The 122514-nt window shown below is 36.6% G+C and overlaps 2 protein-coding genes across 3 annotated transcripts; one reads left to right on the top strand and one right to left on the bottom strand.

The window, feature by feature from the left end:
- Positions 1–1450: 1450 nt before the first annotated feature.
- On the bottom strand, positions 1451–72441 carry Ccdc191 (coiled-coil domain containing 191). 2 transcript variants are annotated; one of them, XM_076868345.2, is made up of 17 exons: positions 72352–72441; positions 68406–68444; positions 62506–62647; positions 58188–58331; positions 55051–55229; positions 53393–53616; positions 50674–50827; positions 40571–40761; positions 32723–32975; positions 28529–28983; positions 27639–27751; positions 25198–25280; positions 23117–23218; positions 11223–11366; positions 9482–9634; positions 8360–8505; positions 1451–1662 (listed from the first exon to the last, which is right to left on the bottom strand). In XM_076868345.2, exons 1-17 carry the CDS (start codon positions 72439–72441, stop codon positions 1518–1520), a joined length of 2757 nt encoding a protein of 918 aa, XP_076724460.2. In that variant the 3' UTR covers positions 1451–1517. The 2 variants fall into 2 exon arrangements, with proteins under 2 accessions (XP_076724460.2, XP_076724461.2); XM_076868346.2 differs by lacking the exon at positions 68406–68444.
- A 7385-nt stretch (positions 72442–79826) lies between these two features.
- Qtrt2 (queuine tRNA-ribosyltransferase accessory subunit 2) lies at positions 79827–97132 on the top strand. Its single transcript, XM_076867998.2, has 8 exons — positions 79827–80041; positions 80822–80877; positions 82515–82591; positions 84199–84411; positions 88653–88852; positions 91408–91559; positions 93224–93341; positions 94981–97132. The coding sequence occupies exons 1-8, from the start codon at positions 79842–79844 to the stop codon at positions 95210–95212; spliced, it is 1248 nt and encodes a 415-aa protein (XP_076724113.1). The 5' UTR covers positions 79827–79841; the 3' UTR covers positions 95213–97132.
- Positions 97133–122514: the final 25382 nt, after the last annotated feature.

Below are 122514 nucleotides of genomic sequence, written 5' to 3'. Positions count from 1 at the left end.
CCAGTGTAAGCAACTTAGTGAGATCCTTTCTCAGAATGAAATGAAAAGGGCTCAGGGTTCAATCCCTGGTGCCCCCATCCCAAAAAAGGAAAACTTGAATGGGATCTATTTAGGTCCCTGACGTTTTTACTTGCGGAATTCACCCTTCCTTATCTACAGTCTTGGCATTGAATTAATACTGATATTTGCTTTTGGGTGCTAATATCATCCAATATTCTGTAACTGTTTTATTGTTAAACGTATACAGTGGTTTGGATGGAAAGAAATGAATTACTTTTAGTTCCATTTTCTTAGAATCATCTTAGAACTAAGATTCTTTTTTTTTTTTTAGTTTTAAAAACAACTATAATCACATTAAAGACTATTTTCTTTAATTTTAAAAACAACTATAATTAAAGGAGACAACGTGTGGGGGCAGATTATTGTAGAAGCAGTAAAAATTCATTTAGGGGTGTTTTATCATATCTTGGTTAATCATCATACATCTTCCATGAGAAAAGGATGCAAGGCACGTTGCAGGTGGTTGACAGGGATATCCCTTCCAGGAAGTACAAGATGGAGACAGGCACTTTCACTTGAAAAACCATAAGACTTTATTTTACCAATTCACATTTCTAACACACCAAATAACAGATCCCTCAGGGCGACAAGGATCTTACTCGTTTTACCATGTGTATTAGATTATTTGAATTGCCACAATAAACATGTATTGGTGATGAAATTTTTTTCCTACCAGGTAATTCTCTAAGACAGTTTATAAGACAAGACCATTTTATCAGTGTACCTTCAAGTACCTTAGAGATAAGTAATTCAACATCTAGATCAAACTGAGCTGAGGACTAGAAGACAAATCCAGTGGCTTATATGAAGTTGCAATTGGGAGCATGAATAGATATTTTAATGGATTGCTGGACTGTCTTTGACAGAGTTATTAACTTTTGGAATTTATGCTTATCAAAGTATATTATATTCATTGACCCAGTTTCTCTAAAAATCAGGATAAGCTGCTACCCTCCAAAGCAGCTGTGTTACATGGTTTGCCATAAGGGGTGGCCAAAAAGGGATGGGTGTTGTAGGACACTTGTCCTCAAACTCTGACCATCCATGCTTCCTTTTCTGAGTACTTACTATATTTAAAGTAGAAGGTTTCTATCAACAGCTCAAATTAAGACATAAGGACACATATTTTCCTTCACAAGCTCAGCAGGCAAAGATTTGTCCTTTTTAAAGTTTACTATGCTAAAAATGTATTGGATACACTTGAATAGTAGTGTCCTAGACTCTAACTTCATATGATCCCACTGTGCTAAATGCTATAGTAAGTGACTAGCAAGAGGATTACAAGTTCAAAAACAAAGTATCTCAGAAACAGACCAGGTCCTGGAATGTACATGGGTGGGTGGAGACAACATATACACACATTCTGGACCAACTGGCCACTGCATCTGTATTTATGGGTACACAAAAGACTTCTCTTACTCAAGGGATGAGTATCTGACTGAAGGGATAAGTAATAGTCATGATGGTGCCAACATCTGGAAGTCTGGGAGAATTTCAGCCACCTTCCTGCGAAGCTGCTCTCGCCTTTCTTCTTTCCCCCTTTCGTCTTTCATAAATCTTACAGATGTCTTCCATGTCTGAAATGCTTGGCTGAGAATCCTCCTTTAAAAATAAAGTTGGGAGGAAGGGTAAAATATTAAGGAAAAGTTGACTTTCCAACTGATGTACACTTAAACACTATTAAAATAATTATGTGGGGGCTGGGGTTGTGGCTCAGAGGTAGAGTGCTGGCCTAGCATGCCCGAGGTACTGGGTTCAATCCTCACAACCACATTAAAAAGTTAAAGATATTGTGTCCACCTATCAAAAAAATATTTATGTGAATAAAAGGTTACATAAAATGTGTGGAAATCACAACTGGGATTCAGTAAAAAGGGATGAGAGTGGAGAGGGAGATTATTTATTTTGGTAAGATTGCAGGGAAAGCCTTTCTAAGGAGATGACATTTGAGCAGAGGACCCAGTTGGCCTCTGATAATGCAGGCTATAAGACATGTTTCTCAGGTGATCTGATCACTACCTGTTATTTTGTGCCCAAGCCAGGATCAATTGATTCCAGCAAGGGCACTGACAGCAACAGCACTCAGGGCAAAGATTTTGGAAAACTACATGCAGAATGTGCCACTACTATGGGCACCGGGACTTCAGTGCTTAGTTATATTTTAAAAGCCTGCTGTTTTCTGGGTACAGTGGTGCACACCTATAATCCCAGAGACTCAGGGGAGGATAAGGCAAGAGGATTACAAGTTCAAAGCTAACCTGGGCAATTTAGCAAAACCCTGTCTCAAAATTTGAAAGGAGGCTGGGGATGTAGTTCCCCTGAGCTAATTCCCAGTACTGCAAAAACAAACAAAAATAAATGCCTTCTGATAACGTCACCTCCAACAAGAATAAAAACAAAAACAGGAAAAAAAGAAAAGTCTGACTCCAGTTGAGAAAAAACCTAACATTAATTGTGGAAGTATGGTTAAGGAGGGCCACTGAAGCTTTGAATCTATGATCACAGGAAAGCATGCAATGTCCTTGGAGGGTTTCTCATGCCTGCTCCATCTGAACACCAGCCATGTACAGGAGAGCCAGGAAACCTACCCAAGGAGACAGTTAAAGTGAACCGAGAGTTTCAGTAAAGGGGAAGGGACCTCAGTGGTGAGAAGGACAGGGGCTGCCCAGTCTGGTGATGAGGAGTGTCCGAGGCTTTTGAAAGACATGATCTCTGAACAGCATTTTAGTCAGGGCAAAGGAAAGGCTTTCCCAGAAGAGGGTGCATCTTGAATAAAGGCAAAGAGGCAAGAATAGCCGAGCATGTGTGAGGAATTACGAGAGCAGTTATGTTGAAACAGAGGTCAGAGTAGTTTATATTTTCACAACTGGAGGAGGGATTTGTTCTAGCCTCTTAACCACCTAATGAAGCCTGGAATGAGTCTCAATTCTCATTAGTTTTATGGCTGTTGGTTGTCTGATGTTTTGGATAAGGTTGATTTTTATTGGTAGAAGTATGAGAGAAAGGGGGGGGATAAGGGGGAGTGTGCACATGGAGCTTTGAACTTTTTATCCATCCAGTCCATCATTTACAGCTTCCTGTACTCATCTCTAGGGCCCTGTGTTAGTCAACTTTTTATCACTTTGAGACAAAAATACCTGACAAGAACAACTTAGAGGAGGAAGACTTTATTTCAGTTCACAATTTCACAGGTCTCAGTCCATGGTCATCTGACTTCATTGCTCTGGCCTCAGGTGAAGCAGAAGGTCATGGTAGAAGATCATGGTAGATGAAAGTAACTCAAATCTTAACAACCAGGAAGCAAAGAGCACAAAAAAAGCTGGGGGGGGGGTAGATATATATAATCCCCAAGACACACCCCCAGTGACCCATTTTCTCTAGCAATGTCCCACCTGCCTGGAGTTACACCCATTTAGTTCATTTAAATTATTAATCCATCAAGTGAGTTAATCCAATGATTAGGTTATAGCTTCCACTATATCATTTCACCTTTTACATTAACACAGGAGTTTTTCAGGGGCATCTTGTATCCAAATCACAACATTCTGTCTTGTCCCCAAAAGTTCATGGCCATCTCATAATGTAAAATACATTAGTTCATTTCCAAGAGTCCTTATAATCTTAACAGTTCAAGCATGGCCCAAAAGTCCAAGTCCAAAGTCTCATCTGAGACTTAAGGCTAACTGTTGGTTGTAAGCCCTTTTAACAATCAAAAGCAGATTATGTATATCCAATATATATGGCGCAGTGTTATGGTTTAGATATGAGATATGCCACAAAAGCGCCCCTGTGAGACAATGCAAGAAGTTTAGAGGTGAAATGAACTGTTATGAGAGTCTTAACCTAATCAGTGCATTAATCCACTTAAATAGATAGTAGGGTATGACTGGAGGCGATAGGACACTAAGGGTGTGTGGGACTTTGGGGTATATATTTTATCCTTGGTGATAGGCAATATCTCTCTCTGCTTCCCGATTGTTATGTCCTGAGCTGCTTTCTTCATGTCCTTCTGCTCTGATGTATTGCCTCACCTTGGATCCAGAGCATTGGAGATGGCTGTGTGTGGACTGAGATCTCTGAAAATATGAGTGCCAAATAAACTTTTCTCCATCTAAAATTGTTCTAGTCAGGTCTTTTTGTCACAGCAGTGAAAAAGCTGACGAAAACACACAGAGTAAACATTTTCATTATAAAAGGGAGGAATAGAGGCATAGGACGAAGGGATGAGACCAAAGTAAGATCTAACTGGGAAAATAGGTCCTGTAGCTCCACATCCAGCACTGAGGACTCACAGTGGTGAGATGTGATCTCCAAAGGGCTTGGGCAGCCCCACCTCTATGACCTTGCTGGTTGCATCCTATGTGGTCTCTCTCTTGGGATGGCTTTCTCTGAGGCCAGCAGCTTTTCTCAGCTCCTAGTCCCTATCATTTTCATCTCTTAATTCCTGGGGTCTACACTACAGCTTCAGCTTCACCTTCACAGCTTCATGCATTGCACTCTCAAGGGCAGCTGATAGGGATTCCAACCCTGCTATACTTTGCCTGGCCTCCCAAGCCTTCCTTTGAAATCTCAGCAGAAACCTCCATAACCCTTTAGCTTCATCATCCTGTAGTCCTCCAGAACCAGTGCCATGTAGAATGATACCAAAGTCTGCTGCAAGCTCAGGCAGTATCTGGGCCTCCTTGGACCATGGCTTTAATAGCCTCTTTGTACCTGGGTGGCTGAACAAAATGAAACAAATTCTGGGGAAATAACTTTGTGGGTTCTGCTAGGTGAGCTGGGTGCCTCCAAGATTTCTTTTCAAAGGCATTTTCACTTCTACACTCTAGAGCCTGCTATGGGTGTGGTCTTGCTGATTCAAGAGATACCCTCAAGGTATCTTTCCTATTGTCTCTGTGCAAATTACTTGGCTTCTCCTTAGTGGCAGTAATACTTTGAATGACCACACCTTCCTTGTCCCCAATTTTACATACACTTTTCTGGCTGATTGCAAATTTAAAAAAATCTTTTCTGCTTTTTGTTCCCAATTATCACAGTAAACCTGACTAAAAAAGTTGCCAGCATTAGTCATAACACTGCCTGAATGCTGTACTGCCTTAAAAATTTCCTCCACCAGATTAATCAGTCCATTACCTTTAAATTCAGCCTTACATAAAGTCTCAGGATGTGGGGAATCTGTAGAAAAGTTCTTTGCCATAATCTAACATGAATGCTCTCTAATCTAATTCCCAAGAGAGTCTTCAATTCTATGAAACCTCATGAATATAATTCTTTACTATCGGCACTCCTGTGAGAATTCTGGTTTTCTGAGATCTTGCCAAAATTGTTCACTAAGTTTACAACATTCTAAGGCTTCTCCAGCCTGAATTATCAAAATGTTCCAAACTCCTTCTGCAAACCAGTTCCAAAGGCTTTTGAACCACATGGTCAGGTTAGTCACAGCACTTTCTGTACTTCTCAGTACCAATTTCAGTCAGTTTTTTGTCACTCTGACCAAAATTCCTGAAAAGAACAACTTAGAGGAGGAAAAATTTATTTTGGTTCATAGTTTCAGAGGTTCACTCAATCGTCAGCCTGCTCCATTACTCTGGACCTAAGGTGAAGCAAAACCTCATGTTGGAATGGCCTCTTAGAGGAAACCTGTTCATCTCATGACAGCCAGGAAGCACAGAGAGAACATGAGGAGCCAGGGACAAAACACATAATCTCTAAGGCATGATATTACAGTAACCATTTCCTCAAGTCAAGCCCACCTGTGTAGAGTTACCATCCAGTTCATCCATTTGAATTATTAATTCATCAATAGATTAATCCATTGTTTAAGGTTACAGCTCTCCCAATCTAATCATTTTACCTCCTGCATTAAGAGGAGCTTTTAGGAACACCTCATATCCAAATAATAATAGGCCCTCTCCCAGTCCTTGAACCTGTCTCCCACTTTTACCTGCTATTCACATCTTATTTCTCCTGTCTATACAACCATTTTCTGACTTCCACATTTTAGTTCCTACTGTTCTACCCTACTGAAATGCTCTGCCCCCTGCATGGAAAGAAATAGGGCAAGTAAACAGCTAGACAGTGATGAAGGTAGGTTGGTCAGAAAGGTGATATTTGAGCAGATGTCTGAATGATGGGAAAGTCCAGGTCCTATGAATTCTCTGAAGCAGAAGTAAGCTTTGTTTTTCCAAAGAATAGAGGCAAGTGGGTCAGGAACCCAGTAAACAAGGAGTAAAATGGGAAGAGTTGAAGTCACAACAATACTTTCATATCAAGGAGACACTGCTGAAATTTTATTTCTTGTTGATTGCTTGGATTCCTACATTGATTTCATAACTTCAAACCCTAAAGAGAAACACTATCTTACAAACTATCTTAACTATACCATATATATCTTTACTATATCATTAACTATATGATATACTTAAGATATCTTAACTATATCATTTGTTATAGTTTACCAATGACAGTGAATTATGAAAATGGGGAGGAAGACTGATCCAGGGAGCTGCCATGCATTATTTGTCTGCCTTGAATAATTCATCTACCTGCCTACAGCCTGTTTCCTTGCCTGAAAATGCAAATCATGAAATCTGCTCCCCACCCCTGGGTTACACTGTGATAAGATGGTTTGTTATGAAGCTACAATGAATCTCAGCCTCTATTCAATGGCTGAGAAACAGAAAGAAAACAAAGAAAGGCAAAAAGCATTTTAATAAAAATACATTCACAATGACACTAACTAAAAAATAATTAGCTATTCTTTTGGACAAACCAGTGCATTACAATGATGCCTTGCTTACTTTTCACAACAACCCTATAAAATAAGTTCTTTTGTTATCCTCATTTTAGAAAGGGGAATCAGGGAGGTTTTGAAAGGTTATTTCTCCAAAGTCACAGAGATATTGAGTCCTACCTTTCAGATTCTAAATCTGAAGCATTTTATTCAAAGGCAAACCTCTGAATACTCTCACTTATTGCATATTTATTTTAATTTATACAAAATCATAATCAACTTGCTTATCTGTTGCCAGACCACTGATTTCCAGTACCTGTAAATTAAACATGGATGAATGGTTTTTGCTAGGAGTCGGTATTCTAGTGTACTAAATTATGAAAACTAATAAAAAGAACAGAGATATGCATGCACAAGAGTGCGCATGTACACACACAAACACACCCACACACACACACACATACTCCTACAAACAAATGAAAGCAACCAAAATAAATCTGAGGGCAGTGACAAAAGAGATATTTGTACACATCAAAACAGTCTTCACATCTCAAAACCCAGAGGCATCCTGAAAGCACCCACCACATTCACCAATGTTCATAAGGAATGATACCAAATCACCAAAAAGATTAGACTGTTTACTCTCAAAGGGAAGTGCATAATAGTCAGAACATTTTTTGTACAAAATGCTTAAAATTAGAAATCAAAGAAAAAAATGTATTTATATAGACTATCTTATTTTCTAAAAATACTGGATTAAGTTATTATTTTAAATATTAATATGATATACAGTATGATTCCAGGTATAAAAAGTTCTTAACCAGGCCAAAAACAAAAACAAAACAATAGCATAATAGCATTAAAGGCTGCATACTTAGGAGGGAAAAGTATAAAGGAAAGTTAGGAAGGGTTCACTGTAAAAGTCAGGAGAATAGTTTATCTTTGGGAGGGACTTATGATTGGGAAGGAGCTTGGCGGACTGTGATGTTCTACATCTTGACCTCAGTCATGGTGAAATGGATGTCTATTTTTTTAAAAAATGATTTTAGTTGTAGATGGACACAATACCTTTATTTTATTTATTTACTTTTATGTGGTGCTGAGGATCAAACCCAGTGCCTCATACATGCTAGGCAATTGCTCTATTACTGAGCTCCACCCCCAGCCCTGGATGTCTACTTCTAAACAATTCATTAGACTGTATGATTTAGGTACTTTTCTGTATTTGTGTTATAGTTCACAACTAATAATGTTAAAAAACTAATGAAGCAGACGGTATATTTACTTGGGTGTGTTGTGTGTAATCCGCATATTTGATCTCCTTGCTAGTCTCGGTGAGGTGAAGAGGGCAGGCCTCCTTCTCATTTTAAAGATGGGTTCCCCTAGAATCCCAGGGTGGTCAGTGTTTCCCTCTTACCCATATAGTCAGTGGATATGCTGGGACTCCCAACCCTGCCTGGTGTCTGAGGGCTTAGCTCTCCTTGCCTCCACCTCCTATTTCAAGACATATTCCAGCAGAAGAGCATTTGTGAAGTCAGTGAATTTCCTTAAAGATCAAAACCTCACCTGTCACTATATTCCACTGAGATCTCATGCTTGTTCTGAGCATCAATCTTCGCCTCTTTGACCACTGTAAACCAGGCTCTGAAAATCCTCTTCTGAAGGAAATGTACACAAAGTTTTCTCACTTGTTCCTCCAGATCAGTCATGTACTGGGGATAAGGACAGGAACAGAAGTGAGACAAATAATATCAATAGACAAAGAATTAGAGCAAATACCTGGACGCAGTGGCGCATGCTTGTAATACCAATGGCTCGGGAGGCTGAGGCAGGAGGATCATGAGTTCAAAACCAGCCTCAGCAATGGTGAGGCACTAAGCAACTCAATGAGACTCTGTCTCTAAATAAAATACAAAAAAGGGCTGAGTATGTGGCCCAGTGGTCAAGTGCCCCTGAGTTCAATTCACGGTACCAAAAAAGAAAAAAGAAAAAAAAAATTAGAGCAAATAATATGTGTGTGTGTGTGTGTGTGTGTGTGTGTGTGAGAGAGAGAGAGAGAGAGAGAGAGAGAGAGAGAGAGAACAGAAATATACAAAACAAAGGAACAAAGGATGCTAGAGGGATAAAGAAAAAAGAAGAATATGGAAGCCAAGATAATATCCTCTATAATGTATTATAAAAATAACAGAAACAGATGAGTAGGAACAGGTGTAAGATTGAGGGGTAGCTTTCTAATAAAATCATCTGGGAACTGTGAGAGAAAAAATAAGAAGTATAAAATGTGTTGATATCATATTACATGTACTTAGAATGTTATATACTAACAAAAATTGAGCTGACATTTTAAAATTCATTTCAAAGCAATGAATTAGATTCACTACTATATAGCCTTCTTGAAAAAAATGTAATGACCACAGGTGTTCCATAGCCCGTTTAATTTTCTTATACAGGACTAAGCAGTGAGATATATTTAAAGTGTCCTTCCCACCAGGCCTGATGGTGCATGCCTATAATTCTAGCTACTCAGGAGGGAGAGGCAGGAGGATCACAGCTTCAAGGCCAGCCTGGGAAACCTGATGAAGCCTTATCTCAAAAAGAGCTGAGGATGTAGCTCATTGATAGAGTGCTTGTGTTGCATGTGCAAGGCCTTGGGTTCAGTTCCCAGGATGGAAAGAAAAGTGTCCTTACCTGTAGCCAGCCCTGAAAGACTCTCCTAAGCAATATGTGGGAATAAAATTGATCTGCCTGGGCCATCTTCCTAGTCATACTGTCTTGACTACACTGGAACCAGGTCAGCAGGCATTTCCTTTGTAGAGCCAAAGAGTGATGTTCTTCTGCCACCTAGATATATTTTTAAGTGAGAAAAGGAAATTATTCCTTAAATTTTAAATCATTTAAGAAAACTTCAGCTTGTAGTATATGATACTGTATACTGCATTTAACCAGTTCTTAGGGAAGAATAACCTTAAGGTATAGACAGTCTATGTCCCAGAAGTTTTGACTGCCCTGTTATTTGGAGGATATAGATACACATCATTATGCATGGCCCAATGCTGACTCCCTGAAGACCACTCCCTGACTGGCTGTTATAGAAATGACATAAACAATCTCCAAAGCTGTCACTTCACTTCCATTGAGTTTTGGAGTGGGTGGATGGAAACATTCTTGGTTTGCTCTCCTGAAACAAGGACAGCAACTCCATAATAAACCTCTCTTTATTATGTACTTAACCACTGTTTAATTGAGAAAATGCCAGTACTGTCAATTAGTTGTAATAAACTGTCACAAGCATTAAAATTTAGATATTATCAATAAATCACAAACCATTTGTAGAAAAATAACATCTTTAGCAACTCAAAAGGCAAAGAGTATCATTCTATCAAAAAAATACAACTTGCCGTTTATAGATTTGATAAAGTATTGTTGTTTTCTGTATTGTTTTATTCTTTCAAGAGACATAAGAAAAAACCCTCTCTCTTAGTTCTCTCCAGGCAATGAAATATTTTCTAAGTCTTTTCTTAGTCATTCATCCCTGTGAATATGACTGATCCAAGCAAACCTTTTGGTAGTCATATTTATTGGCCAAAATGAACATCACAGGGGTACTCTGTGGCATATACAAGCCTGGAAGCCAATGTTTCATCTATTTTGAACTTCATGATCACACACTTGAATACTCTGTTCCATGCAGTGGATAAATTTATGAGAGAAATTTCAGTGGTATTCAATTTCATATGTCTCTGTGATAGATCTCTATAACAGAATTTTATATATATATATATATATATATATATATATATATAAAACATTTGTAATATGATTTCACAGTGCCTCCCAGTGGAATATATGGATCTTCTTTTCCCCCCTCAATGACCTTGATTGTGGCTCTATGGCTTGCATTGTCCAGTGAAATATTAGTGGGCAGCAGAGGTTTCATATAGGTTTACATAATTTGGCTTAGTCTTTTGTATATCTGACAGCTGCCAGGTGAAAGCATGCTGGAACCAGAATGAGGTATGGGGAGAGACCTAAACTCAACACACAACTAGCCCACAGACATGTGAGTGAGAAATAAATTCTTGTAAGCCACTGATATTAGGCAAAGTTATCACAGTACAACCTAATACACACCTGATAACCTTTTCTGTTTCATAAATTCTGCTAAAATTACTAGAAGTCTCTGTTCCTCTTACCTTGAAGATCTCTAATAAAAATGTATTCTAATTTTTTCCAACCTGCTAAATTAGAAAGTCTTTAAAAGATTAAATAAAAACTCTTATCCCAAACAAATAAATACACACACTTAAATAATTTATCTTTTGGACTTTTAAATCACCAAACTCCTCCTAAAGCCTAGTTTTGATACTTGTGCTATTTGAAGAAGTTGTTTTCTAATTTTGAGGGTGAGGGTAAGAGTGGGACACTGCACCTGGGTGTTTTGTTTGCTTTGCATTCTCAATCTCTTCCAAGGTTCTAGACCTTTTTTTCTTAGCAAGAGCTTTTTATAATGTTCTGTGGCTACTGCTTCCAACTCTTGGTTCCTTTTAATTCTCTTCTGTTTCTCTAGTTCTTTCTGCAAAAGATAATGAAGTAAAAATGCCATGATGAAAACACTAAGGAATTTCAACAAGAAGTTAAAGTATTTAATTTGAACATGAAACAGTATGTTAATCATTATAAGAGAGCTCTGGAATATTTTTCAAAAGAAGAATCAGTTCTGCTTAAAAGGTCAGAAAAAGTTGGTTATAAGCTCTACAAGAATGAGCATTAAGTATATTCTTGGGTTTATATTTAGTACTGTTCACAGAAATGGTTTACCTCTTCCTAAATTACTAAAAAGTAAACATCTAGTCAAGAGACATCAGGAATTTTCCCTCATTTTTATGGAAAACCCAATGTAACTCCCTCATTTATGTTATGAGGTAGAGATTGTGTATAAATAATGGTATTCAAATGTAAAGATACTCCATTAAAAAATTCCAGAAGTATAATCTCATTACTGATCTTTCTTTTTTAAGTGATGAACAATAAGTCCGGAGGCAAGTTAAAAAGTACTTGATTATCATTAAGCAGCTTTCCCTCCTCCTCTGAGGAGAAAGAGAATCCTGGTGATGCAATGAGGGAAAATACCCCACGTTCCGAACAGGAGAAACACACCAAGTGGTATGCCTGGGAAAGGTGACAGACACTGCCAGGTACAATGGTGTGTGTCTGTAATTGCAGCAGCCTTGAGAGATTGAGGCAGGAGGATGGCAAATTCAAAGCCCAGCCTCAGCAACTTAGTGAGGCACTAAACAAATTAGTGAGACTTAATTTCAAAATAAAAAATGAAAAGGGGAACTAGAGAAGGATAGAGGCACTTTGGATTAGATAGAGGGGAGTGAAAGGAGGAGAGGGATTATGGAGGTAGGAAGGACAGTAGAATGAATTGGACATTAATACCCTATGTGCATACATGATTATATGATCGGTATAACTCTACATCATGTACAACCAGAAGAATGAGAAGTTATACTCCATTTATGTATGATGTATCCAAATGCATTATACTGTCATATATAACTAATTAGAAAAAATTTTAAAAGTAGGGGCTAGGGCTGTGGCTCAGTGGCATATCACTTGCCTAGCATTCGTGAGGCATTGGGTTCGATCCTTAGCACCACGTTAAAAAAAATAAACAAACAGACAAAATAAAGTATTGCTGTCCACTACAACTACAAAAAAATTGAAGATTAAAAAAAGGGGGCTGGGGATGTAGAGGTTAAGCATCCATACCTGGGTTCAATTCTGGTAAGGAAAAAAGAGAGAGAGAGAGAGAGAGAGAGAGAGAGAGAGAGAGAGAATAGAAACTTAATGCTGTACCCTACAGATATTATTCATCCTCTTCTATTTTAGTACAAATAGTTTATAATAAAAAGTGAGAGAAATGGTAAATGATAGTAAGTAACCTGCTATGAAAGATTCAAGAGTAACCGCAAAGATTGCACACTGCCTTCTTTGCAGCTGTCATCTATGGAGTATAAATATGAAAACATTTCTTTTTCTTTACATAATTTCATGTCAAGAAAAGGGTAGTGGGCAGGTGTGGTGGTGCAGGCCTGTAATCCCAGCAGCTCAGGAGGCTGAGGCAGGAGGATCACGAGTTCAAAACCAGTCTCAGCAACTTAGCAAGGCCCTAAGCAATCATCGAGACCCTTACTCTAAAAAATTACAAAAAAAGGGCTGGGAATGTGGTTCAGTGGTTAGGTGCCCCTGAATTCAATCTCCAGTACAAAAAAAAAAAAAAAAAAAGAAAGAAAGAAAAGGGGTAGTGGTGAATTGGCTGATTTGACAAGCTTCTTTATGTGCCTGAGACTACTATAAGAAAAAAATTAGAGCACTGGAACATTTCTAATATGGAAAGGAGAATTGCTCTACTCTCCCAATGCAAATGACCCATTTCTGTACAAGTTCCTGAAAATGGAATATCCAGATTTTCTAAAGCATTAGGCCAAAATAACCTTTATAATACCCAGGCACTTGAGATATTTGTTGAATGGAATGGTCAGAAATAAAAATTGCTTACAACAATATTCATATGAATAGTAACAGGAAGCTGAGGGTTAAATGTGAGGAAAACAGAAAAACTGTTTGTACATCCACAGAAATGTCCCTGTGGTATCAAAGCAGCTGCTGCAAGTTTGCAGATAGAAATTTAACCTGGACTATAGCCCTCTGGAGAAGTCCTTGGGCTCAGTGAAAAAAACCTATTCCCACATACACAGAAATGATAGTCCAACTATCCTTTTAGCCTTGTAACTCTATGACTGGTGTTCTAGGCTCCAAAAGGAAAATGGTTTTTAGATAGATTGCTGGGGAAAAAAACAGACTTTAAGAAAAGTCTGTATTTCCAGGCTGGAGTTTGTGGTTCAGTGGTAGAGCACTTGCCTAGCATGTGTGAGGCCCTGGGGTTTGATCCTCAGCATCACATAAAAGAATAAATAAATAGATAAATAAAGTTAATAATAAATCTTTATTTCCACAGAAAAATATATAGAGAAATATTAAATAAGAGTTCTGCTTAAGTTAAAAATTTAATTGAAATGTGTATTTCCTCCACTGGTTATACACATTGATCAACTCCATTAGTATTATATTTTCCATTTCCTTATACATGTCCATAATAGTAGCTGCATCCACAACTGCTTGTGAAGATGATATGATACTATGTACTTTGAGATAATTCTTATATTTGGGATCTGGACAGCTAGGGTTTCAAAGAGCTCACTGTTCACTCTGGCTAAAAAAGGCTACTAAATATCAGTTTCTTTTTGACTTAGTGGTTTACATAATTATAAATGACATAAAAAGAAAAAGGCTCATAGCCATGTGCAGTAGCACATGCCTGTAATTGCAGCGGCCTGGAGGTTGAGGCGAGAGGGTGGCAAGTTCAAAGCTAGCCTCAGCAACTCAGTGAGGCCCTAAGCAACTTAGTTAGATCTTGTCTCAAAACAAAAAATAAAAAGGGCTGGTGATGTGGCTCAGAGGTTAAGTGCCCTGGATTCAATCCCTGGTACCAAAACCAAACCAAAACCCGAAGACTCATTTAAATGCATATCTATGTCAGCTACTGTCTTGAGAAAAAGACCAGGGTAGCTTATGTACAGAAAAGTACAGGTAATTGACACTGCTCCAAAACAAATTTCTTCCTCACTACTGGCTCATTTCCATCACATAAACATGTGCTGGTATTTACCATCTTTAAAATACAAATAAAGCCAAGAAACAATTATCAACAACAATAAAAAAATCTTTCTCTGGATGTGATGGCTCTCTATATTCACAGGCTATGTTCTCCACCATTTTTCTTCAACCCACTAAAATGTGGCTCCTATCCCAGAACAGCACTGAAAGCACTCTTGTCCAGGTCATGAATGATCTCCATGTTCCCAAACCAAAGAGGCATTTGTCTGCTCTCTTCTTAATAGAGCTCAGTAACATTTTCCCAGGTTAACTGCCACCACTCCCCTAACACAAATACTTTTTTCTCTTAGCATTGGGTTTTAAATTTTTCTGGTTTTCCTTCTACCTAACACCTCTTCATCTACTAATATAATATTGGACTCAGTCCTGGACTCTCATCTCTTTTTCTTCTTTGTTTTCTTTTCATGGTGCTAGGGGTTGAACCCAGTGCCGTACACATGCTAGGCAAGCACCCTGCCACTGAGCTATATGCCCAGCCCTCAACTCTTCTCTACTCAGACATTCTCCAGGCACTTCCAGGGCATGAAAAACACTTGAATTTTTTTTAAAAATAATATTTATTTTAGTTGTAGTTGGACACAAACCTTTATTTTATTTATTTATTTTTATGTGGTTCTGAGGATCAAACCCAGGGCCTCACACATGCTAGGTGAGTGCTCAACCGCTGAGCCACAACCCCAGCCCTGAAATGTTTTTGTGACTAGCAGAGATACTTTACTGTAATTTTGATGTCCAGGCTTATATATCCAATATGAATATCTCATAGGCATCCCCACATGTGACATGTGGACATTGTGAGAGCCTCCACAACATCTAGCTGCTCAAATATCACCTCCTTGGAGAGGTTTCTCCATTTTGCTTCAACCATTATTTCTCTCCCTCCCTATTTTTTAAAATTTTTGAGTTGTTTATTGCCTGTTTTCCCAAATTAGCATAGAAGATTTGTGAAGGAAGGTCTGTTGTTGGTCTTATTCACTGCTCTATTCTATCCCAATGGTCTCCTATCTGATTTCATGATTCTTTTTTTTTTTTCTCCTTTTTCCTCCAGCTTCCACACATGAGAGACAACATACAACACTCCTCAGATTTTCTGAGTCTGGTTTATTTTACTTAATTTGATACTCTACAGACTATCAATTTTCCTGCAAATTTGCCTGGTCTTTTCTGATAAAATTATTTTTAATCACAAGCTTCAAGTATCCATCAATAAAATGTATATTTATACAGCCACAAAAGTTATTGCCTGACACATATTACTAGAAAGTAAGTATCTGATAAAAACAGAGCAAAGGGATGTTATTTTCAGGGAGTTGTGGTGTGAGACCTATGAGTGGCCATTATCCAGCCATGTCTTGCCTCTTGTATCCCTCTCAATACAGAGGACAAGTTTGTCACAGGCCTATCCTTAAGGAATTCCTCTAGGTCCTTTGTCCTCAAATTGATGTCACAAAACCCTACACACAGATAATTGAGTTTATCTTACATTTTCTATCCAGAAAAGTATATGTGATTGTCTCAGAGACCTTCTCCATCATATCAATAGCAGGGTTGCCCATCTGTTTAATTAGAAAATATGGCACCTCTGCTGGACAATTTGCTCTGAACTCAGCAGAAATTTTCCCAATTTCAAGAGGTGTTTTATCAGCTTTGCCTCACTGTGACCAAAAGACCTGACAAAAACAACTTAGAGAAGGAACAGTTAATTCTGGCTCACAGTTTAGAGTTTCAGTTCATGGTCAGCTGATTCCATAGCTCTGGGACCAAGGTGAGGCAGAACATTATGGCAGAAGGGTGTGGCAGAGGAAAGCAATTTAGGACATGGTAATCAGGAAACAGAGAGAGCTCCACTTGCCAAGGACAAAATATAAATCCTAAAGGTACTCTTACTTTCTCTAGCCACACCCCTACCTGCCTGCCCACAGTTACCACACAGTTAATCTATATCAGTGATTAGCCCACCAATTAGATTGCACTTCTCATAATCTAATTTCTCTAAAAATTCTTGTATTGTTTCACACGTGAGCTTTTGGGGGGACACCTCATATCTAAACAAGCAGATTTCCATCAAACATATCCAGTCACATAATCTGATTCAGAGAAGTCATTGGTTCAGAAGTGCCATTATCTTTTTGACATCCAGAGGAATAACATTAATATGATCTTGGAGGTTGTTTACCAGGAACAAATATATATAAAATGTATAAGAAATTAAGCAATTGCTTGTGTAGAATGTGATGCCTCAAAAGGACTAAGACCACATGATAAACTGGATGGGAAGCATACTATGTAGATTATCCTTACACAGATGGAAAAGAAGACAATTGCCAAGTACGTTTTAAATCTAAAGCTACTCTTAAAGAAGCCTCAAGCATAGCAAGTCTGCAAATGTGTAGATCTCAATTTAGATAGCTACAATTGACTGACTAAATGGAAACTAGTCTATGTGACAAAATCTTTTTGTCTATTGCTATGGACTGACATTCCTAAAAAAGGGGTTTGGACTTGGGATAATGAGTGAAATAAAACTATCTCTTGGCTGGTACATATTTTTCATTATTCTTGGTCTGTACAAGCAATTTGGTTCCAACAACAACAAAAGCAGGGCAGACATAAAATTAATGTCTTTTTGTGAACTGATCAGATGTGAAGCCATCTCTAAATCTAGAGACTGGGACTCAAAAGTTTTCTTACCTGAGGCAGCAGAATCTACCAGATACCATATGAGTCATAAGATGAGATATTTTGGTGAACTGCTGGAGGTTAAGAATACACCAGCAGGAGAAGAGTGGAGCTCCTGGGGGGTAACAGTCATGGTGGTGTTTCCCACTCTTATGCACGTTTTTTTCTCTAGAAACTCCACTAGACTTTCACAGAGGAGATCAGGGAGGATTCAGAGAAAATTCCCACCATGGTTCTAGCTGAGAAAGAAGAAGAAGAAGAACACCTGCAAATCTACCCAGACCATTCTCTCTCAGGAAACTGGAGGCTCCATCCCAGGGCGCCACCTGAATGCACTCAGCGGGGGGAGGGGCACTCAGGAAACTCTTTCCAGACAAGACCCCCCCCTGCTCCCATTTCTCCAGGGGAAGGGACTTTAAGGTCACAGATTGAGATAGTGGTGGATACCACTGCATCTAAAAGAAGGAAATAGGGGTTCAAAAAAAATTTTACCCTTAGAGTAGGAACAGGGATTCTTGTGAGTGCTCAATGAGGTATACTCCAAAGACAAATGTAGTGAAATAGAGAATGTTTTCTCTTATCCATACCCTACCACTACACTAGTACAAACCTCCAATAAGATTACTGGATTAAGGGAGAACTATAAGAGACAGAACTTCTCTGGGGAGCAGCACAAAGAGAAAACCCAAAGCCAAGAGAGGAGATAAATAAAAAGTCACTAGAGGAAACTGAAGTCTCTGGTGCCCATGGTGACATCAAACCTCAACAGTGGTAACTATAACAACAATAAACATCAAACACAGCCCAATTCTTGGCTAGATTAATACAAATCTCCATACTAAGGGCCTATTTACCCCAGTTTCTATTGTTCTTAACCAAATAGCTGACTTTCAACAAAAAATGCAAGACACACCAAAAGACAAAAAATAAACACAATTTGAAAAGTCAGTGTCTTATCAGAATAAGACATTGCCATGACAGAGGTGTTGGAACTATTAGAAGGAGAATTTTAAGTAACTCATGACAATAATATTAGAGGATCTAATGGTGAAGATAGACATCATTCATTATCAGATAGGAATTTTAGCAGACATGAAAACAATATGCTTCAAAATAAAAATGCTAAAAAATAAAAATCACAAGGTACCAGAGATGAAGAGAGCCTTCAATGGGTTTATCACTAGATGAAACACCTGAAGAAAGAATCAGGTAACATGAAAATAGGATAACAGAAATTACACAAACTGAAAAGGAAAAAGAGTGACAAACAAGTTCATCTGTCAGCTGTGGGACAATATGAACCAATTAAACACTGGAATAACTGGAAACTCAAAAGGAGAATAAAAAGAATGGGCTAGGTCAAATATTTGAAGAACTAATTGTTAAATATATTCCCAAATTAGTGACAGAATGTAAGACCATATATCTGAGAAGCTTAAGACTACTGTGAAAGTAAACAAACCTATCAACAAACCAATCATATTTAGATATATCATATTTTAAAAGCTAAAAACCAAAGACAAACACAAAATCTTAAAGGCAGCTTGGGAGGAAAACCCACATTACCTACTGTTATGGAGTAAAAGTATCCCCCCAAAGTTAATATGTTAAAACACTAATCCCTAGTGTGGCTGTATTTGGACAAGAGGCCACTAAGGAAGTAAGGTTAAATAAAGTCCTAAGGGTAGGAACCTTATTAGAATTAGTGTCCTTAAATGAAGAGATTCCAGAGAGGTTTCATGCTTTCTCTCTTCATGCACATGCACCAAGGAAAAGTCATGTGAGGGAAGATGCAGTGAGAATGAGGCTATCTCAAAGCCAGGTAGATAGCCTTTAATAAAAACCTCTACAACTGTGATTAAAATGAGTTTCAATTGGTTAAGCCATCTGGTCCATGGTATTTTGTTATAGCACCCCAAGCAGAATAGCATATCTACAAAACAACAAAGATTAAGAATTACAGCAGACTTCTTATAAGAAATTAGGCAAACAAGAAGACTATAGGATAACATCTTTCAAGTTTTAAAGTAAAAAATTGTCAACATAAAATTCTGTATCCAGAAAAAGTAACTTTCAAAAGTGAAGGAAATTCCAATGTGTTGGAACTAGAGACAGTTGTGCTAAGTGAAATAAGCCAGTCCCAAAAAACCAAAGCCAAATGTTCTCTCTGATATGCGAATGCTAACTAACAATGGGGATTGGGGTAGGGAAAAATAGAAGTACTTTGGATTAGATAAAGGGGAATGAAGTCAAGGGAAGAGGGATGGGAATAGGAAAGATAGTAGAATGAAATGGGCATTATTTTCCTATGTTCATATATGAATACATGACCAATGTAATTCCACTTCTTTACAACCATAACAATAAGAAGTTGTACTCCATGTATGTATAATGTCAAAATACATTCATGTATAACTAGTAAGAATTTTAAAAAGAGAGTTAAAAAAAGTAAAGGAAAAAAATAAGATTTTCTCAGTATTTATTTCAATGTAAATTCCCTCAGTTTTTATTTAACTGACAGAAGATCTATCCTACAAGACATATTAAAGAAAGTTCTACCCACAGAAAGAATATTATATATTAACATTATATATTAATTATTATTAAGTGAAAGAATTTATATCTATACAAAGAAATAAAGAACATCAGAAATGGAAGAAATGGAGGCAAGGTAAAAGACAACTGCTTAAAGCAATATCTTTAACAAGGAATTGGGTATTTATAGCATAAATAAAAGCAAAATTTGACATATGACAAGAATAGCACAAGGAATATGAGGGAGTAAATGGAAATATATGTATGTAAGGATCTTTCACTACATGTAAAGTTTGAAGGTAGAAAGGGATCATTTACAAATATATTGTAAACACTAGGCAACCACTAAAAATGTTTTTAAAAGAAATGTAAATAATAACTCCATAGAGGAGGTAAAATGGAAGTATAGAGATGCTCAAATAAAACCAGAGAAGGTGGGAGATGGGAAGGAGGAAATTTACAATGAGCAAGTTGGTAGATTTTCACCAAATTATATCAATATCACTTTATGTTAATGGCATAAAAATAATGTAAGTCTGTTAAAGGACAGATTATCATAATGGATATTAAATCAACACAGGTACATAATGTCAGAAAGAAGCTCAATTTATAACACTTAGATACAAGTTTTTTCCAAAATGTATATATGTACCTAATAACAGATTTTCAACATACATTAAAAGGTCTTCACAGATTTTAAAAGTGTCATAAAACAGATATGAAAGGAGAAGTAGACAAAGATGCAACTTTAAGCCAGAGACTTTCCTGTCTCAATAACTGTTAAAACAAGTAAGCACAAAATCAGTAAAGATATAGATGATCTGAACAACACAAGCAATGTGACTTAATTGATATTTATAAAGCACACCATAATAGAACACTACATATTTTTCTCAAGTACACATAGAATATTAACCAAGATGATCATATTGTGGGCCATAAAACAAAACTTTTAAAATTCATTCAATGTATATTCATGTACCATAAAGAAACTAAATTATAAATCAATAGAAAGTTATCTGGGAAATTCCCAATGCTTGATATTTAAAAAAATATACTTCTAAAAACCCATAGAACAAAGAGAAAGTCTCAAGAATAGTTTGAACTAAATGAGATAAAATATCAAAATATTACTTGATATGCCAGGTAAAGAGAAAGGGAAATTTATAGCACTAAATGCATCTGTTATAAAAGGACAAATGTGTGAAATGAATAATTTAAGCTTCTGCCTTAGGGAATCAGGGAAAACAGAATCTTAAGCAAGCAGAAAGAGGGAAGTGACAAAAATTAAGCAGAAAATAGAGAAACTGAAAATGGGAAAAGGCCAAAGAAAATCAATGAAATTACAAGGTGTTTCTTTGAGGAGAAATAAAATTGATAACCAAGGCAAAAAGAGAAAAGATACAAATTACTGTAGCAGAAGCTCACAGACATTAAAAGGGTCATAAGAGAATACTATAAGCTCTATTCCAAGAAATTCAAAAACTTAGATAAAATACTCAAATTCCTTTAAGTATTCAAACTTCCAAGATTCACTCAAGAAAAAGGGGGAAAACACAAGGGCCCTGGGTGACATTGGAAAACTGAGTTTTAATTAAAAAAAATATGAAGCTAAAAATAAATGGAACTATATATAAATACTGTATTGTAGTTGGCAAATTTCTTGTGTGGGGTATAAACTAACAGTTCTAATTGCTTTATACCTTTATTGGAAATTTACAACAGTAAATAATGGATAGGTTGTGGGAGCCAGGTTTCAGAGAAGGCATTTACAAATAAGCAAGAAAGGAAGGATAGAATAAACCTTCTTGTATGAATTAGAGTTGGAGACAGAAGTATGAGTTTAGTGCTCTCTCTGGCTCTCTCTGGCTCTCTCTCTGGCTCGCTCTCTCTCTCTCTCTCTCTCTCTCTCTCTCTCTATATATATATATATATATATAAAGTCCACCTAAAATGTCCACCTAAAAGAGCTTCCAATGCTAACCAAAGCCAGAACAATTTGATCAACAAAATAAGTAACAGCATTTTTGTCACCCAAAGTACAAAATAAATAGACAGGAATTCTACTTATTTAAATAAACAATTGAATGATTGAACAAATAAATGGAAAAACAAAAATAAGCCTTCTTCAAAGATGAATTCCAAATAATGTAGGTAGATACTCCTCCCTTCAGCACGTGAAGCTTAATTTTTCTTCCTCCCTGCCCTGAGAGTATACCAAACTTGATGATTATTTCCAAAGGATAGAGTATGAAAAGGGAAAAATAATAACTTTACAGGGAGAAACCTGTCAAGCACTACCTAAACTAGCTTGTCAAGATGAATATCACCTTAGTATTGCCAAAAGAAAAAGGGGGAGGAGGGGAAAGAGGAGGGGGGAATATGAACAGAGAAGAACAGAAGTAGACATATTAAAATATTAAGACATTAAAAGGGCTGGGGTTGTGGCTCAGTGGCAGAGTGCTTGCCTGGCATATCTGAGGCACTGGGTTTGATTCTCAGCATCACATATAAATAAATAAATAAATGTCCATTAACAACTTAAAATAATTTTTTAAAAAAGATATTACAGGTAGTTAATTCTTAGTGCTGAACTCAGAGATACTTTTCCATCTTCTTTGTATTTCTCAAATTTGTTACAATGAACAGATATGAGAGGGAAATTTTTTTTGTATTTTATATTTTGAAAATTATCTCAATCATTTATAATGGTATGACCCCAAGTTGATCCATGGTGTGTTACTGGGTGCTTTATAAAAAAATAGAGTCTGTAGTCAGATACATGTGACTACCTGGAACACTGTGTCCCTCTTCTGAGATTCAAAATATCTGATAACTTGTAAAAAGGCTTTGAGAAGTTCACTGATAAAGAAACTTGTTTAACTATGTCTTATTTCTTCTGATGTATTTTGCTCCAAGTGTGCAATCATTCATTCATTCATCATGTATTTTCTGAGTGCCTACTACATTTCAGGCACACTGTCAGCCAATACAATAGTGAACAACACCAGGCTTCTCCCTTTACTATTATGGAGATTACAGTTTAGTTGGAGACAGAGAAATGGAAAAAAGCCACAAAACAGAGACATAATTATTAGCATCAGTAATGCTCTGAAGGACACTTCAGAGGAATTCATAAAGGAGGATCTAACCTAACATTGGGTAGAAGAAGAGCAGCCAGAGCAGGAAAGGCTCATCTGGAAAAAGTCATGTTTTGAAGCTAAAATGTGAACAATGGTAGGTTTTCACTAAATAAGATGGAGAAACTTTTTCTGTTTGGGTAAGAAAAGAATACTAGTGGACAGGACTACAAGATCACACACAATAGACCTCAATAGACAGTAACCTAACAAAGACATTACTGACCATTTTCTTCAGTCTTTTCTCTTCTCGTTTTCTCTCAAGCTGAGCCTCCTTTTCTTCTGCCTCCCTCTTCTGACATTCCTCCTCTTGGGCCTTTAACTGGACCTGATTGAGATTAGAATGCAGAAAAATCAGAACCTTCAATCTCATGGGAATAAGATTTTTCATGTTGGGATAAGTCAAGTATCCACCAAAGTGCCTGCACAATAAATACATAAAAAAATGTTCAACATTGTTAGCAATTAGGGAAATGCAAATCAAGACCAGCCTGAGATTTCATTTCCCATCAGAATGGCAGACACCAAGAACACAAACAATAATATATGCTAGAGAGGATATGGAGAAAAAGGAACACTTTTATACTGTTGGTGGGACTGTAAATTAGTATAACCACTATGAAAATATTATGGAGGTCCCTCAAAGGATAAGGAATGGAAACACCATGTGACCCCACCACACTACTCCTATGTATTTATTCTGAAGAAGTAAAGTCACCACATTATAGTGATACATGCATACTCATGTTTATAGCCACACTACAGAAGCAGCCTAGGTATCCATCGACAAAGAAAATGTGGTATATATACACAATGGAGTTTTATTCAACCACAAAGAAAAATAAAATTATATCATTTGCATGAAAATGGATGGACCTTATGTTATGATTTGGTTGTGGGTGTCCCCCCAAAGCTCATGCAATGTGAGGTACCCCCCAAAGTGAGACAATGCAAGAAGGTTCACAGGAGAAATGATTGGGTTGTAAAAGAGTCTTAACCCAATCAGTGAATTAATCCCATTATAGGGATTAACAGAGTAGTAACAGAAGTGGTAGAATATGGCTGGAGGAGGTGGGAATTGGGAGCATGGCTTTGGGATATATATTTATTTATATCTGGCAAGTGGAGACCTCTCTCTCTGCTATCTGATCATCATATGAGCTGCTTCCCTCTGCCATACTCTTCTGGCCATGATGTCCTGCCTTACTTTGAACCCCAAGGAATGGAGTCTGCCTGTCTATGGATTGAGACCTCTGAAACCACGAGCCCCTAAATAAACCTTACCTCCTTTATAGTTGTTCTGGTTGGGTCTTTTAGTCACAACAGTGAAAAAGCTGACCAAAACACCTTGAGAACTTTATATTAAGTGAAACAAGTCAAACTCAGAAGGTCAAGGGTTGCATGTTTTCTCTCATATGTGGAATGTAGAGAGGAAAAAGGAAAAGAAAGTGATGGGTAGAAGAGTGGAATGTCTCATGAAAATTAAAGAGAGATAAGTAAAGAAACAGGGTGGGAGGGGAAAAATGGGGAATGATACTGGCCAAATTATATTGTTATATTGTGTGCATGCATGAATATGTAACAACAAATTCCACCATTGTATGTAAGTATAATGTACCAATAAAAATATGGGAAAAAAGTTTTTTAAAAATGCCTTCTTTATCTCTGGAATAAGTCTGCACTTTGTGATAAAAGTAGAAAACCCAAACAACATGTGATCCGTTGTATAACTTAAAAAGTTTCTCCAAAAGGATTCTTTTCAACTTGGGAAGATGAGTCCGAGCATGAATAAGACCATTAATTTTTAATCATAAAATGAAAATTTTTTCTTAACTTCACCTGTGAAACACTAAGTCCAGTGTGGGGGAAAGATTTTTTTCCTTTCATTTCCCCAATGCACTCTCCAACAAAAACTATCAGAACAGTTAATGTATTCCTAGTAGGTACAAAATTTACTTCTGACAGTCTAGGTCAAATTTTTGGAAGATAAAAACTATTCTCCTTTGCAAATTCATAAAGTTGGACATCTATCTATAACACTCTAATAATATTGGTTATGTGTGAATCTTCCAAATTGCTAGCTCTCAATAACTTTATATAGTTTCCTTCCTGCTAGGCTAATGATGTTGATGTTTTTCTCCTTCATTTTCTTAAAATGGTTACAGAACTCAGGTGAGTAGAATATAAGCCATTTCCAAAGTTGGTCTAACTTTACTGTTTCAGGCTTGAACAAGCAAGGTTTCATTATTTAAGAAACATCTAGACAAATCCTTTTTCTTGCCTCAGTTTGCATTCTGTATTTATTACCAATTTCTCTTCTTCTAGTTTTTTCTTCCTCTCTGCCAAGATCTGCCTACGTTCAGCTCGTTGAATTGCTCTTTCTTCCATGGCTAAAAAATAGTAACAGAATTCCAATATAAAAATATGAGAAACACTGAAAAAGAAATACCTCCATTTAAATGTAATATTTAAGGTTAATTTTAAGATTTTTCTTGTAAATTAAATATTCACATTCTCAGAAAAAAATTAGATATAAGGACTTATACATGCTGTATAAGTTAAAGGCCTACAATCCAACCCTCAGCAATGATGACTAATTTGTAGGTAACTATGTTTTTATTCACATTTTTATTTGAATAACTCTTTGTGAGCCAGGCATAGCCGGGCATACTTGTAATCCCAGTGACTCCAAAGGCAGAGACAGGAGGATCACAAATCTGAGGCCAGTCTCAGAAACTTATAAAGGCCCTAAGAAACTTGGTGAGATCCTGTCTCAAAATAAAATGTAAAAAAAAGGGCTAGGGATGTACTCAGTGGTTAAGTGCCCCTGGGTTCAATCCCTAGTACCAAAATCAAAACAAAAACAACAACAACAACAACAACACAAAAAACAAATACAAAACAAAAAACCAAAATAAAATAAAAAAGAGAAACTCTTTACTGGTTTAGGACTGGGGATATAACTCAGTGGTAAAGTGCTTGCCTAGCATGCACAACTTCCTGAGTTCAATTCCCAATACTGGAAAATAACAATAATAATAACAATAACAACTCTTCACTGGTTTAAATAAGATAATGTGCCTGATTGATAGACATTTAGTATATGAAAAGCAGAAGCCAGAATTTTAATTTAGTTATAACTTGATAAACATAGAAAAATACAACTACATCTAACAAATACTTTGAGAATAGAAGCATTCCGTAAATCCCATTTTAAGTGAACCTGCTAATTTTTCTTAAGTCACTGTATATACATCTGTATATGCAGGAACAACAAACAAATTGTAAAGTTTGGGGCCATGATGAATACATTTTAAGTCTAGTCTTAAGACCTGGATATCCAGATGGGCAGGAAATGGAACTGTACCAAGCATTTGGAGAACTGGCATCCAAATGAATTTGAGTGTCAGACTCCTGTTCTTGACAGTCTATTAAGTATCGATCCAAAAGAAACAAATGTGCAAGATGGTCTGATAATATGACTCTGTAATCATGCAGGGCTTTCATAGAAAGGAGGGGTGTGGGTAGGAGGAAGTATCAAGTTCTGCTCACCTAAACCATCTCGAAGTTGCTTTCAGTTCTTTGGACCATGTTACAGAGAAGATTTAAGTCCAAGTTTTAAGAATTAATAAACAAAAACTCACCAAGCTATTTCTTACAGATATTAAGTGTCTGTTTTGCTATAAAAGAATAGTGGTGATGCCACAGATAGCAGGAGTGAGACTGTCCTTAAGAAGACAGAAATAGACTAAAGGATTAAAGTGAGAGAGCTCTGAGAAGTAGAGTTTCTGGTAATATGCCCTTTCCTCATCTTTTCTAGATGGAGTCATTAAAGTCTGCTTGAAAAGTAGACTGGGATTCTAAAATAGCTAACACCTTGATCAAATAATAATTTTAAAAAACTTATTGCACTGAACTGGCATTTCTGATCAGGCTTAGTGGTGGGCAAAGATAGCATAAATTGTTGCCCTGGCAGATAGTTGATGCAAAGACTGCCGATTTCCAATTAACAGGAATGATTGACAACAGTATTTCAGATGTCACCCCTTCTTATTAGGGTAGCAAATTTGCCAGAGGTAAAAAGTCAAAAGTCACAATATAATTGTCATCCATACAAGATGTGACAACATATAACATACTCATTGTATAAACATATACAGTGAGTGACTAAGTATATAATAAAAGCAATTAGCAAATTTACTAGGTGGATTCTGAGGAATGCTCCTGTTCTTACTGTCCTATGTAGTTTTTAAATAAGAGTTTCTATGTGCTTAAAAAATATTATCAAATGAAAATATCTGGTTTATAGCTTTCATTACTAAAACACTACTAACCTCATCACAAAATGACATAATGACTTGGATTGCTATAAACTGACCAGAATTTTAGCATTCATGAATTACAATGACAATGATCTTTACAAATAATTAGCCTTAGTAGTTACTCAGAGTTTTCTCATCTGTGTAATTTTCCCATTCTTTTTTCACAGCCTGGATCTGAAATTACAGAACAATCACATACCTTTCAACATTATGTGTGTGTGTGTGTGTGTGTGTGTGTGAGCCAGGAAAGCCAAAAAGGATTCCAAAACCAGCATGGAAAAAGTAGTGAAGCTCCCTGATACATTCCATTCCTTTCCTGTCTACCCATCTTAGATTCTGACCAAGTTCTGCCAAATTTCAAAACCTGAGCTGCCACACTTCAGACCTAGGCATATTATACACTAGGAGAGAAGATGAACAACTTGCCTTTCAGTATGGGATGGGGTGCTTTCAGCTGCTTTGGATTCCTTTTGGGTCCAGAAAGAGAATTTTGGGAGTCACTTCTGCCTTCAGTCCTAGGGGAAGTAACAGATGAATTGGGAGGAAAAAAAAGAAAGAAAAAACAATGGAGAAAGATTTCAGACCAACATTCAGCTTCCTTTAATACATTTTCACCTGAGGAGTTCAAAGCATTTTACAAATTTTAATTAATCCTTCCTCTCTGAGATAACTGTGTTATTATTATACCCAGCCTACACATTGGTGTATTAAGGTACAGAAAGACTGCATGGCTAACCTGAACCTACAATGAGAGTCAGGCATTCTGACACCCATTCTAGTGCTTCAAGTCAAGGGTTTCACCTCTTCTTACCATTTATTGCATGTAGTGAGTCTCAAGCACATGTGAAACTATCTTAGATGACTTTGAGAAATTTGGACTCTTACTCCAGACTTGAAGACATTTAGTTTTATCCTAAGCAACTAAAAATTTAATCTAAGTAATTAGCGAGCCCAGGGGATGCGCCATGTGTACCTAATGTTGCTCAAACTAGCTTTTTAGCCTTAAATATAATCAGAAACTTAGAAATCTAGTTAGAGAAAGTTAAGTATTTTTCTTTTTCATTGGATAGTTGGAGAGCTCCTCAGACAAAGGCAGCCATGACCCAAATGCTAACTGTAAAATTGGAACCTTATAGGCAACCACTTGCCTGAAATATCTGTTTATAACTGTGATGTATGAGTCACAACATGTGAAGATTCTTTGCTTTGAGAGTGCACAATGAAAGAAAAGATCAGGGAGTTTAGAAAAAGTGCAAAACAGTTTAGGAACATCTCTATCTCAAAGTGAAGAGTGTTTGATACAACAGACATACTTCAGAAGCATCTGGCAGGTTCCTTTTGGTTCCTCTGGCCCTTGGGATTTTAACAGGAGGCGATTCTGTGCATCTGTGACTACAGCAGCATGCTTAGCTGCCCACTGAGCCTCTGCCAGCCGCTGTTTTTCCTTCAAATCGAGAATGGTTTTCTGCTGTTCCTGAAGTTTCTTCTTTTGCTTCTCAATCAGCTGTTGCTGGAAGACATGGCGGTTGCAGAAATGCCTCACACAAGCTGGTTCTGCTTTGTGGCTGGTGGTTCTGAGCTTGTCCTCACTGCCTGGCTGTTCAGAGAGCTCAGCATCCAAGGTTTTGGGCTTACTGTCAGGTATGTTCTGAGAAACATTCTGAAGGGGACACTGCAAGTTACTCATTGTTGTCTTTCCTGGGGGAGGAATGAGCATACAGCCATTGCTCTCTAAGGATGAGTTTTCTGATAAAGAGGGCACAGCAGTCACCTAAGAGAGAAAGAACATGTTACAGCTCAACTATTTAAAGAACTCTGTCCATCAGCATTGTTTTGTTTGAGGCACAATGGTCCCACACCCCAGGCAGAACTGCCCTATGCTCTTGGTCTGGTTATCTCAAAGGCCACTAGCCTTGGCTCTGTGAGCCTGTTAGAATGTGTAAAGTTGCTCACCATGAAGAGTGGGTGGAGAAGTGGCTATAGCTGTAAGAACCACTACAAGGGGCCAAGACCCTGGCAACAGGAAAAAAATGTTCTCTTATTAATTAATTTGGCTAGTTCACTTGTAAATTAGGCAATTAGTCCAGATAAATATGTGGGAATTTTATGTAAGAATTGACTTTAAATTTTGCAGAAATTTGAAAATTGTGTAGATATATTCTTTCTTAAGAATGTTTAAAAACTAAAGAATATAAATTAATACTAGATCTATTCTTTTGATGCCTCTCTTGCCACTGGTAAATTAATCCTTTGCCTCAGTGCAATATATTTATTTGCTGCAGCATCAGGCCTAGCTGAAAGCCTAGTCTCCAGCTATTTGTGAGAAGTATTTGGAAGCCCAGGATTACCAGGCAAATATCTGTATTGCATAAGAGTAATATTACTTAACTACTTTGTATTAGCATATGACTTAATCATTTCAAAGCTTTATCATGTAAATTTCATTTTTTTAATATTTATTTTTTTAGTTTTAGGTGGACACAATATCTTTATTTTATTTTTTATGTGGTGTTGAGGATCGAACCCAGTGCTTCGCGCATGCCAGGCAGGCGCGTAGCTACCACTTGAGCCACATCCCCAGCCCATGTAAATTTCATTTAATAGACTGAGTTATCACATGCAATTACAAGTTCTATACAGAAGGGAAGAAAACAAACATTCATAATCAGCAAAACTTATCCAGGCCAAAATAATGTCAAGTTAAAATGTCTCTTTTGAATGGTTTGAGTCCATGATCTACGATCTGATCTGCTATTGATTCTGCCATCTTCGGGGGGCATAAAGAGAAAAATACTATGAACTATCTAATATCAGAAGCTTTTAAGTCTAACAGAGTGCCATCTCAGGTACTCAAAACTATTTTTCATGATGATGGAAAAGTGTTCCATAGACTTAATTCAAGTGAAAATTTTAATATATGGAAACTCTGTCATGTTAAAAGACTTTTAAAAATAACCTTTTATTTCAGAAATGTCAGTGGACATTTACTCATGAGAATATCTGCTTATGTAATTTAGCATCAAGCAGGGTATATGTTTTAAGCTCTTTTAAACTTTATGGTAATGTCATGTTATTAACCCAGCAAGACTAAAAGCCTTGAGTAGAGCAACAAGATTTCTTTTAGATCATGGTAACTTTTTAGGTTAAAAAAATGAGAGAATGGAAGAAAAGCTAAATGGTACATATTGTACTAATAGTTTTGAAAGATTTTGAGGTGGAAGATGTGTGTTCTTGGTATATGAATACCTTGACTGTATAATTAATGAACATCTAACTACAGAGTTTATGTTTTCATTTGTTTGTTTTACTCTAAACTCTGGAAAAGACTTAATTTTGTAACCAGGAGAATCTATTACAGCCTTCTATTTTCATTTGTTCTATTTTTACAATGTCATCTCTTCTTGATAAAATCTTATTCTTGATTTTAGAGGTTTGGAAGCATTTTTCTATGCTCAGCCATTTTCATTTTTTTTTCCTGTTGCTAATGTGTATGTGTTTTGTGTTCTGTACAGATAAAAAATATTTTCTGGGCCTGGGGTTGTGGCTCAGTGTAGGGTGCTTCGCTTGCCTATATGTGTGAGGTCCTGGGTTCGATTCTCAGCACCACATTAAAAAAAAATAAATAAAGATCTAGTGTCTATCTACAGGTTAAAAAAATAATTCTGCTGACTTTTTTTTTCAATTAAAGATAAGGGCAGTGGAACTTTGTAAGGAAAAAGGTTCCTTACATCTACTTCTTAAGATACAAGTCTCTATTGGATCTCAATGGAGATAGTGTTATCTAATTGACATAAAGGTAGATAAATTGCCTAGGGGAAGGGACCAAAATGTTACATAAGTCCCAATAAGTATCCTCAGGATCCCCCTTCACTGAGAGACTAACTAAGCTTAAATTAAAAGCAGCCTACTTTGCTAGCAGTAATTAAGGTCAAAATAAGGCCGGGGACCTCAGTGCCCAATTTAATTTCACATGTCTGTGAGTTAAGTACTTAAGCATTATGAGGAGAGAGGAGGTGACCAGGTAGAGGACCTTCTCCAAAGGGCTCTCTAAACCAGACAAATGCAATGAGCAAAGAAAAAACTGACATAAATGACTTTATAAAAAATTAACAACTGGACACAGTACCAAACGCCATAACTAAACCAAAAGACAAATGGGAAAATGGAAAAAATGTTTGCAACCTATGTAATAAAAAAGCATCAACAGTCTTAAAAATATAAAGAGCTTTTATAATTAAAAAAATGTACTCAAATAAAAAAATTGACAAAGGGAATAGATAAGTTACTTTATATCTATATCTTTCTATATTCATATATATATCTATATATCCAATATAAAAATGTTTTAACCTCACTAGACATCAAAGAAATGCAAATGATGAAACAATAATCAGATGAAAAGAGAACATGCACTCTAAATTTAATTATTTATACTAAGTAAAGCATCATGGGTATATGCAAAGATTTAGCTACTAGGATGTTCACTGAAGCACAATTTAAAATAGTAGCAAACAGGAAACAACTTAAATTCCAGCAACAGATGAGTAAACAGATTCTATCTTATGGTCCATTACAGAATGTCATTAGTTATCACAAAACAATGGCATGGAATAGTAGTCCTTATCCAGTGGTACATATCAAGTTTACCTATAGAACTTTAAAAAAACCACAGGTGTCCCACATCAGAAGTTCTAATTTGTAGGTCTCATTTTGAAGTATATTTTCAGTTAGAACTGTTTATTGCTAATGTAATAGCATAAGAAATTCTCATGTTATATTTTAAAAATGCAAAAAAATTTTTTAGAGAAAAATAATTACATTTGTATTAAAAGAAAAGACCATAATTTCCTTTTCCTGAATTATGGCAGAGATTTCCTCAATGACCTGACAGAAGGAAATTTAAAAGCTAAATAAAATATTAATGAAGACAATTTGCATATGTTTGAGTAGAAAGTCTAGCTGCTATACTTCCATGTTATTAGTTACCTCCAAATGATGGAATTATAAATTACTTTCTTTTTTTCTCTGTGATTTTCTTCTACCAAATTACTATAATTGGCATGTATATATTTTATTATATGTACTATTATAATAATTAGAAAAATAAAAATATTTAAATTCCTCTCTTATAAGTCACAAGTTCATTTAGAAAGGAAATATGTGAAGATCAAAGAAGAAAATAAGAGGAATAGAGGAGCTGTAAATAGTGCTTGCTTTGTTTCTTCCTAAAGCAGTCTTTCACTTAGTTGTTATAAATTCACTCTCTACAATATGTACTTACCAACTTTCAACTACTCTAAAGTTGTTATGTGTTTATAGAAAGACGATTTACTTCAAGAAAATAAACACTTCCTGGAAGGTAACCTTTGTGCACTACAGCTTCCCTAACCATTGGATGGCCTAAGACAAGCAACCTGACCAGGGCTGATGTACCCCAGGCTGTAAAAGTGCAAAGCTCAAATGCAAGTGTTTAATGAGCAGGAAGACCAATCAAAGAAAAAACAATGTACCTCCATGTTTCTTACTAGTGAGTCCATCGTGGCTGTTGCCTCCTCAGGTACACTGATGCCTGATGACCACCCACTTGTACTGAGTTTCCCTAGTGATGCTGCCTTCAGCAGCTCATCCATTTTCTTCCTAGTTTCCTCCTTTGCTCGAGCCAGCTCTCTCTTTAGGACCTCTGCACTACACCAATGATGCCATTCTGCAAAGCAGTGTTGAAGAACTTGTTTCCGGTTATACTCAGCGGCCAGTTGGTGTTTTCTAAGCAACAAAGCACTTTCATTAAAATAAAGAAGGCATTTATACTTCATAAGTTGATAAAATAAATGAAACACAAGTCCAAGGGAGTCCCAGAAATGCTCTAGCCTATCCTTTTAGATTAAACTAAATGGAATGGAATGGCTTTAACATTCCCCAGTGCACAGGGTCTCCACATGGAAGGCATAAGCACCTCAAGACAGTACCTTCAAGAAAAAAGATGAATATTCTGTTCTATCATGTCACAAAAGAATATTAATTTTTTTTACATGTAAGTGTGTATTTTCTTCATTTCGATATAAATTTTTTAGATAATTATAATTACTTTAATTTTCACATGCTTTTTACCATCTATGTATTCTAGTATTTTGATAGCTATAATAAAGTTTAAGTGACAATGATTTTAAAAATAATGACATATATTATTTGCTTTTATTCTGAAGGAATACAAAATTAATAGAAAAAGTTAAGTCCCAACCTAGAGGCAGAATTAATCAATTTTATAAACTGTAAGCTTTAAAAAAATAGAACTTTAATAGTGATGAACCCTTGCATCTCTACCATCCTCAATGTCCATGTGTTAATATTCCTAATTCCTATTTCTTAGAGGAGTTACAATACTAGACTATACAATGTACTAGGCTCATATTTTAATAAATTTTATTTTGTTTAAAAAAATATTAAATTTTGTATAGCCATAAAATAGTTTCTGACCATAAAATAGGGGAAGGAGCAAAAAGAATAGGTATGTAAATAACTTTTAAAAAGAGGAATGCATGAGGGAGAAAGATTCAACTGGGAAGCTAAGGAAGGCAGGCTTGGGAGAAAGGAAAAGGAATAAATTGTCAGTAATTATAAAACTTACAAAAGTAAAATAAAACTATGAGAGTGGATATTATAAATGAAAGACTTGGTGGGAGACTGATCATTAAAAGGAAGGATTCATTTAAAACCCTTGAACTGAATGAATGACAACACTGTGAACATGCTTGCTAATATTACATACATCCATGAAAGGTAAAGGCCAGGCACTTGCTCTTATGAAACTCATCATCTAGCTCTTCGAAGAGCTTCTTTCATTCCCCCAAACTTCATAAATGTTAGAAGAAGTGAGTGGAATCTTTATCAGAAGACACTTTGGTGATAGCCAGTAAAGAATTCAAGTGGAGGTCTCTGAAGTCTACCTACAGGTGGATGGTTATTCCTGGAGAAGTGAGCTTGGAACCTATTATGTGGCATTAGGAATCAATCTGGGGGTTTAAAATCTAATATTTAGATGCATACTTGATTTTATCTTGTAAAGGTAGCTAGTCTAAGTTCTCTATAACACTGCACATAAATTTCTGTTATATATATATAATGCTTAATTCTCATGGACTCTTTGGGGTCATATCAAGAACATCATAAATTCTAAAATCAATGAGTCAGGAAAACATTTCTAAAGTTCTTAATGCTTACATGACTTTTAAAACTCTTTTGAATGCCACCTACAGCAAAGAAAAAAAAAGTTACGCTGTACCTCAATATATAAGTTTGTGTGTATATGAAACAAAAATATATATAACTGAAACAAAAAATTCATCAAATAGTATTTACCCTTATACCAGAGAAACACTGATATTTCTGTTCTAATCTTGTCTTTATTTCAGTAATTATAAAACTGAAATATAAGCAACTCTGCTGCTTATGGTTTGACTGTACCTTCTAAAATTCATGCTGAAATTTAATCACTACTGTGACCAGTATAAAGAAGTAGGACCTTTAAAAGGTAATTACACCATAAAGGGCTGTACCCTCCCAAATAGATAAATGTCCTTACCACAGGGGGTGAAGAAGGTAGGAGGGCTGGTTAGTTATCTGGAAGGTGGATTCATGATAAAAAGGATGAGTGACCTCATTTCCTGTCTCTGTGATGTGCATGCTTGTTTGTCCTTCCACCATATTGGGGAAAAGCACAAAAGCCCTGGCAAGATGCAAGTACCATGTATCTTGAAAATCTTGGATTTTCTAGCCCCCAGAACCACGAACCTAATAAACTTCTAGTGTTTAAAAATTATCCAGCCTGTGATATTCTGTTTTAGCAGCAGAAAACCGGCTAAGTCATCTGCTAACAACATATTTCATTATATCTAATTGATCTTCATGATAGATACTCAAAAAGTACTTTGTGATTGGTGGGTTTTATAATAAAAGTATATTGTAGGTTATAATAAACATCTGTATATAATATTTTACTTTAATGAAAATAAAGTATCTGAGACAGAATAACATTAAATTAAAAATTATAGGAGAAATAAAAAAATAAATTAGATAATAATGCAGGTAAGAACAAAGCTCTAAAAATACCATTGCATAAATAGGGAAACAAACAAAACACCCTATAATATTTTCTTAAAGTGGGTAAAAATCATCAATTTCCACAGGATAGAAGAATGTTGCTCTGATTAATGTGAAATTCAATTTACATCAATCTGCTCAAGAAGGAGGAGTGTGAAATGTACCTGATGTGCTAATTTCTTGTTTTTACAGCATAAATAGCCAAAATCAGCACTGGTGTTTTGACTGTTAGGGAAGAGATTATTTGGACACTATAAATGGCAAAGAGAAGGCCATTTATGTAACTAAAATGAGATTTAAAATGTAAAAAAAAAAAAAAAAAGAGTAGGAAAAAATGCATGTTTACTATAGCACTTAGATCCCATTGTATAATAATTATGTAGGAGATTTGAAAATGCAGTTCAGATGTCTATATTTGTGGGTTCAGATGGATGAACAGAAGCAAAGAAGCTAGGGATCCAGAGACAAGAGTTGATCCCACTCCTGCTGCCTTGCAGTTCATTTCAGTAGAGTAATGATGTTCCATATAAGCCAGTTTCTATACTTTTTAAAAGATGACACTAAAACCATTAATATTTCTAAAAGTTAAAAAAAAAACACCCAGGGGAGGGGAGGGGAGGGAGGATAGTAGAGGATAGGAAAGGTAGCAGAATACAACAGTTACTAATAAATAGGGCATTATGTAAAAATGTGGATGTGTAACCGATGTGATTCTGCAATCTGTATTTGGGGTAAAAATGGGAGTTCATAATCCACTTGAATCTAATATATGTAATATGAGATGTCAAGAGCTTTGTAATATTTTGAACAACCAATAAAAAAAATAATTAGGCAATTAAAAAAGAAAAAAAAAAAACACCCAAACTTCCTAAAACCTTAGTCATATGCAATTTACTTGTGTAACTTCACCTAAAGAAATGGCTTCAGATATAGTTCCCAGATAATTATAAAATGAAGGACAGAGTTCTCTTATGGAAAACAGACTGTCCCAATATGCTTGCAAGCTAAAATCAGAAAATTTCTAGCGAGAGTACATAAATTGATCATCACAATTATATAACTGCATGCAGAGAAAGGCTGTCTCTGTAGACCTAAGAACATAAAATATAAAAGGTTTAAAAAGGAATGTGTGAACCATGCTACCCAGGATCTACACCTCAAATGATACTTAGTGAGAAGTGCATAATTTAGAACCTAGAAGTCAGAAGAACACTAACCAGATTTGGGACACAGGAAAGCATCTGAAAATTTCTAAGCTATAGATTCATCCTCAGAAATGGTGTCAATAAGCCCTGAATTGCTTAACCTAAAAGAACTTTATTTTCAAAATATAATTCAATAAGAAAAGAATCTTAAAATAGAGTACAAAATTCACATGTAAGGTAAAATGCTGAGGGAAAGACTATCAGATGTCTAAAAAAATGTCTTGAATTTTTAAAAAAGGGAATAGAAAATAATAAAAAAACATATATTAGTGATGTGATTGAGTGCTGAAATCTGGTGTAGAACATAAAAACAGCAGTGACACGAACAGCTGTATTTGGGATGAGCAGGTTTAGCAAGAATAGGAATGAGCAAGCTAATGCATTCAATAATGCACTAGGCAGCCCCCAGGGGAAAAGTGGAAGATAAGGCAATTCTGTTTTAAAGAATTTTTAAAGTAAGCTGGCAGCACAAGTCTGGTCCTCCTGCCTCTCTGATAGATATATCAGGAAGTTTATTAGCTACAGATGCCGCGTGGCTTCTGGCCACTCACCTGGGTACCCAGGTGAGCAGAGAGGAAAGGACAATTGAACATGATTAACAGAGGCACTCCATAAATGATTGCCTCAAAGAAGGCTGAAATTAGGAGTGCTGGAAATGAAGAATGCCTGACAACTGAGGATTACAGTGACAACTGAGGATTACAGTAAAAACAAGTAAGGGGCTTGAGGGACAAAGAGACAAAAAGCAGGCTCTAGGCAAGGCCCAGGACACCTGTGCAAGAAAGGGCAAGACCGGAGAGGTTGTGGAGGTTAATACAGGGAAGGGCAGAGATATTTGCAAAGAAAGAATTGAGAAACGTAGGAAGCAGGCCTCAAGAAGGGTTGGCAGAGAATGTTGAAAACAAATCCTGCTTCTTCCTAGTTTTGTCTAAAGCTGGCTGTAAAATCAGAGAGGAAGGGAAAGAGGAGGAATAGAAGATCTGGAACCAATTTGCAAAGCATGCTAAGGAAACTGAAAGTACAGTTCAAATTTCAATATTACCATGTCAAAGGTTTGTAAATACTAGAATTTTGTCTCATTACCTAGATAAATTCATCCTTGGGGTTTGGAAATATTTGTTAATGTTGAAATTGTGTTATGATTTTTTATTGAAATTTTATGATACCATTAGTTACAATACCTAAAGAGATAGATAAAAATAAAGTGTCCATAATTCCCACTAGGGAAAGCAAGATGCATTTTTAGAAGAAAGAAATGGATAAACCCTTGGAGTTTAGGTGAGACTCTGAGCAGAGTGTCAATAAGAAAAGATGGCTGCTAAATTATGAATAAAAAGAGAGGGATTTTTTGTTGTTTTAGAGAGAAAGTGTGAAGAATAGAAAAAAAAGCCTGCAAGGTTAAGCCCTGCATAAGGGACAAGGCCAGTGAGAGCAAACCTCAGAGGAGTAACCCAAGTGGGTGCAGGAGATGGAGGATGAGGACTCAGCTAAGATCTAAATAATAGATAAAACAATGATTTCAAGGACACCCAGGGGATGGGCCCCCAAGTCAGTGTGTTTTGTCCATGTGATAAGAATTAAGTTTCTATAATGATGAACTCATTATAATAAATGTTCTCTCCTCTCCCTTGAGCTCACAATTGAGAAAGAATGCTTCAAAGGCTGGGGTTGTGGCTCAGAGGTAGAGCACTCGCCTAGCATGCGTAAAGCAATGGGTTTGATCCTCAGCACCACATTAAAATATTGTGTCCACCTATAACTAAAAAAATAAATATTAAAAAAAATGCTTGAAAACTCTACCAATGTGCAGAGAGCCGCGGATTTAGAGGAAAGTGGCATGAAGGAAAGTCTGGGTAGAACGGCTCCTTTTTTCTCATATGTTTCTAGGATGACCTGTTACTTAATAATTTACCAATCTTAGTTTTTATCTGCTATAATCCAAATTTCAGAACAGTTGAAAAAGATGGATGTATCAGGGAATCACAGCCTAGATACTATTTATTTTAACAGTGTGGTATAGGAAAAAGCATCTGACTCACAATCAAAAAGATAGGACTCTAGTCCTGGACTAGTTACTCTTAGCTTTGGATTAACAGAGTCACTTATCTCTCTGAGCCTTCCTTTTATCATCTGTAAAATGAGAGGCTAGATCAGACAATTCTTGAGGTGCCTTCCTGATCTAGGATATTTTTTGTTCTAAAGCTTTGTAGTAAAAAATTATTATAAGTTAAATATTTTCTAACTCTGGCAGTTATGGAAAAAGATTGGTACCCATTCTGAACATTTAAAAATAGACACCTGAAAATAATTCACAGATATGAGACGCAAAGTTCTGAGAAGATCTTTTTTAAAAAAAATTTGGCACGTCATGCTATTATGAAATCCCCATTTAGTGCTTTTATATTTAAACAGTTTAATTGAAATGGAATCCTAAATTCTCCAGATTTTTCTTCTACAAGTTTCTTCTAGCATGTAAATCTCAGTCTGCTTTTAACTTTGCCATCTCAGTTTCTATTCACTTTATGCCCTTACTCACATTGCTTCCACATTATAACACTTCCAGTTTGCCTACTTTGTCCAACAAATCCTGACATCATTCATTTTTCAGTAAGCAACTTCCCAATTCTTTATATCAAGCACTAAGCCTGGAAACAAATTATAGGTGAGATTTCTACATGGACTCCCACCCCACCCCTACTCTGAAGATTTCACCCAGAATACTGCAGAAAGGGAAAGTGACTACCTTTTCACTTAAAAAAAAAATCTTCAAGAATTCACCTTTATTACTAAAGAAGATCTACCTTGTTCTGGCATTTAAAGACATTCAGAAACTGATGGACTTGACAGCTACATACTTAAAGATCTCCATCCAATATTTCATGCCACCACCCAGTTTCCCAAACCCACCCAGAAACATCCTGTTTACCAGACAGAACCCAGATCAAATCCCATCTTCTTGACAGAGTTTTTCCTGGCACTCTTAAGGAGTTTCCTTGGCCACAGCAGTGTTTCTCTGTGCCACATTCTTAGCAGCAAAAAGGGATGTATTCCTCTGTTTGCAATAGTGCTCAATACCTGTACTGTCTCTAGATCTTGTTTCCTCCATACAACTATGTAGGAATATGTGCCAGTCTTCTCTGTACTTCCCTAGTGCCTGATGTTGTCATGTGGTTGCAAAGCTCCAGGGGGCATCATGCCCTTCTAAGTAACAACACTTCCATATTTCATTCTGAATGAATGTCAGAGTTGCCAGGAGAAAATGGTTACACATAAGAACATGAAGCCCCCAAATAAACAGATAGTTCCTTCTATATCTATGATATTGATTCTAGAATATAAAGCTGATGAAGGGGGTGGGGCTGTGAGGTATAACTCAGTGGTAGAGCATGTGGAATGTGTTTAGTATGTGTGGGTTCAATACCTAGCACTATCTAACAAACAAACAAAAAACAGAATGCAAAGATGAACTTGGAAATAAGAAGAAAAGGTATTTAATTTATCATGGAATAAAGAAAGCTTCATTTAAGGATAAATTTTGTTTCTTGTGCTTGGTATAAGAAAGAACCAATATAAAAGCATCAAAAACCTCTAAATAAGGTGTGGAACAAAAGACAGTAGAGTGGGAGGAATCACTCTTGGCAGGTTGGCCCTCCCAGATGGATGTTCCCTGTGTCCTTAATTAACATTCTATGTGCATACAGTGATTTCTATCAATGAGGATTATTGGCATATAAATCAAACTCCCTCTTTGAAGCATACGATGGTCCAAAGTGCAATGTGGCGACATTAGCATTAGGGAAAAGTCTAATACTTGCTTCTTTTAAAGAAAGAAAATTAGGTACATTAGTTTTTAATCAGATAATTTTGTTTGCTTGGAATTTTCACTTAAATTTTTCTAGTTGAAATGTAACATAGAAAAACTAATTACCAAATTTTATAAGTAGTTAAGATAATTCTAGTGAGCAACGTTTTTAGAATTTATTTCTAGATTCTTCAGGAGGAAAAGATGCCCTAGTTAAACCCACTGAAGGATTTTTATGGTATAAGTAATGGTACCTGTTTTCTTCCCGAAGATCATTTTCCAAGGCTTGAGTCTCCCTCTCCAACTTCTGGGATCTTGTGTAGTCTCTCCAGGCTCTCAGGACCTTCAGTTGGAGTTTCCAGTCAGATAAGGTCCCAGCTTTCCCCAGCTTAATCCTATGATCAAGAATCAGCTTGTGCCAGGCAGAGAAATACCGTTTTTGACACTGCAGTAAAAATATTGGAAAATCACCACTAATGTGTATTAGTGTTTCTAATATTTAGCATTGAGAGTCCTTTCCTCAGATTTTCCCCTCACGCTTTTTCTAATAAATCTAGAAACTTTGATCTTGATAGAAGAGAACAAAGAAAAATTCCTTTACATTTATAGTGATGAGAATTATCCAAGTCATGCAACTGAGGTGTTCTCAGTCTCACAGTTTAAACCAAAATTCCAAATTTCCATTGTGAGGCACCAGTCTCATGGGAAGCTGGAGACACAAGTCATATCTAAAACATGAACTAAGGCACTTGAGAGCCTTGAAAGACCTGCTTCCAACATGATTTGCACTGCCAGGCTGTCTTGGAGCTTAAAATGTCAACCATGTAATTCATTCCTGTTCCTGGCACCACTGATATCCCTGAAGACAAGATAGCTAAAAGCAACAATTTTAGCTGGGCTACTGATGTCCATGTTAGACTTTAGTGAGGAGGTTTAGAGAAACCAACTTAGATAAGGTCTATCAACCCAAAGGATGTCCTCAGTGTTACTCATGATCTTAGTCTAAGAAAATCACTGCAACCTAGTCCTTGTCTATCTATTCTATCTTTACAACAAAATTTATGTTCCTTCCTTTCAGCTCTTGGCTTTAATACCAACCATACTATTTCACTATCTATGTTCATGCTAATTTTTCTGTCTTTCTTTTTAGTCCTCTTTCTGCCTGACTACTTTAGGAGTCATCTCTCTCAGAAAACTCTTCTATTACCAACTCTCTTCCCAAATGTAACTGCCCACCTACTGTGTTCTCAAGGCTATCTATGCTGTCTTCAATCAAAACACTCTTCACACTGTGTCATAATCACCATTTCACTGATTTTCACTATACTGTGAGCCTCCTGAGAGAAAAAAATAGGTTCCTAAATGGGAATGGCAAATCTGAGTGTGGGGAGACTAAAACAGGAGGTAAACTCTTGAGAAGTGACTTTATTGGAAATACGAGTGATGCTTGATACCAGCTTCAAAGACTTCAGCAGGGCCAGCCCATTTACTGCTTCCTTCTTTATAAAAATATACGATATTCTTTATTATACTTTCTCATTGGGAGAAACCATGGATGGTAAGCTTAAAAAAAACTGTTCCCTTGTCATTATGTCAAATGGGGGCATATTTTCTAGACCTTCACCTTAGATCTTAGAAAGGAGGGGAGGAAGGAAAGGAGGGAGGGAGGAAGGGAAGGAGAAAAGTAGATTTGCTGAATATGGGATATGCCTTTAATTATAACAAGAAGAATACAGACAGCTGCCAGGTTGAGGGGATATGCTTTTTTCCACTATTTCTTATCTCACAAAATACAGCATAAAAATGATATTCGCATGTGACACTGTCAAAAGAAAATAACCTATGTCTATCCAGATAAAAAGATTCCTATTGAGTGACGAGGTAAAATATTCTATGCATAGCTGTCTCTAATTTTAACTCTTGGATTATTTCTAATGATGGAGTAGTACAAACATAATCCACCTAGACAATAACACTATTAGTAGTGTCTTTGGATTTCTACAGTACTCTTGTCTATAAAGCTTAAGTAATTTCCACGTATTATTTTTTTGCTTTGGAGTTTTCAAACCCAGGGCCTTATGCATGCTAGGCAAGTAATCTACAATTAAATTATATCCCCAGCCCTTTATCTTTTATACATGTGTAATTTTATTAATTCTTAGATTGTGACAAAATGGAAATTGAAAAGAATCTTATGATTTACCTCAGCAAGTTAAAACTTCAAGTGGAGAAAGGGTTAATGACTAAATTCACAAGATAAAGAGTTAGTGGTATACCTGAGTTAGCTAGGAAAGAGAGGAATAGAAAGTGGGATATCTGAGACTAAAATTAAAACACTGTATTATCCTGATTAATCTTTTTGGTAATTAACCAATCCTAAAAATGAAGGGCAAATTCTTTGTGGTTTTTGTAATGAAAGAAAACTCTTTATATAAATTAACATGGTAGAAGGGCACTGGTTAGAAACTTATCTGAACTTAGGAGAGAAAAACTGGAGTTTATAAATTCTTTAGTTAACATATTTCTTTAAAATACCTAGTATGAGACTTTGAAAGCAAGATCAGTTTTAAAGGTCTATTATTCAGTTTCATGACACAGAAGTTAACAGCAACAAAGTGACAGACTTACAGAGCAACTGTTTTCTTGAAATTGACTTGCTATTGTTTTTTTCCTGCCTGCTCAAAAGCTTTTCAATTTCAAAAATTAAAATTTAAATAAAAAGAAATTAAGTACAAATCAGATAGCTGCTTAGTTATTCTTGATTCACAGCAAACATTATTCAGGTAAACCTGAGTCCCATGAATGTACTTGGGAAAGAAATCCACTCTCAGCCCTTCTGTTTTCATTTCGAAGGAAAAGCAGAAGTGGCATACTTTACTGACATGATCTACTTATTCTCTCTATTCCTCCTCCCCCACCTAATTCTGCTGCTTCCAGGTCTGCCACTCTTTTTCAGCTCTACATTCTAGTACTATTGTAGTGTTGTATGTCTTTGCTCTTTGAAACAGAACTATTATTTAACACCATAACTAGGTTGAAAGAGGAATGTATTCCATTTAAACCAAGAGACCTTAAAATTTTAACCAGCTCAGTAATTAGTCTGATTGCTTTCCATTTCTTTCCTACTTTCTTTCTGAATAAGATTTTAAAAAACATTTCAATACATTTTCAAATATATTATATATTCATTTCCTAACTTCTACCATCTGTTTATCAGAAGCTCTGGTAACTAAGACTTGAGATAGGTAAAAGTACCAAAAATCACTTGTGGAGATGAGCTATTCCTAAGTACATATCTATAATGATTTTTAAAAATAAAATACTACAATGCGAAATTCAGAAAGTTTTAAGTAAAATGCTTCCCTTCCCTCAAAATCTTCCACAAGACATCATTTGGTTGTTAAGGATTCTACTCAAGAGAAGAAATGACAGCTCGCCCTGCTAAATTTATTACCTGCACTGGAGTTGCCCTCATTCTGTTGGCAAGAAAAGCTCTTTCCTGAAGTGTAATCACACTGCTGTCACTGCAAATGATTGACGTTAGGTGGAACAGCAATTTGCTATCTAATCTTCATTGTAATTCTAACCCTGTCACTAGAGATGCTTGTTCTGATTAATGAAGTGGATAACTCATCAAAATTCCTCAGCTATTTCCCTTTTGTCAGAAAGCTCAGTGATAATTGCATCAAAATTCTCTGTCATGGAAAAATAAACAATGAATTGTAAAGAGGACAAAAATGTCAACAAGTTTACAATTTATTTTCACAGAATGGAACTAACTGTGGTGCAACTAGTGGTCTAGGGGAGCTGGCCAAGGCTCAAATGCCATGAAGAAAGCCACACCACTCCTTGCCTCCAAATAACTCCTGTTGCTCCTGTTCCCAAAAGACAGACATTCTATTGCTACAAAAGGAAGCACTCCCTAACTTCTCTTCTTCCTTTTGAGGACCACTGTAGATAGGCAAGAGACCGCACAGATGTTACAAATAGGCTGGGGTTTGGATAGAGAAGGATATTTACCATGGCAAGATAAATTTCCAGTGGGAAGGACCAGCCCTGAATCTGGCAAGAAAAGAAGTACCCTGTGATCAATCCTATTCCTGGTTTCCATAATTTTGCCCCAAAGAATAGAGAAGAAATCATGGCATCACTCCACCCACTGGAGTGATGGCATCACTCCACCCACTGGTTGTATACACCCACCCAATGTATACAACCGTATACATTCCTATAGCTAATTACAGTAGAGAAAATAATTGAGTTCCCAGAACACAGTGTTAAGATTTGGACTGGCTGTTGGGTTCCCAGGAAAAACCTAGAGACTCAAACTTTAACAATCACTGCTGTGTGAAACTTCTGTATTTAAATTTTTATCCTTCTTCTTTTAAACTTCTTTTAAAAAAAGCCCTTATTACATAAATTTAACAAACATATCCAAAAGTAGAACAAAAGAATAAATCTTCACTCCGCTTCAAAAATTATCAACATTTTGCCAATCATGTTCCGTCTGTCTCCCACCACCTTTTTTTTCCTTGAGTATTTAAAAATAAATCCCAGACATCAGACATTATATCATTTTACTCATAAATGTGTCAATATGTACCAGTAACATAAGGACATTTTGTAAATTCTTCTTAATTCTGCTAAGAAGTTTCAATCAACAATATTGCTGTATTTATCTAATACTCTGTCTCACTCTAGAAGTAAGTAGTACAGTTTCAGGCAGCAATTCCTTAGTCTCACCATATAGTAAATGCTTAACCAATAGATGGCTCTAGCCTCTTTTAAAGAAGAATGACCTTAATACAACCCAAAACCTAACTATTTTTAGGATAGGGCTCCTTTCCCCACATAGCCTGGACCAGTTCTCATGACACATTGTCTTTATAGAAGGCCAACCTACAGCTCCCCATTGTCTTCTCTTTCCCTTCAAGAATTTCTTTCCCACCAATCCCTAGAACCTGCCCACCCTTCTCCACCATGGCCACACACAAACTATTCCAAGAACACAGCTTACCTCAAAATATATCAGACAAGTGCTTGGTTCACTCCCAGGGTAGTCTGACAGTAAGACAATGACATGATGTCATTTGTTCCTCACCCACTCAAGATCCTTATGAATATTCACCTCAAGTGTCTAGTGTTTAGGCAAAAAGATATTATACTCTGTAAAAATTTAGAGAACAGACCCTCTTTTTTTCAAATTTTAAAAGTAAATTTTAATCAGTGCTTTTTCCAAAAGATAAAAAAGTATATATAACCCACGTTTAAGAATAGGAACCTCTGGGAGATCTGTGTTCCTCATAGGATGAGGAAAGGCAGACAACAGCAAATAAACAAGCAACCTTCTTGCCCCAACAGATAACTGTAAGTGAAAAATTTTTAGAGTTGGCCAAAGTAATATATAATAATGCTTCAAATGCCTCCCAAAATGCATGCCACACATTGCCCTTTTCAATATACCTGGAGGGGAGAGTTTCATGAATCCCCATGTTGGCATTTCTTTGTTTTTTCAGTTTTATTTGCAGAGGTATTCCCTTTACTTCCCTCCTCAAATATAGATACTGTTGAGAGGATGGTTGCTACGTGTCAGTTCAGAAATGGTTTTGCTTCAGTGGTGTGTAGGAAGTTCTGATAAAAGTAACATCTTTGAAAAGGAATCATGCTATATGAATGAGTTACTTAACTACAGTTTTCATCATCCTGTCAGGAAAAAATGCAAGTTTCTTTTCCATTCATCTCTATGCTTCATTGGTTGAATTTGGGGTGGGCTTTTGGATAGTGCTTTTAGTAAACCATCAACAATGATTTCTTTGAGTCATTATCATATTACTTTCTAATAGAAAAATCTAGCCAAATCAGCAAATCAAAATCTCCCTCCACCCAGAAAATAAGATTTAGGTCTATGTCACCCTATCTTTCATTATTCTCTCTAACTTTCATAAGCAAGAAAGTTTAAAGAGTTTCTAATCTTATTTTTTTAAAAAACAAAAATGCATTATAGAATAGAGTGAGAATTAAGATGCCCACTTTCCAAATACTGTAAAAATTTCAAAGTTAATCCCTTGTTGTCTCTGCTAATTAGCAGTGACACGTGGGTTGCTGAATCTCCCTAAGAGATTTCACCACAAGATCAAAGAGAAACTAGGATAGGATGGAAGTAGAACATTTCTACATAAAAACAGAAGTTTCCAATATAACAAAAAGACCTGTCAATGAAATGGGTAGGAGAGATGCATGAAGAGTGCTGCATCTGAACTTGTATTTTGATTAGAAAGCATTCACTGTTTCTGAGACTCTCTCATTAAATAATATGACCCAAATGAGATATAAGATTTCCATTGGGAGAACATAAAATCCAGAGTCAAAGCACAAAGAATTACAGGAATTAAAGGAAACTTGAACCAGAGCAACTACTAGAAACACATTCTTTTAAAGTCAGCCTCCAAATACTGTATCCAGCTATGTTATTGGGTCTGTACCAGTGAAGCATTTTGAGGGTGCTGATAGTACCCAGTTATCTGGGTGCTCAGTGAAAGTTACCCAGTTCTTATTATGCATCCATTTATAGATTGCTGAGTATCTAGGTTTCATTACCCAAGGGCAGTTCAGTCTCCTTTAGAACCAGGCTAGGAATCTGGACTGGGATCAACATAGTGATCCCAGAGGGCCTACCTACTCCACTGGCATTTACCAGGACTGTCCAGCCAAGTCTACATAAAAGTGTGAGGTGTCTAGTAGGTAGACTTTCACCACATCTCAGTTATACCTATATATTAGGGAAATCTAAATTAGAGGTTCACTACTCATTATAAATGAATAGCATTATCACACTGAAAGACAAGGCAAAGAAAAGAACTAACCTAAGTAACTTTGGAAAATAATATTCTGACTAAATACTATAGGCTAAAAACAAAAATAACTGTACAGATATTATACATTATATGTTAGTACATTTGCTTCCATAGTGGTATATGTTAGTAATTCTGAAACTAGATTTATAGTATACTAGTACTAGACAAATAAATAGAATGTGCATAATGAGAACTGGGTGTCTCATTGTCAGAGAAAGAAGTTACAAATCAGCAAGAGAGAAAGGCTATATATACTGAACCGGGGTGCTAGATTAGCATTGAAAATATCATTATGACAAGTCCCACTATTATGTACAACTATTATGCACCAATAAAAAATATGAAGAAAATATCATTATAAATTCACAATTATTTAATATATAGTCAGGTAGAACTGAAGTAAGTTACAAATAATAAAGGGAGAACAAAAACATGACTCCCTGTGTTGTAAAGGTTTCAGAAGAAGCTCTTGGATTTCAACATGTATACAAATATACAGACACAAATCAATAGAATGTGCATGTGGGCATGGGTTAGTGTACCTACAAACATACATTTCCTAGCCCCATCTGCTGAGAGGGCCTAGAAACAATGACATCCCAGCAGCAGTGAGCACATAGATCTTGGTTTATAAAAGACCCTTCTCCAACAAAAGGTTCTGTGTAGAAGTAGATAATTCCAGGAGTTATGCCAGGAAAATAGAAGCTAGACCTGGAATACCTTGTGGTGCCATAAAGAAAGGAAGCACTCAGAAAAGGATGGAAGCGTGTTGAAAGGTCAAAGAAGCCAGCTGTAAGATTTTCCAATGGCCAAAGTTGGAACAACTTGACATTAGAGTTAACAATATTAGGTTATAACTCATAGAATAAAATAAATATGGGTCAGTCCATACTAAATAAAATGAATAAATGCATAAGCAAATAAATGGGAGAGATGGCATAGTTCCTTCTAGAAGAATTTTAATTAATAAGTCTAGAATAAATGAGGAAAACACAAAGTCACCATTGACAAATACCATATTAATAATGATTGTAGGCAGGATCTATCACTGGATGCTATAATCAATGGATGAGCATTTTTAAGGAGGAACAAGGTATTTACATAGCTTTACAATATCTCCTACAACACATTTATTAATTATGAAAGAGAAAATAGTAACTTTACAATGGAGAAACCCAGGAGACACAATCAACCAATAGATCAAGGAAACATCAATAATTATGTACTCCTTGACATGATATACTGAGAAAGGCACGGTATCACTTATAAGTAATTACATGAAAAATGTTTAATCTCATTCTAAGCAGGAGACAACATTATAAAACACAAATTGAGAGACTTTCTACAAAAATACCTGACCAATTCTCTTTAAAAATGTCACGGTCTTAAATGACAGGGTAAGAGCCAGTGCAGAGATACACATCCAGTGTCTCAGGAGGCTGATGCAGGAGGATCAAGGTTTGAGGCTAGCCTGGGAAACTTAGTGAGACTCTGTCTCAAAATAAAATAAAAAAGGGTTGGGGATGTAGCTCAGAGGTAGAACACCCCTGGGTGTTCAATTACCAGTACTGGGTGGGTGGGGGGGAAATAGACAGTAAGAGAGAAACTGTCATGACACACTGGAGGAAACTAAGGAATACTAATTAAATGCAATATGGATTCATGGTTTGAGTACTAGAGCAGTAAAAGGACATCAATGGAAAAACTGGTGATATTCTCATTGGGTCAATTGTTTAATTAACGGTATCAATATGGTATTATAACAGTGTTAATTTCCCAGTTTTGATAATTACACTATGCTTATGTAAGATTTTAACATTGAGAAAAGCTGGGTGAAGGGTATTCAAGAACTCTCTGTACTATTTTTAAAACTTTTCTGTATGCCAAAAATTATCTCAAAATAAAATCTTAAAAATAATAAAGTATAGGAAAAAATTAAGCAAAATCTCTTGCAAAGTGGAGATAATTTATTCATGACTTGTCTTTTTTCCCTTTCAAATATATTGACACTACCTTTTAAAACCAAGTAGTCTGTCTGAGATGGATCACTAATTCTAAAACTATCTATGTGCTTAACATTCACATATAGCAGTTCCATCTAAAACATATATGACTTCTCATTTCAATACAATTTTAAAATTAATTTTTCAGGGAACACATGTCGTATTCATCTCTCATTGGTTGTGTAACATATCATGGCACTTTTTCCTTCTGGCTTCTCAACATGGTCCCCTGAATATTCATTTCTCTCTCGAATTGCCCTTAGAAATCTTACCTATTATTATAGTAGGTCACATAACTCCATCTGCTCACTAAGATCCAGAAGTCAAGAGTTTTTGAAAATCTTTTTTAAAATATTAACCCCAACTTTTAAGATTTCCTCCCACCATATTTTCCTATTTCTGAAAGCAAAACTGATCAAATTTTTGTTGTTCAATATCTGAATAATATGGCTTCCTACCCATCATTCCAAAATGCTGCCATCAAATATGTCTATCTTTTAAAAAAAATCACTTATGCTACTTTATTTTTTTTTCCTCATACCTTCTTTGCCCATATTATATTCAAATTCCTGTTATTGATTCCTGGGGCCCTTATAAGTCTATCTCTATATTTATCAAGATTCCTCAAAATCTTTCTACCATTCTCTCTCTCTCTCTTTTTTTTTTTTCATTAAATCTGCTCATTCATGCGTTGATTTTATTAACTTTCACTGCATTTTAGCAATACCTAAGGCCCTGGGTGGGTGTTGTAGGAGATAGGAAAAATTTTATACACATATATATTTTTCTCATATATATATATATATATATATATATGTATATATATATATATATATTTTATATATATATATATATATTTTTCTCATCCAACCATCCCATTTGCAAATCTGTCAAGTAATTTGTTTCATGTGAAGTGTAATAAGTCCCAAATTCATACTTTTATCAGAGCCCAAGGAGGTTACTCAATTGTCAATGTCAAAATGGCAGTTATTTTTACAAAAAGAGAAAGCAAAAAGAAGAAAGGTAAAATGAAATGTAGACCATTAGAAAGAAAAAAAAAAACATAAATGTATCATTACTTTGAGATCGGACCTAGCAAAGGGCATGTAACTTGTTCTTTTACCTTCTAAATAACCCAGTCATAATGATGCTTGAGAATATCAAGGTAGAAGTGAAACTTTTAAAAATTTCCAGAGAGCTGTCTATGTAGTTAAATGATATTTTGAAAAGGGTGATTGAGGAGAGTCCTAAATTTATCTGTCAGTTTCCTAGGATCTCACCTAGGCTCTCTATAGTACAAAAAGAATAGCTCCAGAAAGGGAGACCAACATACAGCTCCAGTCTCAGGTCAGCTGAACAACAGAGAATAAATAGTGTGGGCAATTTTGGTATTTAGGATGAGTCGTTCATGGGCTTAGCATTTACTTTATCCCATCTCTGATGCACCTTCTTGTCATTTATACTACAGAAAACTGAATAAAGAGACACTATAATTCCTACCTGGTGATTTTCCTTGAAAGTTTGGATTAATAACTCTTTGAGTTTCCTTTTCCTTTCTTTTGCCCCTTTTTCTTCATTCAAAAGAATGTGAGCACTTGGAAAAATGACTTTCTCTGGATTCTTTTGAGAATTTTCTTCTTGCCTTTTCTTCTCTCTATTAATAACAATTTTAAAATACATACATGTATAATAGAATAACAATGAGTTATTACAACTTACTGTAGTGGAATGAACACTGACAATACATATTTTTAGATTTGGCTCTAAAGTTACATAGTACGGTGATTTTTCTGAGTCTTAGTTCTTTACAAAATGTAGATCAAATGAAATAAAAATTATTGTAAATTATCTTAACAAATAGAAAGTTCTACAGATTATGGGCTGGGGTTGTGGCTCAGAGGTAGAGCGCTCGCCCAGCATGCGTGAGGCACTGAGTTCAATCCTCAGCACCACATAAAATAAAATAAAGATATTATGTCCACCTATAATTAAAAAATAAATATTACAAAAAGAAAGTTCTATGGATTTTTTTTAGTAAAATATTTTTATTCAGTTTATCATCAAACCATACTCTGATGAAAATTTGAGAGTAAACAACTACTAAGTATTCTCTAATGTGGATACGCATTCTCACTCTTCATGTTAGGAGGGTAAAAAGAATCCACAAGTAAGAAAACCACTAGGCTTTTATAAGGTTTCTAGGAAGAAAAATAATGAAAGAACCAAGTGTTATTGAGTAAGGAAAGAATGGAGTCTATAGTAGTTCTAAAATAGCTGACCAGAGAAAAATGTAGAAAAATTCAATAATAAGGAAAGGCCTTTAGGTAAGTTCTAAATAACTTTGTTACTCATTCTCATTTTCCTCTTATTCAGATATCTTTTTCTTTATTAGTGATAATAAGGCAATGGTGACTTTCTGTATGTTTATCAGAAAGGAAGGTGGTAACACAATGCACAGTAGGACAATAAACAATGATAACATGTCATTCCTGCTTCATTGTGTAATAATAATTTAATCATTTCTCAAATATTTATTAATGTCTGTCATTATGTAACATTATTTTAATTATCTTCATAAACATATCTTTGGACCTTAGATTATTTTTTTGTACTATAATTTCCAGGTCAAGGGATAATACGATTTTTATGGCATACTGTTTATTGCCAAATTGCTTTCTGGAAAGTTTAAATCAGTTCATCCACCTAGAAGTAAAGGACATTATCTTTCTTACTGTAATGATGGGTAAGTTTTTAACTTTTGTAAGAAATTACCTGGTCAACGAATATTTGTGGAGCACCCATTGTGAACAAAGCAACCTGCTATCATCAAGTATTACTTGTTTTCACAGTTTATTTTAGGTCAGCCTAGTTTTTCCAGGGCTTGGGTGCAATCTGAAAAGCAGAGTTGACCTTAAAAAGAACTCACTAAAACACTGGTGATTGCTTTCTGAAAGGAACAGCATCTGGAGGAGGCCTGAGTCTGGCACTTGAAGGAGTGAAGCGCACATCCACTACTGAGCTATTTTAAATTGGGTAGAAGGAGAGCAATCAAGAACACAGGGGGGAAAGCTGTGTAGGCTGATGGGCGGAAGGATTATCTAATAGGTCTTTCTGGCCTCTCACTTTGAGCAGGCAGGCACTTTAGTCACGTTGTTCCAAGACTTCAGCAGTTCATGCATCAGTGTTATTTCTCAGAATAAATCCGTTCATTATTTCACTTACTGAAGCTCATTTTCTGCGTGAGGATGGATAATAGTACTACATCCTGTGAGGATCATTTTCATTTTCCTCTTATTCAGATATTCTTTTTCTTTATCAGTGGTAGTAAGGCAATGGTGACTTTCTGTATGTTTATCAGAAAATAAGGTGGTAACACAATGCACAGTAGGACAAGGCATAATTACCAAATATGCATATGGAATAAAGAAACATGTTCAACCTTAAAGGTATTATGCAACCAAGAAATGCAAACTAATCCAACACCTACTGAAAGTATGAAAGTATTGAAAGTGAGATACTCCCCAGTACTGAGAAGTGTGATAAACTGTCCCACTGCCAGTAAATGAGTAAGTACAACCCATTTGAAAGCAATTTGGCAATGTTTCAAGAGCCATAAAAATATCTATACCTTTTACCTCACTAATGACATTCTTAAGACTGTAGTTCAAAAGAATAAAAAAATCTTTAGGCTAAGGATGCTCATTGCAATATTATATTGATGAAAAATCTAAATAGCCAACATGCTTAGCAGTATCTGGAGGAGGTCATTGGGCAGGAGGTCATTATATAAAGGATAGTATAGGACCTCAATGGAATAATACACAACCCTCAGAACTCCAGACTGTTTTAATTACAGCAGGATAACAAATTAAATGTACTTTATGGTTGGAATAAAGTATGCAACATGGCCAAGACCAGGAGGAAACATAGAAAAATAAAATCAGTTAATTTGTTAAGAAGATATAATAGATTATATAATGAGATGTCTGTCTGTCTGTCTGTCTGTCTGTCTCTCTCTCTCTCTCTCTCTCTCCCCCTCTCTCTCTTGGCAGTACTAGGGAATGAACCCAGGTCTTCATTCATGCTAGGTCCCCAGCCCATGGGATTTTTCTTTTTTGTTAAGTTATTGCAACGTCTATACATTTTACAAACTTCAGAGTACTTCCAAAATCACTCCCTTAGACAGAAAGCCTCCATACTGCTTATCGGGCTGGCTTACATTTTCCATGCTTCCTCCACGGTGCGTCTCCTCTCAAGTATCTCCCTCCGGAGCTTCACCATCTCCCTCTGGATGTCCTCCTTTTCTTTCTTGGCCTCCAGAGCCTTCCTTCTCTTCTCTTCTTGCACCAGATACTGAGCCTCCAGGAAGGCTGATTTTTTCAGGGCCTTTTCAATTTTCTGGTATTCTAGTTCTTTCTCACGTCTTAAACGATTTTCTTTTACCTTCGAATACAAGAAGGGTGAAATGCAGCCCTTTCAAGTAGAGGGGAATTGCAAAATTCAGAATACATTTTGAAGTGCAGAATACATCTGATTTGAAATATTCTGGGTCAGAGCCCTGCTGCTTATTTGTAGAATTAGGGGAATTGATTTGTTTACTGGGAAAAGTTTTACATGTAATCAGATGAAGAAGACTCTCAAACCATTGATCCTGCAGCATGGAAAATCTGGGTCTACTGGGTCAGATTCCAAATTCTGTATTCTTATTCAAAAATGATCTCCCACCCATAGAATTATTCAAGGTGCACATGTCTACTTTTTATTGAGGTTCTGTCTGCATTCTAATTATAATTCAAGAAAGAACGAGTATTCTTTAGAATATTGTGAAAGTTAGAACAGTGATTTATTGCCTTAGGTAACACTACAACTCTTTGTTAATTTCGATTATTATTTAAATACACCAGTGATTCTGGACCAAAAACATGAACTCTGCACATATTCTGAATAAGCATATTCACTTTTTTCAGACCTATCACTTCTTTGGGTGATTGACTAGTTATTAATTAAGGAATGGTCCTTTCCACCTTGCTTCACGTATCTTACTCTCCAGTTGTGATAAGACTTCTAGACAATGGCCATATAGCTTACCGAACCTTCTCTCCTCCTTTTTGTCACACATCCAAACCAGGATTGTATTTGGGCCCCTGTTTCTCCAACAGCACCAGTGCTGATTAGGCATAACTTACTGGTTTAAACCATTGTTTTTCAAATTTGGCAACCAGAAATTCAGTATTATAAAAAGATTGCACACACATATATAAATTCTAGTTCAGCCTTAGTCCTGCACAAATGACAAAGACTTGGTCATTCTGATTCTCCGAAGCTTCTTCATAAAGTGTTGAGATAGTTTTTTCCCCTATTACCTACTATTGACTTTGAAAAAAGGAAAGTTCCCACATGCTTTTCTAATTCAAAACAGCTGAACTAGATTTAATTCCGATCTGTCCTCCTTTTCAAATTATAATCACAAAATGAGTGAATTTCAGTTGTCTAGAAAAGAATTATCTTTATAATATTCACCAGAATATTCATGATAATATATTAATGTCACTTCAAAAATCAAATTAAAGCAAATGCAATCTACATATTTATAATAGGAAATACCATGCTCAAACTAATAAAGTTTAGTTCAACACTCTTTTGGTCAAAATCAATTATTCTAACTTACGTTATTTCTTAAATAAATTGTTTCCTACCCTCAGTTTATGAGAATTATTTTTCTTCTGAAGTTCTTATATTTTATTTTTATTCTTTCTAACCAAACCACAGATGGCACCCTTTTTCATAATAAAGCCTAAATCTTTATTTAAGCTTATTAAATGTGTTACACAAAGACTGCTTCCTGTTATCCATTTTAATTTTGTTTTTCCCTCCCACCTGCTTATGTCTCATCTCCATGGTAAGACGAGGATCCTTCTGCTGCTTCTTGTCTTGGTTTTCCTTCATTCCAAGATCTTCCAACATCCCAGAATCCACCACTTCTCTATGGAGCAGATGGTCTATAAATTTTTGAACAGTGGTACTTTCCTCCTCTTCCTCCAAATAACCATATAAATCTGGGGAAAACAGAACAACAAAGAAAAATTTTTAAAAATTAATTTATATTCATAATTATATAAAGAATTCTGAAAATATACAAAGCCCCAGTGTTCAATAAAGAGTAATTGATAATGCCAATTGGATGAATAAAGCCCTCAGCGATTAGTACCTCCAATTCAAGTAAGAGGAAATAGCTCCACTTATCAGAAATTACCCTCACCCAAGTCACTAAATACTTCTTCACAGCCAAATCTACAAGATATTTCAATTTAAATAACCTTGAGAACTCCACCCCTAAAGAAGTAAAAAGCTTTATAAAGGTGGTATAATTGACATACAATATGTAAGAAATATCTAAAGTCTCCAATAAATTTTGACATATGTATTTATCAATAAAACCATCATCTTAATCAATGAATGTGTCCATTACCCACAAAATGTTCTCCAATCTGAAATCTTTTTCTCTCCCCTTCCTATGCCCTCTGTCCTGCTTCAAGTAAGCACAGACCTGCTTTCTGTCAAAAAAAAGTTCACACTATCTAAAATTTTATTCAGGTTAGGCCATACACTATGCACTCTCTTTTGGGTCTGGTTTCTTTCACTCAGCACAATTATTAAGGAGATTTATCCATTTGGTGTGCATCAAATGGATTAGTTTTTATTGCTGAGTAATATAATAATCCACTATATGGATATACAACAAATTGGTCATCATTCCTCTGTTGATGGACATTTGGATTGTTTCCAGATTTGGACTATTAGAAATAAAGCTGTTAGGAGCATTTGTATATTAACTTTTGTATGAACAGAGTCTTTCTTCTACTAGGAAAATGCCTAGGACTCTGATGGGTGGATTACATGGTAGGTATATGCTTAACTTTTCAAGAAAACATCAAACCATTGTCCAAGCAGTTTTTCATTCCCACCAGCAAAATGGAAGTGTTCTAGTTCCTCTGCATTCTTATGTGGCACGGCTTGTCTTTTAACTTTAAAACATTTTAATAGATATGTAGTGGTAATGGATCATACTTTGTTTTCTTGTACCATTAATATTTACTGAATGACCTTTAAAATGCCTTTCACTAATGATTAATAATACTACATCTTCCTTGTTAATTTTTGTTGTTATTGTTATATACTTTATTGAGAGTGGGGGTATAGAAGTCTCCACCTATATTGCTAAATTTTCTCTTCTTCCTTCAGTTTTGCTTCATCCATTGTGGGACTCTTCTCTCAGGCATATATATTTGTAATTATGTTTCCTTGGTGGATTGGCCTTTTATCATTATAAAATGTACTCTGTCTTTAGGAATAATTTCTTGTTTTAAAGTCTATTTTCTGTCCCACCCCCATATTAGTAAAGCCACTCCAGTTCTCTTTTGGTTACTATTTGCATAGTATATCTTTTTTCATTCTTCCATTTCAACTTATCTGGGTCTTGAGTCTAAAGCACATCTCTTGTAGAGAGGATTTATTATGTCATGTATTTTTAATCCATCCTGCCAATCTCTGCCTTTGGACTGGAGTGTTTAAATCCACTTATATTTAATGTATTTCTGATAAAGTGGGTTTACATTTATCCTTTTGGCCCTTGTTTTCTGTATTATGTAAGTGTTCTTTATCAATTTTGAGAATTTTCCTTTTATCACTAGTGTGCTGAAAGTTTTAATCAAGAATGAATGTAGATTTGTCAAGTGCCTTTTCTGTGTCTATAGCTATAATTAGAAGTTAATTAGTACTTTTGGTAAATATCCTTTTTAATGGTTATACAGTATTTTGTTCAATATGTTGAGGGGGGAAAAAAAAACTCTCTCCCAGAATAAGATAATTGAGGCTTAGTATGATACTCAATGATAACAGACAATCTTGAGTAAAGGGATATAAGTAGATCTATTAGCATAACATCAAAGGAAGCAACAATTTCACTATATTACATGACTCTGATCCCCTAGCTGGAGATTGTAGAGTTCTAAACAAGGCAAATACTGCCAGGTACTTCTTCAAGGGTGTTTGCTTCATGCACAGGAAGCTGCCCCTAGTATCACCATGCCTTCCCCTATACTCAGGAAAGAAAAACTTAGACCCTTGAGTACATTTGAGGAACCCTCATGAATTGGCTAAGTGACTTGTTTAACATTAGCTTTGCACAAAATAGTAAGGAAAGAAAAAGACCTAAAAAAGTGATAATATACAAAGAATTTTGTAGCCAGGTATGGTAGTATATGTGTGTAATCCCAGAGACTCAGGAGACTGAGGCAGGAGGATCACAAGTTTGAGGCCAGCTTCAGCAACTTAGTGAGGCCCTCAGAAACTTTAGTGAGACCTTGTTTCCAAAATAACAAACAAACAAAAACAATGGACTGGGTTGTGGCTTAGTGGTAAAGTGCTCCTTTTTTCAATCCCTGGTACCAAGAGAGAGAGAGAAAAAAAAAGAAGAATTTTGTGATTAAAATAATATATGAATGCTTAAACATAGTCTCCACTGAAGTAAATAGTCACGACATAGGAGTAAGAGGTACTTTTAATTGCTATTATAATAATAATCAAAATGATAAATAATGGAATATTTTGTTTTGTTTTGTTTTACAGAACAAGGGATAGAACCTGGGGCACTCTATCACTGAGTGATATATCCCCAGTCCTTTTTGGTTTTTATTTTGAGACAGGGTCTTACTAAGTTATCTAGGATGGACTTGAAATTGCAATCCTCTTAACTCGGCTCCCAAGTAGATGGGATTATAGAAATACACCACCATGCCCAGCAAATAACAGAATATTTTAAATTTTAAAAAACACCATGAATTTACTTAGGATATAGCATGAGGACTTTATATTCAATCAAGAAAAATTAAAGCTAATAATAAAACCAAGCAAAACAGAAAAGTAGAATGACATTGTTTATTATTCAAAATAGTTTAAGACTTCTTAGACAATTGATTAACATTAAAGCTTAGAACAATTAGATAAGGTCTTACCATCAAACTTGTCATATTTCAAATGGCCACTGGCTTCTGGCATAGCAGTGCTACTTGCAACAGTGTTTTCAGAATCACCTTCTCCATCACTTGCTAATTCTTGCTTAAGTTTGGTGTCTAACCAGTCATTGACTAGCTCCTGAGCTATCAATGAAATAAAATATTTTTTAAATATTTCAGTTACTTCAGAGACTTTCTTTATTCACTATTTTTATTTATTCAATAAATATCACATATCTATCATGTAGCAAGTACTGTTCTAGATGCTGAGAATATAGCAATGAACAAAACTGGAAAAATAAATCTTACCACTATGAAGCTTATCTTCCAATCAGGAAGATGATGGGTAGAGGAGAGTAAAGAGAAAGAAAAGAAAAATGAAACAAAGCAGGGCAGGAAATAGAGGATGATGCTATAGTTTTAAATTGGGTGGTCAAAGAAGGCCTCAATGTGAAATAGATCTTTGAGCAAAGAAGAGAAGGAAGTGAGGAGAGAGCCATGTGGATGTACAAGAGAAGTTTATACTATACAGAGGGAAAGCAAAGGTCTTACAGCACGAATGTCTGAGAAACAACAAGGAGACCATTGTGGCTGAAGGAGAGTGAGTGAGTGAGAGAACAGTAGGAGATGAGACAGAAGAAGAAATAAGGCTGGAGTAATGGTTATCAACTGGGGAAGATCTCTGCCCAGCCCTCCCCCTGCCCCCCACCATGGAGACATGGCAATGTCTAGAGTCATTTTGGATTGTAACAATAAGGGGAAGTGACACTAACATCTAGTGAGCAGAGATCAGGGATGCTGCTAAACATCCTATAAGTCAGGGGATAACCCCCAACAACAAAATGTCTCTAACCCAAAATGTCAATGGTCTGGAGGCTGAATCCCTTTGCTTAGAGTCTTCACATTTCTAGATTTCTTGGCTCCTATTCTTAGTGTACTGAGGAGACACAGGAGGGTTGTGAGCAAAGAGGTGACAAATTTTAAGAGGATCACTTTGACTACTTTGTTTATTAAAAAATAGACTAGAGGGGACAAGCACAGAAGGAGGGATACCAACTGGGATGAATGCAAAAATCCAGGAGAAAGGTTATGAAGGCCTGGACTTGGAGTGAAGGAATTACAAATGGTCAGATTCTACAAAAATGTTGTAAGGAAGAGTTGCCATGACTTGATGAGGGTCTGAACAGGAGATGTGAGAAAAAGAAAACCACAGGTTTTTTGGCTTTAGCGATTGAAAGATGGAGATGCTATTTACTGATATGGGGAAGGACAAGGGATCAGCAAGTCTGGGGGAAAGATTCAGCCTTTGACATGTTATGTTTCAAATGCTTATGAGAGGGGTTAGGAATGTAGCTCAGTAGTAGAGCACTTACTTGCCTAGCATGTGTGAGGCCCTGGGTTCAATCCCCAGGACTTGCAAAAAGAAAAAGTTGAGCAAACGCTTATGAGACTAGTCTAAATAGGAATGTCAAATACGTATTGGTAATTGGATTTAAAGAGAGAGGTCCAAGATGGCATTTAAAGCCACAGAAAATACCAAAGGAAGAAGTTAGAGCAGCTTCAAGAAGCCAGCCCTGGGGAAGTCCACCACTTAGGGCTTGAAGGGAGAAGATGAAGCAGGAAAGCTGAATAGGAAGGAGAGGCCATTGAGGTAGGATGAAAATCAAGAGTGTGATATACTAAACACCAACTTCCATTTGAACTTGTTTCTTAATGATATTGAGAAAATCTTCTTAAAATACATAGGTATTGGAGTGACCTTGGCATTACTTTCATCATTTTTATCAGTATCAAACAGCTCATTTGTGCAGGGAATGAAGATTTTAAAAAAGATTTTTAAAAGAAAAGCTTTTGTATTACCTTCATTGCTATTATTATCCCATAGCTCTTGGGGAATGGGGTATTTCTCTATTAATGTCAAAAGCATTTAATATAGATATAATAGGAAAAAAATCAGAGTTCAACAGCACCCCTCCTCCATCTTATCAGGAGTTTCATTTTCTATAGTTTTAGTTTCTTGTGCTCAACGATGGCCCAAAAATATTAAATGGACAATTCCAGAAATAATTGATAAGTTTTAAATGAACAGTGTTCTGAACAGCATAATAAAGTCTTGTGCCATCCTGCTCCATCCCACCTAGGATGTAACTCATCCTTGTCCAGCATATCCACACTGGGTACACCACCTGCTTTTTAGTCACTTAGTTGCAATCTCACTTATCAGATTGCCTATCATGATACATGGTACTTGTGTTCAAGTAACTCCCAGGCAGTAGTCTAATGCTATGTCACAATGCCTACGTCATTCACCTTGCTTCACCTCATCACGTGGGCACTGTATCATCTCACCTTTTAAGAAGAGTGATTACTAGATAAGGTATTTTAAGAGATGGAGATCACATTCACACAACCCTTCATTACAGTATAGCTATAATTGTTCTATTTTATTATTATTATTATTAATATATTACTGTCCCTAATTTATAAATTAAATATTATCATAAGTAGCATGCATAAGGTCCAGTACATCTCCAGTTTCAGGCATACACTGGGGGGGGGGAATCTTGGAATGTATCCCTTATAGATACAGAGGTAAGTAGGGGAGACTACCATAGTAGAAACTAAGTGTAACAAAAATACTAGCAACAAAAACTATTGGCTTTCAGAGGAAGGTAGAGAAAGGAGCAGATATTTATTGAGTAACTCTTGGGTATAATAAATTCAGGCATTTATGTGTATAATAGTTTATATATAAAAATAATTTGGATGTATCAAGGGCCATTCACTGGAAATTAAGGATTTACTATTAAGTACCCCTAAAAGAACAAAGAAAGGAAACTTCCCTTGGAAGATTAAGCAACCCCCATATTGAATCAGATGCGGGGCTGGGAGGTTACTAGTAAGCAATTTCTCAAATGATGCTCCTCACAACACTAGTTCTTGTACAACACATTGTTGTAAAATATTTAGTTGATAGGAGGAGAAAAAATGAGTAAATCTTTGAACACCATGTTCTGTCCATAAACTACTATAGTGAATCACTAGTTTATTAGGATATTAATAGCTAGTTCAGGATTAAAGGAGGTTTATGGGCTAGACAGTTTTTAACCATAGGACTTTGGGGAACCCTTAATAGGCTCATGTATATTTTGTATTCCTATTGGCAGAATGGGAGGCAGGTAGACAAGACACAGTCCTGCCAATTTCACAATCTCCTTTTTCTATGTCCAGTACTACTGTAACCACCTGAGAACAATCACTACTGTTGCTCACTCCAGACCACTGCAAAAGCCTTCCACTGGTTACTTTTCTCCCTTGTTCATTCCATTCTTCATACATTTAAAAAACTATCCTAAAAGATCTTTGCCCCATTAAATCATACTCAATGAAATCTAAATTCTTTTCTGAGGCCTATAATGTCCTATGTGATTTGTATCTGCTCACTCCTTCAAGTTCATATCTGCTGGGAGGCTCCAGCCACATATGTCTTGCTTCAGTTCCTCACCTACACCAAGCCTGTCTGTACTTTAAGCTCCCAATATGACTTTTCCCTCTGCCAGGGAAGCACTTTTTTTGCCATGTGGCTCCTTATTATTCAGGTCCAAACTTGACTGACTTTTCCCTTCCTAATGATTTGTTTTTCATTTTCTTTATTCTCACATTAGAATGTACACGCCATTACTTCCAGTGCCTAAAATCTTAGAGTAAGAATCATGTATATAGGTGTTGAGTAAATGAAGAAATAAACTAAACAGTTGAAGACATATAAAATCCAAACGAAAAGCTGGCTTGTAGGGCATCATACTTGGACTTCCCACCTACCTCAGCAGTTTCTCCTTCACAGTAGCCTTTGCTATCCTCCTGATCCCTGTCAGGAAGAACCAGTAAAGTACTTCCTCGGAGCATTATAAATTAGAATACCAAATTCCAAATGAAGGGAGCTTTGGGGGACTTTTGAGAGGTACAGAAGTTAGATTGGTTTTAGATCTCTTCATAAGGCACAAAATTGGTTTTATTAACTAGTGGTTGAATTATCAATAGAAGGCCACATCAGTGCCATTCGACAAATACAACACTTACCAGTTAACTATTAAAAATGCCTCTAAATGTGGCTGTTTCTATTTCAGAAAACAAAATGAACTTTAAATATGCCCTTACATATAGTGACAGGGTTAATTTCAGAGTAAAATAGCTTCAAGGAAATAGAAAGAAACAAAAATTAGGAGCAAGAGTAAGAAAAGCTTTCAGTCTTTGACATGCATTATAGGATATGCTTTGAAAACTGTTAACATCACAGCAAAAAAATACATTCTCTCACCTTCTGTGTAGACTTCATCATGATCCATTGTTTGCTCAGATGTTTCCAAATCTATCATTTGGTCCTGAATCCTTCCAGGTAAGTGTGAATTTCTGGCTGAAAATGCATTCAAAACTGCAAATTCTGAGGCTTTCTCCACTCTCTTCAGCATAACAGAAAACAGTCTATTAAGATGATAAGTAACCTTGTTCAGGGTTAGATAACTTCTCTTACTCAACTGATTTTCTACCCACTTCTCAGATTCTTTCATTTTTAAATTTTTGACAAAATTCTGAGGTTTAAACATTAACACCAAATAATTTTTACTTTCATGTGTGATATTGAATTAATTGCAGCATTTTATCAAGATATGACAGATGGTCACAATGTTTATATAAAGTTATTTAAGCTTTAGATAACTTTTTTCTAGGGCATTAGTAATGAGATCCTGAGACCTGGATATTTTATTTTAAATAAAATATAATATTTTATTAGTTTCCCTACCACTGAGACTTGTGTATGAATATGGACCAGAGACTGAGTAACTACAATATCCTCAAATTACTGCTCCTGAAAGGAACCTACTATCATATATTAGGCAAATCACAGGTTCAATAAAATTGAGATAAATAGCATGAAGTCGTAGTCATCCAGAATATTTAACTAAACAGTGAGAGTTGAGTAAAAACATGGCCAAATTCATGGATTTGGGGAAGGAAATGGTGGAAGTGGGCAAACTACCTTGGCATCTGGACTTATCTGCACAGTACAAAATAAGTTATTTTATAACTAACTCAAGACTTTCCCTCTTCCCAAGAACCTGCTTCCCCTATGCTTACTGCGCTCACGGTCTTCCAACTCAGGAAGTGATAACTTCTTTCTTTTAGTTCTTAAGGAGGAAAACTTAAAGAGTCTTCCTTAAACCAAGCCCTACCCTCCTCCTCCTCTTCTTCTCTCTCTCTCCCTCCCTCCCGCTCTGTACCTCTCCTTTTCTCCTCCCTCCCCAACCTCAGACAATATGTCAAGAAAACTGTGGGTTCTATTTTCAAAATATATTCACAATCTGACCCCTCTCCATCACTATCACCTGGGTCCAAGGCACAACTTTCTGACAGATTTTCTAGAATAGCCTCTGACCACAGCAGTGTGTGATCATTTAAAATGAAAGCCATATCATGCCATAACACCACTCAAACCCCATCAATGGCTCCCTATCTCAATGAGAATAAAGTCAAATCCTTATAATGTGCTTCAATGTCCAGGGCCCTTTGGAAGCTCTCCAACTTCCCCACCTACTAACTCTGCTTCACCTACACCAAGTGTGTTACCAGCTCAAGGCTTCTGTACTTAATCCCCTCTGCATGCACAACTCTCCCACACACATCCCTATGACTCCTTTGCTCAAACATCGCCTTCTCAGTAAAGGCCCTCTCTGCCCACCAAATGTGAAATTGTAACCACCTTCCTCTTGCTCCCCTTCTTTATAGGGCTTTTCACTTTACACATATTTTCTCATGTATTGTCTCCTCCAAGTAGCATGCTGGCAGAGATCGTTTTCTCTTCCACGTGTGTACCCCTAGCAGCCAAAGAGGACATGGCACTTAACAGGTGCCCAATAAATGTTTGCTGAAGGAATGAATTGACGAAAGATTAATTTTTAAAAGATGCACTTTCCCCTATTATATTTTCACCTGGCCTATTCTGAAAATAGCTTTTCCCCTTGCCCTGGGTGATGAAACTAGGAGTGCCTCTACAAAAACTGCCAGGGGTTTAACTGTCTCATTCTCATGTTTCATGTATTTGGTTTAAGTTAGAAGTCAAGGAATAAAATTTAAAAGTTGAGGGCAATTTGAAAAGGATGTGGAAAATAGAACTATAGGAAAAGCTATAAACCAGAAGAAAATGTGATTTCATCAGAGTTAAAGTTAAGGAAATATCATTCACTTCTTATAAGATCACTCTGTAGAGACCTGTTTGCCCCCATTATTTCTTTTACCAATTTATGTTGGTGGTATATGTACTTTATTGAATTTATAGTTGGTATAGTATTCCCATTTAGGTTATTAATACAGCAAGATAAATTTTACATATACTATATGTTTGTATATACATGTATATGTAAACATTGTACAAATAAATTGATCAACTTCAGTTTTTTTAAATTGATACCCACAAAAAATTAATGACAAAAACAGATTTTTAGACCTTAGTTCTTAAGGCTATGAATAAAATAAATAACTACATATGATGTGACTTCTCATCTGGGTTGGAATTTGTGCACGCTCTTAACAGAGGAAGATAGAGAGCTTGGGAGATAAGGGAAGAAAGACTGTTCCTGGTACTAAAGAAAGTCTGGTAACGGGAGTAAAGATAAATGTTTGCTTTGCTTTAAGAAAGCAAGTGCTTGGGATATCACTTAAAATAAAGATTTGTGTCATTGCCTACTAGATAATACTAAGGATTAAAAAAAATCTGGTTTTTGTCTTAAAATATTACTTAATTTTTTCAAAATAAATGTGTTAGGAGAGATCTATCCTATACTCCAATAAAACACACTGTGTCAAAGTAACATCTTATTCTTTCAGCAAGTCCAGATTGAAGGCTAGCTCTGTTCCCAGTACTATAATGGGTATTAAGGGGAAATGAACATAGGTTTCTGTACTTAAAAAAGTTCATGTTTTTATTTTTGGTTTCATATGCCATGTGCCAATAAACAACTCACAATAAACAACAGTTCCAAAGCAAGACAGAATGATTTAAAAGAGCCAAATACCTTCAAAAGTTTATTAATCAGTAGTGTTTTACATATAAGCATGTGATCTGTAGAGGAACTGTCTCAGTTGTTCCTGCAATCTTATATGTGCATCTTGTGTCTCATGGATCATTATGGAAGACAGAAACAGTAGCTAACATGTGGTCCTTCATTTCCTCAAGACTGGGTGGTACAAACACAAGTTTTCTAATATACCCCTATGTGTACATAACATGTTCATTCAGAACAGAATATATTTTAAAAGCACCCAATTCTCTTTTAATCCCTTTGTATAAAATCAAATCCTTGATACTGTATCGATAAATGTGAATACAAATGCCAAAAAAATTCTAAGGGAAAGAGAATTAAAGAATGGCATTATGTGGTTGAGGTGAGTGAGGGGGTTTTGTTCATTGAGAGGGACATCTCAAGCTGAGCTATAAGGGAATAATCAGGACTAACTCTCAGGACATATTTTGGCTGAAGGATCAGCATGAGACAAAGCAAAAGGAACCCCTACTTGATGGAGGGAAAGAAGAATGGCCTGACAGGAGCAGGAGTCACACAGAGTATCAGTACAGGGGCTGTTTAAGGTAAACGGATATTTAAGTTGATTGACAAGACAGCCTTAAATGCCCATCTAGAATTTAGTTTCATATGATGGTACACAGAGTCACCAAAGGCTCTAGAGTAGAAAACTGACCTGGTGAAAATGTTTAGAAAGTTCAATCAGGTAGGAGAACGCACTGGAGTAAGATGAATCAGTATATCAACTTGAGATGAAGATAATTGTAAATCATGGCCTGTTGTATTTTGGATGAGCTGCCACAGGATTCAGTACTAACCAAGCATCTGCTGGAATCTAAGTGATTTCAAGACTTCCCTGAGGATGACTCACTACTATCTCAGCCTCAAGGTTTTCTAGGTTTTCTACATTCCAACAGCCTTCCCTTTTTTTTTTTTTTTAATTTTTTTATTTTTTTTTAAAGAGAGAGAGAGGGAGAGAGAGAGAGAAAAAATTTTTTTTAATATTTATTTTTTAGTTATCGACGGACACAACATCTTTGTTTGTATGTGGTGCTGAGGATCGAACCCGGGCTGCACGCATGCCAGGCGAGCCCGCTACCACTTGAGCCACATCCCCATCCCCCCAACAGCCTTCCCTTTTATTCCACTTTAGCAACCCTCAGGCAGTCACTCTGAACCATGTTGCACATTATTTTTCATTTCTTGATCCAAACCCTTGATAACCCCTCTCCAACACCAACCTCCAAACCAATTCCCAGCTTCACTCCCTGTACTCCCATGACATTGATAAGGACCTGATCAACTGTTCCAAATTCCATATTTCCCCAATCTATGAATCTTCCCTTACTACTCAGCATAGCTGTTCAGCTAATATCCTACATTATTCTCAAATCTCTATTCCTTTGTATTTGCAATGAAAACCTCCAGGCCTAGATAATCTGATCTATCAATTTTGGGCACTATGAAAAAATATGGTTAATTTTCTTCAGTCATGTCCATATTGCTGCTGAGAAATCTTCCTTTTCCTCTGAAGAGAGGCCTGTCTCAATCTTCTTGATCCTTCACACCCTTTCCAAATACACTCCCCTTCCTTCTGTGGAACAAAATCTCTGCTAATTTTAAAAGGGTAGTCCCCTCAAGTGGATTTGGAAGTCTTAATTCCAGAGGTCAGAACTACTTGGGTTACACCCAGAGTTGGGATATATAGGGGGAAAAAATCAGAAAAGAAGAAACTGGACAGAGAGGTAGTAGGAGAAGCAGGAGAAACAGTGCTACAGAAAAGATAATGGAAAAAAAGTCATAACTACCAAATGAAATTTATAAAAATTTGAGGTCTATCAAGAGACTGCTGAATTTGGTCAGGAAGTCATTTATAAAAACAGTTTTTGTGTAATGGAAACTGATCTAAGAAATGGAAACTGAAAGAAAATAATTGTGGGCATTAGAGAAAAATACAAAGGCAAGGAGTCCAGACTATACATCTAAAGACATTAGATAAGAAAATAAAATCACTCAGCAATCAGAATGGACTGCAGGGTCAAGTAAGGATTTATTGATTTTTTTTTTCAGGATGGGAGATTTGAGGACATAATGGAAAAAAAGTCATTGCAGAATTGATAGAGGAATGATACAAATCGGAGTCAAGCTGGCTGACAATTGTATGAAAAAGGAAAATGATATTGTAATGCCTCCCACCACATGCTTCCATTACATCTTTAACTCTCTACTCAGCTTTAGGAAGGTTGCTTGTGTCCCAATGAACTATAAACTCTGGGTGGCCAAGGACGATACTTGCCCTGTATCCTGTTTTAGCTTCAGCATCAGACTCAGTGGACTAGTACTTAGTAGGCATTTAATAAATACCATCAAATAACTGAATGGATAAAATTATTGCATCTGGCCTAGGTTCCATCTGCCCTGGTGCTCACAAGGCATGCCAATTTATATAAGTAATAACTCTTCAAATTACTATTAAGCAGAAGGATATTTTCCCAGGAAAATAATGCATGATTTTGAACTATGAAGTACACAAATGAACTGATTAGCAAGTTGACAACCCAACACTTAGAGACATGCACTGGATGTAGTTTAAAGGAACTTTCAACATGCATGGTATCTAGATTCGAAAAAATACATCTCAGGACTAGAAGAGATCTCCCAGAATTCTAAACCATGCTCTCTCAGTAAATATTCAAATATATTCTTCAGTAGCCTAATAGTAAATGACCTTTCTGGGTCATTTAGGATCACTGAATTTTTGGATCCAAAATTAGACATTAGCAAATTCTTGTGATACTTAGCTTTCACCCACAAGTTCCCCGTGTCAATATAACTATAGTACAGTCTTGGCAGCATCTGAGGAAGTTACAAGGCTTCTCCTCCCCTACTCTTTTAATCTCCTTCATGTGATACTCATGGCATTTAAAGGGGCATATCTACACATCTGTTTTCTAATTTTCATACTTAAATGCTTTCATGAGAAGCAACAGAGTAACAAAAAAATACTAAAAAGTATAAAATTAAGGCAACATATATAACTACACAGAATAAAAATAGTCAAGCATGTACAAAGTATTTCTTTTCCATCTAATCATGCCTGACTCACAATTATCTTTCCATCCTAATTTTGAAATATCCTTACCTTAATCCAGTGCTCCACATTGTCAGGGTCAAAAGCAGGCTGCAGAAAATATATACAGAATATTAATGCACTGCAATATCTTTATTAACTTGTTCATTTTATCTGTTTTTCTGACTAAAGCATGTGGAAATGTATCCTTTATTCTTTTTCCCCAAAGTATTTCATTGGAAAGTTCAGCACTGATTGACAATAAAAGAACACAAATAAACAGCACAGGAAGAGATATGAAGTCTTCTCTGGGACATTGTCTATTTTTTTATTTCTTGTCTATCCTACTTTGAGATTTGGATTTAATTTTTCTGGGTAAGGCCCAGATATCAGTATTTTTTTAAAGGTCCCAGAGTTATGAGTCAAGATGTAAAAATGCTACATATAATTCTATTCATAAAAATCCAAACAAGTACTAATTAATTAGTCAGGCTGTTCGAGTAATTTTCTGCTGGGAGAAGGGCATGATACTCTCCTTCCTCTTTTCAGGAACGGCCTGGAGACAGAGGCTTTCCTGACTTACTTATATCAAATATATTGTTTGTCAATAAGAACTGGGGAATTGGGGTGAGCATTAATCATCTGATTTCTACTGTTTTACCAAGCAGAAAATAAGATGGAAAATAAATTAATTTCTACCCAGATCAGATATTAATCTAAAATTAGTAATCAGACCATAAAGATACCTCCTTTGTTTAATTTCTGTAACTCTCAGAAGGTTGCAAAAATCCCTGTGCTAGTCACTTAATAAGCATACATATTTGCTTTGCTAAAAATTCAGGTAGGTTTTTAAAATAAGGCTCTATCTCCAACGTGATGCAATACTATCCAAAATACCAATGACATTCTTCACAGAACTAGAAAAAACAGTCCTAAATTCATATGAAAGAATAAAAGAGCCAGAATGGTCAAAGCAATTTAGAGCAATAAGAGCAATTCTGAAGGCATCACAACACTTGATCTCAAATTATATTACAGAATTATAATAACAAAAACAGCATGGTACTGGCATAGAAACAGACATGTATACAAATGAAATAAAATAAAAGACACAGGAACAAACAAACACAGATACAAACCCACATCTGGTCCTTGACAAAGATGCCAAAAACATATATTAGAGAACAGATAGCCTTTTTAAAAAAATTTTATTGAGAGAGACAGAGAGAGAGAGAGAATTTTTTAATATTTTATTTTTTAGTTTTTGGTGGAGACAACATATTTATTTATTTATTTTTAATGTGGTGCATGCGCCCCACGCATGCCAGGCAAGCAAGTTACCGCTTGAGCCACATCCCCAGCCCCAGACAGCCTTTTTAAACAAATGCTGGGAAAACTAGATTTTCTTATGTAGAAGAATGAAACTTGACCCCTACTTCTCACCCTGCACAAAAGTCAACTCAAAGTGGATCAAAGACCTAGGAATTAGACCAGAAACTGCAACTACTAGAAGAAAACATAGGGTCAACACTCCAATATACAGAACGGGTATCAACTTCCTTAATTGGACTATTGTTAAAGCTCAGAAAATAAAACATGAATTAATAAACAGAGTAGCATCAAATTAAAAGGCTTCTGCACAGGAAAAGAAACATGAAGAGAAAGCCCATATAATGGGAAAAAAATCTTTGCCAACTAAGATTAATATCCAGGATTAGTAGCCAGAATATATAAAGAACTCAAAAAACTTAACACCAAAACAAACAAACAACAACAACCCAAATAACCCAATCAATAAATGGATAAATGAACTACATAGGTATTTCTCAAAAGAAGAAAAACAAATGGCCAAAAATATATGAAACATGTTTAACACATTTAGCAATAAAGGAAATACAAATCAAAAGTACATTCAGATTTTATCTCAGAACAGTTAGAATGGCAATAATTAAGAATACGGATAATGATAAATGCTGGCAAGGATGTGGGAAAAAAGAAACACTCCTATACTATTGGTGAGATTGTAAATTAGTACATTCACTATGAAAATCAGATGGAGATTCCTTAAAAGCCACCATATGATCCAGTAATACCACTCTTCTGGATTTATCCTAAAGAATTAAAGTCAGCATACTATAGTGATACATGCATACCCATATTTATAGCAGCACAATTCACAATATACAAGTTATGGAACCAACCTAGGTGTCCATCATGGATGAATGGCTAAAGAAAATGTGGTTATATACACAACAATGTTTTCACACAGTCATAAAGAAGAATAAAATTGTCATTTGCAAGAAAATGGAAGGAACTGGAGAACATCACACTGGGAAAAATAAGCCAGACTCAAAGTCAAGGGTTGTATGCTTTTTCTCACATGTGGAAGCTAGAGAAAAAAAGAGGTGGGAAGGATCTCATGAAAATAGAAGGAAGACCAGTAGAAGATGGAGATTAGTGGGAGGGAGGAGAGGAGAGAAAGGGGAAGTACAAGGAAATAAAATAGACCAAATTATGCTATGTGCAGTTATGAATATATCACAATGAAACCTACTATTATGTATAATTATAATTCACCAATAAAATATTAAAATAAATAATACCATTGTGTAAAGAAAAAATAAGGATATATCTAAACTAGCATTCTGACTCATGGAAATGGGAAAGGCATAACTTTCTTTCACTTATCTACACTTTACCTTATATCAAACTAATTAATGCAGTTTCATTGCTGAATTATTTTGTCACTGGAAGAGCTGATCCTATTAAAACCAAACTTCAAGGCATTCTTGCATGTTTTTTAATTTTTATCTTCTAGGCAGTAACAATAAGTGCTATCAGCAAAAATTCCTCCCTATGGAGTCCTAAGAAATTGTCCCAATTTTTTACCTTTCATCACCAAGTCTATATTCATAAACTATTTTTGGATCCAATCTATTATGCAACTAATACATTGCAGTAGCAGCAGCCTCAGTTTCCAAGTCTCCCTAATGCTCCAGCCTATGCCCTCCAGTATCTGGAGCAAGATTTTCAACAAGTGGAATATGTCCAGTGCATTTAGTTGGTATATTTAGAATAAACCACAAGAACAAATGCCTGAGGCCCTCACAGAAGGCCACAAACTTACAGGTTTTTTGTTTTTTAAAAGGAAAGTGTAACTGAAGGGTGAAAATGCTCTGGAGCTGAAAGCTAAGAAGCCTCTCCATTTTAGTGGTCTCATTTACATTGAAGGATTTATTTTTGTGACTGTTAAAAGGTACCCTAAAAGGTATACACTGTGTGACTTTGTACATGTCACTTCTTTGTTTCAAGTTTGAAATGGGGTTATCATTTTGTGTGTGTTTCTTCAGGATCTAGTGAATCAAAAGAGATGCCAGATGTAAAAGGATCTATTTTTGAATGGTGGTTGAATTTGGAAATTACCATGTGAATCAAGTATTGATGTAATTTAATAATGACTTGGACAACTTTGTTCATTTTAGATACTGTATGTAGGACGGAAAGCAGGGAGAGAAATAGACAAAAGCATTTAAACTTATGATCTCTCCCTTTCAATAAAGATCAGTTATTGCAGATTTGCAAAAAAAAAAAAAAAAAAAAAAAAAAAAAAAAACTTTAAAAAAAGAAAGAAAGGGAAGGAAATATGCAGGAAGGTTCTTGAAATTGGTGGCAGGGGAGGGGTGGGTGCCAAGGTCGCGAATTCTCTTCACCCTGATGCACAGTAGCAGACCTCTCGGGTTTGAGAACATTAGATGGGAACAATTGTTCCCTGACGCTGTCCACCCAGATCCTAAAGTTCCTAAACCCATTTCACTTAGACAATGTGGATTCCAGGACAGTCAACGCCAGGTAAGGCTGCCCCTGGGGGAAGTTGGAGGAAGCACAGGAAGGGTAGCGGCTGTTTTGGGACAGGGTCGCGGCTGTTTTGGGACAGGGTAGCGGCGGTAGCGGCTGTTTCGGGACTGGGCAGCATCTTGGGCGATCACTGTCCCCCCACAAAGCTCCCGACTGTGATCACCTTGGGATTTGGCTTCCTTGTGATCTGTTTCCAGCGATTCACCCCCATCCTCTTCCTTGAGGTGGACTTTTCCTGGGTCGCCAGCAGCATTTTCCAGGTTCGGTCCCGGACCTCGGCCAAAGCTCCAACAACCACTCTTCAGTCCAAGCAGCTTCCGGGTTGCACTGGGAGTTGTAGTTCCTTCCGCTTTCAAAGACAGCAAGTGTGAACGCTGCCGAACTACCACTCCCAGGAGGCTCTGCGCAGGCGGAGCGCGTTCTCTCAGTTACCATGGCAACAGCGACTGTCCACGGGGATGGCTTTGATAGGACTTTTATTTCTTTCTGGCGCCTGGTGATGACTCAATGTTCCTTGATTGGCTCTGCATCGGAGGCGGACGTTTAGGGGGACGAGAATTCTGCAAGCCGGACACGTGGTAGCGAACTGTGGAGATTTTTGAGTGTTCCGAAGGCCAAAAGAGTTGGGATTTTTTTTTAGGTAAGCGTCCCCTCTCCCTCCTGGTGTGTGATTGCTAGGGATTAATGAGTCTGGTCGGGCCCAGAAGCTTTCTGATTCTGTTGCAGTAATGGTAGCTACTCCCGCCATCTCTCTTCTTCCTTTTCCTGGGTCACCAGGTAGAACTAGGCTTCTCTGAATTCGATTTCTCACTAATCGTGTGAACGTGCTGACATCTCTGAGAGCAGAGGGACTCCTTTTGGCCGCCTCAGGGTCAAGTTCCCCGACGCAAAGTTTTTCTCCACAACCCAGAGTATTTAGGAGCGTGGGGTGTTCTCGAATCTGAGCTAGGTGCTTGTCGAGGTCTGGGCCCCTGGAGGAGACCTGTGGGACCAAGATAAGTACAACCTTCTTGGCTGAGCCTAGATGTTGTAGGGGACGGTCCACTTAGTGATAAGTGTGAGCTTGTTAGGCAAAGATTTAGAGCAGGAGCTTGGGATCCAGCTACTTGTGGGTTGTATGACCTCAGGCAACTTAATAACTCTCAGACATAACGTTTTCTCGTTGGCAAATGGGGACGATGATACCTAAACCCTTGGAGTGTTGTAGTGATTAAAAATCAGTGTGTGAAAAGCATTCTGCCAGGAAATGTAAACAAAAGTTCACTTGAAATTGCTGAAAATGAGGTCAGGAAAGCAGTGCCTTCCGATTTTGCCGCTCTCTCATGACCTGCCCTTTAACTTTAGCGCCCAACAGAAAGGGGTGGTTGAATAAATTGCGTTGCATTGAACTATGCAATATCGCGAAGTAGTTCTTTTAAAAGAGTTAGTTAACTCCATCTTTCTTTTTTTGGTGGTGGTGGGGGAGATGATCCGTTGTGTATTCCTGAGAGCAAAGCAAATTGCAGAGAAGTGCATATAGTATAGTATGTTTCTATTTTTGTAATAGCAGATCCCCTCCCATATACAAGTATGTCTAAATGTTTGGATGAGTATGGGGAAAGGTTGTAGAGACCGGGAAGTCGGATTAGAGGTAGAGGAGAGAGAAAGGAGAACAACAACAATAATAAGACCAGCAATAGAAAATATGAGTATGAAATTTTATCTTATAATTAATATGTAAACGTTGCATGTGCTTATGGACAAGATGGAACCTCTAAGCAGCTATCAGCCTATTAGTGTGAGTACAGCCTCTAAAGCTAGACATTCTAATGTCTAGCCCTGTATTTTCTATTTTGATGGGCTTTATTTGGTCTAATGTAAGTAGTAGATCTGCCACTTATCCATGATGACTTTATCAGTCTCATTTTCCCAATTGGTAAAATGCAGACATTAATAGCATTTATTAATGCTTGGTATGAGGATTGATGGAGTTCATATAGAGAACATACATACTAACTACCCAATAGATGTTAGTTGCTACTGTTATTACGCCTTTCAGTGGATGAAATTAGTATAACTCTATTGAACTTCTACCTTACATCTTAATTTATATTTTCTATTTTTAAAAAATATTTATTTTTTAGTTGTAGTTGGACACAATACCTTTATTTTATTTTATTTTTATGTGATGCTGAGGATCAAACCCAGGATCTCGCACATGCGAGACGAGTGCTAAGCCACAACCCCAGCCTGTATTTTCTATTTTGATGGGCTTTATTCGGTCTCTTTTTCTTGGTCTTCATTAGATTAGTCATTTTTTTTTTTATCCTCCTTCATCCATCCCCAGCAGGTTTGAAAATTTTTTATTGTCATCAGGTTTGGGGGGAAGGATACCAGGGATTGAATTCAGGGGCACAGGACCATTGAGCCACATCCCCAGCCCTATTTTTTATTTTATTTAAAGACAGAGTCTTACTGAGTTGCTTAGTGCCTGGCTTTTGCTGAGGTTGGCTTTCAACTCACAATCTTCCTATCTTCTCCCGAGCTGCTGGGATTACAGGCTTTTACCTGGCACCCTCAATTTTTATTGACTAGTTTTAAACTTTTAACACACATGCTTAACAAGTTTGTTAAATTCAGGTCCTTCTTTGCCTACCACATAATGTAAGAATTTTAGAATACTTTCCCTCCAAATAGTCTTCTCATCTTCTGTTACTGTTTTCTAGAATTTTAGCATCTATCATTTCTATTTGATTTTTTTAGTCAGCTCAGTACACCATATTGCTCAGAAGCCCTTCAGACTTTTTTGTATGTATATATACTTACTATAGAATCTGTATGGAGGAACTAGGGGAGAGGTAGTTTTGTACTTATAAATGTTTATTGTTTTCCTTCCACATACACACACACAAAAACTGGCAAATCTTACTGTATGTTAATTGTACCTCAATAAAATTGGCAACAAAAAATTGTTTAAAAAAAAAAAAAAAGATGCAATCACCTATGTTATGTCACCTATGCTATTCCCTTAGCAAAAATTGGAAATCTTTCCATGACAGTATGTAGAAAATGCATTGAAGAAATAATTTGAAATTACTTCTTTCCTGACACCTGAATGGTAGGGTAGACTAAGGTGTTAGGACAGCTACAAAGTTATCAGAAGTGCAAGAAGTCTTTGTTGGCTTTTGTAAAGATACAGATCCTTGGACGCCTGTCATTTGTCCTTATGTTCTGATGGTTCTTCCTTAGGACTTTTCCAGGAACTTCATCTGTATAAGTTAAGCAAAGTAGAAAGTACAGCACCAGAAATATAAGAGACTCACAACAAGTGAAAGGGGAAAGGATAATAATAAAGGCAAATAAACCTGGTTGATATTTGAAGACCATTGACAAAAAGAAGTGCAACTATAAAAACATTGGCATACATTGAACAGTGAATGAGAAAAGGAAGAGTTTGTTTCACTCTGGACAAAAATCCCATTTTATATTTTTGAATGTTGATTTCTAGTTGAAGTGCATTCTCTGATGCTGTCCTCAGATTTCTTTTTCTTTTTTAGATTTCTTTTTCTTTTTCTCTTTTTTGTTCTTGCAGTGCTGAGGATTGAACCCAGGGCCTTGTGCATGCTAGTCAAGCGCTCTACTCTAATGTGACCCCAGCTTTGTCACATTTCTTTATGTTCACATTCCTCCTCACAAAATGGAGTCATTGACAATAGCAGTTTATCCATTACAACACTTTTTCTTAAATCCATTCTTCTGCTTTCCCTTGCTAATCTTTTCCTTCAGCAACACGTCAAATTACCATGATTAGGGAGGTACTTTTAAGAAGCCTCAAACAGCAGAATGTGAGTACACAGCATCAAAGTCTAGCACTATAGAAAGAACCACTTGTTTCTCTCTAGCTGACCTACTGGGTTCAGTATGCCAAGCTAAGAATTTTGAATTTGATCTTTAAAGTTATGGGGGTTAAACTTCTAAGATGCAAGCATTGTTTTATATGAGAGCCCATCTCTGCAAAGAATTATGGGTGATGTCCACTAGAGCTGCCAAGGGCCTGTAATAACAGACTGTAGGTTAAGAATCAAAGAAGCTATGTCTTCAATTGAGGGAAGAGTGGGAAAGAGAAGTGTGAGAATATGTCTTCAGGAGTGAGTGGATGAATTACCCTTGAGATTCTTCTGTTAAATGATGGAGCCTTCTAGAACATGTTCATTCTTCCTCAGACAAGGAAAGAACTAAAAGGTCCCCAAGAGAAAGCTGAGTCTTGGAAGCTACCAGTCTGGGCTTTTAGGTCTCCTTGTCTCCACACTCTTGGAGAGACCCATGTCTAACCTTAAAGAATCTGATTGGATATATTAAGAGAAACTAGGTTTCCTTTTAGTTGCCATTATGTGTGTAGTTGTTTCTTATGCTTCTTATTCTGATGCTTTGTGCACAAAGTGTTATTTTGGGTTCCCAAATGGCATTCTGTAGGGCAAGAATGTACTGACTGACCCACTTTCCTTTCCAGAGTAAATAATCTGATTTTGTTGTTTAGTCTCGGGTTGGTTTGTTTGAGCCAGTCCCTAAATGACAGATCTGTGCTGTGAGTATAGACAAGATCAGACTCAGAGCTTGCCAGGCAGAAGGTCAGATCCCTGACTAGTGGCCAGCTTACTGAGCAGGGCAAGCCTGTGAGGACTTTGAGGAAACAGCAGGCAGCCATTCTTTGATCATATGTGCCATTCTGTTGGCACAGATCAGAGCTTGAGAGCCACTTTCTCTTTATGACTTTACAGTATATTCTTGGGGTGGAAAGATGTTTCACAGATTTCAAATGAAATTTTGAAAAATCATCTTTTTCTTTGAGTGGCTATGGTATGGCCGCAGGATGTCTTTTTTTTTTTTTTTTTTTTAATCAGACTGCATCTCTTAGCATGTTAGATTTACTCTTACTCAAAAGTCATAATGTGAAGAGCATATACCTCTTATGATTAAGACCTGGGTTCCAGACTAGTTCTCTAAGTAATCTTGCTGAGCCTTAGATTCCTTATCATAAGATGACAGAAGGACTGATGATGGTTATGAGGTGTCCCAGCTTGGGGGTGAAGGTGTGGTAGCAATGATGGAACTCTATTAAATATTTAGCTTTTTTTTGTTTTTTTTTTTTTTTTTTTTTTTTTTTTTTTTTTTGGTGGTGGTGCTGGGCATTGAACTCAGAGCTTGAACTCAGAGCTTTGTATATTTTAGGCAAGTACTCTACCACTGAGTTACACCCCAGCCCTTTTTGTCTTTTGTTTTGAGATAGAGTCTTGTGAAATTGCCCAGGATAGCCTGGAACTTCCAATCTTCCTGCCTCAGCCTCCCAAGTCATGTCTCCATGCCTAGCTGAAATGTATTCCTTCCTTCCTTCCCTTCCCTTCCCTTCCCTTCCCTTCCCTTCCCTTCCCTTCCCTTCCCTTTCCTTTCCTTTCCTTTCTTTTCTTTTTTTTTTTTTTGTACCAGGGATTGAATCCAGGGGCACTCAACCTGTGAACCATATCCCCTGCCCTTTTTTGTATTTTATTTAGAGACTAGGGTCTCGCTGAGTTGCCTATGGCCTTGCTATGTTGCTGAGACTGACCTGTCATCCTGCCTCAGCCTCCTGAGCTGCTGGGATGAAGTGCATTTCACCTGACTTTGTGTTTTCCTCTGCTTGAATTCTCCACAGCTCACTTAGGTTGCAAAATACTGTCTTTAATTTTGCTACAGAATGGCTTCAGGGTTCTGTTAGTTTCAAATATATATACATTAATACATAAGGTGAGTATTATCTGATAAGTAAGGAATATGATTCTAGTACTATGTTTTCTATATTGTGTTCTTATTAGCCTTAATTTTTATAATTCTGGGGGGTAAATTTTCCTTATCAGATTTAATGTATATCAATTTTTTGTGGGGTGGGGTGTATAATAGCCTTTTCCAGGCATGGTAGCACACACCTGTAATCTTGGCTACTGGGGAGGAGCAAGTTTGAGGCCAGCCTCAGCAACTTAGTGAAACCCTCTCTCAAAATGAAAACTAAAAAGGACTGATGATGTAGCTTAGTGGTAGAATGCTCAGGGCTCAATTCCCTGGTACCACAAAAACTAAACAAAACAAAAGCAAAAAACAAACTATTCTCTTGTTAAAACTTTTTGTTTTTCTTTTTAGTTGCAGATGGACACAATATCTTTATTTATTTATTTTTATGTGGTACTGAGGATTGAACCCAGTGCCTCACACATGCAAGGCAAGTGCTCTACCATTGAGCTACAACCCCAGCCCTTAACTTTTTCTTTTTAATAGTCTCCATTTCTATGGGCTCCAATAATAGTAATTTTTATGTCTTTACTTTTGTGGTAACTTGAAATAATGATGTTACAGTCAGAGAAAATCAACCAGACTTTTCTCAAATATCTTATGTTTAACATGACATTTCTTTTTGGATCATACAGAAAGTAATTTTTCTCATGTCTAATAGCTTAATATTGATAGTTATTATCATATTTAAATTTTAAGAATTTGCCTCCTAAAAAAGTAATGTTTCCTTAATAATAAGTAATGCTTGTTTGTTTTATAGCATCTTAAATAATGGGTGACATCCAGAACAATTTTTTAAGAATACAGGATCTGAGGTTGGAGTTTCTAGATAGCTGTAATAATTTGTCTACTAATAAAACTTGACCTAGTCTAGTTGGAAAGAATTCCAGAGGGTACAATAAGATTATGGTATTTGGCTGTAGTGATGTACTAAAGCATTTGTAAAATGTTGATATGTCCAATGACATTTTGCAAATGATCCACCACACCTGCTTATCCAATTCTGAAGTGCATTTTAAAAGTAGAACCCAGGGGCTGGGGATGTGGCTCAAGCAGTAGTGCGCTGGCCTGGCATCACGGGGTGCTGGGTTCGATCCTCAGCCCCACATAAAAATAAAATAAAGATGTTGTGTCCACCGAAAACTAAAAAATAAATATTGAATTTCTTTCCCAGTCACAAAAGGAATGAAAAATTGCTTATGAAATACGTATATACTCCATGTATTTTCTCACCTGTGTTTAGATACTCTCTGAGAACAAATTAGAATATAATACCATCTTAGATATAATCTTTGTTGATTTTGGTATACATTCTTTGATGTGTATTCATATCAGAATGCTGTCTTGAAATATGCTTTTGTTACTAAACAACATTATTAGGGAAAATTGCTATGTTGTTTAGTATTCTCTCAAATTAGAGAAAGGAAAAAATGGTTCATATCAGCATCAGTATTGCCTAAGCATTGGGACCCTTCTTTATATACATTTTCAAAGCTAAGAGTGAACCTTGACTTCTTGGCATTCTTTTCACGATTATTCTTTTCACTTCCATCCTCCATTTGTTTGGTTTTCATCAACTTTGACTAAAATTCCATGACTAAATTTAAAAGTAGTTGATATCATTATATTACTCTGGGACCTTGGAGAAGGGATCTGCGACACTCTGTGTCTTTTTTCATTCTTCTATTCCTAATATCCCCACTCCCACCAAAAAATCATAGACTAGAAGTAATAATATGCTATTTTTCATTTTTATGCAGGTTGTTTTCTTTACAGAATGCATAGCCTTTAGATATTGCCAAGCTTCTAAATTTAATGCTTTTTTTCTTACAGGAAGTGGATTAATCCTTAAGGATGAAGCTGAATCTTACCAAGGTAGTTAATGGCTGTCGCTTGGGAAAAATACAAAACTTAGGCAAAACAGGGGACCACATCATAGACATTCCAGGCTGCCTTTTGTACACCAAGACTGGCTCTGCCCCACACCTGACTCATCAAACACTGCATAATATCCATGGGATTCCTGCAATGGCTCAGCTTACGCTGTCATCCCTGTAAGTATTGGACCCCATCATTCAAGAATTGACTCTGGCAGCAGTTTAGTTACCTTAGTTAGGTGTAAGAAAGAGAAAAATGTTTTTTACTCATATGTGTTTATAGATTTTCATATTAAAATCAGAAGAGAGGTATTGGTATACATCATTTGGCTCAGACCTAGAACCACAGATGAATCCTGAGTATTAGTGCTGTGCTGCTTTTTCTACAAACTTGCAATCATTCTCTGCCCTCACTGCTACTGCTTCCTGTAGGAATGGGGCAAGAAATGTTCTCTAAGAGCTAAACTTGGAATTCAGGGGCTGTCATCATGCACCAGCCTCATAGTTATTCTGCTTCAATAATTTTTCTGCCTTAGCACTTGAACTTGCTAGTACTACTTTATGAAAATGGAACTGCTGGAGTTAAATGACTTGTGTAACATATAAACCAACTTTGTACTTACTTGAAGAGCCTACTGTATGATCAACTGATTCTGTAGTATTGTGATATCAGTTGTGACTTTGAAGGGGCAAGAGAAACAAGAAAATACAAATATTCTGAAGCAGCTCATCTGTGCCAATTTCTCTTCCCCCAGAACCATTTACAAATTTAAGGCTTTGATTTTGAGTAATGAACCTAGTCTAGTTAGTAAGGTCTCTTGAATAATGAAGTACATTGTTGTACAAGACTGCATTTAAGACTATGTAGCTTATTTGAGTGAGAAGAAGAAGGCTTCAATTGTTATGCAGTATCCATAGAATGATTCATTATTATGTATTTTTCTGTTTTATTTACAGGGCAGAACATCATGAAGTTTTGGCAGAATATAAGAAAGGAGTTGGAAACTTTATAGGTAAAAATTAAATTATTTGTGTCTTAAATGAATTTGGAGTTTGGAGATGCTATTGACTTATTGATAGTTTATTCATGCATTTATTTACTCATTATTCTAATAGAAATCTTTTGGACCAAGAATCAGCAATTGGGTATTCACAGTTGTATAGGAAACAGTTGTTGCTCTCATGGAACTCAGATCCTAGCTGAGATAAAGATAAATAGGTAATTCTAGTAAGAATATAGTGACTGCTTTGTAAGATTAGGAATATGTATGTATATCATGATAGCCCGAGAGGGAGGAGCACATATCTGCTCTGAGGATATGTGGAAGGTGATCAGAATAAAGAATTAATTCTTGAGAGAGTAGATAAGGGGGCATCTTAGATGGCTCAAAGGAGAGCATTTATTAGCCAGGTCAGTAGTGGGAATGCAGTGGTGGAAGACAGTTACAAGGCAGGTACAGGCACTGAGCAAAGGACAGAGGGGACATACACAAGATCCAAAGCATACTCAAGATCCCTTGAGCCACACTCATAAAATGGCAGATGAAGACTTTATATACAGCTATATTCTGGTATATTGATATTATCTTCTGTTCCAAAAGTAGGATTTTTTTTGGTACAGATTTATGTATTCATTTATTTAGAAGAAAAGCTTAATGGTGACAGGTACAGAACCAGTTCTTCTGTGGACCACTTTTTTCTGAAGCTTTTTCCCCAATACCTGGGACTCACTTAAGTGAAGACAGATCCTGTTTCCATTGGTTAGTGAGTCTTCTGCTTCTGTTGGTTCATCAGAGGAGTTGATGTGGCATCATTCTCCTAGATCTGAGGCCAGGTATAGTCTCCAGTTTTAAAGTGTACAGGCATGTAATTAAGTCAAAATAGCTATTGTAAGCTTTCTAGAAATAATCATAATAATTGAAATTGTGGAAAATTGAGGTGAACTGCAGAGGTTTGTAACTCACTTTGTTTATCTCTTTTTGAATGGAATCCTCCCCCCCCCCTTTTTTTACAGGAAATTTGGGTAGTATATGAAATTTAACCACTAATGGTTTACTAATTGTTGTTTTAGATTTTTTTTTTAAGTGGCTGTCTTTTAGACTAAAGAACCTAAGAAGCTGTCATCTTGAGTCAATAAAACAAAACATATTGAGAATGAGATCCATTTATAGTATCCTACAGCATCTCTATAATTCTGTCCCTAGGGACCCATGATTATTATTAATGAGATTTGTGGTTAATGAGATTTCCTTTTGATTATATCTCTTTATCTTTCTAGTACCAGTTCCTTTTGGATGGTTCCTAGAATGAGCATACTTAATGTTAAATTCTTTAAAAGAAATTGGGATCAACATGTCACTAAAAACTTTTCATTGTATCTCATACTCTGAGATACACCTTTTCTTTGTAGCAGCTCACTACATCATTAGACATGAATCATTACATTCCATTCTTTTAGATGAGTAAGTTTCAAAGTAATCTTTTTGCTTATGCTGATAGGCCACTTATAATTAATTCCAAGATAAGTACCAACTGTTTACTGTGGTTAGAGCTGATATATCCACCAATACATATGTGAAGCTGTTCCCTGTTACAGTAGTGTTATTGTTGACATAAGCACTCTCAGTGGTTCTTCTTTGTGTTTGTACAGGCATGCCAGAATCACTCTTATACTGCTCCCTGCAGGATCCAGTCAGCCCCTGTCCAGCTGGTTATGTAACAAATAAGGTGTGTTCTCAGAAGGGCCTCCAAGGCTGCAGCTTTGTTCCAGGAAGTCAGCCTGTTATGCCTCCTCAGAAGTGAGATTCTCTCTGTCTGGATTGAATTCCTTTATATCTTCTGTTTATTGTGATGATTTTAATGGAATTGGGCTGAAATATAAGAGAGAATATGGCTGCGTAAGGATGAGTTAAGGGGAGGAATATATCCTCAGCATTTTTTGTTACAAAAAAGTGGGGTGTGGAGGAGGGTCAAGCACGTGCCCAAAAAAGAAGTTGCTATGATGGGAGAAGACAATTGTCTTTTGATGCCATGCTGTATTTGCAGTTTAATAACTCCAGGGAGAGTGGGGAAGTTGCTGGTGAGTGTTATCTCATGTGTAACTATATATAGTAGAACCTCAGTGTAATACTGCTTGCTGCTAGAACAGAATTTGAAAAAGCTGGGTCCACAGCCAGAGATCTTAGTTAGTGAAGAGTGGTATCAAAAAGACTTCCTTAAAAGTTTTAATCTAGAGGTGTCCCCGTTAGCAGGATCTCTGAGGACAGTCTTCAGGTGAGGCCTCAGCAGGTACTACTGCTTTACGAATGAAATCACTTTCCCTGCACTCACTTTGTTGATCTCAACAATGTTGATTTATCTAAGAATACTATTTTCAATTATTCTCCTGTTTTAAGCTTTATTTAAATTTTATAATTTGAATTCAAAAGGCAATATTTGACCTCAGTTATCTTCCCTATTTAACAGGGGAAGACTTCATTTAAACAGTATTCTTATGCCTTTGGTACGTACTGGAAAGACCATTTGTGGCTTCTCCATCTGTGTCCGTGGTGATCTCATCTAAGAACAGATCCTGTAGGGGAAAGATTAAACAAAGATGGAATATGATACAGTGATTCTCATGATCTAAAGAGTTGATGTCTTTGCATGTAATTCTGTATCTACCTGACCTAGTAAACACTTACTAAATGTTAACATGTAGGGCTCCAGAATATGCTTTTGGGATATAGGTATAAAGTGAAATATTCTAGACAGACAAATATAAAATGGTATAATAAGTGGTTTTTTTCTGTAAAAGAAAGAAATACAAATTTCTGTAAGAGCTTAGAGGATTAAATAATTCATTACACCCAGGAACAGTTGGGGGAACATGTTAGATGATATTTAAATTCAGTTCTTTGAAGGAGACATAGTATTTTTCCAGGCAAAGAAGTAGAAGGACATGTCAGTCAAAAGGAATAGTGCCATCAAAAGCGAAGAACCAAAGTCTGTGGTTTGTTCAGGAATAGCAAGGGTGAGGTTGGGGTGGGAGAGATGAGATTGGGGACAATGGAAGATTGTGTTAGAAAAGTGTGAGGACTCTTTGGGGGGGCTAACTCAAAAGTTGGCTTGCATTACCATTGAAGGATTCTTTATGAACTGTCAGATCTCTAGAGCATTTGAAATTTGGAATTTTGCTTTTTCTCTCCATGAGACAAATTTTTACCCACCATGTCTAGATCCTAAATTGATACCATCTCTCCAGTTGTAAAGAATTAATGCTTTATTACTTTATTGCTTTCTCTTTTTTTTGTATCTTACTCTTGCTAATTCCTCTTTGTCTTGCTTTATGGCAGTCTGTGTCTGTGTGGGGTGTTGGAGGACGAGTAGAAATGACTGTATCCAAGTTCATGGCAATTCAGCAAGCCCTTCAGCCAGACTGGTTCCAGTGCCTCTCAGATGGAGAAGCATCTTGTGAGGAAACAACTTCCACAAAGAGGGCCAGAAAGTCTGTGGACCGATCCCTCCTATTCCTAGATAGCTGCCTGCGGCTACAGGAAAAGTCAGAGGTATGCTGCACCACCACCCCTCTTTTCTCTTGAAACTCCTTCCACTCTGTGATACCTCCTTTTCTGTTTCTCCTTCTACTTCTCTGCTTCTTGGTCTGTTTCACTTGTTTTTATTTTTCTTCCTTGAACTCTGAGAACTAATATTTTCTAGGATTCTATCTTAGGCTCTGTTTTCATCACATTATATGTGTCATATCCAAGCAGCTTTTCCTTTGTTTTAATTGCTGAATAATTCTAAAAATTATATGTACTGTCAACATTTGTCCATATAACTTCAGTTACATAACTACTGGCCATAGCTTGGTTGTATTACCCAAACTAATTGCTATTCATCAAACTCAGAGGGAATCAGACTTCTTGTCTTACTTCTTCGAACCTGTTCTTTCTTTCACTCTTCCTTAATACTTTATCTCAGTTCAAGTTCCTTAGTCCAGAAACTTGAGATTTTCAAGATTATATTGATTGATTGATTGAGTATTGAGCCCAAGGGCACTTTACCATTGAGCCATATCCCCAGCACTTTTTTATTTTTTATTTTGAGACGGGGTCTTGCTAAGTTGCTTTGGGCCTGCCTAAGTTGCCCAGGCTGGCCTCAAACTTGCAATACTCTTGCCTTAGCCTCCCAAGCTTCTGGGATTACAGGCATGCTCCACCACCCTTGGATTAAGAATCTTTTTCTGCGTGCATATTTAATATCCATTTATTCACTCTCCCTTGATTCTATCTCCCTAATATGTCTAGAACCTGCCTCTTCCTTCCCACCCTTCATATCACCACCTTAAGCTTCATCATCTCTTATATAGTTACCTTTGAATTATTCTTTCTGTCTCTGTTGTCTTTTTTATTTAATCCATCTTCAGCCCTGTTTTCTAAGAGACCTTTGTAAATATCCAAGTACAAGCCCATTGCCTACTTTCCTAAAAGAATTCAATGATTCTCCACTTCAACTCTTACATGGCATGTACACCTGTGACCTGGCCTTCACCTACTTTTCGGCTCATTGTGGTCTTTTCTCCTGTGGCCTGCACTCTGACCTTCCTGAATTATTTACAATTCTTTATGGCATTTGCCTGTTTTATTCTTGGGCCACCTGTATACAGACTTTGTATACAGACTTTCTTCTGGACTGTATCTTTTATTTTTTTAATCTCCAGCCATAATCCCATTCTTGCTCCCATTGGCTTACTTCATTCCATTCATCATTCTATGAAACTGGTTCCTGATTTTTTCCAGAAGGTGCTATTCATGCTTTGATATCCCTTTAATTTGTAGTTGTATTTTAACTCTAGTTATATTCCAGTGATTTCTTATGCACTTACCTTTATTAAATTGTGGCCTCTTTAAGCTCAATTTCTATGTTGTTTTTGTATTTTCATCATGTAACAGAAGACCGGCACATGGTTAACCTCAGTAAATGTTTGCTGATGGTGAATGGTTATGATGGTGAGGAAGATGAAACTGTATATAAGGGAGCCCAGGAGCAAATTTGGTGAAGTTGGAAGAGGATGCATTTATTAGGAGAGCAGAGGAAGTGAGGGAACAAAAGATACTGATCAGACAAGAGACTTCCAATATTTAAGATAATTTATGTGGAGTAATTATTTATATATATATAAATTATATATATTATAAATTATTTATATTTAATCAGGTCTAATCAGGTATAAGCTCATTTTGAGGAACATGATTATTTTGACGCTAGCAATAAAAATATAAATTGGCTAATAAGCTTAATGTACATGAAATATTAGAGGAAACTTAGTGGTCATTCTAAATAAAACTCATATTATCTTCAATAGGAGTCCAGCTTAGGGACATTGCTGTAGGTCTGGGTAGATAGTGTTGGCTTGATAGCATTTATTTTGAGTTAGTAATTATCTTTGTTGGACTAGTAACATTTGGATAAATAGAAAGCAGCAGGACAGTGCTGGGTATGGTGGCACATGCCTATAATCTCAGTGACTCTGAGACAGGAGGATTGCAAGTTCAAGGCTAGCCTGGGCAACTTATCAGGACACTGTCACAAAATAAAAAATAAAAAGGGCTGGAGATGTAGCTTATTAGTAGATGGCCCCTGGGTTCAGTCCCCAGTTCTGAAAGAAAGCAGGCAAGTAAATAAGCAAGCAAGCAGGACAGGGAGTATGATAGGGAGTATAGTTCTTAGAAAGGCCAGATGTGCCTCAGGTTCCTCATTTTTATTATTGCAAGCAGCCTTATCATTTCACATTACTTCCATGCATTCCATTTTAGACAGTAAATTATATGACCATACTTTTTCACATGGTTGTACTACTCATGTGAAGGGGCAGTCCTGTGTATTTACATGTTTTGAGTATTTGCATGCATCTTTTTCTGTTTCTGTGATGTCTTCCCCATCTTATTCACTGGATCCTTTTATTCTGAATGTTCAATATTGAAGCTCCCCAAATCTGTTTTTAGTTTGCTTTCTTCTCCATAAATTCCCTAGGTCAGGAATGGCAAATGGGTTTCATCCATGGAGCTTAGCGCCTTACCCAGTGCCATAGGAAGAGTTGTCTGTTAGCCCTGTCTGCCACAGAAACAGGAGAGGAAAGTGATGTCAGTCAAATGCCTAAATTTCTAGTCTGGATGACCTAACTTGTGTCAGATATATTCATATAACTTAAGCTTTATATACTCAGTGGTTGAATTGAAATTGCTGTTTGCACATCCCATTAATACCTTAGATTAAGAGTGCACAAAGCAGAATAATCATTGTGCCTCAGCCTCCACTATTTTTCTAAGATTATTCCCTGCCTTTGCTTTTAGCACCATCTCCCTGAATTTCCAAAACAGGAGCCAGTAGTCTTTCTAGAATTCATCTTCATCCTCTACTAAGAAAACTAATTCACCAGATTGTATTGATCCTGCCTCCTGATGCAGTTTCAAATTTTATTTGTACTCTTTCTTCCTCTGCCTGGGCCTTAGTCCAGATCATCTTGTGTTTCACCGAGGTTAGTTAAATTGTCTCCTATGCGTTCCTTAGCCATACTCACCTTTATTTTTCACACAGCAGCCAAAATAGTCTGATTCTTTCCCTTCTGCTTAAATGAAGGGGTGAAATTCCTTCTTTACAGTGTTTCAGACTTCCTCCCCATCCTTTTCTTTTACCAGAGAGCCAGTATTGATTTGTGTATGTCCTTGCAAGGCTTATTTTTGGAGTTGTATACATGTAATGAATACTAGAATCGGGTGCAGTGGCACATGCCTGCAATCCCAGTGAATCGGGAAGCTGAGCAGGAAGATCACAAGTCAAGGCCAGCTTCAGCAACTTAGTAAGGTCCTAAGCAATTTAGTGAGATCCTGTCTTAAAATAAAAAATAGAAAGTGGCTCAGTGGTAAAAAGACTCTGGGTCTAATCAGCAGTACCAAAAACAAACTAACCAATCAACAAGCATAGATATGCATGCCTGTATTATGGGCATATGATTACATGTTCAACAATTTATTTGGTTTTGGTTAACAAAGTTCTAAAACTCCTGTCCATGCACTTAATTAGTATATCTACTTCATTCTTTTTAAAATAACTATAGGAAACCATGTTATGAATGTGTCATAGTTTATGCTTTTGCTCTGCTGATGAATGTTTAGGTTGTTTCCAGTTTTTCATTATTCTAAATATCTTTGTAAATATGTCTTGATGCATATGAATGAATGTATTTATAGGACAGATCATTGAAAGTGGAATTTTAGGATCCAAAGATAAAGATTGATATTTTAATAGTTGTTATCTACTTGCCCTCCTAAAAAGCTGAACTAATTTTTACTCTTTTTTGGTGAAAGTCTAAGGGAAATGAGAGGTGCCATTTCCCTTACACTTTTTCCTCCACTCTGTTATTTGTGTTTTAACTTTTTTGTTATTGTGATTGGCAAAAATGGCATTTTATTGTTTCCGCTTTGCATTTCCTTGCTGGTGAAGCTTAGTAGCTTTCCATATGCATATAGGGCATTCAGATTTTTCTGAATTTTGTTTAGTTTTGTTTTAATCGAAGTTAGGACATGCTGATTCCTATTGATTGCCCCTGTTTCCTCAGTCTTTTCTTACCTATTTTGTGTTTTGCACAGAGTGTTTCTGGAGATTGTTGGGGAGCATCACCTTCCTTTGATGTTTCATCTGCAGTAATTTTGTTGTGGTCTCTTCTGTCCATTGGACCATGTAAGGTACATGTAAAAAAGTGTCTTACTGAAAATGGTTAAGAGCATCAATCCTTTTCTTACCTCAGGTCCTTCAGAAAAGTATCATCATTGGAGTGATTGAAGGTGGAGACGTGATGGAGGAGAGGTTGAGGTCAGCACGAGAGACAGCCAAGCGGCCAGTTGGAGGCTTCCTTCTGGATGGCTTCTATGGGAATCCAGGAACCCTGGAGACTAGACTGCACTTGCTGTCATCTGTCACTGCAGAGCTCCCGGAGGACAAACCGAGGCTAGTGTTCAGTTGGGATGCAGGCCAACCTCAAGGGATACAAGAAAGGAGTGCTGGCCAGTTGTGTATGATACAGTCTGTGTATGAGTATGCCTTCTGATGTTTTGATTATGCCCTTTCTGTCCTTTTCTCAGCAGACTGTGAGGGAAGTTTTCATCAAGCTTAGCCTGCCCTGATTTCAGAATGTAGAACAGAGGATGATTGCCATGTGAATTACTATATTGATCCCCATAAGTGAGGGCAAGTGTTATACTGTTTCCTCACATTCTTGTGCCAAGTATAAATATTGTTTTTGTTCATTCTAACTTGTTACTTGAGGACAGGTGTAGAGTCATGCGGAATTCTGGTTTAAATCAAGGAAAGTTGAGGACAGATCTTGGATGCCTAATGTGTTGAGGCTCTACTAATAAGAAGTTTTAGATTTGAGATAGGTAGTGAGTAGTGCCATTTTTTGAAGTTCAGGGAATTGGCAACATAAGTGGGATTGGTTCTCATGTTTCCATACGTGCAGAATTTGCTATATACTCATGAACAGAGATGATCTGCAAGATTCAAAGCTACAAATTGGAAGTTTCTGAAAGCAGCTCATGTCACCTTAGACTTCCTAAATTTTAGCTCTTTCTTTCTTAAAAGAGGAAAACAAACAAACAAACAAAACACCAGGTAAACCTGGAGGTCTTTATGTTAAGTGAAATAACCAAAGCGCAGAAAGACCAGTGCTGCACAATTTCACTCATATGTGGAACCTAAAAAAGTTATGTCACAGTATAGAGTAGAATAGTGTTTATAAATGACTTGGGTGGGTGGGTTAGGAGGATGTTGGTCAAAGGATATATAATTGCACAGGAGGGATAAGTTTAAGGGATGTGCTGTACCTTCTGGTGACCATGGTTAATGATGATAAATTGTATTCTTGAAAAAGGCAATGTGAATGGATGTTAAGTGTTCTCACCATAAAAGTGATAATTAGATGAGATAATGCATTCATTAATTAGCTAGATTTAACCATTTTATAATACACACACACACACACTTCAAAACATGTTGTATATGACAAATACATGCAATTTTATCTGTCAGTTAAAAAAAAGACTTTGTAGTCTTTTATTTCACTTGGTGTGAATAATCATGCTTTTTTCCTGCACATATATATATATGAAGTTTGATTATGGGGTGCTGCCTGGTATTCCTGAGGGCTATTGAATAGTATATAGAATATGTCATTTTATTACTTTTTTTAAAATTCAGGTATAACATGCAATAAAATGCACAAATGATTGGATACAGGTCAATGAATTTTTTGCACATTTGTGTAAAGACCATGCAGAAAAGGGTTTTCCCACCCAGCTTTTGCCCCAGTGTTTATCCTCATCCTCTTGCATTCATTGCACTCCCTGTCCTTGTTTCATTCTGGTTCAGATAACAACTCAGCACTAGTATTCCTAGTCATTTTCTGGACTTTTTTGTGTTAAGTGCTCACAGATGTCTGTTACTGAATTTGAAAGCTGGGATTGTTTTTCTTTCTATCAGCATGTAGAAATGCCAGCTTCAGTTGGAGAGGAGTTCCAAAACACTACATTATTTGAAGGAAACTGTAGTCAGGAAAACTGGCATATATTTAAGGTTTCTGCTTGTTTAATATTACATAAGCCTTTTTTTGAACTTCTTTTAGAAATCAGAGAATATGTAAGCTCTTCTCTTCCAGTTCATGAAAAAGGGGCTATCAGTAGAAAAACAAACATAAAAAATACTTTCAATCAGCCAGCCTGATCAAATGCATCTCTATCATTTTGTTTTAGTGGCAAAACCTGCCTGAAAATTATTAATACTCTCTGAATGCCTTATCCAGTCCCTCAGAAAACACCATTTCATTCTATGGTACAGACTTTCTGTTGACAGAGAAAATATAAAGAAAACCAACTAGATTCTTAGATCTTGTGGCCAGAGTTCAAATTCTAAGAGCAAGAGTCGCTGTATAAATGAAGCTATCCTGAATATGGTAGATAAAATATCTTTACTGAACCAATTTTGAAAAATAATTATAAGAAAAATTCAGTTAATAATTTGAAGGAGAAAGAAAGCATGTAGCTTTGCACTCTTAAAAAAAAAAAATCTCTATAGTATATATATGAGCTATAAAGTTCACCCAAGACCAGGGAAGCTGTTCAGAAAGGATGAGAAGGGAAAGAGAAACCAACCATTATTGAGTTTCTGTAGAGTCAGGAACTATACTGTATGCTTTTCCAAATATCTTATTAATTCTCACAGTGATTTTGTGGAGGAATATATTATTGCTCTTAACTCAGAGATGTTAAAAACCTGCCCAAAATAACACAGCAGTTAAATAAGCGGTAGGGCTTGGATGTAAGCTCATCTCTCTCTTCCTTCAAAGCCCTAAGCTCTTTCTACCACATGTTGCTATCTGCTGCCAGCCACTCCAACCCTGATTGCTGTCTTTTGTTATTATTGCTTTTAATACCCTGTTCATCAGAAAGACTCTTGATGTCATTCCGGGCATTGTCCTCATGTCACTGTTCTTATTGTCATTTTCACAGGCTCATTTGTGGTGTTAGCCGGCCAGATGAAGTGCTCGAGTGTATCGAAAGAGGAGTGGACTTATTTGAGAGTTTTTTCCCTTATCTAGTGACAGAGCGAGGATGTGCCCTGGCTTTCAGCTTTGATTACCAGCCGAATCCTGAAGAGACATGTAGGTCTTCTGAAGTTCATCTCTGTCTTAAGGAAGTTTCTTCTATTTCCTATTGATTTTTGACCTGAGTCACAAGTCAGAAATATGTACATGTCAAGCCAGTCTTTTATAAAACGCCATCTTTTTGTTATCTGTATTCCTTGGCATTTTGGCATATAAAACTAGGTACTTAAAACTATGCATGTAACTCTTCAATATTGGGTTATTGATACTGTAGTGAGTAAAAACAAGACCTTTTCTGTTAAGCTGAAAAAAGAACATTCAGAGTAAATTGTGATAAAAATCTAAGAAAATTTTGAAAATCTTTGAACTGCTTGGTAAAAGTTAATTTGTCCCCACCCCCGCCCCCACAAAAGAGTTGTTTGCTTTTTGCAAGTCCCATTTTTGTAAACCCCATGCAATTAAATTACAGGGAACCTTACCATCATCTGATCCTGGTGTTGCATTTAGCTTTTTGGAGTTTTTTTACACACTGAAATGAGAAAGCTGTTTTCCTCTGTTAATATTGCTTTGAAGCACTGCCATTTTTCTTTTATTGTTTAGTTATTCAGAAGTCAAGGCAGGCAGTTTTACATTCTAACACTCACTTGGCAGTGGAAAAGGAACCGGACACAGCCTGTGGCTGGGGGTCTCTTGAAGCAGTTGTGCTGGAGAATGTTGTCTGCCCCATCCTCCTCTGACTTTGGAGATGGTCTTTCCTTTTCATTTTCCTTTCTCTGCTTTCCTCTGAACTCTTCCTTGACCAGAGCCAACCTTAACTTTGAATAGGACCCCAGAATTCTTTAAATGTTCCCTTTATTTCCTACAAGTGATTAAATTTCATTCAGAAGATGTCACACTTTTATAAAGCAACCTCGATATTAATCTAAATCAGATTACTTCTAGATACAAAATAAATTAGGTTGATCAAGTTCTTATATATAGGAGGTCAATTTTACTGTTCTTTTAGACAGACCAGAGCATGATATATGTGAATAGGCATACCATTAACACTTTATACATTTTCATGACTTCATTTACAAACTAAATTACTTCCATCAGGACAGAGATAACTTAGTCTTCCAGTACCATGAATATATACAAAGCTCTACAAAGAGGCTGACACTGAGTTCTGTGTCTCCGGATGGAGCAAGTTCCTTTTTGGCTAGAGAAAGCCACATTCCTTCATGATTAGGAAAACTGAAATAGTTTTATTAATCATATTTGTGTGTAGTGTTTGTGTAAGTATGTTGTACATTAAAGATTTTGCCAATTAATATTGTATAATCTACTTGAAATATAGACCATATAGACCGCTACAAAGTCCTGTTTTTATTTGCGGGTACACTTGAGATGAGGCTAAGGAATAACCCCAGCACATACATACACATTAAGTGTTAGTTAAAATTATTCCTTGATAGTAGGGTTATATGTTACATACCTAAAACCATAGTTTGCTTAGACATTGTTGAATATTTCAAATTGTTTTGATACGGTAGATAATAGGTCAGTGATCATCTGGGAGTATACTGCTATTTTTCTTTCTTGTGTGATTTCCTTAGGATAAATTTCAAGAGTGGAATTACAGGGTCAAAGGGCATGAAATAATAACTAAAATAAAATTCTTCCAATGGCTACTCTTTATCTGATCTTCATTCAAGACTTTCTTTTGGTTTGTCCTTTAGTATTACAACAGAATGGGACACAAGAAGAAATCAAATCTGTGGATCAAATAGAAAAAATTAAAACAACTGATTGCAACCAAGAAATGACATCATTTGAAATTAATCTGAAGGAAAAAAGGTAAAAATTTTTTGAAGTTTGAATTTTGATTTCTAACTTTTTAATTTTTGTCTGTTTTAAAAGTTTATGTAACTGTTCCCTTTTCAGTTTATGACTTCATAAAATATTTATAGTTGGATATTACTTAGGCCTTCTCAAATTTGGTTCCAGAAAACCTTTTTTCTGCAGATGAATTTGTGTACTTTATCTTGTCAAAAAATTGAGGCTAGATAACAATTGCTTTAGAAAAGCTGTCAAAAGATTAGACCAAATCCATTTGTTTTGTGTCTTTTATTCCTTCCAAGTACTTTAAATAATGATGGAGTGAAATTTGATTTCAAGATAAAACAAAGTTTATAACTTGTAAGGAACTCAAGTTGTCTTGGTTATGTGCAGTTATAAATCTTAAATAAAACATTTGCCTCAATAAAGAATGAACTAAGATACACTGTAATTCCCATTTGATCAAAAGTGATAATTCTCAGTACCAGAGAGGGGTGTTTCTGTGAGTCTGGTGCATTCCCTTCAGGATGAGGATTTATTGGTTTCTGGACATTCGTTTCTATTTATATTTTGTTGGGGCTTCTTGATGTAGGTCTGAAATAGTAAAATCTAACTCATTTAACTTTGTGAAAAATACCCAAGGAGATTAATTTCTGTTTAAAATATTTTTGTATTTTAAAATATAACTGGTTACAGTACTACTAAAATTCCCTTTTTTTTTTTTTTTTGTAGATGTAATTGGAAATTATAGTATGCTTATTACCAGTGCTAGACTTGAAGTTTTGGAGACTTGGAGACAAATTCTAGCACTGCTTTTAAATATAAGACATTGGTCAAGTCACTTAGCTTCTCTTTAATAGCTGATAAAAGGTATAGTACTGCATAGTACTTAGTATAGTACAGTATAGTACTTAGTATGCGCCCAGCAGAATTCTATACTATACTATATACTATAGTACAGTACTATATAGTACAATGTATATAGTTCTATACTATACTGTATACTTAGTATACTTAGTACTGTATAGTACTTAGTATGCGCCCAGCAGAGTTCAAGCCCTTTCAGCTCTCTTAACTCATTTAATCCTCTCAACAACTCAGTGAGGTGGAATACCTTTGGTTCATGGATGAGAAACAAAGGCAAAGATAGATGTTAAGTGACTTTCCCAAGTGAGTTGTAGAGCCAGAATTCACTCTGGGTAGGCCCAGAGTCCTGTAAACCCCATAAAAACAGCTATCTCAAAGAGTAGATGCAGATTAAATAAGACAGTGTGTGTGAAAATGCTTTATAAACTATAACAGCTATGGAAGTAGAAAGTTATGCCATGTTTTTTGATGGCAAGGGGTGAGAAGTGTCAGACCAGCATTTCCTAACCTTGTGTGCCTTTTCAGTGCTCAACATGAGTGACCATGTAGATTTTTTAGCCACCAGCCTTGAAGATTGTATCCATTAGAGGAAAACTCCTGAGTCTCCGTGATTCATTGCATTCTTTGTTAACTTTTATCCACATTGCCATCTTATGGAGGTGCCTAGCACTAAACATTGGCCAGGCTTGTTATTAACGATTGGTAACTTTGCCAGCAAAACAGATAGTCTAGGTTGTGGCTTTCTTATATTCTTCACTTTCTAGAATGTCACTGTGGCTTCCTTTTGCAGGTATCAAGAGGACTTTAATCCACTGGTAAGAGGGTGTTCCTGTTATTCCTGTAAAAATCACACTCGTGCATACATCCACCATCTACTGGTGACCAATGAGCTGCTGGCTGGGGTCCTGCTAATGATGCACAATTTTGAACACTACTTTGGATTTTTCCAATCCATCCGGGAAGCACTAAAAAGTGACAGACTGGCACAGTTGAAAGAACTCATCCGCAGGCAAGCATGTTAAGAATTGGCAATACAAATCTGCCTCTGCACTGAGCTTGTATCACTGTTATAACATGGAAAGAAGAAAAGAAGAAACAGTCGTAGCTTGAAGCATTTAAATTTGGAATAAAATCTGTCAAAATAAAGAATGTCTGTCCCAAATGCCCACATGAGGGTGAAAAGATGTCTTCTAAAGACTTAAATGGCCTAGATTGATCCAAAGGGATTGAACCATCATCTGTAAAATTTCTAGGCCAATTCTATTAGTGGGTAGAGACTCATTTAGTAAAAAACCAGAGGTGAGAAGATACCCTCGAAGAGGAGGATGAGAGTCTGGGAACACTGAGATGGAGATGACTGTGCATGAGTAGCATAACCTCTGTGGATACATGTCTGTTGATTGGGGTTTTCTTAATTTTGATCCTCATAATTGGGAAGCTCTTTTGGATACTTTTACCTTCCATGCTGCCGTGGTAATACAGTCACTCCGAAAGGGCTCTTGTGACTTAATCATGTTTGCCTCTGCCCTGGAACATGGGGCTTAACCAATGCTCCTACGAACTTTGACCCAAGTCATTCTTCATTTGGCCAGTGGGTCTATTTGTCTTCCTAGAACCACTGTTCTTGCCCGTAGGATCCAAAAGTGTACCTAGCTGCTTTCGACTGGTCGTACAGATCCACTATACTCCACCCTTCAGGTTCATCAACATCCTAATCATGAAATGACTATAGTCCTGTCACTTGTGGAGATTCATTTCTAGTTTTTCCCCTTGGATGAAGCCTGGTGGGCAATTAGAAGATCAGTTTTAGTCCTACTTAGCTGTGTTACCTAGAAAAAACGATTTAGGCCTCTGGCCTGTTACCTCATGAATAAACAGGGACAGGCATAGTGGATATGAGCTTCTAAGAATCTTTTAGCTTTAAAATTTGAGGAACAACCAGGCATGGTAGTGTACATCTATGTGTTCATACTTCTTGTTCAATGCCAAGCCCATCTATAATCTTAGCTACTCAGAAGATTGAAAGCAGGAAGATTCCAAGTTAGAGACCAGCCTGGGCAACTTAGTAAGACCCTGTTTCAAAATTAAAAGTGAAAAAAAGCTGGGGATACAGTTCAGGATTAGAACACTTGCCTCGCATGCATGATGTCCAAGAAAACATTTTTTTTTTCCTTGAGAAACAAAGTTTTAGATTAGAGTACTAAACATACTTTTCATCCTTGCTTATTCATCACTATTGACCTGATTTTTAAAAAATACAGCAGTACCAGGAGACAGGCAATAGAATAGATATTTAGCACTAAAATGAAGTTCTGCCTATCAATTTTGGAGTTGTTGGTGAATTAGCATCAGAGATCCTGGGGGGGTCCTTCCTTGGTCCTCTCTGATTGTATGATTTTGTTCTTATCAGAAGAGGAGTAATATTTTTGTTGATGATATCACTGGTTATTTTTATTTTATTTTGTGCTTTTCTATATTTGTCAATTTTTATAAGGAATACAAATACACGTATATAGTCATTTTTTGTAAAATAACAATAACCAAACCAAAAAGACTTTTTTTGGAAGGGGTAACAAATGCATTGTTTTACCCTCTTATGCTTTTCTGGTTTTTAAATTTTAATGGGCATTATTGAATGTTGTTTGTAGTTATTATGTGATTCTTGTATTTTTATGTGTTGGGAACCCATCTATATGTTTTTCTTTTTAGTGATGTAACTTCTCGGTGAATGGCAAAGGACACTTATGGACAACAGAGTTTCTGTTCTCAAGGATCTAATTCTCTTGGAATTATTGTATTATACTTATTTATGTGTTCATATTTCTTGTTCAATGCCAAACCCATTGTTGAAGGATTATCAGTAAATATCCCAGAGTCCATATAAAAGTTATGAGTTTTATTTATGTTCAAAATACTGAAAATTCTGTTCAACATTATTCAGTTTCCTGGGTCTTTTTCTTATTAGCACATTTCAAAAAATGTTTCTGTCCTTTAATGTAGTAAATCTATTAAAGGCAATATCTAATAAACATTTTTAATTTAAAAAATTCACTGTGTATTGCTTTCTGTAATGGTAGTGAGTCTATTAAGACAAAATATTAAATTTCCATGGCACCAGAAATGTTCTAGAGATTTCTCACTGGAAAAATATTTTTTCTCTAAGAACTTTCATGCTAAATGCAGAATCCAAAGAGGAACTATTATTAAATGATATGTGTTTTGAAAATTTCCTTATCTCTATATTTATTTAATCAGAGGCCATAAGACCATGATAGTACATAATTAAAAAAAAATAACAATCATAATCTTGGGAGATTTTATTGTACTAAGCAACTTAGTAAAGGCATTCCATATGAATCTCACTGACCTTTAAAGCCTCACTGTGAGGTACTGGTATTACTATATTGAGGTTAAAATTTGAGTTTCAGGAAGGTAGAGTAGCCTTCCTGATGATCTACCAGAAATTTTAGGAAAGTTGAGTAATTTGCCTGAAGGCCTGTTAATACTCAGCCCCCAGTTTAGATTGTAGCTCCATCTGAGTAAAACTCAACAGTTGACCATTGCACTAAATAGATTCTTGTTTTGACTTGCTCCTAGGTTGAAGGGTTAGGGTTAGGGTTAGGATTGAATAGAGAGGAATAATCCAATGAGGAATAGCACGTACTAGCAAGTGTAGTCCATGTTACCATGCTGGCACCTATAGATGCTCAGTAGGGGTTGCCATATCATGTCCCCCACTCCTCATCCAAGTTTGGGACTAACTGCACCCTGAAGTGTTTGGGGGCTTTTCATTAGTTCAAATGATCTCCAGTAATGCAAGTCTGCGATTTCCCATATATCTTGAAGGAGAAATATTTTATTGCTGGGATTCAGGGGAAATATTTTTCTAAAGCAATTTTAAGCCAAATTCTTGAATAATTAGAGCATTTTAATAAAAATTTCCAAGACCATCAGAGGGTCAAGGCTGGAGGGTAAAGCAGTTATCTTATCAGGGATGTTTTTTCTGGAGAAGCAGCTTGGAGAAAGCTCACTGAGACACTACAGTTAAATGATTAGCCTGTTCCTTTCTGATTAGGAATAGCCTGCTCTCGGCAGTTTGATTAGTCTTGCTTGTAGCTAAGGGCTTACAGCTTATTAAAACTGACAGTGCTGTGTAGGGCAGGAAGCCTGGAAGGTCAAACTTACATGCTGAGCCAGCCCCCAGGAAGGCTTTCTCTTCACCTAAAGGTTTGGTGTCATTGGGATTCGTTTTAATATTCTTTTAAATATCTGCTTGTTTTTCAACCTTCGTGTTGTTCCTCATTTTACACGCTTTCCTTCCTTGTGAGATTCCCAGTTGTGACCCCCAAATCCAAATAGCAATGAGCAACAACAGTGTAAACAAATGAACAAAGTGATCATATATCCTCATTGCTCAACAACGCTGGTTTATGCCTGTGGTCCAGGTATAATCACTAATGGCGTCCCCACATCCCTTTTCTCTCAAAAGTGCACAGTTTGGACAAGTTATATGGTCACCCTAATGTGAGTGGTAGAGATGATCAAACCAGAGAGCAGGTGTCGCCATCTAAACAGGACAGCTGCTACCCACTTCTAGCTAATTGCTGCTGTGGGTCTGCTACAGTCAAAAACTCCAGCCTTTCCAAGAGAAGCCAAAAATCTGGGTTCTCACAATTTTCAAATGCTGCATCAATTTTTTAAAAATACTCTATTAGCCAAACAAACAGGGGGTACTTAGTTTTTAACTTCTGGCTTAAAATCTGGAGGAAAGGCTTTGTTATCTTTAACAGTTAAAATTTTCTCAACTGATCACAACATGCAGAAAATATACTGATAATTCCTAGCCCATGTAACTGTACAGATTCTCACATTAAGAGATCTCCATGTTGTCTCATTTCTACTTCATGATCCCCAGGTAACTCCTGGAACCATTCTAACTTTGCCAGAAGGAAGGTATGCTTCATCCTGTTCACTTTCTATTTTATGGATGAGAAATTTTAGGCTTAAAGAAAAAAGGACTAGTAATTAGTTGTGTCCTTCCTCTTTGGGAAGGGTCTTAGTTTGCTTAGGGTGCTATAACAAAATACTGCAGATGGGGTCTTACAAGCAACAAATTTATTAATTATAGCTCTGGAGTCTGGAAGTCTTAAGATCACTGTACCAACATGGTTAGGTCCTGATGAGCTTGCAAACTGCCGTGTTCTTGTGGTATCCTCATATGGTAAAAAGAGGGCTGGAACATTCCTAAAGTCTCTTTTATAATAGAACTAATCCCATCCATGAGGGCTTTACTCTCAAGAACTCAAATTTATTTCAAATCTTATACCTTTTAATATTATGAAATTAGGGGTTAGGATTTCAACATATGAATTTGGGGGTGATGCAATCAGTTAATTCATAACAAGGAGTTGAAACATACACACCTTCCTTTTTAGTTACTGTGTTGGTTCTCCTACTTCTCACTCCTATTTTCTGTTGGGCCTATGTCCTTCCAGGGTCAGTATCAAATTCCCAGATTCACTTTCCACTGATCCTCTCTGGTCTCATAAAACCAGCTGGTCCAAGGACAGAGGGCTCCTAATACACCATCCAGCATTCATCCTGGCTGGCACAGCGAGATCTCAATGACTATCAAGTGAATAAATATCCTCAGGGTAGTTGAGGCATTATCTTTAGATTTTAGCTAGCTGAGCACTGGTTGGCAGTGACTTGCACAGCAGTATATGGTAGGCCCAGGATGACTGTCTTGTCGGTGGTTTTATCTCACTTTTGCTAGGCAAGCTCCCAGTGACTCGACATGTTATTTATTTATTTATTTATTTATTTATTTTCTGTTACTCACTTCCACTTTCTACCTTCTTTTAGTGCTGACCTCAAAACAATTTCTCCTGCTCTAACAAGAGGAACTCAGGGTGACCTTTTCTTTTGTTCTCATTCCTCACAATCCACTCTGAGATCAGGCTGAAGTTGCCAAGGAGTTCAAACAGCCTGTGCTCCCCCCAGTGTGATTCAGACAGATTAGCCATCCTCTCTGCACCCTCTTCCTAGCGTTACCCTCTCTCCCTCAACTCTTCTCCCCTGCTGTCTGTGCCTTTGTCTGTGAGACACATTTTCTCTTATTATCACCTAGTTCCCTGCCTGCTCTGGATAGCTTCAGCTTGTCTCTTAACAAAATCAAGATGTTGCTATAATGGTCTCCTCTTTCTTAACAGCTTACAGTCACTTCCTTTTATTTAGTTCTTTTCTCCTTTCCTCCCAAACCACATAATCATCTCTGCTTCAAATAAAAGTTTTATAGACATTTCATAACAACTGCTTTATAGTTGCTATCAAAAAAGGCACAAGAGGAAGAGATAAAACAAGGGGAGAGAAACTAGAAGGTGAGGGGTTGAGGGATACTGCAATAATTGAGAAACAGGGTAAGCATCTTCAGGACACTTCTGTGAAGAAATTTAAGAAATGTTAGCCCTTACAACTGAATGTTGCAAGCTCGGTCGTCTGTGAGGTTTTCCTTTCGTTTTTATGGACAGATGGAAAGGTGGTCTCCCCTCTGAGGATCTGTTTTCCTTCCAAATAGTTAAAATCTTGCCTTAGAAGTCTCCCAGCATCATTTACGTTGGTCATAAATCCTTTCACAGAATCTAATCACATGATAGATACAAGTTTTTCAAATCACATCCCCCCAAAGCTAAAATATTTACTCACATTTTCCAGCATTTTCCATTCCCTCCTCATTTATTTTTATTTTAGTTCAACAAACTTAAATAACATTTCCATCACAATTCCATTTATTTCTTCTCCATAATGCCAGCTAAAGAAAACACAAACAATGCAAATATGCTCAGTTTCCACATAGTAATTACACATCAAAAGAGAAGAGAGTGACAGTATGTTTAGTTTCTTTCTTTTTTATCCTGTATCTGATTTTGGTTAGACTCTCCATTTCCATGTTGTTTTTTATAGAAAATCCCTTCCAGTCACACAGAAAAATCAGTTCTACTTTACTTTTTCACGTGAACATTCGGTCATTACCACTAACCCAATATGTCAAAAATCTAATTCACCATCTTTCTTCAATCAAACTAGCTCTCCACTTCAACTTGGCCTGTGTCAGTGGCACCTCTCTTCCAGTCAAATGCAGCTGGAAGTTATTCTGTGGTTGAATACTATCATACATAGAAGGACTGGATGCAAGATATTGAAAGAAAAGATCACTAAGACTTGGTGACTGGTTCAGAGGAAGCAGTTAAAGCATGATTTGCGGAAGATTACTACCCGCCCTGCCCTCATATCCTTATCTTCTCTAACTCCATTCTCTTCCTCTTGTACTGTTCACTGTAACTAGGCGAAGCTTTCACAAGTTCCCTTACTAAAAACCTTCAATGGCTCCCTAATGCCATCCAGACAAAGAACAGGTGAGAGCCTGAATTTCTTGGCCTGCCATCATCTGACCCCATTCAGTTGCTGTGGGCTTTTCTCCTTTTTCACAGTAGTTGTATCCTAATCCTACCCATTCTTCAACATCCAGCCCAAGAAACAAATCTTTATAAAGACTTGCTTTTCTAGAAGTCTAGACTCTTAGGACTAGTCTCTTTGAATTCTCCTGTTCACAAAGGCATTAGCAACCAAGGCTCTGGTCATTGGGTTTGCTCATGGCTTCAATTCTGTGTGCCTTATTCCCCAAGTAGACTATCAAAGTGGGAGGAAAAACTATTCAATATTCTTCATGCCAGCTCCCTACCTCCAATATTCTCCCAACTTCAATATACTTGTCCAGTGAAATAAAGGAAGAATATGTAACTAGGCCTATAATATGCTCCTTCATTTTTAACACATAGCTTTTAACTATTTTCATTATAATTTCTTCTATACTTTCTTGTGCTCTAGCCTATTACCTACTTAATTGCTCAGGGCAACCCTCTGAGGTTAATATCATCTTCTCTGATTTACAGAAGAGAAACTGAGGCTCCAGGAGGTTCAATGACTTACCTAAGGAAACAGGATCCAGAATTTGAACTCAGTATTTTGACTCAAAAGCCTGGAATTTTACCATTTCATTCCCTGACTTCCCTAAATTGTGTTTTTCTTATGCAGAACATCTGTTCTCCTTAAAGAGTAAAGGACAGAGTAGGTGGAAGCCTATGCCAAGTGGTGCATGCTTTCCTGTAAACTTGTTCTTGTTCTAAGGTTGTGCTTTGGTCACCCCATGATGGCCCTGGTACCATAAGACTAGTAGGTCAGGATGGCTTAGAAATTGTTTCCTTTTCTCTTTTAAGTATCAGAAATCCACATTGCATTTTAATGATGAGAGGGCTTATGAATGACCCAGAAATGGTGATTTTGTTTTGGTCAAGGCACATGCATTTACAAATAAAACATGAAAAGGACATTTAAATTGTAGAAAGGGGGGAAATAACTTAGTGTCAGAAAAGGGCTTTTTTGGTGACACACAAAATATGAGTTTAGAGCCGGAAGGATGGTTACTAAATATCTAACCAACTCCTTCATCGTTCTAGGTGGAACTTTGCCCAAACAGAGTGTGACTAACTTAAGGTCCAAGGGGAAAGGAGAGTCAAGGCCAGGAGAGTATAGCTTCCTTTCCCACCTCAGCCTTCTGCATGTCTGACTCTTATTCTGCCTTTATGCAGCCCGGGTACCTCAATGTAGCTCCTATGTCACATACCAGGTGCTTTACAAACGTGATTATTGTTACTTTGCGATTCACATAATTTCTCTGCCTGATCGGGTGATAGTGACTCTTGAATACAGAGGCCATTCTGCCTATAGATACATTTTAGGCGATTTCATTTGCCTCATTTTTATGAATTCATGGGATTTGGCAAAAGATGACTCAAGTCAGGCATGGTGGTGGATGCCTGTAATTCAGTGACTTGGGAGGCTGAGGCAGTAGGATCCCAAGTTCAAGGCTAGGCTCAGTGAAATAGTGAGGTGCTAAGAAACAGTGAAACCCTGTCTTAAAATTTAAAAAATAAACAAATAAAAAGCGCTGGGGATGTGGCTCAGTGGTAAAATGCCCCTGGGTTAATCCCCAGTATCTCCCCCAAATGTCTCAGATTAAGATTATATCGAACAAAACTTTTCCATGTATTATGCCATTTATAAACTCCTCCCTAGCATATACTCTTCTCATATATACCTCTATATAACTTTTATGTTTCTGGTTTTTATCAGGAAAAGGGAGGAGTGAGCATTGGTATTCATCTTCCAAAGCTCCATCTAATAATTATATTTTTTATAGGTCCTTGATGGTCTTGAACATCTTCCAGCCTATCAGCATGTCAAAATCAACATCTTGAACAGGGACTTTTTCATATCTTGGCCACAGAGATATCACTGTTATTGCTGTTATATGCATCTTCCTCATCCTGATGCTCTCTGATAAATGGCATTTGTTCATTCACCCAGTTGAAAAATTTATCCATTTCCAACTAAGGGTTGGTTGCTCTCTAGACACTTGGAGTTGAATGACAAATGCCTTGTAGGGAGCACCTACCTTCTCAGAATTTACAGACCAGGAGCAAACTCTAAAGTTACATATATATTTTACATAGGGTAGAATTTTCAACTGTTGCTCCCAAATTTTGCTCAGGTAGTCTACGGAATCATATCCCAACCACAAAATAACTTGTCCTGAGAGATGAGAGAAAGTGAAAAACCACCAGATGACAATATCTATAGATAAAGAAATTTAAAAATAAGTGTGAGTGTTTACTATTCATTATCTATTTGTTATTAAGGAATACAACTGCAGCCAGATTAATGAGTGTGAGTTTACTTCTTAGCTGACTTGCAGATCAGCTCACACTAATTCTGTTGTAGTGTTTTTCATTTTAAAGTTTCAAACAAATTTATACCCCTCCCAAAAGTTTACATTCTATAATTGAGGAAATAGGGTTAGAACAAACAACTGTTTACACTTAATTTGATGTCAGGAATATCTGGTTCCAGAGGCTGCACTCTTATTTCTGTCCTCAACTTCCTCTTATTCACTGCTACTTGGCACCAGGGCAAGTCACTGTGATGGATAGAAAAACAGTACAACGTACCTACTCTTATCATGTGTTTTCAAAGTCAAGTCACTGATTTTTTAAAAAAAAAAAAAAAACAATTTTGAAAAAGGTGATTTAATCTTGATATCTAGGAAGTTAGTTATGGGGATACAGATCTTTTCTGATGATACTACATTTACTCAAAACATTTTTGGAGCAACTTTTGAAAATGAATTTCAGGAAAAGAGTTCCAACTGGGACAGGTATAGCACACATGCCTGTAATCACAGCAATTTGGGAGGCTGGGGAAAAATGATTACAAGTTCAAGGGCAGCCTTAGCAACTTAGACAGACCCTGTCTCAAAAATAAAAAGGACTCAGAATGGAGTGGAATGGTCAAGCATCCCTGGGTTTAATTCCTAGTACCAAAAAAAAAAAAAAAAAAAAAAAGTCAGACTGGGTAGAACATTCAGCTGAATATTCATGAGAGCATTGTCTGTATGCTTTAAATTTTAGAAAACAGCAAAAAGTCATTTAAATCCACATCTGAGGCTGGGGGGTGTGGCTGAGAATGTATACTTTGTATGCGAGAGGCCCTGGGTTTAATCTCAGCACCAAAATCAAAAACAAACAAAAATAGATCCATGTTTCATTAGGAGGTCAAACTAAGTAATTCTGGTTATAAACTTTCATTTCTATGGGTTAAGAGTGACTGTATAAAGTAAGTTATTGGGTTGGGGGGAGGGTTTGTGTGATTTTAAAGTCAATGACAAGATATCAGCTAAGAAGCTGCATTTTGAGTATTCATTTGGTGGTCAAAGGACTTAAAAGAGTTTCCATTTCGTACTGGTAATCTTCTTAATAATATTTGTTGAGTGGATGACTCTTCATTCCACAAACATTCATTGCTGTTTACTATGTAACACATATTTTGAATGGTGGAAACTTAGTAGTAAAGTGCTTACCCAGAATCACTGTTAGAGAGAGAGAGAGAGAGAGAGAGAGAGAGAGAGAGAAGAAAAGAAAATGTCAGGGTCCTTGCTTTGCTTTTGAAATCACAGCTTGGTGGAAGTAATAAACATTTCACTGAAAAATAGCACAGTAATGACTTTGCTAATGGGATATACAAAGTAACATGGAAAGTCTTTCTCGACATGTTTTTTGACCTAAATAAGAGCATGCAGGTTGATGAATAAGAATCTTCTTATGGGGAGAAGAGTGAAAATAGTTGACTTGCTAATTTAATAAAAGATGTGCAGAGTTTTAATTTCAGATCAGTAATAAAATGGCCTGAGAATTCATCCCAGATTTTGTGCTCTTTCCACAATGCCATGTTGCCTCTGACTATCCTTCTGTCATTTGTTCTGTTATTCACAATTTGCTGACTGACTGGTATGTGAATTATACAAAACAAAGGAACAATATCTCTTTGATGAAACGAAACCTGGACCTCCAAGTTTAGAACCAGAAAAAAAAAATTTGCACAAGTGAATAGTTAACTGACCCTAGTAGCTCCAGTCTTCCCATTCTGGTTTTAACCTCTTTGGAGGTCTCATATTTGGACTAGTACTTCTCCAGCAGGCTAGCTTCTGCAGAAATACTCTGACTCAAATTGGTTTGGAAACATTTTTGCCTTCCCTGAGAGCAGCTGAACCTTCTTTATAACTATGTTTTCCCACATATCTGAGAAGATTTTAATCCACTATCTTTTTTTTTTTTCTTCATCAGTGGGAGTAATGTCGGGTGGCAGAGACATTGCCCAGAGCTGCGAGTTTGCTTCAAAGGCAGGGAAGGCATTCTGACCTACCATGGAGCCAGAAGGGACTGACAGTAGTAATAGCTAATCCTAATTCCATTATCTCATTTTCAGTGGGTTCAAAGAAAAAGACCCTCTCTGTTTTTGACTGTAACACGAACCAGCAAGCAGGTGCCGTTTTCTTAGTGTCAACCATCAGCTCATAGCCAGTCTTATATCTTCAACATTCTCATCCACTCTCCTACTGCCACCACTGGATTACTCTGAAGCAAATACCAAACACTTTATAATTTAATTCATAAATATTACAACAAGTATCTCTGAAGGATAAGGGCTCCTTTTACAAAAAACTTAAACGTAACACTTTATTCCACTTAAAAATGAAAAATGAGACCTTAGTATAACCAAATACCTAGATAGTATTTACATTTCCTTTATTATCTCACAAGTTTTTTTCCTATTGTTTATTTGAATCAGCATCTGGTCAATGCTTGAAGTATGGCTAGTCTGAATTGTGATATGCCAAAAATGTAAAATATATAGCATATTTTAAACTCTCACTACAAAAGATGAAAAACGTTGTTTTTAATTTGATTACATGTTTCAATGATAATCCCAATGATTTTTATATATTAGGCTACATAAAATGTTATTAAAATTATTTTGTCTGTTTATTTTTACTTCTTAATATGGCTAGTAGAAAATCTAAAATTACATGTGTGGTTTGCTTTGTATTTCTGTTAGATAGTGATGATCTAAAGGATTGATCAGGTTTAGGTTTGATTTTTTTTGGCAAAACTATTTCATACGTGGAGGCACATAATGGTTGGTTCCTATTTTGTGCTGATTAATCCGTGGTCCAATTATTCATCCTGATTCAAGCAGGTCAGGTATCCTGGCGGCTCCTCCTTCTCCTTCTCCTCCTCCTCCTCCTCTTTAAGAGTACTGTGATTGATCCCAGGGCTTCACACATGCTAGACAATTGCTCAACCACTGAACTAACCCCCCATCCTCCAAAAGTTTTTCAGCTAACAGTTTTAGCAGCCATTAATGATTATTTCCCATGTCCTCTACTTCATTAAGGCATGCTATGTACTGAATGTTCCTGCCCTCCTCCTCTCAACCATGGGAAGATACAGCAAGCAGATGACTGTCAGCACGCAGGGAAGAGGGTGTCACCAGACACTGAATTTGCACTCTCCTTGATTTTGGACTTCCTTGCCTTCAGAACCAAGTGATATATATATATATTTTTTCACTCAGTGAAATATGTATATGTGTTGGAAAAGCCACTAAATCCTTGGTATTCTGTTACAGCAGCCTGAAATGACTGTGATGGGGATTCTAGGTGATGGTATATCATACTTTCTGCATTTATTAATAGGAATGTTTCCTGTAAAGAAAACCTTTCCATCATTAATTATTTGCTTATACAGAGATTCAAATTATACAGAATAAATGCTTGATTCTTGTATTCACCAGTTCTCCTACAAAAGTAAACAAGGATTTTTTTTGAAATATATTTTAAGTATCAACTTAAGCATTTTAAGTTGTTTTTTGTGTTTCCAAAACCATTCCAGTTATCCCGTTGACTTCCAAATTCTTTTGATGCAATCCTTTGTCTTTATTTCTTTCTCTTTTTTCCCTTTCTTTCTGGAATAATTAGATGTTCCAAGATCACATTTTACCTTTCCTATCTCTAATAGGGAATTAACCATTTTCCTAAGAAATTCCAATCCCTTTTATTGGGAAATGCTTTTTAGAAGTCATAATCTGGTTTGCTAAACTTATGGTCATTGCTTCCAAGTTTTTTCAATAAACAGAGCAAAGAAAAACGTATTTTTCAAAAAGAAAATACATGGGTTGGCGATGTAGCTTCAGTGGTAGAAAGCTTGCTTAGCAGCCATGAAGCCTGGGTTTCAATTCTCAAAATAAATTCAAAATCAAATTTAGATTTAAGTGTTTTGCTTCATCCATACCCACATACATATGCCACTGAATTCAAACAACAAGGTCAATATTATGAGTAACAGTGCAATGTCTTATAATACTTCAAAGGCTTCTTATTCTTTCTTTTTCTTGGAGATGTGCCCATCTTAGAGATCTACAAATTACTGTGTTTTAATATCACTTGAGATGATTTTTCTCTGTGATGTAGCCATCAACTCTGATCACATTCTTTGATATCATTTTACTTTTGATTTTTTGGGGTTGCTTATTAACCATAAATATTTAATTAGGATAAGGGTGAGTGTTTTTCTTTTGACACTTTAAATGTTTCACTTTACTCTATTTAAAAAAAATTATAGGAGGACACAATATCTTTATTTTACTTTATGTGGTGTTGAGAATCAAACCCAATGACTCACATATGCTAGGTGAGCACTCTACCTCTGAGCCACAACCCCAGCCCCTCTTTTTATTTGCTTGATTTCTGAAGAGGTACTTGTTCTAATTCTTATATTGATTCCTGATAGGTAAGGTGTTTTTTTTTTTTAACCCTCTGGCTCCTTTCAAGATTTTTACTCCTCTTAGTCTTTGGTTTTCTTCTGTTTAAATATAATATGTCTAAATTTAGATTTTTTTTGATATTTATGTAGATAACCAGATAGATATAGATATTTGTACTTCTTTGTGTTCTCTGAATGTCTTCAATCTCTCATTTGACTTCTGTTACTAATTTTGGAAAATTCTTAGCAATTATTATTTCAAATATTTCTGCTCTTTTTTCAGTTTCTCTTGCTTCTGATGCTCCAGTGACTTATAGCTACACCTTTGAAATTGTTGCATAGCTCTTGACTATTGTGTTTTCTTTTCTTCTTGTGTTATAGTTTGGAATTCCTATTGCATATATCTAATTGCACTGATTCTTTCCTTGCTATATCCACTCTACTGATAAACCTCTCAAATGCATTCTCCATTTATGTTATGGTGCTTTTGATTTTAGCCTTTACTTTTCATTCTATAAATTTCCAGTTCTCTGCTTACATTACTCATCTGTTCTTGCATCCTGTCCCTTGTTTCTATTAAAACTTATAACATTTATCATAGTTATTTTAAATTCTCCTTCTGGTAATTCCAAAAGCAAGTGCTTGATAGTCTCTAGAGTTTTCTTGCAATAGAGTATGCTTTGTAACTTTTTGTTGAAGGCTGGACATGATATATCAGGTAATAAAAACAATAAGCCTTTAGTGTGTGTTTGTATGCTAATCTGGCTAGGAGTTGGGCTGAGTTTAATGTTGGTGATAACTATAGTTGTTGAAGACTTCCAATTCCTCTAAGTGTCTTTGTATTTTCTCCTTCTATTGTTTTGGGCTTTCTTTAGATTTCCATCTTAAGTAGAATCTGCACCTTGCAGCTCTTCTAGCTACAATCCATAATAATTATATCAGAGCCCTGCTGATGTGGTGCCTCAGTGTGTGGGAGGTGAAGTATTCTATAATGTGATCATTGAATCTCAGTCTTTCAGTGTGACTATGTTTCTGAACTGTGCCTTCACAAGTGTTTCTTGGTTTTTTAGCATTTTACCCCCACACCTTCTTGAATGAGGCAAGAAGGCTAGAGATGACTGGATTTGGCTAATGGTCCTTTCCCTAAGGTGATACAAGATTCTGATAAAAGTCTTTCTCCTTGCAATGTAGACCTTTGCAAATATACACTTGGTATATTTCAAAAATGATTGTATTTCCTCTCCCCCTGCCAGAGGGTAATTTTTCTGACTCTTTGCCATGATGAGCTGGTTTTGGGGCCCTCCCAATACCAAGACTCCTGAGAGTTTCTCATTTTTATACTAGTTCATGCATAGCCTCCAGCAATTTGTTAAAAGTACCACTTAAAAGTTCCCACCAGTTTATGGCTCCAACAACTTTTGCCCTTAGTAAGCTGATAACAACTTTGATTTTTCTGTATTTCCCCATCTCACCAGATTTCTAGGAGATGGTGTGCCCAGAAACCTCAATTCTCTGATGGATACAAGAGAAATTGATTTTTCAGTTTGCTCAGATTTTTTTTATTATTGTATGTATGGGAATAAAGTCATCCAAGCTCTTTACAAGGTGAGGCTAAAATCATAAGTCTCTGCACATTAATTTTTAAAATATATTTGAAATCATTCTATTTCCTGGTTGATATAGTCTTATTTTACAAATCTTTCATGTATGTACAAATCTTTTATGAAAATTCCATATAAGTATTATTTTAAATATTTTATGTATCTCTGCATATGCTCTGGCCCCTGCTGTCCAATAGAACTTTCTGGGATGGTGGAAATATATTCTATGTATGTGTTATCCAATATAGTAGCCATAAGTGGTTGGTGAGCACTTGAAACATATCTAGAGCAATTGAGGAATTAGATTTTAATTTTATTTAATTATTTAAAATTAAATTTAGATTTAAGCAGTTGTATGTGGTCAATGACTATAGTACTAGTCAACTGCTGTGGACTCACCAGCCTTCTTTAGATTTTCATTCAGAGCTTGAACTCACACTCTTTTTTTCTTCTGCTTGGGACCTTCATGCATGTTCTTTGCTTGCATGGAACAATCCTAGACTCATTTCAAGGAGAACTCATTGCTATCCTTGAGGCCTCTTTTACTATCTCAAGGGGTCTTTTATTTTTCTCTCTCTTTTCTTTTTTTGGAAATCTCCGTTGTTTTTCTAAATTAATTAATTAATTATTTTTAATTAGGTATATATGACAGCAGAAGGCATTTTGATTTGTTGTACACAATTGCAGCACAACTTTTCATGTCTCTGGTTGTACATGATGTAGCGTCGCACCATATGTGCAGTCATACATATACCTAGGGTAATGATGTCCATCTCATTCCACCATCTTTCCTGTCCCCACGCCTTCTTCCAACCCCTCCCTCCCCTTTGCACAATCACAGTTCCTCCATTTTTCCTAATCCGTCCCCACCCCCTGTTATGGATCAGCATCCACTTAATCAGAGAGAACATTTGGTGGTTTTGGGGATTGACTTACTTCACTTAGCATGATATTCTCCAACTTCAGGGAGTCTTTTCTGGTTGGCTTCCCCTATTATTTTGCTCATAAAAACCTTTTTGTGCTTTTGATCATTATTCTAATTTATAATTTTAGACCCGTGAGTGAATATTTATATAACATCTCCCTCTCTCTTTCCCACAAAACTGTAAGCTCCATGAGAAAAAGGACCATACTTGTACCATTCATCATTATATTTCTGGGGCCTAGAACAATGTCTGAAAAATATTAAAATTTTTCATTAAGAAATGGCAAAATAGTGAGGGGAACTGAAGCCACAGATCTGTGCTCTGGGCCTGGGAGCAGTTAGTGATATCTGAGAGTTCCTATGCTCTAGATAAAGAAAATAAAATGGCTTGGCAGGTGGTTCTTGCCTATGGTCCCAGTTACTTGGGAGGCTGAAATGGGAGGATCACAAGTTCAAGACCAGCCTCAGCAACTTAGCGAGGCCCTAAACAACTTAGTGAGACCCTGTCTCAAACTAAGCAACAAGAACCTGATTCAACTTGATGAGAACCTGGCTTAGTGGTAAAGAGCCCTTGGGTTCAAACCCTGGTACCAAAATAAGTAAATAAAATAAAATATATCCTGAGAAAGACAGGGAACCAGAGCCAGGGCCTAGATTTATTTAAGGCAATTTTGTTTGGAAAATGGCTTTAATTATCTCCTAGGGCAGGAGTGGTGGAAATAATAGGCCAAATCCAGATATTTTTCTGTTTTTGCTTTTGTTTTTGTTTTTGTGGTGCTGCGGGGATAGAACCCAGGGTATTGAGCATGCTATGTAAGAGTTTTACTACTGAGCTACACCCCCAGCTTCTTTGCCTGTTTTTATAAATAAAGTTTTATTGGAACCTAACTATATTCATTCTTTTACATATTGTCTTCTTTTAAATTGTAATTTTTTTATCTGCTTTTGTACTACAAAGAAGAATAGTTGTGAAACACATAGTATGGTTGGCAAAATCCAAAATATTTACTTAGTATCTAGCTCTTTAAAAAGAAAATGTTTTTAGCCAGGTGTGGTAGCCCAGGACTGTAATCCTAGAGACTCAGGAGGCTGAGGCAGGAGGTTCACAAGTTTGAGGTCAGTCTCAGTAACATAGACCCTAAGCAACTTAACAAGACCCTGTAGCAAATAACAGATAAAAAGGACTACGGCTATAGCTCAGTGGTAAAGCAAATCCCCAATACACACACACATACACAAGAAAGTTTCTTGAACTCTCTTAGGGCTCAAGTATAAACAGCAGCTGTCAAAGTACTAAGAGGACAGATAGTCTCATAATGAAGAATCAAATCAAGCCTCCACTGGTTTGGTGTATAGGTTTTTTTGGGAAAAAATCTCTATATTATCATTGGTCTGGAATTATAAGACCCAGAGCCTGGCTAGAAGTAAATGAAGTCTGCCAGACACAATGGGAACAGAACAAAAGTATGCTATCTAAAATGTGCTTGCAAATCAAAATTTTAAATCACACAAAGAAATAAAATCAATAATAAGTCAATGAAAATCACTACTTATAACATGAGTTAATTCTAAATGAAAGTTATTTTATAGGATATCCTGCAAAGTCTCTAAAATACATGTATTTCGAAGGCTCAAAGAAAAAACAAAGAACTAATTCCATTGAAAAACTCAAGAAATTATGAAACAGAATAAGGAAAAGCAAAATAAGAATATATAGATATGAGAAGAAACCAGTTAGAAATCTTGGAAATAAAAAAAAATATCATTGAAGACAAACAAAACACAACAGGTAATAATGTTGATCTGCCTGCGCTACTATGACAAAGTACAACAAACTGGGGGGGCTTAACCAGTAGAAAGTTATTGTTTCACAGCTCTGGAGACTAGACATTTACAATCAAGACATCAGCAGGATTGATTTCTCTTGAGGGCTGTGGGGAAAAATCTATTCTATGCCTCTCTCTCTTAGCTGCTGCTGGTGCTTGGCTGACCATCTTGACCTCCACTGGTGTGTAGGCATATCATTCTGATCACTGTCTTTGACTTCACATGGCATTTTCCCTGTGTGTGTGTCTATCCCCAAACTTCCCATTTTTATAAGGATACTAGTCAGACTAGATTAGTGCCCATTCCAGGGATCTCTGGTTACTTCAAAATGAGGTAACATTCTGTCTAGAAAGTAGTGCTTCAACATATCTTTTGTTTATGGAGGGGGAATACACTGTACTTTATCAAATCGAAGAAAGAAATACCCTAATCTGTAGAAAAATTGAAGACTGAATTAATAAATTGAAGATAGTATTGTGAAATTCATTCAAAATATAACCTAGAGAGACAAAAATGTGTGTGTATGTATTCAGAATATATACATGTGTGGATTTGTTTGTTGATCTATTTCAGTTAAGAGACATGAGGGATAGATTGAAAGGGTCCAACATCCCAGCATATCTAATACTGTAGAAAGCATTGCTGCCTGCCTGTTCAAACACCATTGCCTTTTCTCCATCCTTAATAGCATAATCTTGATTCTCCCTGAAGGGAGGCAATGTGCTAAGCTAAAAATGCTTGACTCCTTAGCTTCCCTTGCAACTGAGGTAGTCATGTGAGCACTTCCGGGCAGTGAGATACCAGCAGAAGTCTCCATATAGGCCATTCCTGCCTTAGTACAAAGTCAGAACCCCATTAGGAGAAAGTGTTTCACTCCATAGCATTTCTCCCAGGGCCCTCACCCTAGGACACAAGTCCCAGTCGATTTTTTTCTCTTTAACAGAGTAATTAAACAAATCTTCAACCTATAATCCCTACCTTTTGAAAAATAGTGAGGAAAAGCTATTCATTTTATGAACTTATTATATCCTTGATGATAAAGCCATTTAAGGAAAAAAAGATCAGCCTCACTTATGAACACAGATTTAAACATCCTAGATAAATCTTAGTCTCTCTCTTCCCCTGCCACTTGGCTCCTAGCCAAGATGAATTGACCCCAAGAACGCAAATGACTTCATATCAGAAAATCTATGAATCTATATGAACCAATTAAAAGGGGAAAATACAATCAACTTAGATACAGAGAAAAGAAAGCACATTTGGTAAACATTCCTGCATCCTCATATTCATTCAATTGAGGAAAAGAGACTTTCAGAGTAGGTGTTGGGAGAATTGCTGCTGTATATATACAGTATGTCTTTTGTAGGTGACATTTGAGTATAGCAGGGTAAGGAAATGAGGAAGCCAGTCATGCTGATATTTTAGGGAATAATGGATAAAAACTTCGAGATGGGAGTGTGTGCAGTGGATTTTTAGTTCACAAAGAAAACAAACAACTGAACTGTTATTAGCTATGGATAGGAGGAAAAAAATGCTAATTGTCAAAAGATATCTATCAAAAACCTTGCAGAATGTTAATGATGAAACTTCCTTAAACTATATTGACACTTCTGCTCTACATTCTACTGGAAGCCTAGACAGTGCAATAAATGGGAAAAAGAGTAGAAGGTACAAAAATTACATGAAGTACCCGCACAGATCTAATTTGTAGTTAAGCTATTTGACTATATGGGAAATCTCAGAGAATCTATAAACTACAAGAGTTACTCACTGATGGCTTGTGGATATAAGATCAACATAAAAATTCAATTAAACCTTTTATATACCAGGAATAGGCATTCGAAACTGCAAACCATAATGATACTAACAATCTCAATAAAACTATGAAGTGTCTAGAACTCAAACCCATTATAATAGTGAATTAAATACAGATGCTTCTTAACTTATGATCAGTTACATCCCAATCAATAAGTTTAAAAATATTTTAAGTAAACAATGCATTCAACACACTTAACCTAACAAACGGCTTAACAACACAGTACATTGTAGAATATTGGTTGTTCACCTTTATGATCAGAAATGACTGGAGGCACAGCTTGCTCCTGCTGCCCAGCTCTCAAACGAGTATTACACTGCATATTGTATATTGCTAGTCCAGGAAAGGATCAAAATTCAAATTTTAAAGTATGATTTCTACTGAATGCATATCACTTTTGCATGACTGTGAAGCTAAAAGGTCATAAGTTGAATCACTGTAATAAATACTGTCTGTATTTATCTTAAAGAATTAAAAACAATGTGAATAAATAGAAACTTTCATATACTAGAGATAGGAAACTTAGTTAATACAACTTCTTTGGAGAGCAGTTTGATAATATCTACTGAAGTAGAAGATGTGCAAGTAGTTCTACCTGGGATGTCTCTTATTGGCTTATATTCTACAGAAAATTCAGCACACACGCCCAAGGATATATGTACAAAGGTATTCATTGTAGCTTTTCTTTCTTTTTCTTTTGTGGGTGCTCGGTCACTGAGCAACATTCTCAGCCATTTTTTAATTTTGAAACAGTCTCACTGAGTTGCTGGCCTGGAATTTGTAATTCTCCTGCCTCAGATTCCCATTGCTGAGATTCTAGGCATGGTGACAAAATACCAATGTTTAATAAGACCATTAGGTATAGGTATTATTCTTTAAAATATTTTAAGTCTTTGATATATTTTATAATATTTTCAAAAGTAAAATAAGAGAATTTAGTGTTTCTGCCAGTTGGACATTTCAGCTCATCTCTTAGCTCTCTGCCTCTCTTTGGGAATTGGAATGAGGTCATATCTGTGTAATAACCAGAGCAGCACCCAAAACAACTGCTGTGTTTGTTTGTACCCTCCTCCTTTTTATTCTGACAGGAATTGAAACTCATGCTTTGATTTCCATCCCTACAGGGTTGCTCATCAATCAATATAATGAAATGAATAATCCAAGAACTTTGAAATACCTCCTATATTTCCTCAGGGAAATTGATAAAGGCCTGGTGAAGGTTTGAAGGTTGTAATGGTGGGTGCAAATGGAAAGATGGGTGGGATGGAGTTCCAGGGAAGATTTTATCTTCTTCTTGACTGAAATGATTTCTTCTTCTTTCTAACTGAATTTTTGCTTTCTCACTAACAGCATCTCTCTCTTTTTCTGGAGCAGAATTTAATTGATTTCATTTGAGAAAACTTTTTCCATCTTTTTTTTCTACTCTATGAAAACCAGCTTCACTTACCTCATGGAAACTTCTCCCTCACTTTAGCTCCCTTGGCACTCTTGAGCAAGCCCTGCCTTTATTTCCACTCTCCTCCTTCTAGACAACCTTGTATTTACAACATTTTCAAAAGAGAAATAAACCGGGTAAGAGGACAGTACCATTGTTCTCTCACGAAGCACTCCTACTTCCTTGGCCTTTCCTTCCTCCCCATGTGGGCGAGGAGGCCAATTCTTGATTTACAAAGCTCAGTATTCCTAGCTCAAAAGTCCTCCCTAAGGACAATTCATTTCTTCCTAGTGTCACACTCAAAAATCTTGTCCTTGATATTTTCAGGCAACATATCTATGATTAAGGACAAGTAATGCATACTCTTTTATCTATGAATCATGCTTTCCAGTTTATATTTTCTTACCTATCTTCCCCCAACAACTCTGTAAGGTAGGCAGCACAAAGATCACTGTCCTCATTTTATTGCTGAGGAACCTATTGCATGGAGAGATTTACCCCTTAAAGTTTGTTGACCGCAGAAAGTGGATTTAACCAAACTTGATAAAAGCAGGACAATTAAGAAATGGAAATCTTCAGCTATCAGGGCTTACAGATACAGCCAATTTCCTCCACTCAAGGATTTTTTTTTCTTCTTCTTCTTTTTTTCTGGAAGCAGGAGGTAGGTGGCTTTGCCTGGTTAAAAAAAAAAAAAAAAAGGTTTGCTCCAATACAGGAAGAGAAAGTATTTCAGTTCAATAAAAGCAGAGTCTAGGAGAGAAACCCAGGGGGTTTACACCAATTCTGGAAGGAGGCAGGAGACAACTAGAGGTGAAAAGGACAGAAGGAAAATGGGAGGGGGAAGGAGAGTAAGTGACAGAGAAGGAAAAGGTGTGAAATAATTTGCCCCCAATTTATCTTTATGAAAATTTGATATGTGAGAATTCTTACTTGAAAATGAGATAAATAAAGAAGTAATTATTTGCATTACAAATTAACTCTTCACTTCAAAAGAGTATTTACCACAGGTGTGATTCTGTGATGTGAGACTTTAGAAAAGAATATGACTTGGGAGAGGTGGGAGATTTAAACAATAAAATCCTGGTTATAATATAATAGGAAATAATTCCAGTGATAAAGGGGGGGTTAGATTTTATAAAAGAGAGAGAGGTGGTTGAACAGGGAGCTCTGCAGAACTCAGGCTTTGAAAAGGACATGAACAAAAGGCAGAGGGAGGGGATTATAGATAAGCTTGAACACAAAAGACTCATGAACCTTCAAGAACAGAATAAAGGAGGATGAAGTAGGGATGAGCTGAGCTCTACAAAAACTGCTAACAGCTGCTTTACTTAGAGTAGGGAGAAGCACAAATACGGAACAATTTGCTTTGGGGGTAAGTATGGCAATGTTAAGAGAAGTTGAGTAATTCTTATCTCTCTGTTCATTTTGCTTCTGTTTTTCCCCAAGGTACAAAAAGTAGTTTTGACAAAATGGAGAAAATGGTATTTCTCTTAGAGAGGTAGCATGTTTGAGGGGAAGGTATACACTGATGGAAAAGGGATGGAGATCCCCAGAGTCTGGACATCAAAGATTTAGGAGCCCCGAGGACAAATTTGAGGAAAAGGTGATGATAAGCAGACACAAGAGAGAGAGAAAATCAGGAATCATGTGATCTGCAACCCCGTCACCTCCCACTCTGCTCAAATCTTAGAAAATTCCACTAAAATTCATTGATTGCTTAGTGTGAGCAGATTTCTTATGGAAACGGAAGATGGAACTCAGCTTGATTCCCTTAGAGGAACTGGGGAAAATAAAAGCCAACTTCCACATTCAGGAGCCAGAGGAAAGGGACACAAAGCTAGACCTTTGAAAGGAAGGTGCAGTGAGAAGGCAAGAAAATATGCAACCCTTGGAAATGGAAATAAGCTTCTAGAACTAGAGAAACTGAATGTCTACAACAGCAGAAGCACTCTTCCTCCCACAGAGTTTCTTTTCCTGATAGCCCCAGCAGACTTCCCTCTTGTCTTACTAACCAGGATTAAATCACAATAGCAATCAAACCTGGCAAAGTGAGTGCAATACCATGACTGGTTGAGGCTTAAATTAGCCTATTGCAGTGGAATGGTTGCCAGGGCTTGCTTACTGATCTCTAGTGTCTAGATGACACTAGAGATATGTTCCCTTTTGAGAAAAGTTGTCAGCCTTCAGGCACCTCTCTTATTTGCTATTAATCCCAACAGATTATTGATAAAGGCTCTGAGAGCCCCTCTGCACTATACATGATTACAAGTCCATAGCACTGAATTCTTCTAGCTCTAGAAATTTAAATCCACTTCCCAAGGGTATGTGTTTTCTTGCTTTCTCACCTGTGTGGGACTTCAGTTCTCTCTTCAGCTTCCTTTCAAAATCAAAGGGCTATAGCCTGGTGTCCCTTTCCTCTGACTCCTGCATCTGGAAGTTGGCTTTCATTTTCCCCAGGCCCCCTAAGGAAGTCAAGCTGAGTTCCATCTTCTAGTTCCATAAGAAATCTGCTCATACCAAGCAATTAATAAATTTTAGTGGAATTATCTAAGATTTGAACAGAATGGGAGTTGAAGAAGGGTTGCAGAATTAATATATTTCTGGTTTTATTTATCTCTTGCAACTGCCCCCATCAAAACCTTGTACCCGTGGAGCTGGGGGGCAGTGGGAAACCAGCTTGAGAGCAAAGTAATCCTCTAAGGCTAACAGACAGGAGGAATGATGAAAAGAGTGTGAATTCACAACTACTTTGCTATTCTTCTATTAAAACTACCAGTCTGAAGCTCAATCCACCTTTAGACTTCTTCATTAACAGTAATAAACATTCTCACTGTTTAAGACAATTCAAGTCAGGATTTTTTTTTTTTTTAATTTGGGGCAAAGACTGTCTAACTGATACAATCATATATTTTAATTCAATAAAACATTTTATGAATTTTTTTCATATTGTCATTAATATGAAGGTAACTAGTGGAACAGATAATAATAATAATAATAATAATAATAATAATAATAATCTAAAGTGCATTTGTGGGTGGCTGGGAGAGCAGTGATAGTGTGTGCATGTCCTGCAAATATCATACAACTGTGACTGTGAGGATCCTGGCCTCAATGTTTTATTAGTACATGACAACATTTCCTTTAATGTCTTCTTTCCTTTGAAGATAATTCAAATCTTGAGGGAAATCTAAGGCAGTAGATATCAGAATTAAAATTTGAAGGGACTTAGCAGGCTAGAATGTTAGAACAAAGCCAACAAGTTGAATAGCTATCAAAATAAGATGCAGCATTGGCTCAAAAATCTATTGTAAAACTTCAAGATGAGCAAGGCATGATTTAGCAGAACAGCTGAGAATTTTAGTTGCGCCATGTAGTGGATATCATGGTCTACTGCCTAGAGTCTCCCTTTAAGACCAAAGCAGTTGTTTCTCCAGTGGCAGGGAGTATTGTGGCCAGTGGCCAATGGTTCTCTGCTGAGTCCCTCTCTAGGACTGAACTTCAGCTGAAGAGAGCTATCACCATTAGTTTGCACCATCTCCTTAGAGATCGCTGCTTTCTAGAATTGATCAATATGGGCATAGAAAAGCCTGGTTTAAATGCTTAAAGCATGGACAAGTCTGAAGGGCCATCTCAGATGTAGAGGCCCCTCTGGGACCTACTGAAGCCTTTATTATAACTGAAGGGCCATCTCAGATGTAGAGGCCCCTCAGGGATCTACTGAAGCCTTTATTATAACAGAGTTCCACTTTTTTTTTTTCTATTTCAGAGTTCTATTTCTTATCTGCCCAATCTTCCTTTATCCTATATAGGTGTTAATCCTGTTGATCCTAAAGTTCTAGTAAACTTTCTACATGGGAATTTCCAGCTCAGAGACTGTATTTGTTAGGGACAAAGTGTCATCATGGTCCCACTGTTATATTGGGTTCATACAGAAGCCAGGTAGTAAATGTAATACTGGTCTAATAATGACTCACAGTGGGTTGATTCATTCGTTCCCAAATATTATACATTCTAATTTATAATTGGAATGGACATATGTGGTAGTTGGTAAAATCTCCATTGTTTGCTTGACTTGTGGATCAAGAACTAGTATAGTGAGGAGGCCAAGTAAAAGCTCTCATCCAATAACTGGCTGTGGCCATAAATGCCGTATTCACACCCCTTCCCCCAGCTCCCTAGTGATTGTTTGAGGTTTTGGTGTGACCTGCATCACAGTTCAATTGCTGACTTCTACTTCCTTCTCTGTCCTATAGGTGTTGATCCCTAAGTCATATCCATTAAACTTCTCCATTCTGTAGGCAAATCCTTTCTTCAGAGTTTCTATATGAGCCCTAAAAAGTCAAGCAAGTGGAGTAGGGTCATTAAAAATTGATTATTCTAATCATGGGGAATAATGAATCCTAAACCGGTTGAACAGCATTTAGAGAATTAAATTTTATTTGGGGTCTTTAAGAGAAACTCATAAATGAGGAAAGCAACCAAGATGAATAGTGTAAGAAAATTTTACTTGAAGTAGAGAGAAAGGAATTAAAACTTTGAGAACTGTCTTAATCCCACAAAGGCCGTCATGGGGAAGATGGAAAGGTTTCTGTGTTGGAGGGGAGAAGGGGAACAAAGGATAGATTCTATAAGGAGGCAGATTTTAGATTAAGTAAGGGGGAGGAATTTCTAAAGGGCAACCTGTCACATGTCTTGGGAAGAATGAGCGAGCGTCTCAATACAGTTAGATGATCATAAGTCAAAAGTGTTGGGGGAAATTTCTGCTATGACTTGGGGACTAGTCTCAAGTCCTTTTCATCTCTTAGATCCTGTGATTATAGATTGTGATAAATTACAAGCCTTGTAAGGGTCCTTAGTATGGAGAATTATGGAATCTGATCAAGCATAATGTAAGACTCAATTATATTAATTTTTCTTAAAGGGAAAAAACCCTCTGTCACTTTCCATCAGTCTGGAGTGTTGTGCATGGAGTAGGATACATAGGTGATATTTCCATTTAGCTTTCCCCATCCTCAGTGAGCTTATAATTGAATTTCTTGGGTAAGATGCAGAAAAGAAAAAGACTTGTTTTTGAGCAGCTTTGACTTTTATTGATAACCATGTTTACAGGGTTTTAGGGCTTTGAAGATAATTTATATCCTTCTGGAATTATTTTTAGCCTGTCAGCATAGCCTTAGGAATGCAGACTTAACACTTTCACTGATAAGGAAGTTAAGCTCCAGGAAGTTTGTAGACCCAGACCACTAAAGGAACTATGTGCCAAGGCTGGAATCTGGCCTCTTGCCTTCCGAGTGATATAACTTTTGAATATTTTTCCAAGTTCTCCAAATTCCAAATCCTCTTGTGTTCCAGACCACTCTCACCATATTTTTATGGGTTGAATTTTGTCCCCCAAAAGATAAGTTAGTACTAAACTGCAGAACTTATAAATGTAATCCTATTGTTGGAATAGTCTTTAGAGATAGAATTAAGATAAGTTCATGTTGGATCAGGGTGGGCCCCAGTGTGAAAACGAGGCAGAGACTGGAGTTGGGCTGCCACAAACCAAGGGACAATAAGACAACCAGAGTTGCCAACCATCACCAGAAGCTGAAAGATGCAAGGGAAGGTCCTTCCCAAGAACCTCAGAGGAAGCATAGCCTCTGAAACTTCCAGCCTCCAGAACTGAGAAAGGAATTCCTGTTGTTTTAAGTCTCCTGGTTTGGGGTAGCTTGTTATGGCAGCCCTAGGAAACTAACACACCATATCCAAGATCATTCCCCCAGGCAGGAAGAGGAAGTGAGAGGAAGGGTTGTCAGGTTCAGACATCATAAGGGACAAAGAGATGTCTTGCAAAACAGAGGACACAAGTAGCCTTCAGCAGGCAAGTGTCTGCCATTGTCAACCTGGGTGTTAGATCATAACATACTAGGGCACGTGACATGTAAACAGGAAAAGGTGTCCTCTTAGCTGCTATTCCTCTGTCTAGCGATTAGCTTACAAAGTTGGAGTATTCTGGGTGCATTTAGGGAATAAAAGACAAGAGGAAAATCTGATTTCACAAGGGGGGTGAGGCGCAAAAAGATTGTGTCAAATAACTTGAGAAAGAGGTTCTGAGTAGACTGAACCAGATAGGTGTGACAACTATAGCTGCTTAGGGGGAAAAACAACAGCAACGATGATAATAATAATCTCATGCATTTGTTAGGACTTTACAGTTGACAAAGCATTTCCGCTATGGTTTGAATGCTTGTGTCTGTCCCCTGCAAAATTCACATTGAAAGTTAATCTCCATATTACCAAAAGTTCTCTATAGGTTTAATGCAATGCCAATCAAAATCCCAATGGCATTTCTTGTAGAAATAGAGGAAGCAATTATGAAATTCATATGGAAAAATAAAAGACGCAGAATAGCAAAAACAATGCTAAGCAGGAAGTGTGAATCAGGCGGAATAGCGATACCAGACTTCAAACTATACTACAGAGCAATAGTAACAAAAACAGCATGGTACTGGTACCAAAACA

Source organism: Callospermophilus lateralis, chromosome 10, assembly GCF_048772815.1.
Source record: "Callospermophilus lateralis isolate mCalLat2 chromosome 10, mCalLat2.hap1, whole genome shotgun sequence".
Lineage (NCBI taxonomy): Eukaryota > Metazoa > Chordata > Mammalia > Rodentia > Sciuridae > Callospermophilus > Callospermophilus lateralis.
Note: the sequence above shows the minus strand (reverse complement) of the source record. Positions and strands in the feature narration are given on the sequence as shown.

Excerpts from the sequence above, each read along its gene's own strand:
- Qtrt2 (XM_076867998.2), top strand. The coding sequence starts at position 79,842 with ATGAAGCTGAATCTTACCAAGGTAGTTAATGGCTGTCGCTTGGGAAAA. Across the intron at positions 80,878-82,514 it reads AGGAGTTGGAAACTTTATAG|GCATGCCAGAATCACTCTTA; the intron begins GTAAAAATTAAA and ends GTGTTTGTACAG. Across the intron at positions 88,853-91,407 it reads CTCCCGGAGGACAAACCGAG|GCTCATTTGTGGTGTTAGCC; the intron begins GCTAGTGTTCAG and ends TCATTTTCACAG.
- Ccdc191 (XM_076868345.2), bottom strand. The coding sequence starts at position 72,441 with ATGCTGCTGGCGACCCAGGAAAAGTCCACCTCAAGGAAGAGGATGGGG. Across the intron at positions 55,230-58,187 it reads GAAATATGACAAGTTTGATG|ATTTATATGGTTATTTGGAG; the intron begins GTAAGACCTTAT and ends TGTTTTCCCCAG. Across the intron at positions 11,367-23,116 it reads AGAAAAGACTGAAGAAAATG|AAAGAACTAGAGAAACAGAA; the intron begins GTCAGTAATGTC and ends TATCTTTTGCAG.